The sequence below is a fragment of the Myotis nattereri genome, assembly GCF_964212035.1.
Source record: "Myotis nattereri genome assembly, chromosome: 20".
Lineage (NCBI taxonomy): Eukaryota > Metazoa > Chordata > Mammalia > Chiroptera > Vespertilionidae > Myotis > Myotis nattereri.
Genome location: NC_138096.1, coordinates 6,073,078 through 6,216,283, shown reverse-complemented (window position 1 = coordinate 6,216,283; position 143,206 = coordinate 6,073,078). Strand labels below are relative to the sequence as shown.

Here is a 143,206-nt window from a genome sequence, read left to right as displayed (position 1 = left end):
TGCATGGCATTAGACAATTTACTTAAAATCTCTGGGAGCCTCAGTTTCCCCATCTGTAAAATGAGGAAACCAATATCTAGCTCTCGGGTTACTGTGAGAATTAAGGGAGACAGTATATGTAAAACATTTAGTTCAGAACCTGGCCCATAGTAAGCATTTAACAAGAGTATCTACCATTATTTTTTGAAATACCTATATTTTTACTGACTTCAGAAGGAGAGAGAGATAGAAATACTAATGATGAGAGAGAATCATTGGTCAGCTGCCTCCTACACACCCCTCACTGGGGATGGAGCCTGCACCCCAGGCATGTGCCCTGACCAGGAACCGAACCTTGACCTCCTGGTTCATAGATTGATGCTCAACCACTGAGCCACGCCGGTCGGGCTCTGACATTTTCACACAGCATCCAAGTCACCCCACCCCTCACTCAGGACCACCGGCTGTTGGTGTTGATTACACAGAGCAAACCCCCTGGGAAAGTCTGAACGTCTCCGGGGGCCAAGTCTCCCCTGACACGAAGGCCCAGGACCCGGATGGTGTGTGTTAGGCCTTCATTCCCCAGGCAACGTGGATCTCTTGTCTTACCTCGGTCTTTTTTTTTTTTTTTTTTTATATATTTTATTGATTTTTTACAGAGAGAAAGGGAGAGAGATAGAGAGCTAGAAACATCGATGAGAGAGAAACATCGATCAGCTGCCTCCTGCACATCTCCCACTGGGGATGTGCCCGCAACCCAGGTACATGCCCTTGGCTGGAATCGAACCCGGGACCTTTCAGTCCGCAGGCCGACGCTCTATCCACTGAGCCAAACCGGTTTCGGCTACCTCGGTCTTTGATTGCCATTCCTTCACAGTGTCATGCTTTCTCCCAGCCCACGTAGATGCCTCCTTAGCAGTTTTTGTCTTTAAACAGGGGTACAAACGCCTGCCTTCCTTACTTCCCAGGGCTGCCGTGGGGGTCAGGCACTTTAACCTTTGTGAAGTAAGCACTCACAGAGAAACATGAGAGAGAGACTTTGGTCCAAATGACTGACTCAACTCTCGAACCAGCAGCCGGAAAGAGGTGGAAATGGATGAAAGGATGCTTTTCAGGAAAGAGCAAGAGAGTGAACAGGACTCGGTGAGGGAGTGGCCACCGGGCACAGCGCTGGGCAAGGGAAAGAAGTCAGAGCCTGGTTCCTATTGATCAAGATGGCCCAAGGCTAAGAGAGGATGTCCTGTACCAGGACCCACGCCGTTGTCAAGGTTGTGGAACAAGATCACCCAGCCGCTCCCTCCCTGGACCTCGGAGCACAGGTACCCTGCCCAACAGAGGGACTGAGGGGCCGTGGCGAAGGCTGGCAGGCCTCCAGGTGCAGGTGTTGTCACTGCAAACGACTGCAACCCGGATGCTTCCAGCGGCAGTAGCAGAACTGCACGCTGAGGTCCTCTGGGGGCAACCACAGGTGGGCCCAGGCTCATCGCATGAGTCTCCGACTGGATGGACACTGAAGGAGGAAGGGAGTCTGACACAAGGCAGGTTGCCTGTTGCTGAGATCTGGGGACCACGTGAAAGGACCTGAGTGCAACCCCAGCCAACAGCCGGCAAGAAGACAGCCTTCATTTCTCGAACTGCAGGAAACTGAATTCAGCCAACAACAAGACTCCCATAGCCAGAAGCAAAGATGAAACCTTAAGGCTTATCAAATGTCTTTCCTCCTAAAAAAAAAAAAAAGAAGAAGAACCAAAATGACCTCATTGGGTGCTCAAATAATAAGGGGACTTACTGGGCACTTTCATATTGTTTTATTAAATTCTTACAATTCCATCAAGTGGTAATTAGATCTCCATTTTACAGAGAAAAAACCCAACCACTCAAAAAAGGGACAGTGATCTGGTGCCAGGGATGAAGGACTGGCCTTCGAGCCCGGGGCTGCTTGATTCCAAACCCCACTCTTTCTACTCTGTAACCCTGACCCGCCTGGAGGCTTGGTGGCTGAAATGTGACAGCCACACGGAGAAGACCAGTCAGCACTCTCCCCTTTGGGTCAGCGCCCCTCAATCTCTCACCTCATCCTTGGATACATGGGGTTTCCATGTGGATTTCCCAGATCAGAGGCAAGTGGCTTTGCTCCATCATTTCGGATCAATACTAGTAAGTGAACTCTAGAACTAGTGTGCACAGTGGACACGACCTCCCAGCTCCACCCAGGTATTCTGTTTCCCGAGGTGACTCATTGTATCTGGTCCTCATCCATGGGCCAACCTGCCAAGGACGCTGAAGGCATCCCTTCACTCTGGGCTGTATCTCTCCATCCCCTGGGGATTTCCACCTCAAAGACCTTCTGCTTCGATGTCCAGGGCGGGCTCGCGCTCTGGTGCCTGGGCAGGGTTTGTGGGGGGACTGACTGGGGATCCCCACCATGTGGTTTTTCTGACGTTTTTCTCAGGGGAAACATTCACCCATACACACAGCCCTGCAACATGGTGCCGTGCTGGGGGACATTCATCAGGAGCCCCTGAGCAAGGTCAGAGCGATCGGAGCTAATGAGTCACACGGGCCCGGTTGGCATGGCTCAATGGTTGAGCATAGACCTATGAACCAGGAGGTCACGGTTTGATTCCCTGCCCGGGTTGCAGGCTCAATCCTCAGTGGGGGGCGTGCAGGAGGCAGCCGATCAATGATTGATTCTCTCTCATCATTGATGTTTCTATCTCTCCCTTTCTTTCCTCTCTGAAATCAATAAAAATATACTGTATATACTGGTATATTTTTATTTTTTTTAAATATTTTTATTGATTTCAGAGAGGGAGAGATAGAAACATCAATGATGAGGGCGAATCATTGATTGGCTGCCTCCTGCATGCCCCACACTGGGGATGGAGCCCACAACCCCGGCATGTGCCCTTGACCAGAACCGAACCCAGGACCATTCAGTCCATAGGCCGACGCTCTATCCACAGAGCCAAACCAGCTACGGCAATGCTGGTATATTTTTAAAGACTCCGCCTTAGCCAGTTTGGTTCAGTGGATAGAGCGTCAACCTGTGGACTGAAGGGTCCCAGGTTCGATGCCAGTCAAGGGCACATGCCCAGGTTGTGGGCTCGATCCCCAGTAGGGGACGTGCAGGAGGCAGCTGATCAATGATTCTCTCTCATCATTGATGTTTCTATCTCTCTCCCTCTCCCTTCCTCTCTGAAATAAATATATATTTATATTTATTTTTTTTTAATTTTTTTTTAAGACTCCCAAAGGAAGCAGTGGTCAAGAGAAATGTCCCTGGCGAAGCTGCCTGCTCCCTCTGGGTGAAAAGTCGGAGGGGAATACCAGGTGTGGTGGGGGTTGGTGAGGACTCTAGAATTAGTTTCATAAGCCCGGCTTACCCCCTCTCCTAGCTGCGAAGAGGAGAGCAGTCAAGGCTGCTGGGAAAAGGGTTCGTGTTGATTTCCCAACACAAAGAGCAGATTAGTCAACTTGGAAAAAATTCAGAGAAGCTGAAACCCTTCCCGAACTCCCGGTTTCATAAATCAGCTGAGACAGTAATCCGCCCTTCACATTCGGGAACGCTGGCCTTGCATCACCGACCAGGCCCAGGGAAACAGCCCTTGATTGTGACTTCAGTCAGTGATAACGGGAGCCAGCTACAAAGGACCCTGTCCGAGAGGAGATGCGTGGGAAGGGAAAACGGGTTCAGGGAGAGGAGGGAAGCCAGTGGCACTTACATGCTGCCTAAGATCCTGCTTCTGGGGTCCCTGGACAAACAGCCCTGTCTCTGGAGAAATACCCCCCAATGAGGCGAATGGGTGGTTCACTAGGCTTTAGGGCAGTGGTTCTCAACCTTCTGGCCCTTTAAATACAGCTCCTCATGTGGTGACCCAACCATAACATTATTTTCGTTGCTACTTCCTAACTGTCATGTTGCTACTGTGATGAATCGTCATGGAAATATCTGATCTGCAGGATGGTCTTAGGCGACCCCTGTGAAAGGGTCGTTCGACCGCCAAAGGGGTCGCGACCCACAGGTTGAGAACCGCTGCTTTAGGGGGCCATAGAGACGGCCTCCCAGAGCCGTGATGCTTCTGTTGTCCAAATTCCACGCCTAGGAAACAGCCTTCTGCTAATAACGACACAGCCGCCCGAGAGCCTCTCTATGAGAAAGGATGGCAGCTCTCCCCCCGAGGGCACGGACGGGAGGCCCCGGCATTCTGGTCACTGGGAAGGGAGACCTGACTGCGGATTCTGCTGGAGTTCGGATGGACCTGTCCGTGTGGGAATATAGACCAAGAGCCGTAAAATCCTTCTTTGATCCTTTCCTTCCACTGTGGGGCCTAACGCTCTCACGTTCATATCAATGCTATTTCTAATGATGGAAACATGAGAAACACATTGAAATATTGTTTTCCTTTCTAAAATACATGTGTAGATGACATTACGTACGTCACACATGTGACATAACAAATTAAAAGTGGAACACCACATGGTAGTCAAATACTTGTTACAATTCTATAAAGTCTCTGTAGAGACATTATTTTTTTTAAATATATTTTATTGATTTTTTACAGAGAGGAAGGGAGAGGGATAGAGAGTTAGAAACATCAATGAGAGAAAGAAACATCCATCAGCTGCCTCCTACACACCCCCTACTGGGGATGTGCCCACAACCAAGGTACATGTCCTTGACCGGAATCGAACCTGGGACCTTTCAGTCCGCAGGCCGACGCTCTAGCCACTGAGCCAAACCGGTTAAGGCAAGACATTATTAAGGGGCGGGAATACATTTCGAGGCGCGGGAATGGTTTCTAATGAAGTGTTCACCCCTCTGGCAGACATTGCAGCCGAAGGAGGAGGACCCATGGGCACAGTACTAGGTCAGGACTGGCAGAGGAAAGAATACCTAGGGTAGGATTACTGATGTCCCCCCACCTTTGGCACCCAGGGCAGTCCAACTGGCCCGCTAGACGTGGGCCGCACGCACCCAAGGGAATACATGCCACCTGGTGGCTGGATCTGAACATTACAGCTCCGTTGATTCCTGGAGGTCAGACTTACTAATAAGAAAAACTAGGCAGCTGGCCGGTTTTTGGCAAGCTTTTCATGCCCCCAAAAGCATCTTACCTGGCTCCTGGCTTATGATTGCCATTTCCTGAAAACCCTCTTACTACCTCTCCATGTTTGCCAGGGTCCTCAGTCACGCCTTTTCTCACCCTCAATCAATATAATGTCTTTAGTATCATCTTTCCTCTGAAAACGTAACGTATCTTGAATGATCAAGACTCGGTCCTCGAGGACGGGAAAGCCATCCCTTTACCCTGGGAACGCTCTCTAATTCTTCTCCGGAAACACAGCGATATATTTTATTATTAAGCATCAAAAGATAAATTCGCAAAGGTAACTCACATTCTGTGACACTGTCCTTTTTTTTTTTTTTTTTTTTGAATGGCTCATTCATTATAGAACACTATCCCCATCATTCAACCAACCCTTGATAATCCTTTGGGATATGTCTGGGCAATTAAAATAGCAGCATTTCCTTTCTTTCTCGTCTATTTGTGTTACTGTTATTATTCGTGTCCTTTAAGAGAGACCTGTCTGCTTGAAAGGACAGACCCCCTCCACGTGACAAGTCCTGATTTGACATGGGAAAGGTGAGGAAGGTTCTCTGGAAAGAAACTTCCGGATGCCGACACTGACTCCCTTAGTTTTTGCTGATTGCCCTTCCTGCTGACTTCTACTTCCTCGTTACTCAGCTGACGGTTCCTCATCTATTTGTCATGAGATTAAATGGGTCATAGCAGCCCAGCCGGTGTGACTCAGCGGTTGAGCACTGACCTATGAACTAGGTGGTCACGGTTCAATTCCCGGTTATGGCACATGCCCAGGTTGCGGGCTCCATCCCCAGTAGGGGGTGTGCAGGAGGCAGCCAATCCATGATTCTCATCATTGATGTTTCTATCTCTCTCTCCCTCTCCCTTCCTCTCTGAAATCAATAAAAATTTATTTTTTTAAAAAAATGGGTCAATTAAACACCAGTCCCTCCTCTTCTTGCCCACTTGAACCATCATGCTCGTGTAAAGGCCAGAAGTATGAAACAGACTCGCAAGTACCAGTCACATAGGATGTGAAGTGGGGAAAGTGTTGGGGAGGGGGAGGGCCAGGGTCCAACTCCTCCTCCCAGTTTTTAGGTTCATCATGGCTTTGACAAGTCCTCACTCTGCCACCCCATCCATCCTCACACCTGTCCACTCAAAGGTGGGGCCCCCCTCAGCGCTTCAGTCCATCTTCCCCCAACTGGACTCCGGTCTGGGCCTGATCAGGAAATGTTTCCAACCCTCTTTCCCTAAACTCACCTCGCCACAGCACCCCGACTGCTTGCTCTTTTTCAAACTCACGGATCTTTAGGAGATATACACAAAGAGAAATGTGAGAACAGAGACACAAAAGACTTCAGAAAATGGGTGGCGTTCCTCTGAGAAGCCCTCCCACTAACTGGGCGTCAACACGTTGGTTATTCTTTGTTCCCTTGGCTCTTGCTGTGCTTGTCCATGATCAAAACAGCAGAAAAGCGCTGGCCGGTTTGGCTCAGTGGATAGAGCGTCGGCCTGCGGACTGGAGGGTCCCGGGTTCGATTCCGGTCAAGGGCACGTGCCCAGGCTCAATCCCACCCCCAAGTGGGGGGCGTGCGGGAGGCAGCTGATCAAGGATTCTCTCTCATCATTGATGTTTCTCTCTCTCTCCTTTCCTCTCTAACATCAATAAAAAAATATACATTTTAAAAAAACAGCAGAAAAGAGTTAACATCACCAGTAATGAGACAAGCTGACAACACGAGCTTCTCAGTAGTGTAACACACCAGGAAGGACGCTATCTTTGCCAAAAATGCACAACACGAATCTAATCATGAGAAAACACAAGACAAATCCAAACTGAGTGACATTGTACAAATGGCAAGGTCCTGAAAGAGAAGAAAGACTGAGGAGTTGTTCCAGATGAAAGGAGACTGGAGGGTCATTTCAAGGGCATTCTTGAGACAAGCAGAAAAATTTGAATATGGACCGTATATTAGATAATAGTATTCATTATATCAAGGCTGAATTTCCTGGATTTTATAACTGAACTGTTGTTATACAAGAGACTGTCCTTGTTCTTAGGAGATATCTGCTCATGTATTTTTAAAGTAAAAAAGGCGCAAATAGTTTAGGAGAAAAATACTGTGAATATATATAAAGTCATAAAACAAATGTGACAAAATGTTAAAATTGAGGTCAAGGGAATGTGGGAGTTCTTCGTCCTATTCTCGTCACTCTGCTGTAAGTTTGAAATTACTTCTAAAAAAGAAGACACAAAAATAGAATAACATTGAAGAATCAGGTCCTCCGCTGCTATTTCTGGATGGATTTTTCATGCAAGGAAGGGGGAGAGTTTACACGGAGCCCTTCTGGCACTTGCATTTTTAAGCTGAGCGGTCATGGGGGATTAGATTGTTTGTCGATGTGGGCCTGGCAAGGTTATTCTCTTATCAGAAAGAAGGCAGGGATTTGCCTCACGGGTTCTCCTAACTAATCCTGCAGCACTCCACCCACTCAGTCCGTGGGATGGCTTGCTGTTCTCTGTTCACAAATAATAATAGTTGATGAGTAGTAAGTGCTTATGTCTGAAGCATTGAACCAACCTCTTATTTATTGATTTCAGAGAGGAAGGAATAGGGAGGGAGAGATAGAAACACCAATGATGAGAATCGTGGATCGGCTGCCTCCTGCACGCCCCCCACTGGGGATCGAGCCCACAACATGGGCATGTGTGCTCTGACCGGGACTTGAACCGCGACCTCCTGGTTCAGAGGTCGACGCTCAACCAACTGAACCATACTGGCGGGGCGAGCTAACCCTTTAATAGCATTGGGACATTTAATTCCCATAACAATCTTATGAGGTATGTACTATTACTATGCCACTTTTACAAATGAAGAAACGGAGGCACAGAGAGGGTAACGACATTTCACAAGGTCACAGAACTGCTCCACGGACAAGCCAGGAATTCAAATCAGGTCTGTCTGACCCCAGCATCAATGCTCTTCACTACTGCGCTACTTAACCACGGAACCCTGGCTCTTGGGTGGACTCTGGTCTTTGGGGATAGGATAGTCCTGGTGGGAAGAAGGCACATACCCAGGTTTGGATAGAGAGGGTACCAGGCAGACATACTAGTAAGCACATCAGATACCACATCCATCTGTCATCACAACCAGCCCACCGGCTCCTGCAGGCCAGAAGCCAGGGTGCATTGGAAGCAGTTCTTGAATGTTGATCCACAAGGTCAAAAAATGCCCTTCACAAGGTCATGTTTGGCCGCAGAGACCGAAGCACCAGGTCACACATGGCAAGGGTCCCGAACCCAGAGAGACGGCCTCACGGGGGGCTCCCCAGGGTCAGGGAGAGATCTTTCACTCACGAGGTGAACATGCCCCACGCACTCAGTGTGTGACGGGCACTGGGCCACAATGGGGAAGAGTCCCTGCCGGGAAGAGCTCTGAGAAACAAGACTCATACATCCGATGGCCAGCACCTCTGGTACAATCAGCACAGACTGGAGACAGGCCTCCGCGCGGGACCTGCAGACACGGTTCAACATGCCCTGCACAGCAAAACACGTACCTAGTAACGGGCACAAGCCTTCAGCTCGATAAGGTTATACTCACCAGCACAGGGCTAACCCTGAATGTGGACCGTATGGGGTCGACACTCTAACCAACTGAGCTGCCTGGCCCGGGCTAGCATATTGTTGATAAATGGAGAAAAATATCCAGAAGGAATGTTTAAATGAAGTAAAAGTGGATGCTTTGGGGGAATGAGACTAAAAGGTGGGACAGGAGTCTGCTGCCTTTAGTGCTATTTTAAAAAATCTCAGTGCAATAAGATGTTGACTTAAAAAATGCTAATGCATGCCCTGACCGGTGTGGCTCAGTGGATAGAGCGTCGGCCTGAGGACTCAAGGGTCCCAGGTTTGATTCTGGTCAAGGGCATGTACCTTGGTTGCGGGCACATCCCCAGTAGGGAGTGTGCAGGAGGCAGCTGATCGATGTTTCTCTCTCATCGATGTTTCTAACTCTCTATCCCTCTCCTCTCCTCCCTGTAAAAAAAATCAATAAAATATATTTTAAAATAAAAATAAAAAACGCTAATGCAATGTAACTAGGCAGGTGTCATCCTTGGTAGAGCGGCTTACTACCTATTGTCTAGGGCTGTGCTGGGTTATATGGTAGCTGCTAGCTATATGTGACTTTTACGTTTTAAAATAAGGTGAATGGAGAACATACAACTAAAGGATCAAAGAGGAGATCTCTGCTAAATCCAGGGATATGAGAAAGAGAATAGAAAAATTATATAAGGACACTGGAGTCAAAAAGTTGATATAGCCCAGCCAGTGTGGCTCGGTGGTTAAGCATCAACCTATGAACCAGGAGGTCACAGTTCTATTCTGGTCAGGGCGCATGCTCTGGTTGCCAGCTCAGTCCTCATTAGGGGGCGTGCAGGAAGCAGCCAATCAGTGATTCTTTCTCCTCATTGATGTTTCTATTTCTCTCCCTTCATCTCTGAAATCAATATATATATATTTAAAGTTTATATAGGGTGTCCCAAAATTCACGCAAGATTTGCAATTCAATTCAATTGAACATCTTGGGTGAATTTTGGGACACCCTATATAAACACGGTGCACAAAATTCATGCATGGGTAGGGTCCCTAGGCCTGGTCGGTGATCAGGGCTGATCAGATTCCCCGCCTCTCTGCCTCCCCACCTCCTCCTTCCCTCGCTCCCTCAGCTGCCCCGCTGCTGGTCGCCTGCCATGTTCCGCGCCACCCCCTGGTGGTCAGCGCACATCATAGCGAACAATCGAACTCCCGTTCTCCCAGTCGAACTCCTGAGGGGACACTTTGCATATTAGCCTTTTATATAGAGAGATAAACAGACAACCCTGGGACAGAACAGAATAAAGAAACCACGTGAACACAATGGATTCTGAGCCAAATCTCTTGAAAAGAGTAGCTCTGAGGAGAGCCTATTGTATACGCGCTAGGGAAGCAGAAGGGATGAAATCTGAGACAGAGAAGCAGGCGGATCCAAGGTGAACCTGACTAGAAAGGCCGCAGTTACACGGGGGGGCGGGGGAGATGCTGTTTCTCTAGGCTCCTGTTCTGGGTTCTTTGAGGCCTTCCTCTTTCATACAATCTAAAGCAGTGATGGCGAACCTTTTGAGCTCGGCGTGTCAGCATTTTGAAAAACCCTAACTGAACTCTGGTGCCGTGTCACACATAGAAATTTTTTGATATCTGCAACCATAGTAAAGCAAAGACTTAGATTTTTTATATTTGTTTTACATATTTAAATGCCATTGAACAAAGAAAAATCAACCAAAAAAATGAGTTCGCACGTCACCTCCGACACGCGTGTCATAGGTTCGCCATCACTGATCTGAAGTGTTAGGTATCTGATCCAAGAGACAAATTCACAGCTAGTTCCTCTCCACAAATACCCGTTGTCTGTCACATGACTTTTTCCACAGCGCCTGAGCGTGTCTTCACTGTGAGCAGTTTATCAACCGAAGAAACATCCAAACCTGGGAGGATTTTTTGAGTGTATTTGAGCCAAACTGACGACAATTGCTGGGAAACAAAATCTCAATGGATGGAGACAATGCTCTGCAGGATGGGGGTTTTACACCTTGCTTTACACATTACAGCCAAAGGCGGAGGCGCAAGGGGTTACAAGAAATACCTTGGTGATAGATTAGGGAGGTGGGAGAAAGCAAGGCGGGGGGGGAACCTCTGGGATTGGATAAAAAGTAAAACAAACAGACAGAATTATTTTACATTTGTGGGTATAGGACAGTGAGCAGCGAACCAACTGAGCTATGTGGCCAGGGCTGGACAAATCTTGACCCAGAGAAAAAGCATCATTTTTGCTGCAAAAGCAAGTTTGTGTGATAGGACCCCAGAGCTCTCTGTACCTCGGTTCCCTCATCTGTTCCTGCCATGCGTGGTTGTCCAAATGCCCGAGTGCTGGCTTTAAAGGTGTTTACTCCAAATATTCGGATGAGCGCCAAGGAAAATCTGAGTCGGGTTGAGCAGTACAGCCTGTCGCTGCCCCTTGAAGAATTCACTGAATCATTTCAAACCAACGGGCTCTGCAGATCATCACGGGGCTTAGTCCTTTGTAGACGCAAGAAACAAGGGGATGAACTGAGCAGAAGCCCAGTCCTGGAGGCCTTGCCTGAGTGTCTAAAATGGGTATGAGATGTTCTTTGGGGAGCGCCTTTAAAGAAAAGCAATTCCGTTTCCTGAAATAGTTCGGGCTTCAAGTGAAGCAGGAGAGTTGAGTTAAATAACCTCTAAAAGTTTTTTCCAACCCGCCCCCCGCCCCGCTCATTTCAAAGAGGAGAAGGTAATTGTGTCCACGTCTTGCCAAAAATGTAAGAAAAGAAACTCCAGCTCGGCTCCAGAGGGACAATTCTACTTCCTAAAAATACAATGAGCCTCAGCGCGGAAAATGAAAAGGTTGCTAAAGCAGAAGGTTAGTCATTGTTTTCTGGTCTCCTTTCATCACTGTGTGATTTACTTTAATGGTAGCCTGTCATTTCGAACTGGGTGACTCAGTGGCCTGGTCGTGGGTTACAGGGCATTTTGTCCACGGTCACCCATCCATCCGCCCAGGAAGAAGCTGGTGTTTAGTCACTGCAGAGACCTGTTCCCCACTGGATATTATTCTCCATCGTCACCTCCTGGCCCGCATCCAATCAGGAAGATGGGTGCTTCCACCTTGACCTGCAGCAGGAGAGCAAGGAGAAGACGGAGCCGGACCCCCGATGAGGGCTGTGGCTCATTTCTGACGGTCAGACGTGAAAAGCTGTTTCGCATCCTCATTTGGCCCATCGGTTCCCAAAGCGGCAGCACGGAATTTATACTCATAACTGCCCTTGATCGCTCTTCCAAGAATGAAATTGTCTTCCCCAGTGGAAGTTGAAGGGAACGAATGAATTGGTGCTTGGGGCAGGAGTGCTCTCTCATTGCAAAGCACAATGAGTCTCACCAAGCACTCTTGTCCTTATGTGATCAGTCAGGAAGATGACATCCTCAAAGCTGTGCTTTCATTGGGTCAGCAGAATCCGCCAAGACTCGGATCCCCTCTCTGACCAGGTCTGGTCACAGCGGCAAGTGACTTTCAAGCTCATGTCCACGCGATCCTAACTTCCTGATTTGCCCCCAGAAAGAGGTTCCCAGTGTTTGCCCCTGGGCCTGACCTTGTCTGCTTAGATTTGGGTCCTTTTGCCTGCCCTTTAACTTGTGACTCGTCCCCCTGGGTTCCTGACCCATTTTTTTTTTGTCTTTTTTTTTAAATATATTTTATTGATTTTTTACAGAGAGGAAGGGAGAGAGAGAGTTGGAAACATCGATGAGAGAGAAACATCGATGAGCTGCCTCCTGCACATCTCCTACTGGGGATGTGCCCGCAACCCAGGTACATGCCCTTGACCGGAATCGAACCCGGGACCTTTCAGTCCGCAGGCTGACGCTCTATCCACTGAGCCAAACCGGTTTCGGCCAATTCTTAATTCTGATTGTTGGGCTCCTGGACCAGGCCAATCTATGCTGTCGGAAGGGGAGTGTCGGGGGACGGAGATGTTCTTAACCGGAAACCATCAAGACCAGATCTGGTGATTAATGCAGACAGATGACCCAAGGACTCAGGGACCATACGAATGTCCAAAGGCAGGGAGAGGTATGTGCAACCTGCTGTAAGGTTTAGATTTCATATATTATCTATACATGAGGTTTGTATAAGGAGAGGCAGACTTTTCAAACCTCGGTCACAAAACACGGAGTGTAGCCCTCAAAATGCACCCTGGATCACATGGCAAAAGATATGTAGTCACAGAACTGCTGGTGGGCCCACAGTGTCACTCAAGCCCTGAGGACAGCAAGCGAGGCGTCCACTGAAGACCAGAAAGTGCAGGAGATGTGGAAATTCTGGGGACGTCTTTATCACTTACAGACACAAAGGCATGGTGTGTAAAATTGCTTCCACTCCATGGGGAGACTATTATTCTACATGCTCAGATGTGTCAGGATGTTTTAAGAGCAGTTTGGACATGTAATACTTTAAACAATAAAGAATTTAAATTTTTTTTTAAGCAGTTTGGACAATGAAAGGCTCCTGTAGAAGACCAGAGGAATGCTAGGTGGGGAGTCAGAAGGTTTGGCTAGAGAACTTGCTCAGGCCCTCATCAGCTGACTCTCAATTCCTTCCTCTGAAAAAAAGTGAGGAAGGTGATTCTAAATTGCATGTTTAGCCCTTCCCGCTCTGAATGAGTCATTGACCTTGAGATGGAATCACAAGCCTGGAAAGGCTCTTAGAAGTTACTTAATTCAATGTCTAACCCTTCAGGGACATGGAGGACAGCCGCTTCTGGCCGAGCTCATGCCCTTTCCACACAATTCTTTCCAGGATAAAGGGCTTCTAGATCTTCAACGGCCACCCTCCTCTCTCTACTCTCTACCATGAGTCCCAATGCCAGCCTCCTAGACAGCATCATCCAAATTGAATCCTGTGCCCACATGACAGCTCTGTATATCCCCCCTCCTGCGTTCTCTTTCTCCAGCAAAGCATTGTTGGTTGCCTCGCACATTCCTCCCAGGCTGAGGTTTCAAGTCCCCTCTCCACCCATTCACTCTTGTCGGGCTCTGCCCTGTACTGTCGTCATCCTTCTGAAACCCTGCATTTACTTTTGCTTCCTCCCAAGACTCCAATAAATCAACATAATAGATTTTTTTTTAAAGCACAAACTCACAAATATAAAGAGAGTGGAGAGGTCATTGTAGTAATAAAATTTCAGAATCCGAAAAGCTGATGGACAAGAGGTAACTAACTTAGCACATCTGAGAAAGTCAGTCCCCAAACCAGCAATGGGCAAAAGCCAAGAAACTATGTGATGGGCTCCCCCAAAGTCCTTCGAGGCTCAGGAATTGATGGCTTTAGGTTCTACTGGAAGCGAAGAGGAAGGTAGGCTGGATGAAGAAATTGCCCGGAAAGTGGGGCAAACTAACAGAAAGGAGGGAAACTGGAGTGTGGAGACAAGAAAAAGGATCATTCCAGAATGTCAAATATTCAAATGACAAGAGTTCTATAGAGGAAGAATAAGAAAACACTGAGGGGAGAAAGTCATCAAAGAAATAATTCAAGAAAATTTTCTGAGCCCTAACCGGTTTGGCTCAGTGGATAGAGTGTCGGCCTGCGGACTGAAAGGTCCCAGGTTCAATTCCGGTCAAGGACATGTACCTGGGTTGTGGGCACATCCCCAGTAGGAGATGTGCAGGAGGCAGCTGATCCATGTTTCTCTCTCATCGATGTTTCTAACTCTCTATCCCGCTCCCTTCCTCTCTGTAAAAAATCACTAAAATATTTTTAAAAAAATTTTCTGAGAACTGAAAGGCATAAGTTTTCAGATGGACAGGAACAACCCAATACCCAGCACAATATCTGAAAATAGAACTGGGTCACACCAAAGAACTAGATTGTCCTCGTCCAGAAGATACCACAGGCCTGTTTAGTGACTAGACTCTCCTGAAGAAATTCTAAGAAAGCAGCAACTGCTAAGACCGTGGCCATGTCACACCAGGGGTGTGCCTCAGAGGAACCGTGTCCCTGTCTCCCAGACAGGGCCTCTCTGAAGAATTCTATTCTCATTGCACCCTCCTTCTTCCCTGTCTTGACAAACATTTTGCTCTGGGTAACAGAGGAGCTGCAAATGAGAGTCCCTGAGTCCTAGCCAGTGTGGCTCAGTTGGTGGAACATTTCATCCTGTGCACCGAAAGGTCGCTGGTTCGATTCCTGGTCAGGGCACATACCCAGCTTGCCGACTAGATCCCCAGTAGAGGGCATGCAGAAGACAGCCAATCAATGTTTCTCTCTCATCGATGTTTTTCTCTCTCTCCCTCTCCTTCTCTCTCTCTAAAATCAATAAAAACATATTTTTTAAAAATCAGAGTTCCCCAGACTGAGTCCCTTTCCATCCTTCTAATCAAGGTCACAGGAAAGGGAGAGACAGACAGACAACCAGGGAGGGAGAGGGCGATTGAAACAGATAGTCAATGGGAATGAAACACTTCCATTCCATTTACTATTATGACCAATAAATACCACTTACAATAATTTTATTCAACAAATATTTATTCAGCTGCTACCATGTGTAGGCACCATACTGGGCACCGGTGAAACAGTGATGCCAACATTGCCCTAATCCTCAATAGGCCCATCTGTTGGGCATCTGCCTACTTCACTGTGTACTTGTTCCGAATATGGCCCTAAGAAATGGAGGACAAGGAGAGGGTGCAGGATAGGATGTCCAAGTGGCCAGGGTACTCTGCTGGGTGACACAGCTCCCTTGAACTGTATTCTGGGCAGCTCATTGCCATGTATCCTGTAGTCTCTTGTCACATCAGCCCTTTTCCATGGGGCACTTGAGCCCTACACAGGTGACCAGTGATAAAATTTAGCAGAGACTCACCAAGCGAGGGCCAAGGGCAGCCAAAAACCCCAAACTTTTCTTTTTTAAAAAAATTGGTTTGAGAAAGAGAGGAAGGGAGAAAGAGAGAAACATTGATTTTTTGTTCTACTTAGTTATGCATTCATTGGTTGATTCTTGTATGTGCCTTTGAATCTGAGATAAATCAAAATTACAGTCCCCCTGACTGTCTGTGGTCCCAAAATAATAACATCTTGAATATTTTCCATAAACTCCCTTAAAAAAAAAAAAGCACAATTTTATCTCTTATTTTTGCTATGCTGGTGTCTGAAGCTACATCTTGACCTGGGAGAATAGGATAATCATGCGAGCATGTGGTCGCCGCCGTTCCTCCCAGAACAGATATGCAAACAGGGTAACCTTGGTAACTCCCCAGGTTGTATCCCTTTAAATCCTTGTGTTTGTATTTGCTGAGCCAGAGCTTCTGAGGGCTGACGCTCCTGCGTTCTTTGCCAAGTAAACGCTTTCTTTCCTTTTTTAGATGCTTCTGTCTCAGTCTTCCTTTAATAGTAACAATAGAACCCGCTTCCTGGAGCTTTTGTGTGGATTAAGTGAGTTAATATTTATAAAGCACATAGCACAGGGCTGGGCTTTTCTGGGATGATAAAGTGGACTAGTATGAGGCAGCTTCCCAGAGCAGAGCAGACGTCACCCGGTCCAGAAAAATGAGTAGGATTTAGAGGGAATGAGGGAAGGGCGTGAGGATAAGAGCGGTGCAGCTGAAGGACACGGAGTAGCCTCATTGGAATGAACAAAGGATTCGCTTTGAGTGTGGCAGAGAGGTAGCACGACTGGAGGACTCATGTGAATTGCACACTGAAGGGCCTGGTCTTCTTGGTGAAGATAATAGTTACGGAGAGGTTCGTGGTGATGACATGACTTGGCCACGACTCTGCTGTAAGAAGCCTTTTCTTCCAAAAATGCCTTTGGGAGCCACGGCCCCTGAGAGTCCTGAATCGCTGTGTGAAGTTTCACTTCATTGTGCAAGCTGCCTGCTGCCTTTGCTGAAAATTACCATGGCTTTCTGTCCGCTCCCTCCAACCCGTGTGATGTCAGTGGCCGCTCTCTCCTGGCGATGGGCTCAGAGGTGGCAATGGAACACGTCTTATAACTCCATTACAGAAGCCACAATGAGTTTCTCCAACGTGTCCTAAGAGCACTGTTCTCCTGCCCATCCTATATAATAAAAGGGCAATATGCAAATTGACCCTAACAGCAGAACGACTGGGAATGACTGGTCACTATTACACACACTGACCACCAGGGGGCAGACGCTCAATGCAGGAGCTTCCCCTGGTGGGCAGTGCAATCCCACAGGGGGAGCTCTGCTCAGCCACAAGTCAGGCTGCCAGCTGCCAGCACAGCGGGGGTGGCGGGAGCCTCTCCTGCCTCCTCAGCAGTGCTAAGGATGTCCGACTGCAGCTTAGGCCTGCTCCCCGCTGGCAAGTGGACATCCCCCAAGGGCTCCTGGGCTACCAGAGGGATGTTTGACTGCCAGCTTAGGCCCGATCCCCCAGGGAGCAGGCCTAAGCCAGCAGGTGGACATCCCCCGAGGGGTCCCAGACTGCGTGAGGGCACAGGCCGGGCTGAGGGGTCCCGCTCCCCGAGTGCACAAATTTTTGTGCACCGGGCTTCTAGTCTTACTATATGTGAGGTCAAACCACTGCAGCTCATCATGCAGTTTCTACAAGCATGCTGTAAGCTAGACAGCGTCCATTTCCGGGCTGGTTCCAGAACCCCTCTGCCACTCATCATAACAAACCAAGAAGCTGAATTCATTTATGGGCCAGCCTAGAAAACATGACTAACGCTCCTGTAAACGCTGAGGCTGAAGCTTAACTCCCTTTTGCTTCTGCATCTTGTTTTCTCGTCTCTGAAATTCTATGCTTCCTTCTTAATTTGATTTTCTAATTTAAAAAAGTCAATACATTATGTGCAGGAAACAAAGAGCTTTTACAATCTCCTGCCGGTTAAAAGCTTTGCCTTTCGAAATCTTTGACTCTACCTAAATGTTCTCCTCCTTGATGTTTTTCTGCCCCTGCAAAGTACACAAGTGCTCTGGCCAGGTAGCTCCGTTGGTTAGAGTGTCATCCCAATACACCCAGGTTGCATTCCTGCCCAGGAAGACTGAGAAGAAAGCATACAAGAGGCAACCAATGAACGCGTAAATAAGTGGAACAACAACCCCCCCTCCCCCCCTCTCTCTCATGAATAAATTTTTAAAAAGAGAGAAGTACATAAGCTCTGTCGATGTGCTTTAAGGGATGTAACTATCTACAGCAATTCCGATTTACTTGGTGACGAGATGAAATCATTTCATCAGCATGGCACAGGGAAAAGAACATTGAGTTCTTGTCCTGACCTTGACACGAGCTCATTACATGCTCCCGAGCAACACATCTACACTCATTAAGCTTGACTTTTCTCATTTGTAAAGTAAGTTTGTGAACTAAGCTAAAAATACCCAAAGTCCTTTATAGCATTAAAATTCCATAATCTACGATCTCATGAGCACATCATTAATCAAGATGTGGTAAGACAAGTCGCTGCATTCTGTGGGCTATGCTGGGATAGAAAGTTCTCCAACACTCCCTGCCTCCTGGCGTCATGCCCTTATGGAATTCTCTTTCCCTAAAGCGTGGGCTGAACCTCACGACTTGCTTCTAACCAACAGCATGCAGGAAAGGTAATGGGGTGGCACTTTGTGATCAGGTGTCATACTGCAGTACAATCTGACACTAACCACCCGGTGTGAGTGCCGTCTCCGTGGATGTGTGGGTACAACCCCCACCAAGATTGCCTGCACGTCAGATGCCAGCCACAAGTCTGGAAGTCCCCAAACCACCAGCACCTCTAAGCAACTGGCTAGGGGTTCAGAGAATTCTCACCATCCTCTCAGGTTCAGTCTCCACTAGAGAACAGCTCACGGAACTCAGGAAAGTATACATCTACAACGGGCGTTTTACTGTAAAGCAGTGGTTCTCAACCTTCCTAATGCCGCGACCCTTTAATACAGTTCCTCATGTTGTGGTGACCCCCAATTTCATTGTTACAAATTGGACATAATTAAAGCACAGTGATTAATCACAAAAACAATATGTAAATGTGTATGTGTTTTCCGATGGTCTTAGGCGACCCCTGTGAAAGGGTCGTTCGACCCCCACAGGGGTCGCAACCCACAGGTTGAGAACCGCTGCTGCAAAGGATACAAATTAGGACCAGCCAAACGAAGAGACACAAGGAGCAAAGATGGGGAGGCTCGCAAATGCAGAGTTTCCATGTCTTCTCCCCGTGGAATCAAGACACCAACCTCCTGGCACATCAGTGTGTGCATCAGCCTGGAAGCTCACCTGAGCTTCGGTGTCCAGGATTTTTATTGGGGTTCTATTACCTATGCACGGTTGATGTAATGACTGGTCCCGAGATGTGACTGAAGTCAGTCTCCAGCCCCTTCCTCTCACCATAGGACGAGCTGATTCCAACCCTCTAATCCCAAGGCTGGTCTTTCTGACTTCCCATCCTGAGTCATCTCATCAACAAAAACCCAGGTGTGGTTGAGCAGTCAACCATGAATCACAAAGACACTCCAATAACCCAAGAAATGTGAAGGATTTAGAGGCTGTCTCCCAGGAACTAGGAGCAAAGACCAGACAAATTTCTTACATTAGGTTACAAAAGATTGTGGCTTTCATCTTGCTGGTAGAATGACTCTCTTGCTGGCTTTGCTGAAGCAAGTGGCAAAGCACAGCCCTTGAAGATCTGAATCCCATCAACAACAATGTGGGTGAGGATGGAAGCTGACTCTTCCCCAGTCGAGCCTTCAGATAATACCCTAGATTGCAGCCTCCTCAGAAATCCTGAAGCAGAGGACCCCGCTAAGCCCTTCCCAGATTCCGGACTCACAGTAACTATGAAATACTAAACGTGTGCTGTTTTCATTTGCTAAATTTGGGGATAATTTGTCGCACAGTAATCCACACTGACTATATTATGACTAAAAGATAGTGATGTCCTAAATACACAAAGGAAATACTGTGTGATATAGTCATCAATAGTCACAAAAACATCTACAGGGGACGAAAACAATGTCACCCAGCTTCCTGGTGATGGTTCAACACATGTATAGAGTTTACAATAACTAGAGAAACGAATGCAATGTCTAGCTTCTCTCTCTCTTTTTTTCCACTCTCAACATTTTTTTACTCCTACTTTTTGATATCTTCTCTTTGGTGGTTTGCGCATTATTGAAAAAGCTGTAAAATCTTGCGTTGAAAACGAAGACCAAGTACAAAATCACTATGAAAATGAGCATTATCACAAAGAGGAGGAGGAGGAGGAAGAAAACGAGGATGTAGCTCCCTAAATAAATCAACTGCTTCCATCATTTTGACAAATGAATCTTCCTTCATAGATGTACACTGGACCTTCTGCTATTCCACTAGTCAAAAATTTTTTAAAAATATATTTTAATGATTTATTTTTTACAGAGAGGGAGAGGGATAGAGAGTTAGAAACATCGATCAGCTGTCTCCTGCACACTCCCTACTGGGGATGTGCCCACAACCAAGGTACATGCCCTTGACTGGAATCAAACCTGGGACCCTTCGGTTCGCAGGCTGACGCTCTATCCACTGAGTCAAACCGGTTAAGGCCCACTAGTCAAATTTTAAATGTGCTTTGAGGACACAGTAGATTCCAACACTTAGACCTTCTCCTTTTGCAGTTGCAATATGACACTTTACATTTCTTTGCTGTAAAGTCTAAATCCTACAACACTACACTCAACAGCCCAGTTGGGAACATCCTTCCTTGTGTAATTATTTAAATTCTTTGGCTAAATGATTTGAACACTCATTATTTCCTGGATCTCAATGACCTTATAAATGAAGTTATTATACGATTATGGAAGAACTATTAAAAATAATAGCAGGAAGCCAAGGGATATAAAACAAAGACGTGAGTAATTGCTTGGTCTGTGATCCTTAAATGCTTGGTTTCCATAAAAGGCCAAACACTTGAAGTGAGGCAGGATGAGGCAAAACACTGTACAACTTCTTCCCAAAATGTCCTTTGGCAGGTCAATGCCAACGGTTAGCCATCTAACTTCCACTTGATTGTTAGAATAGACAAGTGATTCTCAAGCATAAGGACCCCCTGCCCAATGAGGGGGACTTCTCAGGACCTGGAAAAGTGAACTATGTAAACTGAAATCATATTATAATGTTATATTATTTTATATTAGGGAAAAAAAGAAAACTATCCTATATAATAAAAGGCTTCATATGCAAATTGTCTCCTCGGGAGTTCGACCGCCCGCTATGACATGCGCTGACCACCAGAGGGCGGCATGAAATGAAGGAAGGCCCTGGCAGGCAGCCAGGGGAAGGAAGACCCTGATCAGCCCTGATCTCCAGCCAGGCCTAGGGACCCTACCCGGGCACGAATTTCATGCACCAGGCCTCTAGTTTTTATTACAAAAACTTCTGAAAGTTTTGCTCAGTAAGATTTTCTGGGATGCAGAGAATATAAAGCAGCTGCGATTGTCAAAGTCATGAGAACGCAGGGACATGAGAACGCACGGCTCTCTCTGGACATAGCCCGTATCTCAGAACAGGACTCAGGTTCCTATCATCATCAAAGAGGGCCTGCACTGAAAAGTTGAGAAACATGGTACCAGACAGTGGACCGTATCTGACTGACCTTTCTCTCCCCAGGGCTTATGATTCCATTTACGCAAAACACTGGGACAAAAAAAAAAAAAAATCGGATGGTGAGAGAGTGCATGGATCAGTGGCTGCCTGGAGCAAGGAGTATGAGGAGTGGGGACTGACTGGGAAAGGGCACCAGGGAACCTTTTGGGGAGATGAAAATGATCTGTGTCTTGATTGTGTCGTGGTTGCATAAGGACATCCATTCCACATAACTCCTCAGATTGTATCATTAGAATGTGCACACTTTCCTGCAGGTACATTGTACGTCTATAAAGCTGATTTTAGAAGGAAACTTAACATGTTCAAGTTCTTTTTCCTTTCTCATCTGCCTCTCATTTCTTTTTTAAATCTTTTTTTTTTGTTGTATTACAGATGCCCCTCTTTGCTGGCATAGGCCTGACACCTGTAACACAGCTTGGTCTCTCGGGCACCCAAGGGCACCCAAGTACTATTAGCTTCACAGACAAGTTTGCGGCTGCCTTCAAGGTCATAACCCTGGTTGCGTGCAAATTCAACCTCTGCTGTGTAGTAATTTTTCTTTTCTCCAAATCCTGACACAAGCGTTTCCATGAGCGAGTGACGGAGAGTCGCATTTGACCACTTTACACTCAGGAGGGTCACTACTCCGTACGTTTGGCCCGGAACAAATCAGCCTGCTCTCTCCAACAAGTGACCATTCCTCTGGTCCATTGGAAGGTTTGCCACTGTACGTTACTATCTCATTATATTCAAATGTATCCTTGTGGCTATTGCTGAATGCTCCATTTGGTATTTGTTGAGGTGGTTGATGCAAAATCTTCCCACAGCGTGGGGGCTCATCACGCCAAGCCACATCATTTCCAGAAAGTTCACAATATAGAACTGGCGATCCAAGTAAGTAATAACCCTCATTACAAGAACAGTGAGCCTCTGAACCAAACTGGAAACTTCCATCTAGCCTCGATTTAGGCATAAAGCATTTACCGAATGTTTTATAAACAACCCTGGGGTGGAAGAACTGAAGAAATAACTTCAAAGGATTTTGCCATGTGCAACAGTGATAGGTCACATGACCAATCGTTTACTTGCCCAGGAAGAGGGAAAGGATGGCTCTGCTAGTTGTGGACATGAACTTCTCATACAAACCTTATACATGGGAGGAGGTGCCCATGTATTATCAGGCTGACAAATGGTAGAGGCGGGAGGAACAGGAGGAACAATAAGCCTGTATCCTAGGCGACACTCATGTTCTACTGTGAACCCAGCATTAAAAGGGGGTGCAGGCCCTAAATGGTTTGGCTCAGCGGATAGAGCATCGGCCTGCGGACTCAAGGGTCCCAGGTTTAATTCCAGTCAAGGGCATGTACCTTGGTTGCGGGCACATCCCCAGTAGAGGGCGTGCAAGAGGCAGCTGATGGATGTTTCTCTCTCATCGATGTTTCTAACTCTCTATCCCTCTCCCCTCCTCTCTGTAAAAAATCAATAAAATATATTTTTTTTTAAAAAATGGGGGTGCGGGATTACCCTAGGGTTTCCTAGATTCATATCTTGGTGTGTCATCATCACAGGCATCGGTGGATGTGGGTCATCGGAGCACTAGAGTCACCGAAAGGATCAAGAAAAGGGATGGAGAGAAGGTGCCGTTGGAGGCCCGCGAGGAGCCGTCATTTTGCGGGAGGTGAGCGGGAGTCCGCCGGCCAGCCAAGCACTGATGTTCATAACTAAAATAAAGCAACCATTTGTTTTGAAATTTTCTCTATTAAAAAAAAATGTGTAGGGAATATAAGGGCACAGAGCCAATGTACATAAACAGAGGACAATGTGAATGAGCTTACTGGCAGGAAGTGGTTTAGATTCTTTCCAGAGTTGTATTGTGTTGTTTAGATCAGGGATAGATGTTAACCAGATATTGTGTTAACATGAAGGTAGACAATGAGTTCATTTCAGGCCAAATTGTAATAGGTTCTATGAAGAGATAGCAATACCCTAAACAGAAAAGGGAAATTACAATCGATTAGTGGAGATAAAACTAATATATTATAAATATGCAAATGTGTCAGAAATGTTAAGCATAAAGCATTTATTGAATGCGAAACAACCATGGGGTAGAAGAACTGAATTAACTTCAAAGGATTTTGCAATTTGCAACAATGATAGGTAAAATGACCAATCATTACTTGCCCAGGAATAGGAAAAGGACGGTAATTCTAACAAGTCAACCAACACTACTTCCAATTAATCTTCTTGCTTTAGTTGTCCCTTCCCCCCATTTCCTGTTGCCCTTGGTTATGGTTAGCTTTTTTTGCAGTTTCCTTACCTACCATCCAACAATTAGATTCCAAACCAAAGCTGCAAAAGAAAGAACATCTTGGAAAGCTTAAGACCCAGAACTAAATAACAGAAACCTTCAAAAGTTAGTGATTTGTGTACCTTGATCTTTGTCATATTATGAAGATACAAAAATATGGAAATATTAAGCAAACTTTAAAAACTTATTTTTGATAGTCATGGGTTTGTAAAGAACAGCATAAGACATACAGTCACTGCCCTAGCTGGTTTGCCTCAGTGGATAGAGTGTTGGCCTGCAGACCGAAGGTCCCAGGTTTGAATCCAGTCAAGGGCACATGCCAGGGTTGTGGGCTCGATCCCCAGTAGGGGGCGTGCAGGAGGCAGCCGAACAATGATTCTCTCTCATCATTGATGTTTCTCTCTCCTTCTCCCTTCCTCTCTGAAATCAATAAAAAATATATTTTTTTAAAAAAAGAAATATAGTCAATAATCTATATATATAAAAGCCAAGTGACCAGAACGATGGAATGACCAGAACGACTAGAACGACCAGTCACTATGATGCGCACTGCGGGGGCCAACCTGCCTGATCAGGGCCCTGATCAGCGCCCCCCCCAACCTCCTGTGGCCCCTCCCCCCAGCCGGCCCCACCCCCGATGGCCCCCATTAGGGCAGGCCAGTCAGACCCCAGCCGTGCACGAATTTATGCACCAGGCCTCTGGTATAGTAATAACTCTGTATGGTGCCAGATGGCTTATCAAGGGAATCACTTCATAAGTTATATAAATGCCTAACCACAATTTTATTTTGAAATAATTACACAATATGACAAGTGACTCTCATATACTCTTCATCCAGATTCACTAATTGTTAACGTCATATTTGCTTTATTAATCACATTCTGTATCTATTGAATGACTTGAGAGCAAATTGAGACATCATGCCCCTTTACCCCCCAAATACTTCAATGTGTATTCACTAAGAACAAGGACATTCACTTACAAGATGCTAATAAAATTATCCAAAGCAGGAAATTTAATGTATTACAATGTAATTGTCTAATATAGTTCATATTCAGCAATTGTCACAATAATGTTCTTGATAGCTATTTTTCCTAATCCAATTCAGGATCACTCACGGATTTAGTTGTCTTGCCTCTTTAGTCTCTTTTAATCTGGGATAAATCCTTTGTCTTTTACGGCATCTACCTCAAATTCAGGATGTGCATTTTTTTTTGCAGGAATACACATTACGTTATGGCTTTTTGGAGGTATCATATCAGGAGGTAAATGATGTCATTCCTCCCATAACTCGTGATACTAAATTTGATCCTTTGGTTATGGCGATGTCTACCAAGTTTCTCTATTAAACTTCTCTTTGTAATTAATGTGTAATTTGTGGAGAGTCGAGACTGCAAATATTATGTTCCACATCACACACATTTGCTGTTTCGTTTCAGCATCTTTTGATGATTCTTGCCCAAGTCAAAGTTTTCATTGAGCTATAACTCACATATAAAATGTGCTACTTTACAGTGTACAATGCAGTGGTTTCAAGTGCACTCACAAAGCTGTGCAACCATCCCTGAGATCCGATTCCAGAACATGTTCCTCCCATTAAAAAAAAAAAAAAAAAAGAAGAAGAAGAAGCGCTGCCCCCCTTAGCAAACCCTCCCACCCCCTCCCTCAGCCTCTGGACACCTCGACTCATCTCCTTTCTGTCCCTAAGGGTTTGGCCATTTCAGGTAAATGGAATCACACAATATATGGCCCTTTGTGTCTGGCTTCTTTCATTTAATCTATTTTCAAGCTTCATCCGTATGACAGTTTTAATCAATACTCTATTTACCTAAGTCGATTATTACTATGATTTTTGAAAAATCACCCTTTAAACACATAGTTCTGTCTACACGTACTGGTCCACATAGTTTTACCATGCTGTCAGGAAGCTCTTTAAGGAAGCTGCGCCGGGGGGTGAACTGTCATGGAGGGGGTCCCCCTCCCCTGGAGCCCTCCCGACCTCCCATCACAGGTCCCCGCTCTCGGCTCTGGCCTGCGTGGCTCTTTAACAAACAGCTTTGCGGCCGGCTCCGCCCCGTCACCCGTAGGCCCCGCCCCCTCCCCAGGTGTCCCTCCCCGGCGGCGCCGGGGGCGGAAGTGACGCACCGGAAGTGCCCCCGATCCCCCTCGCAGTGGGGGAAGGAATTAAACCCCCAAGATGGCGGCGGCGGCGGAGGAGCGGATGGCCGAGGAAGGAGGCGGCGGCTACGGCGACAGCGGCCCCTCTTCGGCCATCGGCTCTGCCCAGCGGCTGCCCCCGCCGCCCGCGCCGCAGGCCCCGCCGCCGGGCTCCCAGGCGGCCCCGGCCCCGGCGCTGGCCCCGGACCAGCTGCCTCACAACAACACGCTGGTGGCGCTGCCCATCGTAGCCATCGAGAACATCCTCAGCTTCATGTCCTACGACGAGATCAGCCAGCTCCGCCTGGTGAGCCCCCCCACCCCGGGACCCCGCCGCCCCTCCGCCGGGCCGAGGTCTGGGGAGGGACGGAGGGGGAGCGCGTTCCCCGGGGAGGGAGCCCCCCGCGAGCCCAGCCGGGGCCGGAGCGCGGCCCTCCCGCCCCCAAGCCTCTCTCCCTCCCTCCCTCCCTCTCCCTCGGCGCCTGTCAGCGGGGTTCGTCCCGAGGCCGCCCTGGCTCCGGGCTGGGGGCGACTCTCCGGGGCCCCTTCGCTCCCCACCCCGAAGCGGGGCGGGAGGTGGAGGGAGCGGGGACGCCCGAGGGGCTGGTCGGGTGCCCTGGGGACGCCGCCCCCCCCAGCCCGGCCGGGGTTGGGGGACCCCGCGACCCAGCCAGGTCGTCTGCCTGCCAGAGGGACGCGCCGGCCCCCCTCGTTGGAGAAGGTGGAGGGGGGCCGGGGGGGGGTCTCCCCGCGCCCCGCGGAGGCTCGGGGGCCGGGAGACCCTGCCGGCCGCGCAGACACCCCGCCCCCCCCCCAGCGGAGCCCCTCGACCCCGGTCCCCCTGGCAGTTCGTTTCCTAACTAGGGGTTCGCGCCGACCCCCAGCCTTAGGAGAGGGGTCCCCCGACAACCCGTCGGTCCAGCCGGGGTCTCCGGGAGGGATGGCTGTGCCTGGGGGTCTGGCCGGGGGTGGAGGGAGGTCCCGGTGCCGCCGCGCGCGCCCCCTTCCCGTGGATTCACCGTCGGGGGGGACATGGTGGGGCGACCGGACCCCATCCCGGTTCCTGCGAGGACAAAGACGCGTGTCTGCGCTTCCTTCCTCATCGATCTGTGTGTTTCGGATTGTCATGGCTTTTTTTTTTTTTAAAGGCAATCACGCTTATTTTTAAAAACAACAACAAAGCTTATTAATATTAATTCAACCTGATGACTGGTTTCATTTTTCTCAACACAGCAGTCCATTCCAGTCTGCAGGACGGAACATTCTTCCGTTGGAGAGTGTGTTTCAGAATGGACTGTCCCTGACTTTTCGACATCTCCCGTCCTCAGAATCAATCCCATGTAGAATCTTAAACATTTCTTCAATTTGTGTCAAGGATGGTGTCCGCGCGGACATGACATGTGAATTGAGCCTTTCAGCCCGACAGTAGCTTTGCAGAGCTTGGGACGGTCACGGTTCTGTTTCCTACGAGTGTTGGGGAAAACTGGTTTTTTTTTGTTCTTTTGTTAGTTGTTTTACTTTTTTTAAAAATTAAAAATATTTTTAAAGGGGGGAGGAACCGGCCCATTCTAGGGGACAGTTAAAACACACCCCACAATTTATCCAGTGGCATTTCTTCCGAGTGAAATACTCAGTCGCATTCTTCTTCTTTAAGCAGCTATCTATCTGTTCTTCTAGCCTTTTAAGGACACAGATTTGTAGTTTCAAAGATTGTTTTCACACGGAGCCCTTCCTTACCAACCCTCCCAGCCCCTCACCCCAAGATGCTGCAGCCAGTTTTACCTCTCAGAGATGTGTTTTCTCTGCTTTAGCAAAAGGGAACTTACTCCTTTCTTTACTTGAGATCAATGGATAAGTCTTAGATTAAATCAGTGGTTCTCAACCTTCTGGCCCTTTAAATTCAGTTCCTCATGTTGTGACCCAACCATAACATTATTTTCGTTGCTACTTCATCACTGTCATGTTGCTACTGTGATGAATCGTCATGTAAATACCTGATATGCAGGATGGTCCTAGGCGACCCCTGGGAAAGGGTCGTTCGACCGCCAAAGGGGTCGCGACCCACAGGTTGAGAACCACTGGATTAACTGCATCATCGTTTGGGGGTTGGAGATGCCTTTAGTTTTAGATTCTTTGGTTTGGTGTCATAGGGTACAATTTGGTTAACGTTAGAAAAGCAAGATGTTCTTTCTAGCCACTAGATGTCAGCATTAAATTTAATTACGCCCTTCACATGAAATTGGCAGTCTGCAGCCCGTTCCTGGGAGGTGCCACACTCGCCTCTTCTATGTAAGCGGGCATTCGGACCTGAAGAATGGTTTGCCAACAAATCCAGGAACTTCAGTACGTATGGTGTTATGAAGCACCGAGATTACATAGTTCCTTTGGTTATTTTTTTAGGGGAATTGGGCTGGATGTGGTTGGAAGGAATCCGTTTCCTAAGCTAAATGTCAGCTACTCGGGCGTATTGGCTTGCTGACGTATGGTTCAGGGGTTTGTTTTTCCTCTTTCCCAGTTGACTTGCTGATTAGGACCTCAGTCCTAATTCTGTTAGCATCTAGATTAGAGCACAGGCACACAACAGGCACTTATGACTCTATATTTTCTTTAAAAGATTTGCTCTACGTTGAAATTGCTATCGTAACATTTTTCAGTGATTTGGGCACTTAGGTTGATCACAAGCTTTGCCTCCTGCTGCCGTGAATTAAGAAATTTGACTCCCCAGTCCAGTCACTTCCAAAGGACTGTCCAAGTGCCTTCTTCAGTCCTTTGTTTGTTTTTCTGCCATCGAGTTGCTCCAGAAATGTACCCAGAGCTTGGAAATCCTGGTTACACAGGATTTTAAGTACTTAAAGTATTTAATTCCTCTAGTGTATTTAAAATTATTTGGCTGGACTCAACTTTTGTAATGACAAAACCTGTACTTTGAGTTGTTTTTCTAGTAAATCAGACAGATTTGTGCTGATGCAGCAGTAGACTGTCACCCAGGCCCCTGTGACAGGCATGAGAGTTTTTGAAACTAGAGGCAAAGGTCCAGGAGTTGGGGAGCAGAGTAAAGCCATTGGAGAGGACAGCACTGATGGGAGCAGGGGAGGCTTTCTGAGAGGTTTTAGGGGATCCTATCAGATATTCGGGGGGGGGGGGGGCCGGCAAGTGGAGTGCCTGTAAATGGAATGGAATCCTATTAGTGGCCAAGGATGGACGTTTTCCTGAAGGTTGGATTCAGAAGTCTTGCACATTATCAATTGGAATGAAACTTTTCCGTTGATAACAAAATACATAAGTACATGCTTTTGTCCCAAGATATTTCTCAAGAGCACTCTAACTAGTTAAATCTGTTACCCATTTGTAATTCCTTTCACATCTTTTCTTCCAATGTTAGAAAATTTCAGTTATAGAGAGGGTTGATGGGTAGGAAATTTAAAGGGAAATGAGAAACCATTACTTTTTTTTTTTAACCAGGCAAGCTGTCTTCTTCATATCGCTTGCTCTGCATCAGTGTTTCTCAACATTTTTGTTTCAAGACACCTTTACAATCTTAAAAGTTGCTGAGGACCCTCAGAGCTTACCTTAGAAATTTCTAGAAAGCACAAGAATATACAGTATATCAGCTGTCAGAACAGTGTCCTCAGATGTGTTGCCTCTGGAAAACTCCACTGTATGTTGTGAGAGAATTGAGAGTGAATGTGGCAGATCACATCTTAATATTATGCAAATAGTTGGCCTCCCAAACCCATGAAAGTATCTTGGGAAGCCCAGGGGTCCCTAGACCACACTTTGGGAACCACTGCTCCTCTTGCTGTGTCATAGAGAATACGCTCTCTTTATTGCTGCTTTTCCTTTTTTCTTTACAATCTCATCACCAGGTAATTGATTTTATTAGGAGGTGCTTAAGTTCAAGTAAGAGATTGTAATATTGGGGGGCTAATTCCTTCTTCCTATAGATTCTAGTCTGAGAGTGAAGGGGTCCAGTCAGGAACGCCGTCCAGTCTCTTCACGGAAGCAGTGTTCCTGGAGCACTTAGTGCAGGACAGCAGATACGTACAAGGGTGTCGGGGGCATCGGGAGGGTTTATCAGGACAGGCTTCTTCAAGTTAATGGGGTTTTATCCAGTGAGTAAAGTAGAGGAATGTTCCTCTCAGAAAAACAAACAACAGCCATAGAGTGGAACAAAGTAACTGCAGAAGGGTGACTTAGATTAAAATGAGATTGGTTTTGGATGTGTGACGTTTTAGATGTCCTAGACTAGTGATCAGACTCCCTCCTACTTTCTACCATTTTATTTCACAGACTTGTCAGATTTAAGAAACTGTTTTTGAGAACCTCTGGGGTTGACAACTTGTGGGGGAAGCAAGTAGGGATGTTAAACAGCAATAACTTCTCTCTAATCATCATTATTTCATTAAAAAAAGACCAGATATAACTGTATGTCCTGGTAAACTGAGAGCTGTGGATTCTTACAATGTTGAAGAAGGTACCTTAAAAGGATGGCTCCTGGCCCTCGCTGGTTTGGCTTAGTGGATAGAGCATCGGCCTGTGGACTGAAGGGTCCCGGGTTCGGTCTGGTCAGGGGTGCGTGCCCAGGTGCAGGCTCGATCCACAGTGCCGGAGGCAGCCAATCAATGATTCCTCTCATCACTGATGTTTCTCTCTCTCCCTCTCCCTTCCTCTCTGAAATCAATAAAAATATATTTTTTTGAAAAAAGAGGCTTGTGCAGCCTGGCCAGCGTAGCTGAGTGGTTGAGCATTGTCCTGTGAACCAGGAGGTCACGGTTTGATTACCAGTCAGGGCACATGCCTGGGTTGTGGGCTGGATCCCCAGTAGGGACGTGCAGGAGGCAGCCAATCAGTGATTCTCTCTCACCATTGATGGTTCTATCTTCTTCTCCCTCCCTCTCTGAAGTCAATACATATATAGTCAAAAAATATATATGAAAAGAACTGTTTTCCTTAATACCTTTCATTTGACATGTGATTTAGGAAGTATCTATTATTTAATATTAAGAGTACTAATGCTTTTATTAGCATAAACCAGTTTGAATTTATTTGTCCCTGTATTCCCAGGAGGAAGCAAACTTGTATCAGTAGTTTCAGCAAGTATTTATCAAACATTTGTCCTTGGGTGTTATGAGAGAGAGAAAAGTATAAGACAGCCCATGCCTGATTGACTTGAACTTGATCTAGATTTATCTGTCACCATCAACATCTGTACAATGAGAGTTAATGTTCAGGTTGATAACTCTGAGTCACTGCAAAACTGTCCGGGATCAAAGAACAAACAAACAGATACTAAGTACTAGGTCTCATTAAGAAAGATGCTGAGATAGCTCAGAAACATAACTAAGTATATAGAGCATAGTTTTTAAATTAGTACTAAGTTAAAATTTATTGAACATAGTTTTTATGTAACACTTTAGAGTTAACCAAATGATTTAGCATGTATTGTTCCATTTAACCCTCATGATGTCCTGAGTTAGATACTATCCACATTGTACAGGTGGCTGGCTCAGGTTTCAAATGGTAGCTAACTTGCTCAAGAGAGCATCAAGACTGGACTCAAATCCAGGTGTTTTGATCCCGTGCTCTTACTGTAAATAAACATCATATTCCTTAAAGATTCAAAATGGTTGAGAGTCTGCTACACATGTTAAGATACTTTGGAGGACATCATAGTATCTGGAATAGAGAAACTGTCTCTAGTTAACCCAAATCACTAGAAATGAGTAGGAATTCTCATTCAGTTACAGGTCATATAAACTTTGTGAGCGGTTGGACTCTAGCTCGAATATACATATTTTTTAAATATATTTTTGTTGATTTCAGAGAGGGAGAGGGAGAGAGAAACATCAGTGATGAGAGAGAATCGTTGATCGGCTGCCTCCTGCATACCCCCTACTGGGGATCGAGCCCACCACCCAGGCATGTGCCCTTGATTGGAATCTAACCCAGGACCCTTCAGTCCACAGGCTCTATCCACTGAGCCAAACCAGCTAGGGCTGAATATACATTTTTATCTAAGAATTTCCCTTGTTTCAAACCATTAAAAACCTTTGAATATATTGTTTGATTGATCTTCAGGGCTACATTTTCTGACCATATTAGTGGGGATACATTTAGAACTATTAACAAATACCTAAATTAAAAGATCAGTTTTCTCCCCACAGGTGAGAAAGGTCAAGTGGCTGAGCGCTTGACCTATGGACCTGGAGATGGTGATTCCATTTCTGGTCAGGGCGCATGCTCGGTTGCAGGCTGTATCCCCAGTGGGGGCTAGGGAGGTTGCGGGAGGCGGCCAATCAATGATTCTCTCTCTTCATTGATGTTTCTCTCCCTCTCCCTTCCTCTCTGAAATCAATAAAAATATATATTTTTTAAAAGGTAAGTGTACCTTGCCTACACATATTAATTTTTAATACATTATTGTCAGAATTGCAAAGTATGAGGGATTCACCCACATATGATCAAAGGATTCAGACTGTAAATGGGAACAGTACTAGCACAGAGAACTTACAGTGTTCAGTTATGAGTCTTAAGTTAAATGACTGTCATTAATTTGATTATTACTTTCTAAAATTCTTCTTTCTCCTCCTCTCTCCCTGTAGGTTTGTAAAAGAATGGATTTGGTCTGCCAGAGAATGTTGAATCAGGGATTTCTAAAAGTGGAGAGGTACCATAATCTGTGTCAGAAACAAGTCAAAGCACAGCTCCCAAGGTGTGTCATGGCTAGCAATGGCAATGCTTCACAACTGGGGATTTTGTTGGTGTGTTTCTTGATTGTGCTTGGGTGTGATGAGAGAGAGAGAAAAGAATTACTCTTAGTATCAGTATTTAAAATATATTATGTGTTATTTGTTAAATAGTCATTTGTAGTAAAGGGGAACCCGGATCTCAATAAGAGATACTTTACTATAGTTTCCTCCCTCTCGTCATTTCTGTTCAACATTTTACTGGAGGTTCTAGCCAGGGCAGTTAGGCAAGAAAATGAAATAAAAGACATTCTCGTTGAAAAGAAGGAGTTCCTCTCTCTGTTCACAGATGACATGATCTTGTATGTATAGAACCTTATACATAAGGAATACACTAATTATTAGAGCTAATAAATGAGTTGGGTAGGGATATAGGATACAAGATTGATATACAAAAATCAATTCTGTAATTGGATACACTAGCAATAAACAATCCAAAAATGAAGTTAAGAAGGCAATCCCATTTACAAGAGCATTAGTAATAAATATTACAAAACAAATGCAGGACTTGTACACTGAAAACTGCCAGACATTGTTAAAAGAATTTAAAGAGAATTAGACGGAAAGACATTCCATGCTGAGGGATTGGAAGGTTTTCTATTGTTGAGATGGCAATACCCCCTAAACTGATTTGTACATGTAATGCAATCCCCAACAAAATCCTAGCGATCCTTTTTGAAAACATTGGTAAGCTGATTTTACTATTTCTCTGGAAATACAAAAGACTTAGAATAATAAAAAACAATCGAGAAAGAACAGAGTTGTTGGAGGGCTACCACTTTCCAATTTCAAAACTTACTACAAAGCTGTAATAAAACAATGTGGTACTGACGCTGGGACACACATAGAGATCAGTGAACTAGAACTGAGAGTCCGTAAAATAAACCTCTGATTTTGACAGTTGATTTTTAACAAGAATGCCAACACAGTTCAGTGGGGAAAGAAGAATGTTTTCAACAAATGATGCTGGGACGACTGGGTAGCTACACACAAAAGAATGAAGTTGGACTCCGTCACACCACATACCTGTAAATGTCAGTGCTCTGCTGTAAAGCCTCAGATGAACCTGGGTTAGGCACTGGCTTCTTAGGTATGACACCGAAAGCACAAGCAGCAGCAGAAAAAGGCAAACTGGACTTTATCACCATTTAAAACTGCTTCGCCTCAAAGGACAACATGAAGAAAGTGAAAAGACAACCCACAGTTCGGGAGAAAATATGTGCAGCTTATGCAGCTAATAAAGGACTTGTGTCCAGATTTATGAGACGCTCTTAGATCTCAACACTAAAAGGACGAGCCAGTTTAAAAATGGGCAAAGGATCTGAATAGACGTGTCTCCAGAGAAGACATGCTAAAGTCTGCAGCCGGGAACGATGCTCGGCACCCTTAGTCACCAGGGCATTGCGAATCAAACGCTGAGACAGCACTTCACACTGAGTAGGATGGCTAAATACTAAAAAAGACAGACAGTGCGGGAAGGGTGTGGGCAAACTGGGACATTCATGAATTACCGAGGGAATTATAAAATGGTGCAGCCATTTTAGAAAGCAGCTTGTTCCTCAAAAAGCTAAGCATAGTGTTACCACTTGACCCAGCAATTTCACTCCTAGGTATAGAACCAAGAGAAATTAAACTATATCAACACAAAAGCTTAGATATGAATGTTCGCAGCAGCATTATTCATAACAGCCAAAAGGTAGAAACAACCCAAAAGTCCAACAACTGATAGATAACAAAAATAATGATATAACATGTAATAGAATGTTATTTGGCCATAACTGTGCTAAATGAGAGCAGATGTACCCCGAATGCCACATACTGCACAAATCCAGTTATCTGAAATGTCCAGATTAGGCAAATGCATAGAAACAGAAAGCAGACTAGTGGTTGCCGGAGGCTGGGGAATGGGAGTGACTGATAATGTGCGTGGGCTTGCTTTCTGTAGTAATGAGATTGGTCTAAAATTAGAGGTGGCGATGGGTCCACAACTCTGAATACACCCAAACCACTCAATTGTACATTTTAAACGTGTTTTTTATTATATGTGAATTATTTCTTAATAAAACTTTAAAAAGTTTAAATGAGTTCATTGTATGGGCCAAAAGATACAGTCTCTATATGTCCAAGTGTAATTCTTTTATTTTTCTAATTTCTCTGATTCTAACAGCCAATAGGCTTGATATAGGCCAAAGAAGCCCATAATTTTTTTTTCTAAGTATTTTGTCAGTAAGTGCTAGTCGTTAGCAAAGATTTCTGGACATGATTTATTTATCCTTACAGTTGAATTATGATCCCATTGTAGATTTCTAATTGGACATGTAAATGTTAGGTTGTTTCATTAAGATGTTTTGATTGTTTAACGCTTTAGTCCACAGCGCATCTTTAAAAGTTGCTTTTCTAATTATAGGAGAGAGTCAGAAAGGAGAAACCATTCATTAGCTCGTCATGCAGACATCCTTGCTGCCGTCGAAACAAGGCTTTCACTATTAAATATGACCTTCATGAAGTATGTGGATTCCAATCTCTGTTGCTTCATCCCAGGAAAGGTAAAATAGAATTGCTTACTTACAACAGCTGGATTGTACTATGTAAACTTTATTATAAAGTTACAGTGATTTTTAAATGTCAGAATTGCTCCTAATTCCCTGGAATGAGTTTTTGTGGATGGATTTGTATAGCTTCTTTCTGTACAGTATCTAATAGAAATATTGAGTCATTTGTGTGTTCTTTATATTTAAAATGTTAAGTATGAAATATACAGTAGGAACCCTGCTGTTCTTTAGAGAAGCCTGTTAAGAGTTCATAGTCAAGAAAAAAACGTTTGAACTTTTACTTTTTGTTAAGATGCCAGAGATACCGCAGCAGTGAACAAGATAAGTATTGTCCTGCCTTCAAGATTGTTATAATTTAGCGGGGGGTGGAGGGGTCGGGGGGGGGGGTGTGGAGTAGGAGGGACAAGCTGGGTTTTGTTTTATTTGAGAAATGTTTCATGAGACAACTTTATAAAACTTCCAGATTTGAAAAGAATGAATAATTATATAGCAATATACTCAGAGCTAAGTAATAGCTCTGTTTAACCCAGAAATAAGTATATTTAGCATATTGGCTGTTATTAAGTTAAAAGGCCCCAGTATTCAGTATGGTACTCACACCTTCAGTAGTATCATCCTTCTTGAATTGAGTGTAAATTCAGATGAAGTATGTCTATATCCTTTTTTTATATGGAAGGGTGGAGGTGGAATTAAAGGTCATTTTGCTACTTAGTTGACACTAGCAAAAGTATCAACATGGTTAGAACTAATTACTACCTAGTAAAATCGGAATGTTTTTTGTTATTTCCATAGATAATTAACATTGGCAATATTTTGTATGCACTTTCTCTATTTTCAGTTTTATGTGGTATTTATTTGGGGGCGTATTCTGTTTCTTTTCATTTTATTTTAAATATTCTTTGGTATATCTCACTTTCCTCATATTAGCTACATTGCTTTTTTTTTAGGAATTCATTTTTTTTTTAACTTTTTTTTTTTTAATTGATTTTTTACAGAGAGGAAGGGAGAGAGATAGAGAGTTAGAAACACTGATGAGAGAGAAACATCGATCAGCTGCCTCCCGCACATCTCCCACTGGGGATGTGCCCGCAACCCAGGTACATGCCCTTGACCGGAATCGAACCTGGGACCCCTCAGTCCACAGGCCGACGCTCTATCCACTGAGCCAAACCGGTTTCGGCTACATTGCTTTTTTGTAGGATACTCTAAAAGGGTGACCAGTTAGAAATTTTAGATTCTGATTATACACACACACACACACACACACACACACACAAAACACACTAGTATATATATTTTTAAAATATATTTTTATTGATTTCAGAGAGGAAGGGAGAGAGAGAGATTGAAATATCAATGATGACAGAGAATTGGCTGCCTCCTACACACCCCTCACTGGGGATTCAGCCTGCAACCAGGGCATGTGCCCTGACCAGGAATCGAACTGTGACCTCCTGGTTCATAGGTCAATGCTCAACCACTGACCCACGCCAGCCCGCCTAGATTCTGATTCTTAATGCCAGATTGTATCCTGATTTGATTGATAGGCCTTATCTCAAGTATTCCTGGGAAGTTCATTGAACTAGTTACCCCTATAGCCTCATTTTTATTGTATATCTCATTGTTAAGAATATGACTATTTAAGAAACATCTTGCCGTTTTCATGACCTCAGAGGCAGTTCAGTCAGCTGTTACTAACAAGAGTTGAGTTGTTTAGGCAGAGTCCATGTGGCCTGCACAGCCCAAGGTATTTAGTATCTAGCCTTTATAGAGGTTGCTAATCTTTGTTCTAATTCATTGGGATCATGTGATTGGAATGATGATCTTTACTGTCTAAACAAATAAGAGCAAATCCATTTTTTTTAGAAACCACTAGTTGACCTCTCGCTTCTAGTACCAAAATAAAAGGATAAACCGGCAGCAATGGAGAATGTCTTAAGTTTTCAAGATGCAGTCGGTCCCCTTGGGCACTTGCTCTGGACAGCTCCTTAACTGCAGCCTTGACCTCGCCCTCAGGAGAGGAGAGGTTGAAAAGGAATTTTGTGCCTAATTTTATCATATAGGCAGCTACCTATCTTTTTCTCTTGCCATTGCCCTCATCTTATATTTATGAAATACTTTGTAATTCTCAGAGCATTTATATATAGTGTCTCATTACTTTCCATCGCAGCCATGCAAGGCAGATAACAGTATTATTCCTCTTCCATTGGTCAGAAAACTGACGCCTGGAGACCGTAAGTGATGTGACAAAAGCTGCTCAGGTTTTCTGATTTCTCCATTGTGGGCTTTACTGTTTTATTCCATTTTTCCTTAATACCCATTTCTTCACAAGACCTTATTTTAATTTTTCTCCTGCAAACCTAAACTTGACTGGACAATTAAAAAATAGTAATTTTTGTCTTAATTACCACACTTAATTCAGCTTGGATTATTTTGTTTCTTAAAAGTGCCATCTTAGCCCTAGCTGGTTTTGCTCAGCGGGTAGAGCAGTGGCCTGCAGACTGAAGGGTTCCAGGTTCAGATCCAGTCAAGGGCACATGCCTGGATTATGGGCCTGAACCCAGGGTGGGGCATGCAGGAGGCAGCCGATCAATGATTCTTTCTCATCATTGATGTTTCTCTCTCTCTCCCTCTCCCTTCCTCTCTGAAATCAATCAGTTTTTTAAAGTACCATCTTATTTACAAAAACAGGCACAAGTCAGATAGGGACCTAGTTGCTGACCCCGCCACTACATTGATATCCATTCATCTTCTCTCCAAACTAAGGGGGTGCAGATTGTTGGCTTATTCCCATACACATTTCTCCAATCTTCTGACATTTAGAAGTTAAACTTTTTACAGTAAGCTTATGGTCAGTGTCAGCGTTCACATACACATGAGCTGGGTCCAACCCCAGCGGGTCCAGGGGTCCCCAAAGGTGTGGACGGAGTCGGCGAAGAAGGAATGACACGGAGACAGCATTCAGTTGATCAGCAGCCTAGCCAGGTTCCTCTAGCCAGGATCTCCAGCCAAGTTCTGGTCTGGATCTCCAGCGAAGTTCTGGTTAGGATCTCCAGCCAGGTTCTGTAGCCATGTTCCCTTGCTAGGTTCTCCAGCCAGGTTCTAGTCAGGTTCTCTTGCCAATTTCTGTAGTCAGGTTCAGTCCAGGATCTTTTGCCATGTTCTCTCGCTAGGTTCTCTCTCTAGGTTCTGAGGCCAGTTTCTGTCCAGGATTTTTTGCCATGTTCTCTCCAGCGAAGTTCTTCTGTCTCTAGAGAACGTTCTGTGTAGGTTCTGTGCCTAGGTTCTGTCTCTCTTGGTTCTGTCTTCTAAGTTCTGTCTTCTTACATCTGTATTTATACCAGTTGATTCCAATCCTATCAATCTCTATTCCAAAGGTTAGGGCGTTTCTTATCTCCATTCCAGGGAGTAAAGATTATGTAGCTTAAGCATGATTGTTCGTAGTTAAAGTGATTAATTACCCGCCTGGCACTTAGTTAACAGGTTTTATTCCCTCCCTAACTTCAGGGGAAAATCCCTACCTGGGGAAACCACCTTTCTCAGAGACCTTGGTTAAAACACATAGTGCCAACAAGGTGAGCAAACATATTAAGAACAGTATGCCATATATGCCAGGTCCCTTGAAACAGCAAGCATGGACCGGCTCCCGGCACACATGTGAGCAGAGGCCAACCATTTTGAGAGAATGGTTAGTTGGCCTCTGTACTATAGTACAGATCTCAAATCAGGAGATTTTAACATTGATACAATTACAATTAAATATCTCATTGATAATCCATATTCAGATTTCATCACTTATCCCAATAATACCTTCCTAACTATTATTTTCTCAGACCAGAATCCAATCCAGGGTCATACATGGACTTCTTAATCTTCTTTAATGTGGAATAGTTCTCTCTACTTTGTTTCTTGATCTAGATTTTTGAAGAGAATGGGTCATTTTGAAGAGTATTCTCTAATATGAACTTATGTTTCCAGAAAGTTGTATTTTTGTATCCTTTAAATTTGATTTTAATGTGATGACATTCTTAAAAATCAAATCAATTTATTCTCATATTGAATTTTTAGGTCCCTCCTTTTTCCTCCCCTCGCTGCCCCTGACAGCCATCTTGGCTCACTCTAGGGAGTTCTGATAACCTTTTTTGGACTCCATCCTATATAATAAAAGGCTAATATGCAAATTGTCCCCTCAACCAGGAGTTTGACAGGGAGTTCGATTGGGGGCGGGGCTGGCCAACCTCCCGTGTCCCCTCCCCCCAGCCGGCTCTGCCCAATTGGGGCAGGGCCGGCCGGACCCCACACGTGCACGAATTCGTGCACTGGGCCTCTAGCTCTTTAATATAAGCAGAGAGTAGAGAAGCACGGGCGAGGGCAATTACTGTGCCAGTTTGAACATTTGCATGATAGAGTGAACTGCAATGTCAGAAATGGGATGGCTGGTCACCATATTTGGTTTCTTCCATACGATTTTAAAACTTAGAAATATTTTTCATAACTAATATTTTATTATCATCTCAAACCCGGGCAGGATTCAGCATGTGGCGCATTATGTGAAAAGTGTAGAAAGAGCTTCTCGTGCTGCTTATCCTGTGGGATTTTATGGTTCCTATCAGGACTCAGCAGCCTGCGGAAGGAGAAGGTAGATAATGAGATTGTTCCAGAGTCGGGTGCTGGCCAGGTAATGCAGCAAGAGGAATGAGTGGGATTTGAAGTGGTTTGAGATATTTTGGTGGCAATCATTTCGTGATTCACCCACAATTGGGGAGGTAAAGGCCCATTGGAATAGATGTCATCCATCTGGAGGTTTTCAGCGATGTGAGTTACTTTCTTCAGGTCCATGCTGGGGCCATGGGAAGGATGAAGGATAAACTCCCAGGGATTACAGCTGAGGGTAAAATTGCCCCAAGAGGGTTCAGTTACTATTCCAGCAAGAGAATTAGGATTTTCAGAAGTTGGTTTCTTCTCCCTGTATACTATGCCTGTATGCTAATGTCTCCCCATCGCAGTTACCATGAAATGAAGAAGGCTCTCTTGCTACCCTTTGGTGACAGCAAGCAAGTGGGATCTGAGGAGACCTCATTCTAATCCATAGCAAGTTTGAGAGAACAAAACCTCCAGGGACAGAGCACGGTGGCAGTGTAGATGAGAGGAGGCGGTCAGGCGGGGTTCCTGGGGCCCCAGGAGACACATTCGGGCTAGGGTGAAGTGCGTTTGGAGGATTAGCAGAACCCCTGCTTGCACACAGGATTTAATGTCTTAGTTCAGTCTTCTAGTTTTTAGTATGTGTACATCCCTCTTTGTGGCACTTACTTATACATGTCTTCCCAGTTATACTGTGATTTTCTTCAGGGCAGGAGCTATATTCATCCTGATTCTTTAGCCCCAGCACAGTGCCTGGTACTTATTAAATGTAAGTATGAAACATATAAAGTATTCTAAGAAGGCCAAAGCCGTGTGTTCCAGATGGTAATATTATCAATGGCCAGCACATCAGTTAAATCATCCTACAGATTTTTACAGGAATTGCAGTCACGCAGTCACTGTTTAACTGTTTTCATATATATGTCTCGAAAGTGCTAATGAGAGCTCATTGTTTCAGGTTATTGATGAGATTTACCGTGTGTTGAGATATGTCAATTCTACCAGAGCCCCTCAGCGAGCTCATGAGGTGCTTCAGGAGCTGAGGGACATTTCCTCCATGGCAATGGAGTACTTCGATGAAAAGATTGTTCCCATTCTAAAGAGGAAACTACCAGGGTCAGATGTGTCTGGGAGACTCATGGGCTCGCCTCCAGGTACCTCTTGACTTGACTATGTTCAGTGTGTCATGTTCTATGTAGATGAGATAAGCTGCTCTTTTACTTGTTTGATCATATATCTGAACTTTCCTGTGTCTGTAAATGATCTGCAACATCATTTTTAATGACAAATTGGTTATAGACCATACCTTCCATGACTGATCCACTGCCGGACGCACACTTGTCTCTAGTTTTTCAGTCCTGAAACCACACTCTAAAGAACAGTCTTGTGGCTAAATTTTCATGCATATCCATTCCTATGGACCGAAAGTAGATTTATTACAGTGAGACTTCTCAGTGAAAAACTATATGTAGGTGTATATATATGTAGATCTTGTAGGCATATTTTTTGATGTTTCTGACTAGTTAATATTCATTATCCTAAAACAATTAAAAATACCAGATAAAATTCTTCCTGGAAATATCCAGTTAATTATTTTAGCCCCCAGAGTGTCTGGTTGCTACTTCAAAAGACAGGGTGCGTAGGCTGTTGTGAACACCGCCACTTCTGTGGTAGCTGTTTCACAGAAGGACACTGGAGCCCAGAGATCTGTGCCCTTACCTACTGAAGGACTAAATTGCTCGGTAGTCTCAGTCCTTGCAAATATGTGTTTTTTAAAACTTTGGTAAAACGTTTTGTTCGGGTAGTTAGCTCCCTGGAGTACTTACTCAGCGGGGGTAACTGAGTGCCTCGCTGTAATTTAATTATAAAGCCTATGGCATCTCAGCATTCATAATATGCCTGTTATTTATTGAGTACTTATTATGCGCACAGCACTGTACTGTGTCCTGTGGAGACTAAAGAGAAGTGTAGTACGTGGTGTCTGCCCTCAAGGATCTTACTATTTCAAAAGGTAAGACATATCCAGGCCTGAAGTTCAATTATCGTAGGCAACAGAAATATTTTAAAGGAGTGTCCATTTAAATGCCAAATGAGTAGCAGAGACAGAATCTTACGGAAGATCAGATAATTGTTGGCTGGACTGATAGGACTTCACAAGAGGTAAAATTGACCTGAGTGCTGATGGATTAGTGGAAATTGGATAAACAGAGAGAGAAGGAAAAGATTCTGGTATTTAAATATATTTTTTATTGATTTTTTACAGAGAGGAAGGGAGAGAGAGAGTTAGAAACATCGATGAGAGAGAAACACCGATCAGCTGCCTCCTGCACATCTCCTACTGGGGATGTGCCCGCAACCCAGGTACATGCCCTTGACCGGAATCGAACCTGGGACCTTTCAGTCCGCAGGCCGACGCTCTATCTACTGAGCCAAACCGGTTTTGGCAAGATTCTGGTATTTAAATGGACAAGGAGAAAATTAGCATGGGGTTAGGGCATGAACGGATCCCTCTGGTCCTTTTAGAAAACCTTCAGGAGAAAAGGTGGTTGTTGTTGTTTTTTAAAATAGGTTATTAGTTTAAAATAGTGATTTTTATGTCCATGTGACATTGTATTATTCCTAACAACAGTTCCAGAGCCTTCCTGCACGTGTCAGAAAGTCTCCATGATCATCAGGAGCGGTGTCCATTTGTCCTTAAAGTTGGGGCTTTTGTATGTAACTAAGTGCAGCGAGAATTTAAGAACATGATAGGTCTACGTCTGACTCCAATGTTTATGTTGGTCTCGGTAAAATAAGATAGAAATGTTATTTTCTTAGTAGGTCCAAAAGTGATTTACAGTATTTTAAATCCAAGTTTATGCCATTAAATGTCCTCCTCCATGCTGGCAGTCCACACTTTGCCACGTGAACACGAGAATCAGAATTCAGACTCATTTGTAGTTAAAACCAGGTGTCTGAGTGGAGTAATCCAGTAGACAAAGTAGACTGCAGAGAAGAAATGATCAGAAGTGGCAGAAGGACATTCCATTTCAAAATAAGCTTAATTAATGAAGTATTACTGGTAGAGTGACATTTTAAGTGACTAATGGCTGTTTTAAACTATTTTCCCACAGTTCCAGGACCTTCTGCGGCCCTAACAACAATGCAGCTCCTCTCCAAGCAAAACCCTTCCAGGCAAGAGGTGACCAAACTCCAGCAGCAGGTTAAGACAAATGGTGCTGGTGTGACTGTTCTCAGGCGTGAGATTTCTGAGCTCCGCACCAAAGTGCAAGAGCAGCAGAAACAGCTGCAGGACCAGGACCAGAAACTGCTAGAGCAGACCCAGATCATAGGCGAACAGAACGCACGGCTGGCGGAGCTGGAGCGCAAACTGCGGGAAGTCATGGAAAGCGCAGTAGGAAACCCCTCAGGGTCTGGGCAGAGTGAAGAGGCTCCCCGGAAACGGAAAAAGGCAGCAGAAGCCATAGACTCCCTTAGGAAGTCCAAACGTCTCCGGAGCAGAAAGTGAATGCAAACAGCTCTGGGCTCCAGAGGGAGGCCTGGCTTAGTCGCTTGAGCAGTCATGCATATCAGGACTCCGTGAGCAACGTGGCGTCCCCGAGGCTTCTAGGCGCTCAGAACACAACTGCAACTTGAACTCTCGTGATTGGGACATTCTTTCCCCGCTTCTCCTGGTCGAACTGACGCACAGAACCTTTTTACTTTGCAATAGATTTGTACTAACCAGACCTATTCTATCATGTTTTGAGGAGTTAACTTTTTTTCTGTGCAGCTCATGTTTAAAGTAAGTTTGTTTCTGCATATATGCACATTACTTAAGGATCTTAAACCAGTCTTGACAGACTAGAAGTTTAATACAGAAAATGTCCTGTTCACTTGAAAGAAAAGACCTACTTTTTAAATGGACAGTATCTTGTTTAAAAAAAAAAAAGTTGACTTTTTGTTATAAGTGACCTTTGTCTGGAATGTCTGAAAAGTAGTAAATGCTTTTTGGTATTGAAGTAATGGGTAACTAAAACGGACTTCCATAGTATTGACTGTAGAAGGGGCCTCTACAGTATTGACTATATATTTTTATAAACTACTGGCAAGGGATTTATGCAGTTATATCATGTTTTCAGTTCTCTTTGGGGCCACGTCGTACGTTTGCATGGATGGATGCATGCATTGCCTAGGCAACTCACTTAAAAAGCTCTTGCACTGGTATTGATCTTGAACCTCTATACTTCTCCACTTGTTAGAGCAGCGGCTGAGTTAATTTAAGCACTTAACATCGTCCACCACAACAGCTGGCCTTTGGGGGAGGGGGTCGTGAGTCCATTTGTCCTCCAGTTTTACAGGAACAATGGAGCATTAAAGCCCATTGCTTTATCTGTTCTCTGTAGGGTCCAGGTACACTGGCTAAGGCAGGACCCCAAATCCAAGGCTCTCTCTATCGATATCAGACCTCTGGTTACTAGTACTTTCCTTACTCACCACTGTGTGTGCTCCTGGATCAAGTGTGATGACCAGTGGGGTGAGAAGGGGACCCAACCTGTGGGATGCAGTTTTGCCATTGAAAGAAAGTTCACTGAAGAACACTGTACTACGAAAAAGCATTTTGATCATTTCATTTCTGGGGGGATAACCGGAGGGAAGCTTTTAAATATTAATTTCAAGCTTTCCTTGTCCTCAACTTTAAACAGAAGCTTTAATTTTTGCACTCCTGTGTTGAGCTTGTAACTGGAAAAGCATGTCTTGCACTGTCAGCCTTCTAAGCGGCCACTTTAACAGCCTCCAAATCGTGCACAGTGGTTATTTCCCCAGCTGTATATTTTTGAGACATTCAGATGTTACTGTTCTAGTTTTATTTTAATGTACTAAGTTATGTCATTATTTGACTGTTGTTTTAAACAACTGTTGCCCTGGGCTTCAGTTATTTAAAATAAATTTAGGTGTAATGTAGAAAACTGTCCCTTTCCAGGTGGGAATTAGTACCTGTATAAAACCTAAGGTTTTGGTAAGTACCTTAGTTGAATAAAAGCACAAAGTTGTCACCTTTTTTTATCCGTCCAACATGACATGGTTCTGCATTCTTCAGATTAACCTCACCAAATGGAATTTTTTCTGACCCATTTTTTATATTGTCCTTACATAACATTGTCCTTAGATTTTGATCAATTCTATGTCTAACTCTGAAACTCCATTTACAATGTAGTATGTTTTCAATGAAAAAACCATAAAATAACTTCCAAGTGTTTCATGGTTTGTTGGGAAGGTAATTTTAAAATAAACAATTTCCAGAAAAGGTTTGTCAGCCAAGGTCATCCGTAAAAGTCCCTGTCTGGAACTCATTTCCTCAGCAAGTCTCATTTTTTGTAATCATAGGATTTAGCCATATTGTCATAACTTTGGAAGAGGCCTACTGGAATATTCATGGCCTTTAGCAGTCTGCTTTCCTGGTAATAGGAAGACTTTTTTAAGTAACAAAGTACATGTTTACAGGTTTACAAAGTATGATTCTTATGCATCAAAGGGATATAACCTCAGATGGTTTCTTTAATAGTTGTTAATGAATTCTCTCAAGTTGCCTGGGATTCTTTAGAAACTATCTAGATACCCTAAATGTATCTGTAGTCTTCCATTAGGGAACACGAGTATTTGGCTTTCATTACAAGCTTTTACACATTAGAAGGTAGATTTTGTTTTGAAATCCAAATTTCTACAGTGTACACTTGTAATCACCTGTCCGTAAGATTAATGAGTTGCAGTTGTTAATGCATGAATGTTCCATAACAGTCGGAGAATAAAACACTACAGTTCTGTTGTTTGTTTAAGTCTTAAATCTTACTTAGGACATCTAGTTAAAACATGTTATGGTATTGTCTTGACCGATTTGGTAGTTTTTATACTTGCTTTTGGATAGCATAATGGTATTTAAGGTTCAACAAATCACAAATCCTTTTGATCAGCTTAAACTGACGTACGTTGTAGGTAAATTGTAAACTAGCCTCTCAGAGAGAGAACCATCCTGCCTGGATCCTACGTCTATGATGTAAATGCCACAATGTTAATGTCCTAGAACAACATTTCATGAACTATTCTTGTCATCTCCCTTGGCTGGTTTTCAGAGGAGATGTCTCTATTTTAATGGGTCATTCCCACTTACAAGGTGATTATGGTACAAGAGTCCAGACAGATCCAAGGTGAAAAGGCATCTAGAAGAGAAAAAGCAGACTGCCCCCCACAGGGTCCTTGGCTTATCTCCTACATGGACATGGGCTGAAACACGAGTTCTTTCGGAACCTGAGGTTAGAGAACCTGCTGTTTTTTTAAGCTGCTCTTTTGGGCAAACACGAGTGTATTCAGAGTAATCGTGCTTTAAAAACGACTGGGGTGCCATGCAGTCTGAAGCCACTGGTTTTGGAAGCAACTTCTTTTTGTAAACCATGTTTTCTGGAGTGTTGAACTTTATAGGGGCTTGCCTTAATCTCTGTTTAGTAGTTCCGAGATGTACGCTCTATTCTACTTGTTAAAATGTTAAGATATTCTATGTAGCCCCAAAGGTGGGTAAAGGTATAAATGATGCCTAAATAAATAAGCTAAAAGGTGTCACGGCAGCTGGAGTTTTGAGAGAAAATGGACATGTAGACATAGGCTATGTATAATAAAAACAATGGCACCTTAAGATTGCACTATTTTATGCATTATTTTCTATGCCATTTCATAGCCGGCACTTTAAGCTCCAAAGAAATGATGTATGATGTCCCAGTTGTCCCTTATTATTAATAAACTTTTTCTTAAGACAGGGCACTCAGTTCTATTTTACTATACTGAATCAGTTTCTTGGACGTGATTCCTTTTTTTGAGTTCTCTATTTCCTTAGCCATAATATTTTCTAGGATCTAGGAACTCCCTATCTTGTCAGTGTCCACCAGTGTATAATTTTAATTTAATGTAATGTAAAATCTCATACTTGGTGATCAGCACGTTTTTATATCCTGCTCTAGGCCATGAGTACCAGTTTGTTAACACTTAATCAAACCGTCTACAAGTGTCATATGCTGATAGTAAGATTTGAAGCCAGGAATAAAAGACATTCTGAAAGGAAAGGTCCTATGTAATGCAGCCTCTTGCAAACAGCTGTTTCTAGTATAAAATCCAATTCGATATGCCATCCAATTCTTTGGCTTGGGATCTCTCTGAATTAACTAGTCCACAAAAGATTAGTAAGTTAAAACCACTTAAATGTAACAAAATCCTATAGCCTGTCATTCTAAAGCGAATTATTTTTCAAAGATGCTAAAGTGATCTACAAAATGAAACTAGCAATTAGTTGGTTGCTGTGTACCCTGATTTTATTTTTAATAGCAATATACGTATAATCATGATAAATATGATAGGCTCAAGTCTTGTTGGCCTTCGTCAGCTCCCTAAAAACCTGTTCAATTTCTGAAATCAAAAAAATAAAAATAAATCCTAGCTTTTCCTGTTGTGTCTGAAGAGAATTGATGGGGTTTAGAAGCATCCTGGTAATCTGTTAGGTCCACGGCCAAAGTTTAGCGGTCCATATTCAAAACTCAGACCGAGAGTCTAGACGTGTTCGAAACTCCTTCATGTGGTACCATGTCTGTTTACTTATGCTCGTGAGCAGCAATAAATGACCCGTTTACCTTCTGGAATTTTCATTGTTATAACCGAATTCAATCATTGGAAAGTGAAAAACACCTCCCAGTCACACAACCGGGTACGGAAATAAAGGTGTTGTTACCAGCGCTGCCTGTTTGCCTTTGTATTTCGTGCGCAAAGGGTTGTGGAGCTCCGCTTCCCAAAGTGCCATGGGAACAGCTAGCTGCCTCCTCTTGCAGCAGTTGCGTGGGGCTTTACATGTGACCTGAGTCCTCACAGCTGCTCTATGAAGTTGGTTTTTCTCTGCAGGGAAGTTTTTAAAATATATATTTTATTGATTTTTTTTTTACAGAGAGGAAGGGAGAAGGATGGAGAGTCAGAAACATCGATGAGAGAATCATCGATCAGCTGCCTCCTGTACAACCCCAACTGGGATGTGCCTGCAACCAAGGTACACGCCCTTGACCAGAATCAAACCTGGGACCCTTCAGTCCATAGGCCGACGCTCTATCCACTGAGCCAAACCAGTCAGGGCTGCAGGGAAGTTTAAATTTGGGTTAAGCAACACGTCCACGATACCATACAAGTAAATGCCAGACCTACCTGCACCCAAAGCTGCTATACTTCCTGCTACATCCACTACACTAAATTCTACAATAGCTGGGAGCCATGAAACTAGATTACATCAATTCTAAATTTAGGAATAATATATAGATGAGCACCCTATATATCCACTAGAAGTAGTGTCCAAATCCCTCATGTTAAGAGTAACGTACAAAAAAAAAGTAACGTACAGAACTTAACATCTAGAAAAGGCTGGGCGTGGAGGAGGCCATGGTTTCACCCGAGGCATACAGTTAGTAAGTATTGTGAGGGCTTCTGGAACCTGTGACCTTAAGGAGGAGGCAGTCCTAGCGGATGTGGCCTGAAGCCCTCACTGGTCCACAGTCGCTTTACTCTATGCTGCCAATCAGTACAAAATTCATGACCACTAATTTTTCTTTTTGTTGCTCTGCCAGGAAGAATACTGATTCTCTTTTCAAAATTCCTTCAAAACGATTCCAAATTTCAATGCAATGCAATCACACACATTAATCTCACCCCCATCTGTAAAGAAGGGACTGGTAAAGAAATGGCTCAGAACAAAATGCGCAGGAAGAGCTTGGATACGTGCTTGACCCACTTTGTCTAGACAGCGGTTCTCAACCTGTGGTCGCGACCCCTTTGGGGGTCCAACGACCCTTTCACAGGGGTCGCCTAAGACCATCGGAAAACACATATATAATTACATACTGTTTTTGTGATTAATCACTATGCTTAAATTATGTTCAAATTGTAACAATGAAATTGGGGGTCACCACAACATGAGGAACTGTATTAGGAAAGTTGAGAACCACTGGTCTAGAACTTAGATGTTTAGAAAAGAGGTCACAGAGGACTTTTTGCTGCAGGATGAGGGTGACACAAGTGGGACCGGTTGTCCCAGCACCACCTCTTCATTCCAGTCACCCGGACATCACAGAAGCAGGAAGAGAGAGGCTGCGGCAGCCTCCCCAGTCTGCGGAAGGTAGATGAGGGTGGAACCTTTAGTTCCATATCCTACACAATATGTTCACGTTGTTAAGAAACCAAGGACCTTTACCAATATTATCATTTTCAAACAATCAAACAATTGGAAAACAAAAAATGTGCACGGAAGGACACCTTGATTGTAGAAGTATGATCTGCTTACCTCACTTGCAATTTCCTATGGCATCAGGAACTGTTGGGACTCACCTTAGCTTTTCACAGCAGATTGGGTAGCAGTGTCTTTCTAGAATAACTGGTATGATGGCCCAACAACAAATCACCTGGCAAGAATAAGGAAGAGGTGTGAAACCTACATAACACATTAAGAACTTATTTAAAAGTATTTTGATTGATTTCAGAGAGGAAGGGAGAGGGAGAGAGAATCATGGATCGGCTGCCTCCTGCAACACCCCACACTGGGGATCGAGCCTGCAACCCAAGCATTTGCCCTGACCGGGAATCAAATGGTGACCTCCTGCTTCATGGGTGGAGGCTCAGTCACCGAGCCGTGCGGGCCAGGCAGAACTTGTAAAATTCCTAACTAAATATGCCTGTGTCATCAAAATATTTGTCAATCCACACAGGAATGCTAGAGCCAAATCCTTTTCCTTCTCTTTAGAATGTCAAAATCCACATTCCATTCAAATGTAAAAGGTAAGGAAAAGGGAGGTGTAAATAAAAACTCCCTTCTGCCCTGGCTGGTGTTGCTCAGTGGATAGAGCGTCGGCCTGCAGACTGAAGGGTCCCAGGTTCGATTCTGGTCAAGGGCACATGCCTGGGTTGTGGGCTCGATTCCCATGGGGTGGGTATGCAGGAGGCAGCTGATCCATGATTCTCGCTCATCTTTGATGTTTCTATCTTCCTCTCCCTTCCTCCCTGAAATCAATAAAAACATATATTTTCTAAAAAGTGATTTAAAAATAAAAACAAAAAACAACATCCCTCCCAACCTTTGTCCTTAGACTCCCACTTATTTTCCTACAATGTAATCATTTTGGGGTGTCTTTCTAAACATTTCATGCATATGCAAGGAAACATATGTGTATTATACATACACAACACCCCCAAACCTGGTGCTTTGCATTTAATAGTACATCTTGGAGGTTAATTCATATTGACACATAAAGAACTTCCTCATTCTTCTGACTGGTGGTATAGTACAACACTGTACGGTTAATTGCATGTATAGTCAGCCCTCCGTACCCACAGGTTCCACTCCTTCGGATTCAACCAATCAAGGATTAAAAATACTTGAAAAATAAGTATTTTAATACTTTTTACTGACTGAACATGTACATCTTTTCCTGGTGATTATTCCTTAAACAATACAGTGTAACAACTAGTTATATAGCATTGGATTAGGCATGTTAAGTAATCTGGAGATGAGTTACGTATACAGGAGGATTATGTAAGTTAAGTGCAAATACTATGCCATTTTATATTTGGGGCTTGAGTGTACAGTATCCCAAGGGGTCCTGGAACCGATCTCTCAGGATACTGAGGGAGGACTGTGCCACTATTTATTGGTTTGTTTTTAGTTTAGTGAGGTGTATTCCCTTGGTATGAACCACTTAAAGATATAGACTTAAAAACAACTAGAACCATAATACTATTATCACACGAAAGAAATGAACAGCAATTTCTTAATACTGCCACATATCCAAGCAACATTTGAATTAAATTATCTCCTGTCGGTTTTAAAAAAAAACCACCACTTTGACCATTTGATCAAAATAAGGTCAGTGCATTGCAACTGGTTGATAGGTTATTTAAGTCCCTTTTTTTTCCTATTTTTTTTTTTTTATAGAAACATCAATGATGAGAATCATTGATTGGCTGCCTCCTGCACGCCCCCTACTGGGAATCGAGCCCGAAACCTGGGCATATGCCCTGACCAGGACTCAAACCCGCGACCTCTTGGTTCCTGGGTCCACGCTCAACCGCTGAGCTACACCTGGCTGGGCTAAGTCCCTTTTAATATATAGGTTCCCCCTCTTCTATCCCCACCCCCCACCCCCAGCCTTGCATTTTATTAAAGAACCTATAGAGGTCCTCACAGTCAGGATCTTGTGGTTAGTTTCACATGCGCCCCTGTCCCATTTCCTGCACGCTAGCAGCTGGAAATAAGTCAGCGCTTCTCAACCTGTGGGTCGCGACCCCTTTGGGGGGGTCGAATGACCCTTCACAGGGGTCGCCTAAGACCATCGGAAAACACATCTATAATGACATATTGTTTTTGTGATGAATCACTATGTTTTAATGATGTTCAACTTGAAACAATAAAATTGGGGGTCACCACAACATGAGGAACTGTATTAAAGGGTCGCAGCCTTAGGAAGGTTGAGAACCACTGATTCTAAGTGCTTGACCAGATGTGCGTGCGTGCACGTGTGTACATGTGTGTGCGTGCATGTGTGTGCGTGCATGTTCTTTTATTCTGAGTCACACCATGCCTGGCTGTCTTCCTTTCTGTAACTTTGGTCACAGTCTCTCTACTGATGGAGAAGGGGTAACTAATTCTGAAACCAAAACTTTCTGTCCCAGGAAGCGGCGGTGGCTGCTGTGACAGCGGGAGGCGGGGCAGCCTCTGGCGGGAGACCCGTCACCACAGACCCACTCCGGCTGCACGACACGTCCGTCCGGCTCCCTCACAGGTCGCCCCACGCGCGCTCCTGCGGCGGCCTGGCGGCCCGGAGGCAACCCCCGGGCTCCGTGCAGCACCTGCTGGTCCGCACCAACACCTGGCGCGCCGCCCTTACCGACGCCCGGGGTCCTGTGACCGGCCTTCTCGGAAGCGCCGGAGCGGCGCGGGAGGGGGTGGCGACGTTTCCTTCCCTTCCCGCCTGTCTCCCGGGCGGGGCGGGGCGGGGCGGGGCGCGGGGGGGGCCCGGCCGGGGGCAGCGGGGCCGCAGGAGCGGCTTCCCGCCGCTCGGACGAGCCCCCGAGCTCAGAACCACGCGTCCCCGAGCGGCGGCGCCATGGGGGCTCAGGCGTGCCGCGCACGCGGGTCACGCTCCGCGCCGGCCGGCAGGGGCGGGGCCTTAGCGCGGGGGCGGGGCCTATAGTGGGGGCCGGGGCCTGAGCCTATGGCGCGGGGGGCGGGGCCTTTGGGGCGGAGCCTGGGCGGGACTCCGCTTCATCCTCCCTCAGCGCCGACGCCCGCCCACTCTAGCCGGGCCGCCGCCGCCGCCGTCTCGAAGGATCCGGGAGCGGGAGCGACAGTCGGGAGCCGGTCCGAGCCGCCGCCGCCGCCATGGGGAACCGCGTTGCGCGGGAAGACTTCGAGTGGGTCTACACCGACCAGCCCCACGCCGACCGGCGCCGGGAGATCCTGGGTGAGGTCCGGGCCCGCGCCCCGTTATGTGCGTGCGCGCGGCCTCCCGCCGCCGGGGCGCGCTCTCCCAGCGCGGGCCCCGCACGCCCGAGGGCGCCCCAGGCCCGTTACGAGCCGGCTCCCCCGGCGTCCCACCGCCGCCCGGACGCCCCGGAAAGGCCCTCGAGGCCTCTGGCCGGCGCTCCGGGCTCAGCCCGGCGGAGAGCGTGGGGGGAGGGGGCAGTTCCCGCGCGCCCGCCGCGCCCGCCCTTCCTCGGGGAGGCGCAGGCATCCGGCCGGCGCGAGGGTGTGTGGGGAGCCGGTCTCCCGGCTGCTGGGTCGCCCTTGGGGGCGTCCTCTCCTTGGGAGACCTCCGCGCCCCGGCGGGCACCGTTGCCTCCTCCCCACCTCCCCCCGCGGGGCCGGGCGTGGTCCGGGCGCTTCGGGGGTCCATGCACCAGCGATCGGGAGAGGGCGCCGCCGCCCTGTCCCCTGGGCGGGGCCGAGACCCGGTCGGAGTGAGCCCTGGCGCTGCCCGGATGGGACCCGCGTCCCGTGCGCTCACGCGCGTTGTCGCCTTGATCTTCATCACTGGCTGCGACGCAAGGGCCGATTCTGCTACATTTGCATCCGCCCGGGGTCTGCAGTCCTGGAGACTCGAGCATGGAGACGAGCCGGGTCCGCCGCCGGTCCCCTGGGCGCTGATTCCGGCCTCCGCGCCCGCTCTTGGGGCCTAGTTACCGCCCTATGGGTGAGGGCTCTAGGGGTGCGGGCGCTCAGCCCCTGGGAGCTTCTGAATCACATAGACAACCCGCTTCTCTCCCGGTTCCTCGTAATGATGTGCCGGGCATTGGGTTGACTTCTTTGCAAACATTACCCATTCAGTCCTCCCAGTAACTAGGTCAGTGATCGCTGTTTGAAGGCGAGCAAAGGGTGGATAAATAACATGTTAGAGGGGGTTCTGTTCTGGGTTAGATTGCCTCCAAAGCAGGTGCCTTTAACTTCTTGGCTGTTACTCCAAAAATCAGGAAACTCACGGGTGGTCGGTTGAATAGGAGGAATTCTCGCTCATGCATTGTATTTTCCTAGGGTGTCTTCGCAGCATCCATTTGAAATCAAAGAGCAAACCCCTGGTTTTTGCTGGGGGAATCTAACGTTAGATATGTCATCGGTTGCTGCCCGTATGCGGCGGGGGTGAGGGTGGAGGGGGGGGCGCCACTGGGGATAGAGCCTGAAACCTTTCGGTGTATGGGGTGATGCTCCGAGCAGGTGAGCCACTGGGCCAGGGCTTGGATGCGTCCTTTTTAATTACAGGGCGTATTTTGCAAATCACACATAAGAGATAGGCCTTATCAACACATTGCCTAAGAATAACCAGGCGTCCACTCGGTGAAAATCAACTCCTGAAGACTGGATCTTAGCTGCTTAATATTCAGGAAATCAACGAAGTAAAAAAGTGCTTATTGATGCTTATCTCAACACTGAGCCTTTTCCCCCACACATTATCACCGAACCATTTCACTTGGAAAGATAAAAGACTCCGTATTGCTCAATGAAAATATGATTATCTCCCCAGCAGGTGTAAATACTGCCCCGTGTTCCATTTCAGGGGTGGAGTATCAGGAAAGATAAGAATCTGGAGGTTTGTTTACGTTAAATGTAAATGATAAGAGATGTCTCTGAAATTTGTCAGGTTTTGGGGGGAGGGAAGCACGAGGAAGCAGAAATATGTTGTTTAACAACCAACAACACTAAGTTTACATTTAGAGTTATATTAAGAGTAATATTAAAAGGCATCTGTGATCTCACTAAAGAACAAAATAAACTGATGAACAAAATAGGGCCAGAGGTATGGATGCAGGGAACGGAATAACAGATTCAGAGGGGGCAGGGGTGCTGAGGGGGAGGGGACAGGAAGAGATTAACCAAAGAACATATATGCATTATGAATAAAGACCTGGGTGGGGTGGAGGGGGGCAAGAAGGGAGAAGATATAAAATTCTCCCATTAAAGTGTACAATTCAGTGTTTTTTAGTGTATTCAGAGTTAGTAATTATTTCAGTTCAATTTTTAGGATTTTGTCGTCACCCCCAAAAGAAACCCTCTACTCCTTCAGTTCTTGGCCCCACTTTCCACTCTCAGTACTCAGCAACCACTCGTCTACTTTCTGTCTCTAGATTTGCCTGTTCGGGACATTTTTTATAAGTGAAATCCTACAATACTGGTCTTTTGTGACGGACTTCTTTCCTTGGCCTAATGTTCTAAAGGTTCATTCATGTAGTGTGTATGTGAGCACTCCATTCTTTCTTGTGGTCGCGTAATACTCACTTGTATGGCTATGCCACAGCTCACCTACCCATTCATCGTTTGGTAGGCTTTGGGTTGCCTTCACCCTTTGACTATTATGACCAGTGCTGCTGTGCACATTCACATAACACGTTATTGTAGAGATGTATGTTTCCACTTCTCTTAAGAGTGGCAGGGCTGGGTCCTTGGTAACTATGTCTCACATTTTGAGGAACTGCCCAACTTTTCGAAACCAGCACCATTGTGTATGGTTTTCAGCTACGTGTGTGGGTTCCATTTCCCCACATCCTTGTTCTGCTTGTCTTTTGTGTTACAGCCATTCCAGTGGGTGTGAAGTGCTCTCGCATTTAGTTTCAATTTGCATTTTCCTAATGACTGATAATGCTGAGTATCTTCCTGTGCCTACTGGCCATCTGTATATCTGTTTTGGAGAACTATTCAGATTCTTTGTCCATTTTGAATTGGGTCAGTAACTGTAAGAGTTTTAAGAGGTCTTTATATGGTCTAAATACAAGTCACAAGATATATGATTTGCAAACATTTCCTCCTATTCTGTGGGTTGTCTTCTACTTTACTGATAGTATTGTTTGCAAAATAAAAGTTTTTGATGCAGTCCAGTGTATCCTTTTTTTTCCCATTTGTCCTTATGTTTTTGGTATAGTATCCAAGAAACCATAAAGAATATTAAGATTTACTTCTTTTCCTTTTAAACCGTTGACATTCAATATTATATTAGTTTCAAGTGTACAGCACAGTGGTTTGGCATTTATATAACTTAGTACTTCTGTTTTCTTATGAGTCTTACAGTTTTCTTGTATTTAGACCTATGTTCCGCTTTGGGTTAATTGGTATAAGGGAGAGTGCAACTGTATTATTTTGCATGTGCACAGGCCAGCACCATTTGTTGAAAAAACTCTTCTTTCCCCGTTTACTTACATTGGCACCCTGTAGTACTGATTTTTATGTACTATTACGCTTTGCAAAAATTTGGTACAGAATTATTTGGAGCAAGTTGATCTGTCTGTCTGAGAAAACTGTGCATATGAGTTTCAGGATTTTAGAGTGCCATGAAATATGTGTTATTTTCTATCCTTTGTGAGATGTGTCATTTTGATTGTTTTATGAAAGGTAAAAATGCTGGAGCTCTGTCTAACCAGAAATAACACATCTTAATACAAAAGAATTATTACCCATCCGTTAACTGAAGTTGCTATTCTGCTGTGGGAGAATTGCTCCCAAAGTGCTTATACTTTAATGAATGGCTTATCTGAACCCTTCATTTACACCAGGAAAATTCATTTTAGACTAATTCACTTCTAGGCTTGTAGGATTACTTTCTTGGGGGCCTATTGCCTACAAATTATTAACACTGGCGAAAATGAACTAATACCGCCCTAACCGGTTTGGCTCAGTGGATAGAGTGTCGGCCTGCAGACTCAAGGTTCCCAGGTTCGATTCCGGTCAAGGGCATGTACCTTGGTTGCGGGCACATACCCAGTAGGGAGTGTGCAGGAGGCAGCTGATCGATGTTTCTCTCTCATCGATGTTTCTAACTCTATCCTTCTCCCTTCCTCTCTGTGAAAAATCAATAAAATGTATTTAAAAAAATAATAAAATAAAATGAACTAATACCAACAAAGATCAGAGGACAGAGGTTGGAGACAGAAAAGGGGAGAGGAGAGAAAGGACAAGAGTTATTCATCTGGAACTAACAGTATCCTTACTCTTTATATAAAACTAGATTTAAATGAAAACATACATCTTGCATTTTAAGCTTTTATTGTATTCTTCATTTCACATTTAGAGAAAAGAGGATAAAGCTACTCTTTCCCCTTCTTTGTCTTTTCAAGCACATTCTGCCCGGCCAGTGTGGCTCAGTAGTTGAGTGCCGACCTATGAACCAGGAGGTCACGGTTCGATTCCCAGTCAGGGCACATGCCCGGGTTTCAGGCCGGATCCCCAGTGGGGGGCGTGCAGGAGGCAGCCGATGAAGAACATGCTGAATGACTTCTCCCAAGAAAAAGCTCCTTCGGAACTTCTGCCTTCCTGGGCCCAACACACAAAACCAGACACATTCATTCTCCCCGGGTGGTTGGATCCAGGGGAGAATCTGCCTTTGCCATTAGGGACACTTTCCTACGTATGTAATATATTGCCAGACACATACACTAGATTTACCAGACCATGGCTTTAACTTAGTAAACCTTATACGTTTACTGTACAAAGAACTGTTAGGGGTGAAGAGGTAATTGGACAACATGAACTCTTTACTCCTTTGTGACTATCTTTTTGTTAACGTGGAGAGTCTACATTTTGAGGCTAATTTTTCCTACATAAATTCTCAATTTGTTGTGACATGGTATTTAGTAACTGTACTCTTAGAATCTACTCCTTCCTGAGGAGATCAAGTCTCTAATTGGGCATGTAATGATTTGGGGTGGGGGTGGGGGGGAATTAAGTGTGTTACTTTAATTGTTGATTTAATTATCATTGTAGAACTCTGCTTTTCTCAGTTCCTGATTTTTGTTTTGTTTGTTTTTTCTTTACAGCAAAGTATCCAGAGATAAAATCCTTGATGAAGCCTGATCCCAACTTGATATGGATTGTCATTATGATGGTTCTCACCCAGTTGGCTGCATTTTACTTAGTGAAGGACTTGGACTGGAAATGGGTCATATTTTGGGCATATGCCTTTGGCAGCTGTATTAACCATTCAATGACTCTGGCCATTCACGAAGTTTCCCACAACAGTGCCTTTGGCCACTACAAATCCATGTGGAACCGCTGGTTTGGAATGTTCGCGAATCTTCCTATTGGTGTTCCGTACTCCATTTCCTTTAAGAGGTATCACATGGATCATCACCGCTACCTCGGAGCGGATGGCATCGATGTGGATATTCCAACCAATTTTGAAGGCTGGTTCTTCTGTACCACTTTCAGGAAGTTCATATGGGTTATTCTTCAGCCTCTCTTCTATGCTTTTCGACCTCTGTTCATCAACCCCAAGCCAATCACTCACCTGGAAATAATCAATACTGCGGTCCAGCTCACATTTGACGTGATCATTTACTACGTTTTGGGAATTAAGTCTTTAGTCTACATGTTGGCAGCATCCTTACTTGGTCTAGGTTTGCATCCGATTTCTGGACATTTTATAGCTGAACATTACATGTTCTTAAAGGGACATGAAACTTACTCGTATTATGGGCCTCTGAATCTACTTACCTTCAACGTGGGTTACCATAATGAGCACCACGACTTCCCCAACATTCCCGGAAAAAACCTTCCACTGGTAAGTAAGGGAGAGCATACATACACTAATTTCTGACGGCTCTGTGATCAAAATTAGTCTCAACTTGCTTGTTTTAAAAGGGATCTAGGCCCTGACCGGTTTGGCTCAGCGGATAGAGCATCGGCCTGCGGACTGAAGGGTCCCAGGTTCGATTCCGGTCAAGGGCATGTACCTGGGTTGCGGGCACATCCCCAGTGGGGGGCGTGCAGGAGGCAGCTGAATTGATGTTTCTCTCTCATCGATGTTTCTAACTCTGTATCCCTCTCCCTCTCCCTTCCTCTCTGTAGAGGATCAATAAAATATATATATATATATATATATATATATATATATATATATATATATATATAAAAAATAAAAGGGACCTAGTATATTTTACAGTGAGCTTCCCATCAAAGACCTAATTTCAGTTCCCACTCCGGGACCCGGGAGCCCAGTAGGAATACTTAGGGTTGAGAAGTGTTGGAGGGTCTGCAGTCTGCTAGCTTCCAAGTCACTCAGGAATGGGGAGGGAACACATGGCCTTCCTCACTACTCACCTACATGGGCTGGACTGAGACTTAGTGCTGGTTTATTGTGGAAGACAGGTCCACAGAACTGATGTGCAGGGTAAATGGACTCAGTTTCCTGAACTGCTGACTCCCCAGGCAGGGGCCATCTGTTCTCACCACAGTAGATGTTTAGCGTATTGTTTATGGAATAAATGAAAGAAACTTTGACCCTCACCTTTTCATCCCCTCCAAAGGACCACCTTCCTAACTTCAGGTGTCTTTCTGGTAAATTCTCTTAGACTTTCCATCCTCAAAATGGGTAGTTTTTACAGTTGTGATAAAAACTGTTTCCATAAATCTAGAGAGAAAAAAAGTACATATGTATGAAATGTAATAATAGTTTGTCTTGATTTTTTAAACCAATCAATATAAGCCAGATATTTTATGCTATTACTGCCTCCCAATCAAATTTTATCGATTTCCTCAAAGTTTTTCTTGTTGGCTGTTTAAATATGTAACATTCGATTGGATTTTCAATTGAGGAAAGAAAAACCTAGAAAGGACATTGGGTCAGTGGGGAAATTCTGAATCTGGACTGTGTAATAGATCACGTATTGATGTTAAACTTCTGGGGAATGAAATGGTACCATGATTTTGTGGGGAAATGTCCCTGTCCTCAGGAAATACATGTTGATTATTAAGGGTGAGATATTAGGGGTAAGTTGTCACAGAATGTCTGCAACTTACTTTCAAAGGTTCAGCAAAGAAAGCCAAGTATGTGGTGTATGTTATAGAGACACAGTGACTGACACAGTGTGAATGGGTGGGCCGAGGTGAAGAGCATGTGGCTGTTCGTTTACTATTCCATCAGCTTTTCTGTTCATCCTCACCCAGCGATACTTTTCCCATTGATTTGTAGACAGAGTGGGAGGGAGGGGGAGAGACACATTGATTGGTTGCCTCCCCCACACGCCCCGACCTGGGCCCGGGATCAAGCCTGCAACTGAGGTGCATGCCCTTGACCGGAATCGAACCCGGGACCCTTCAGTCTGTGGGCCGACACTATCCACTGAGCCAAACTGGCTAGGGCCCGTCAGCTTTTCTGTAGTATAAATCAAAATAAAACGGGAAACACACCACACGACTGTGTAAAAGCCACGCTGGACCCGGTGTAACATGACGCCGGTTTGTCACTGTGCCCGCGTGCTGGCCTGCATTGAGGGTGGCCTTTGCCTCTTCCCCAAGGAGGCAAGTACACTTTTCCTTACTTTGTAAAAGGTTGTGGAGAAAGCTGGCTGCCCTTTGAACGAGAGAACCTTCTCCAACATAAGCCACATACTTGTCCTTGTTATTTCCTTTCCCAGACGGAAAACTGAGTTCAGTTCAGGTATTACTGGACTTGAGGCCCCGGCTCATGGGTGTCTCACTTCCCCTGTATCTCATGCTGTTAGAATACATTGCTTCCCGCTGGCTCTGACCTGAGTCCAGTTGGATTAGGATCCAGGTGTAGTTATGTGTGTGGTCTGTGGATATCCTTATTCGTGGAAGAGCTTGAGGAATGCTGAAGGGCTGTGTCCAGAGGGATTCGATCTCTCTGTTTCTTCTGACTGGCTGAGAATACGCTGTGGGAAGCTCTCTCTGGCTTCATTGTTCCTTGGGAGTGGTACACCGTCTGGTTCTCCACAACCAGAAAATACTATGGCATTTCCCGAACCGAAGGAGTAATTTCAGCGTGAACAGTCTTTTTCTCGCTGTCTTCCACCGCCTTGGCTCCTGCTGTTTTCTTTCCCTTTGGGAGTTACCGGGAGAGTTCTGTACATTTCGATGAAGCCATGGGACCGGTGTGCTTGCTGGTCACACTGGCTGTCGTCACTTTCAAAAGACATTCTCCACTGGGGGTGGCAGACCTTGCTGAGGCTGGGTAGGCGCCCATCCACTGGGCCTGCCAGTCATTCATTCCTATTTGCAGGCTCCTTGGCCGGGTCACGTGATACCTTTATATCCTATAATCCCTGCAGGTGTGCTTGAGAAATACCAAGTATCTGCTGGTAAAGATTCCAAGGGCCAAGCTTGACAAATAAGCCAGATATGTAGTCCCTCGGGGCTTGATAGCAAAGCGTCAGGCAGCCCAGGGTCAGGCCTGTTTTACTGTGGAAACTGCTTAGAGTTCCTGAAGCTGCTTGGGTGATTGGAGAGGCTAGGAGAGAGGAAGGTCTCGTGGTCTCGGTGCTGTCACATGCCCGTCCGTCCTCTGCAGTCGCCTCGGGGAGCCATCACTCACCCTGCTGTGTTCTCTCCCCCCAGGTGAGGAAGATAGCTGCTGAGTACTACGACAGCCTGCCCCACTACAACTCCTGGATCAGAGTCCTGTACGACTTCGTGACGGATGACACAGTCAGTCCCTACTCGAGAATGAAGCGGCAACAGAAAGGCAAGGTGGAGCTGGACTGAACGTGGCCGCAGCCAGAGGCATTCCTCTCTGGAGCCCCCAGTGGCCACAGGTGGGATTCAGCGGTCAGCTGCCGGCGTACAGTTTCACAGGATGGCCTCCCCTGGTACCAAGAAGCTAACCTGGCTCAGCGGACAGACAGCCTGTCCATGCAGTGTTCGGCTTTCCATTCAGGAAACGTGTTTGTGTCTTTTTGAGGATGGCGTTTGACATTTATGAGCAGATCATAAAGAGCTTTGACGAAGCTACTTCTCCTATATTATTTTCACTATGAATTGTTACTTTCTTATAACAGCTAGTAGCCTGAGCAATTAGTCACAATAAATAGTATTTATCACATTTTTGTACTTGACTGTCTTTGTATGACTCTGCTCGTCAAGGTGCTGGTGAGCTGACTATAAAATTCCGCCAGGAAAAACAAAAGGCCTGGGAGTATCTTCCACTGCGAGCTGAATTTCTCGTTTTTAATTTTCACAGTTGTACCTGGGACCTAAATTAGACACTGCTGAGCCCTACACAGCCTTATCAATAAAGTCCTTAATGGATCTAATCGTGTCCAATATGCAACTTGCTTTTTCAGGCGCACTGACTCTCAAGCGAGAAGCAGCTCACTGTTGGTTTCACGTCACTGCAGTGGAAACTGGCTGCAGGCTGATGGGAGATAGTTGGTCTCGAGTGGCCAGTGTCACGGCTGGGAGGCTGCAGCCCTGCTTACCTGAGGTGTGTCACTCAATTTAGTGTAATGCGTGAACTATTTGCAAAGTAAGACGTGGTATCAAAAAATCAGTAGTCTACAATGTGTGCGCAACACCAACCCTCGGGCAGCCTTCATATGAGCCGTTACAAAATCCCTGTTATTTTTTTCTCGATATAAAATCCCAGTGTTTATCACTAGCCCGATGTGTTGGGTTCCCCCAGCTGAGGGGGCAGAGCCTCGTGCTCAGGACTGCAGACTTTCATCTCCCCACCAAAGGACTCCGCTTTCCCTCTGATCCTCCTGCTCCGGAAACGTCCCCGTGTCTTTGAACTATTTGCTTAAAAAGCCATTGCTTTAACGTTTAAAGTGATAGTAGAGCCAACTTGCCAATTCAGATACACTGCGCCAGTTGGTGGAAAGTACCGGAGACATCCCTGTGGCTTATTCGATGCGAGATGGGAAAGGGATTGTGTTCTCACCAAGCCCTCCAGGCCCCCTGCCTGTAGGACTAGCCAGTGGCTCCAGCTGCCCGGCTTGCAGCTCGATCCCCAGTGGGGGTGTGCAGGAGGCAGCCGATCCATTATTCTCTCATCGTTGATGTTTCTCTCTCCCTCTCTCTTCCTCTCTGAGATCAATAAAAACATATTTTAAAAAGGAAGACCAAAGCCCACGACATCATCAGCCTCTTCAGATTCTTCTTTCTTTGCTCCACTCTCTCCTCAGCTGGGGCAGGGGCAGGGACAGGACCTCCTGCTGGGGTGGGGCCACCATCCCCGGATGCAGATGCCGACAAGGCTCTGTTGAAGTTGGCCAGGACCTCGGCACTGCTGCTTTAATGAGGGAACTGATCCTATCTTCCGTGGCGTGCCTGTCACATCATCATACAAGATGAGACAGGCTGTGGAGTGGGTGAGGACGAGTGACAGGCGGGCAGCTGCAGCGCGTGGTGCACACACACCAGATGAAGGGAGGGCCTCGCCCCACCTTGGCCTTAGTACCTCAGCAGAAGCGGAGGAAAGGGCCAACCTGAAATTCTCATGTGAAACAATGTTTAAATCCAGAGCCAAAGGCATTCATTCATTCATTCATTCATACATTCACTCTACAGGCACTTGGCCAGGCATCGCTTTAGGCAGTGAGGATACAAAGACAAAACATGGTCCCAAATTCAGGAGCTGATGTTCTGGTGCTGGGATATGCGTGGAATCGGAGTTCAGTAATAAAGAATCAACGCCTGAGACAGGAGAGTCTCGACGTGGCTGGAGCCATGGAGGGCGCACAGCTGCCATCGTAGACAGGACGTACGTGCACTATCACTGTAATCCACGTTGGCCCGGTGAGGGAGACACATCCACGATAAAAGGAGGCATTTTGCAGAAATTAGCCTGAGGGCACACACCACACACTGCCAGGGACTGAACGCTGTGGGAGCCTGGGAAGGTCTTTGTCCGAACAAGGTGATGCCTTGTTCCTTGTCTCGTTGGGAAAGTCTCCCAGCAGCCTGTCATTGGAATGCAGTGAGGAGCGTCTGATGACTTAAGGCTGGGAAGGCCCTGAAAAAAATCCCCTTTGAAACACAAGAGCACTAACCCCCTCTTGGAATGTTCGATTCTGAGACAGGGCAGGGAGGAGCGAGGAGGCACCTGGCCAGGGAGCTGAAAGGGGTGTGGTGACACAGGGACAGTCCCGACGGGGAAAAGAAGCAGGATCTGACAACACGGGTATGTAGGTCAGATCACACTGCAGGGGCTTTTTGGGTGGAAAATTAATGACAAGGTGGAGTCACCTGAAGAAAGGCGAGAGTCAGCTGCAAAAAGACAGCTTTGACTTTGCCAGGTTGAGTCTGAATTGGTAGGTGGCTCATGAAGCTCCCAACTGGGCCCAATCGAGGGGGGGCTTTCAGATGCTGACAAGTCAACACAGCTCTGCCGTTCAGAGGGGAGCGGCTGTCCTGGGCCTGTGTGCGTTGGCACGGAGCCTGAAGCAAGGGGTTGAGGACAGTATCCGGGGGGTTCTCGTTAACCAGGCTGCAGAGGGGACTCTGAAGACACAGCACCCCTTCTTGGATCTGGGGCACACTCCTAGAATTTTCTTCTAAGGGCAGAAGCCAAAGAAACACAGGAGTTTCCCTATCGAGCCGAGTGGAGGCCGTGTTACTAGGTACACATCCTGTACCTGTAATCCTTGGGGAAGAAAACGAAGGGCAGCTTTGTGGGGAAGGCCTGGGGCAGGGGTCCTCAAACTACGGCCCGCGGGCCACATGCAAATACAAATGTTGTATTTGTTCCCGTTTTGTTTTTTTACTTCAAAATAAGATATGTGCAGTGTGCATAGGAATTTGTTCATAGTTTTTTTTTAAACTATAGTTCGGCCCTCCAACGGTCTGAGGGACAGTGAACTGGCCCCCTGTTTAAAAAGTTTGAGGACCCCTGGCCTGGGGCATTGAATCGCCAGCAATGTTGGATTCTACTCCTTGTAGATCAGCGATGGCTGATCTGAGGCCACCACCATCGCCCTCCCTGTCAGGTCACTAGCAAAGGCCCTCAGGGAGGGTCCAGTAAGACCCAGAGTAACCTCTCATTTGTTCAAAAGGGAAAGGGGCCCTGGCCAGCGTGTTCAGTGGTTAGAGCATCGCCTGGCCCCGCGGGGCGGAGAGTGCGGACACCAAAGGGTTGCAGGTTCAATTCCTGGCCCTGGCTAGGGCATGTTCAGGAGGCAACCAATCCATGTGTCTCTCTTACATCAGTGTTTCTCCCCCGACTCCATCCTTCCCTTCCACTCTCTCTAACCAATGGGGGGGGGGGGGAGATAAAAGAGAAAGGGCCTATCATTGTCCAGTTATTTTGGTTTAAGTCTCAAATTTCCCTCCCATTTAGTAGCTGAGGTTTTTGTTTTGTTTGTGTTTTTGGCACAAGGGAGTGTCTGGTTCCCTTCCCAACCTCAACAGCTATCTCCCATCTTAACCATAACCAAACACCCAGACACCTGCTGTCCCCTGCAGGCTGGGCCAGAAGCACGCCAGAAGGTGAGTTCTTTCCTGGCAGTGTCTCCAATAACAGTGCCCTGTCACCTTCCCTCTGTCCAAGCAGACGCCTGCTTCCCCGCTGACAGTAGGCGCTAGCCCGCCGAGCTGTGTTCAGCGCCTGCACCGTCCACTCTGCCAGGGGTCCTCAAACTTTTTAAACAGGGGGCCAGTTCACTGTCCCTCAGACCGTTGGAGGGCTGGACTATAGTTAAAAAAACAACTATGAACAAATTCCTATGCACACTGCACATATCTTATTTTGAAGTAAAAAAACAAAACGGGAACAAATACAATATTTGTATTTGCATGTGGTCCGCGGGCCGTAGTTTGAGGACCCCTGCGTCTTAGCCCTGGGAGCACGTCTAAATCCCGCTCTCTCTCTCTCCCTCCCAGGGTGGGGTCAGCTACAGAGCCCCGGGCGGGCTTCCTGCCGCCTCTGCTTTCCAAGGGACTGCCCGCCAGGCCAAACTGGGGCCCACCACCATCATAAATAACTGGGGAGGCTCACCCCACTGCACCCCACTTTGAGGCCTCAGAGTTGAAAAGAACGACTCCAGATTCTAGTTCAAACCCTCCCGCCCTCAATTGTATAAAAGCAGTTTCTTCATCCCTGCTCCCTTCTCAAAGATAAGTAGACGAGTAAAAGCAAGAGAAATCGCCAACAGTTAAACCTGGATGACAAAGTCAATTAACGCCTAAAGATTTTTTTTTTTCCCCTGTAAGAGCACTCGATTCCCTGGGCCTCAGCCCAGCCCTTCCCGGGCCAGAGCCATTTAACTGAAGCAGCTGTTTCCCCAGAGGCACAGGCGGGAGCTCAAGTCAAATCTCAAATCTTCCTTAGTCCTTGGAACTAAGTCCTTGGGAACTGAGCTGGCGCCTAATTCCCTCCTGTTAGGAGATGCCACCCCTGCGCTCTCGGCCTCTAGATCAGCGATGGGCCCGGTGGCCTCCCGCCCTCTCGTCTCTCTGCTGACCCCTCTCGTAGGATCACAGACCAGTGTGAACAGGTACCAGGGAGATGACTGTCACGTTCCAATCCACCATCATTAGCTCCTTTGAAAGCCCACAATGTAAAGGAGGTAATGGTCGCCTCATTCAGAGGAGGAGGAAACTGACAAAGTTAGGCAACCAGCCTGGGGTTGGCCAGCTTAAAGTCTGAGGAGTGGCAGAACCAGACGAGGCTTTAACGAGCTTCGTTCTGAGCCTGAGCCCTCCAGACGGTGACAGCTCCTTCAGTCACCTCCCCGAGGAACCTGCTGGTGGTGTGGGAAATGGGGGTGTTGGGCCACCGTGCCTTCCGGGCCGGAGCCCGGGCGTCTGCATGCTCCACCATAGAGGACAGCGACTGGGAGGATGTCCTTCCGTGGGGAGGCCTGGGCCCATCCCAGGGAACATCCCAGAGACAAAGAGCCGATGAGGCACAGCGCTGTCTCAGCGCCCAGCTCAGGCTCATGGCTGCGTTGCTGGAGAAAACCGTGCCATTGCGCCACCCCTGTTTGGACCTGGCTGCCCCGAGGGTGGCCCCGGCTCTGTACAAGCTTGCTGAGTGACCTAATAACATAGGCCAGGGTAGAGGAAGAACCTGAATAATCACAGGTATATTAAGAAGCCAAAAGACCCAGCCAGTGTGGCTCAGTGATTGAGCGCTGACCTATGAACCAGGAGGTCATGGTTTGATTCCTGGTCAGGGCACATGCCCGGGTTTTGGGCTCGATCCCCAGTGGGGGGCGTGCAAGAGGCAGCCGATCAACGATTCTCTCTCATCATTGATGTTCCTATCTCTCTCTCCGTCTCCCTTCCTCTCTGAAGTCAATAAAAATATATTTAAAAAGAAAGAAGAAAGAGCTGGCTCAGAAGCCTATGGCTTCCCAACAGCCGCTCTGCAAAGCCCAGTTTGGAGCGTCCGACAGCCATTGTGGGAAGAGCAGACACGACCCGGGCCCCGTTTGCCAACAAGAGAGGACGGTGGCCATGCAGAGGTCCAAGCTCCTCACACCGCTCACTCCTCCTCTGGGCGACCGCACGGCCTGGGAGGGGGGTGCCGGGAAGGGATCCCACATTGCGGGAAGTCGCACCACCTCCAGACATCTCAGAGCAGCAACGGGGCAGGAACACAGGATTTCAGTGCCTGTGGGCCTGGAGCCAGGAACTCACTTCTCACGGTCCCAGGAAAGACACCGTCGCAGGCTGCCTGGGTTTGGGTGCCACGGTTACCACTGCCGCTGGGAACATCACGGTGTTGGGACTGATCACTGGACAAAGGACATGTCACAAAGCGGCAGGCTATGTCCCAACTGCTCGCTGCCCAAACGTTTTGAGTGTTTTTAGACATTTTTTTTAAATGGTGGGAAGATACACAGCATACGATTTGCCATCGTACAGTTCGGTGGCCTTAACCACACTCACGCTGTCGTACAGCCGATCTCCAGAACCTCTCGTCTCCCAAACTGAAAGTCCAGGCCCACTTCCCCTTCCTCCCCAGCCCTGGCCACCACTTTCTGTGTCTGGGACTTGGCCTCGATTGTTTTCTGAAGTCAGCAAAACGCTTAACTTTGCACGGCAATGCGCACAGCACACATTCCACAGGAGGCTGCCCACACTGGGGACGCAGAGGCAGGTGAGTCAGAGAGAGCCACACCCTCCCAGCCCCAGGCCAGGGCCACTCCCAGCACCCCGAGTCCTGCCTCTCGCAGCTGCAGGCTTAGGGGCGGGGGGGGGGGGGCGGGGGGGGGGGCTGTTCACCCTGTCTCCCAGGCCTCAATCACCCCACCTGCCCGCTCCATAGCCCCTGCGCCAGGCCTGAGGCCTGGCAATCCTTTGTGCTTCCGTTACTGGCCACCACCAAGCGATATTAGTGGTTGACTGTCAGCCTATGAACCAGGAGGTCACAGTTTGATGCCCGGGTTGCGGGCTCGATCCCCAGTGTGGGGCGTGCAAAAGGCAGCTGATCCATGATTCTCTCTCACCATGGATGTTTCTCTCTCTCTCTCTCCTTCTCCCTTCCTCTCTGAAATCAATAACAATATATTTTTAAAAAAGCTTATCCTGGTCCTTACGCATCTGCACTCAGGGTGGCTGTGCTGGGCTGGTGTGGTGCTCTAAGCACCCAATTTGAATAGACACGGTTGCAGGACTGGAATGGCCACGTGAAATGGGGTTTTCAAAACTCCGCTTCCTGTGAACGTGTGTGTGGACGCATCAGATGGGAGAGGGGCAGAGGGAGGAGGAGGCGCTCATCTCCTTTCCCCAGGGCCTGGCCTCCCACACGACTCGCATACGTGCGTGTCAGCACACACACACACACACACACACACACACACACACACACACGATCTCCAGGCCTGTGTTCTGCTTTCTGATCGTCCCTCCCAGGCCATTGCTCACGGCTCTCCTCCCTCTCCCTCCCCTCCCCTGCGCCCCCCATGGCCCAGTCACCATGAGCAGGGCCCCCCAGTCCCCGCGACCTGGGACTGATGGATCTGGGAGCAGCCAGTCCCTCCTGACACGCAGCTCTCACCTAAGAGCCACCTCTTTAAAGAAGCCGTCCCTCGGGACCTGCCTGATTTCCAGTTTCACCCCAAACCCACCCTGAGACAAGCGTGCGGTGCCAGCAGCTTATGGGAAAGGTGTCCCCCTGGTTACGGAGCCCCACGTGCGTTCTGTGTGTGTTTTTCCTCTATCTGCACTGATGAGATAAGAGTTGTTTAAAAGCCCCTCTGAGCGGGGAGGAAGCGGAGCTGCACATTCACCACTTCCTGTCCCTCCTTGTCTGATGGTTTCTCTTGGGGACGCTCTGGTCTGTCAGGGGCGGGGAGACAGAGAAAGCCTGAGGCACTTCTGTGCAAGGCACCGGGCCCTCCAGGGTGGGAGCAGAGGACGGGGAAGGGGGGGGGGGTGGCCCTGATGGGTGCCCCACACCCACCCTGAGACACGAGCACTCACCTCGCCATTCTCTATCCTGGTCGCTGCTGTGATGCTAGACCAGGGGTGGGCAAACTTTTTGACTCGAGGGCCACAATGGGTTCTTAAACTGGACCGGAGGGCCGGAACAAAAGCATGGATGGAGTGTTTGTGTGAACTAATATAAATTCAAAGTAAACATCATGACATAAAAGGGTACGGTCTTTTTTTTTTTTTTTTTTTAGTTTTATTCATTTCAAACGGGCCGGATCCGTAGTTTGCCCATGGCTGTGCTAGTCGCTCGCTTTATTATTATTTATTTATGTATTTATTTATGTATTTATTTATGTTTAATCCTACCCGAAGATATTTTCCCATTGATTTTTAGGGAGTGTGAAAGAGAGAGGGAAAGACAGAGAGAAATATCGATGTGAGAGAAACACATCGGTTGGTTGCCTCCTGCACGAGCCCTGACCAGGGCCTGCAACCAAGGTACGTGGCCTTGACCGGAATCGAACCTGGGACCCTTCAGTCTGTGAGCCGATGCTCTAACCACTGAGAACACCAGCCAGGGCACGGGGTGGTCTCTGAGAAGTGGGATTGTGGATGACCGCTCCTCCCTCCGAATTTCTAAAATTCCTTTAGCAACAGAACAGCACACTGAGCAGAAGTACCCACGAGGGTATTAAAACCCAGCTCCGCCTTGACTGCTACCCACAGCCAGCACCGAAGTCCTCTCTCCTTCCATGAGTCACCTGGCTTCTGCCCGGTGACGACGCTTGGAGTGTTGAACCCCAGACCTTTAAACTTCTCATCGCTGTTCTTTGTTTCCTTAAAGAAGGCTTTTCAGTGGCTAAGGCTTGCCCGGCTCTGCCCCTCTCTTGCCGCGGGATAATTTCCACCCACTCTCTGTGGCCACTTTCTTCATCTGAAAATAGACAATAGTCTCACCTCCCTTCCCAGGGCTGTTGTGCAACTGAATGAATTAAAACGTGCGAAGGCAGGTGGCTCCGCACGGACACTGGTAATGGCCTGTGGTAATGACCTCAGCCTGTGGGCGGTGATGTGAGACCCCCCGGGGCCTGCAGACACAGGGATTGCTCTGCACACTCGACCCCACCCCCGCAGAGGTCATGGGAATCCCTACCACAGATGGAGCCTGCGACAGGTGCAGTGTAGGGCCGCCCTGCCCTGGGGGGCTTCCCGTACAGGGAGGACAGATGCGTCCTTGTAAGACCACCCACCTGGCCTGGGACGAGACTGGAACATGTGTGAGGGAGCTGCCCATCAACCAGGAAGAGGCCGACAAGGTGCATTTTTTGTTTTATCCTCACCTGAGGATATATATATTTTTTAAATAGATTTTTACTGATTTCAGAGAGGAAGGGAGAGGGAGAGAGAGAAACATCAATGATGAGAATCATGGATTGGCTGCCTCTTGCATGCCCCACACTGGGGATCAAGCCTGCAACCTGGGCATGTGCCCTGACTGGGAATCAAACCGTGACCTCCTGGTTCATAGTTCGATGCTCAACCACTGAGCCACACCAGCCAGGCGGGGGATATGTTTTTGTTTTTAGAGAGAGAGGAAGGGGTACAGAGGAACTTGGATGTGGGAGAGAAGCATCGATCGGTTGCCTCCGGTGTGCACTCTGACTGGGATCAAACCCGCAGCCTTTTTGGAGTCTGGGATGTCGCTCCCACGGAGCCACCTAGCCAGGGCAGGTGCCATCACTGCCCATTTGGTTCTGATGGAGACGCTGGTAGAGCGTTCGGGGACAGTGGCAAACCTGGGAGTGAATGTCCCTGTTTTCCTCCTGGGACTGATGGGCGTTTAAGTTATGTAGCCCACGTGGGTCAGAGTGAGGAGCCAGGGGAGGGCGGCAGCCCCGTGCACGTTACCCTACACCCTGACCTTGTAGAACGTGCAGAAGTCGCCCCGCAGGGGTCGCTCTCACGTCCCTTCCTGACCAGTCCATGTAAATAACCCCCGACCCACAGACCCACACAAGCAGCCCTCTCCTTCAGCTGCATCGCTCTTATTCTCAGGCCATTCCCTCATTCCCTCTAAATCAGCGGTTCCCAACCTGTGGGCCAAGACCCCTTTGGGGGTCGAACGACCCTTTCCCAGGGGTCGCCTAAGACCATCGGAAAACACATATGTAATTACATATTGTTTTTGTGATTAATCACTATGCTTTCATTATGTTCAATTTGTAACCATGAAAATACATCCTGCATATCAGATATTTACATGACGATTCATAACAGTAGCAACATTACAGTGATGAAGTAGCGACGAAAATAATGTTATGGTTGGGGGTCCCCACGACATGAGGAACTGTATGAAAGGGTCGCGGCATCAGGAAGGTTGAGAACCACTGGTCTAAAGGATCCTGGGTTCAACTCCGGTCCAGGGCACGTACCTTGGTTGCAGGCTCCACCCCAGCCCGGGCCCTGGTCTGGACAAGTGCAGGAGGCAACCCATCGATGTGTCTCCCTCACACCCATGTTTCTCTCTCTTCCCATCCCTCCCAGTCTCTCTAAAAATCAATGGAAGAATATCCTTGGCTGAGGATTAACAACACAAAAAGGAGGGAGGAAGGTGGTGGAGACAAACGGCATTGATTTGTTTGTGTTTTTTTTTTATCTGAAACAGCTCTCAGCAGATTTCATCTTGGGCACCGACGTGACTACAAACCTCCCCCGGGGACGGGCTCACTTCCCAGTGAGTCAGGATGGCAGGAGGCCAAAGCTCACCTTCACGGCTCTGGCTTTTGCTCTGTGCTTGACAGGCTTTACGCCGTCACAGAAATTTATCTCGATGATTTACAGCCTAATTGCTCCTACCTCAGCCCATTATTTCAGTCGAAAGTCGTTTTCCCCAGAAGGAACCCTCAATTCTAAAAATGTTTTTATCGTGTCAGAAGTACAGGCAGGAGCATAGAATGTCTATGTATAGTGGGAGAATCATAATAGAAACAGAATAAGGGAGGGGGGCGCAGGAGGAACTGCTCAAAGGTACAAAGCCTGCCGTCACCCAGACTGTGACCTTGAGCAACAGGGGGCTGGGGGCACGGACTCCCCGCGTGGCTGAAAATCCACATAGAACTTCTTTCTCTCTGAAAACATAACTACTGATCGCCTACTGCTGACCGGAAGCCTTACCGATAACATAAATGGTCTATTTCCACGTTTGTCATGGGCATTACATACTGTATCCTTACAGTCAAGTAAGCTAAAGAGAAAATGTTATTAAGAAAATCATAAGGAAGAGTATTGGCAGTGTTTATTGAACAAACCCACGTATAAGTGGAGCCGTGCAGTTCAAACCCATGTTGTTCAAGCATCAGCGGTAGTTAGAAATGAGCTAAGAGGATCGATCTTATGACAAGTTTCTGATCATAAATGAAAACATTAATTAAGAGGGCAGCAGGAAACTTATCTTCAAGCTCACCGAGTTGTATACATGAAGTATGTACAGCTTTCTGTATGTCAACCAGACCTCAACCAAGGGGCAGCCCCATTGCCTCCTGCTCCTCAGAGGTGACCATTATCCTGATGTTTATCTTAATCATGCCCTCTCATTTCTTTTCTAAGAATTAAAAAAAAAAAATTTTTGCCAAACCGGTTTGGCTCAGTGGATAGAGCGTCAGCCTGCGGACTGGGGGGTCCCAGGTTCGATTCCGGTCAAGGGCATGTACTTTGGTTGCGGGCACATCCCCAGTGGGGGGCATGCAGGAGGCAGCTGATTGATCTCTCTCATCGATGTTTCTAACTCTCTATCCCTCTCCCTTCTTCTCTGTAAAAAATCAATACAATATATTTAAAAATAAAAAATAAAAATTTTGACTTATATAGAGAGGGGAAGGGAAAGGGAGAGAGAAAGCGAGACATCAATGTGAGAACAGCTGCCTCCTGTACGCCCCCTACTGGGGACTGAGCCCGAAACCCTGCATGGGACGACGCTCCAACCAATGAGTCACACTGGCCAGGCAGTAAGTTCATGTCCAATCAACGCATCTATGCTGCCCTACAAACTACAATCCAAAACAGGGAGAGTCTGAACATTCCTTCCACATCCAATTTCTTAGAGCGCGGAGAACAAAAAGGACAATTGAAAAAAAGCCCACATGAAGTAGGTGCGCAAAAGTGTTTGCAGAATCAATTAGCTTTTGACCCCCTTGTCAGGCAGGGCGTTTTCCTTACAAAACAGATTTCCTTATACGCCGCAAAGCAGCACTGCCCCCACCCAGTATCTCTCTGCTTCTAAAGCTTTCAGTAATTGCGAAACTCGCCTTTCCGTCATAGTAATTTCCAGAAAGTTCAAGCCAGTGGAACTTCCCGGAGCGTGAAAAGGAGGACCATGGTCCACTCACCAGGCGCACGGCTAGCTGGTCAGCAGCGTGGGCGAGCAGGTTTGCCTGTCTGTGCAAAAAGAAGAAGGTAATTAGAATTCCGGTTGTAATAAATACATATAATCTCCCCTTTAGAGCGTTTGTTCTAGAGAATGCTCGTGCAGGCCAAGTTCTTAGAAACACTTTCCTCCGGGCGTTCTCAGTATTGCTGAAAGGGCTCCAGAAGTCATTCTGTACCAGGGGAAGTCCCATATCCTAAGCTTTGCTGGCTCCTCTTCAGGGAGCCATGAAGACCCAGTTTGGTAGATGGCTGGGGAGGAAACAACATGAAATCTCCATCAAATCTTCCCAATGCTTGGTTCTTAGGGGACACCATACTGGCCTCGGGCTATCTGAATAGTTTAACCCAAAAGTTGGGTATCAGACCCAACCGTACGATTTATATTGACAATAGGAATGGCAAAATTTAAAGAGAATCGAAGCGACCCCTGGATGCCCCATTTTCTCAGTTTGGCCATGTGGTAGATATAGCGGCTTTAAAGGCCACGAAGACGGGGGGGGGGGGGGGGGGTAGCCTTGGCCATGTTCAGTGTCTAAATACTAAGCGGGGCTCATCCACGCAGGCCTTGAGACAGTTACAAGGATTTCCATTGTAGGGGAAACTAATGCGAATCCAGTATTGAAGAACAGATTCTGATAGAGCAGCTAAGATGTGTAAGACCTTTGCTGACAAAGTAAAGAAAAAAAAGCCAAAACTGTGGAACAGGCAGCAAAGACTGCTAATACGAAATGTGACCAGCGAGCACCGCATTCAGCAAACACCCTGGAAATGCAACACCCGATCCTCAGGCCCCAGATTACCCTCCAAACTCTACTTTATTCCTTAATAACGTACCAGGAGGGACTAGTGAGGTGATGCTTTCCATGCTGTTCAGTCAGTTCCCTGGTTTCAAGGAAGTGCCTTTGGTACCCGGGAGGCATGACATTGCACTTGTTGAATTTGAAAATGATGGGCAGGCCGGAGCTGCCAGGGATGTTGTACAAGGATTTAAGGTCACACTATCCTGTGCCGCGAAGATCTCCCATGTCAAGAAATAACATCTGGGCCCTGGCCGGCGTGGCTCAGCGTCAGCCTGCGGACTGAAGGGTCCCAGGTTCGATTCCAGTCAAAGGCACATGCCCAGGTTGCGGGCTCTCATCATTGATGTTTCTCTCTCTCCCTTTCCCTTTCTCTCTGAAATCAATAATAATTATATATATATATATGTGTGTGTGTATGTGTGTATATATATATATAGTGGCATTTCAAGCCCAGAAGCCGGCCCTGTGTTGGGGGAGGACACACTCCTGGTAGTGGGAACACTGTGAGAAAAGGCTGAAGAACATGGGGTTTCATGGGAACGGCAATAAATCCATTTGGGGGGAGGGGACGGGACAGGTGCCAAAGGAGGGCCGATGTCAGATTCAAAAGTCCATGTGTAACTGGGCTAATGAGTTTAGGCTGCGTGAGGATGCGAAGCCGGGTGTTCTCGTGGGTCAGAGATGGGAACACGAGATGAGCTAGGAGGCCGAGTACACCTTCTGAAAGGTGATGACAGCTCCAACTAGGTCAGTGTCTGCTGAACAATGGAAGGGACGAATGTCAGACACATTTCTAAATAATAAATGACTGGTTACCGGCAGGCGAGCTGAGGGGTGATGAGCTCTGTGGGAGGAAGGGCAGGTGTCAGGAGGGAGGAGGAATGGAAGCTAATGAATTGGAGTTTTTTTGTCTCGAGACTCACTGTTCTCAGGAGATGGCATGTCCTCAGCTAGAGATAACGTGGACCTTTTACGCCACACCTAAGAAACAGTTCTTTGGAACAAACGTTGCCGAGTGTCTCCCTCCTCCTCTCAAGGGCAAGAACGACCTGCCAGTGCAGCCAGACCGCCCCACCAACACGCTGAGGACACATCCCAGGACGTTTTAATTCTCCCTTCGTTCGTGATCATCTATCTCTAGGACACGACCCACATCTGCTTTTTCTTTTGGTGGGTGCTGCCTCCTCTGCACCCCTCTCTTCACACCCCTTCCTTGGGCCTGTGATACTCTGTTTCCGTGTCAGCATCCTTCTGTGAACTCCTTGAAAAAAAAGGGGGGGGGGCTCCCTTATTTACCTGGTCTGCTTTTAGGTATTAGTACTTTCCCCATTTTTATCAATTACATTCTTAAAAGTAGCATACCCGGGGGTGATGAACACACAAGACAGTGTACAGATGATACGTTACAGGGTTGTTATCAACCAGTGTCACCCCAATACATTCACTAAAAAAGGGAAAACAATATTCTGATGGAAAGAAAAAGTAGCCTAACCATGTGTGCCCAGTGAGGTGGCGTAGAAATCTTGGGAGAACAGACCCAGGTAATGAAACCCACCGACCCAGCCTCAGAACACACGCGCGGCACCATGAATGAGGAATGAGATTAGACACGACAAATTCAACCCTTCAGAAAGGATCTGCAAGGGACTCATCAGAGGTACCCGGGCAGAGGCCAGCGGGAAAGGGCTCCCACACGCCAAACCTGGGGCCATCTGCACATCATGTAATGACAGCCACGGGAAACAACACATTGAAAACATGGTGATACCTGAGTGTGATGGGAAATGGACTTACAGTTTCCAGTACCTCCCTAAGGAACAAGGTAACCTTACAGCACAGGAAGCTTGGCAGAACCACCTTCACCAGGTGATGGAACTGGACCATCTCAGGAAGGGGCAACTCGAAATCACGGGCCTTTGACGGGACGCGATGAGGACTCGGCGTCGCTTCATGAAACGCCTCCCAAAGGTGCCAACTTGGGTCTCATCGAGAGGGAACCGCAGACTAACCCGCACGGAGCGCATTCTGCAAGGAGCTGCCTTTCAACCTGCACAAGTCTCAGGAGCCAGGACAGAGGAGCTGCTCCGGCCTCTAAGGAAGCAACAGCCAATTCTAACCTGGACCCTCTGATTATGAAGGGCGTTCCTGGGGCACGGGGGACACGGATGGAGCCGGGATGGAGATGGGAGCAGTGAACCACTAACTCCCTGGCTGTGATGGTGGCTGACGCAGGGGAGTATCTGGGTGGTAGGAAGTAAACATGGAAGTATTTGGGGGTGACGGGCCATCAGGTTGGCAACTTCCTTTCAGATGGTTCAGAGGAAGAAAGTTTTTTTTGTGTGTTTTTTTTTTTACTGTAAATGCAACCTTTCCAGAGTACAGTTGAGATAATTTCAATATAAAATTTTTATTAAAAAAAGTATCAGTTCTTTTATTTTGGCAGTTCAATTTTTTTGAAAGAGGAGGTAGGCTGTTTCCAAACAAGGCTGGCCAGATGGGAAGAAATCTTCAACTCTGACTTGGCCTCAGGAATTTGAGAATCAAAGCTTACGTGAGGCCACCTCTGTCGAGCTGTAGGCGCCCGCTCGGAGCGCTGGGCTTCTCGCCAGGCCGGCGCACGGGACTCCTCCATGGCCGCTGCTGGGAAGTCACTGGCCAAGGGACTGCTTCAGAGCCTCATACATCAGCCGGTCCTGGGAGGGGGGGGGAGACAGAATACAGAGCTGATCACTGTTTTGGGATGAACTGTGTCCCCCCCAGAATTTATATGCTGAGGTCCCAGGACCTCAGAGTGACCTTATTTATTTATTTATTTATTTATTAAATATATTTTATTGATTTTTTACAGAGAGGAAGGGAGAGAGATAGAGAGCCAGAAACATCGATGAGAGAGAAACATCGATCAGCTGCCTCCCGCACATCCCCCACTGGGGAAGTGCCCGCAACCCAGGTACATGCCCTTGACCGGAATCGAACCCGGGACCCCTCAGTCCGCAGGCCGATGCTCTATCCACTGAGCCAAACTGGTTTTGGCAGAGTGACCTTATTTAGAGACGGGGTCGTTAAAGAGGCAATTAAGTGAAAATAAAGTCGTGAGGGTGGGCGCTCCTCCCAACAGGACTGGCAGCGTCTTTACAAGGAGATTAAGACACAGACAGGCACGGAGGGAGGGAGGTCCATGTCATCTGTAAGGGGCGGGGCCTCAGAAGAAACCAGCCCCGCCAACACCTTGATCTTGGCCGTCTCATCTCCAGAACTCTGAGAAATAAACTGCTGTGTCTAAGCCCCCAGTCTGTGGCACTTTGTTACATCAGCCCGAGCCAACTCACACACAGAGCTGAGCTCCCCTCCCCGCATCTACGTCCATACACACTCCTTTCTCCAGGGAGTACCCATGACTCTCATAACTGTTGACATAAAAAGTTTGCCCCCAAATCAGGGTAAAAGATGCTTACGTCTCTATCTAATTAGTAAAGCAAAATTCGAAATCATACTGAGTCCGGACTGGAATGAGAGGCAAAAGCAGAGGCTGCGTATGCAATACTATTTGTCAGAAACTGTCGGAGTATTTTTCAATGGGGTTGGATCATTCTACATTTAACAACGAAGTATGAGAGTTCTAGCTGCTTCACATTCTTGCTACCCTTTGCTGTTGTGTTTCACATTTAAGCCATTCCACTCCTATACGTTTATCCCAAAGAAATACAGCAAGTTTCCGTTTTTCCAGCCCTTTAAAATAATTTTTAAAAAATCAAATTTTGGCCGAAACCGGTTTGGCTCAGTGGATAGAGCGTTGGCCTGCGGACTGAAAGGTCCCAGGTTCGATTCCGGTCAAGGGCATGTACCTGGGTTGCGGGCACATCCCCAGTGGGAGATGTGCGGGAGGCAGCTGATCGATGTTTCTCTCTCATCGATGTTTCTAACTCTCTATCTCTCTCCCTTCCTCTCTGTAAAAAATCAATAAAATATATTTAAAAAAAAAAAAAAAAATCAAATTTTGGCCGGGACCGGTTTGGCTCAGTGGATAGAGCGTCGGCCTACGGACTGAAGGGTCCCAGGTTCGATTCCGGTCAGGGGCATGTGCCTGGGTTGCGGGCACATCCCCGGTGGGAGATGTGCAGGAGGCAGCTGATTGATGTTTCTCTCTCATCGATGTTTCTGGCTCTCTATCTCTCTCCCTTCCTCTCTGTGAAAAATCAATAAAATATATTAAAAAAAAAAAAAAATCAAATTTTGTTAAAGTATTCCTCTGGATAGTTAAAATGCTCACAGGCTCAAAAATATCTATAGCCCTGGCCGGTGGGCTCAGTGGGTGGAGTGTTGTCTGCACTGAGAAGTCGCTGGTTTGACACCCAGTCAGGGCACATGCCTGGGTTTTGGGCTCAATCCCTAGTAGGAGGTGTGCAGGAGGCAGCCGACTGGTGCTTATCTATCGCATCGGTGTTTCTCTTTCTCTCCCCTCGCCCTTAAAAATCAAAATATATTTAAAAACATGTATATAAATAGTTATAGAGTGAAAAAAGGCTCTGTTCTATGCAGCCCTCCATTAATATATCCTTTTAGATTGTCCTCTGCATATATGTGCAAATACACCAGGATCAAGCAGCATCACTAAGACATACATGTATCCTTCCTAACAGGATAAAAAGACATCTACAATGTCTGGAATTATAGGTTCAGATGTGCTTTTAATAGAATCCACTGGATTGAATCTCTCATGTAGTCGATACACTCTAATTAGCAAAAGCTACTGTCAGTGTAACGTTAACGGAGCTGAGTGACCAGGTTAGCAGGTATCTGTGTATACATTTATGGAAGTGCTTACCATACAACTCCTAATTGCTCATAAAGATTAGGAACTGTGTCTACATGATTTTATATCTTATAAGTCCAGCAGCGTGTCTGGCCTAAGTATATAGTAGGTACATGATAAATGTTTATGTACAGATGGAAGAATGAGATCTTAGGCAATCCATTAATACACTAGGCGTAAGGGGTGGTTTTTCCTCTCATAAATGTCAATGTGAGAAATAATCAGGCAAATAGATGACCCATGTTATCCTGAGTGTGAAGAAAAGAATCAAAGTTCTCTGGCCAGTGGGTGTGAAAACCACTAACTCACTGAGTTAACAAAAGAGTAAGGTTTCTAGATGTGGGTTTTACAGAGGACAGGAAAAAGGTGTAATTTATGTTTGAGTGAGACTGGCTTCCTGATAGTGGAACAAGGCCATAGTGGGCGGAGTGAAAAGACTATAATTTGAGGTAATAAAGAGATGGGAAAATAATCTCAAGGTCTCAACATTTATTAACAGTTAACCCTGCCCCAGGTCACGGGTGAGCCGTTAAGGCTGAACAACAACAACAAGCCGAGTAAGTTATGCCCTGCTGGTCTGTGAAGTGACACATGCTGGACGCGAGGGCTTGGCTTCGCTGAGCAGAGAAAATAAAGGATGACACAGCTGAAACGAACATTCTGGATTCACAAAAGCAACTGGCAAAAAAGAGTCCAAGCTTAGTTGCTGGGCTATCTGTCATATCAAATTGCCAGCCTATTGAGTCTTCTTGGGGCCACGACAGATATAGCCCCTCACCAGAAAGTAGGCGGGGCAGGATCTTCAGATAGAGCCTGGCGGGCTGGCACCAGCAGGATGGGCGTGGATGAGGCAAACAGGCAGAGCTCAGAAGAAATGTTGCTCACCGTCCTCACTTCCCACCCTCAACCCGTTAGTGAGGATTTACTGGGCCAGGTGACAATGTCTGCATTTGGCCTCTAAACCAGACCCTACTGTTACCCAGGCAATTGCTGGACACCAAATCCACTTTACCTGCTGTTACTATCCGACCCCAAGTCCAGCATCGTGAGGCACCAGGGAAGCAGCTGCTTCCGGGAAAGAGAGGTAGCAGCTCGATTCGACGGCTGGAGAACATGCCTAACATTCCAGAACTATAAAGACCAGCTCTGCAGACCCTGGGAGAGCACTCACATGCCTACCTCCGTTCCTTTTCTATTTCAGACATCTCCTGGTCATCTAGTTCATGTTAACTCACTTCAAAGCCAACTGCTATTTCCTAAGTATGTCTGAAAGGCTAAAAAGCTATAGCAAGTGTTCCTTTCACATTTAACAAAATCTAGTGATTCTCTCAGTGAAAAAAAAGCACAAAGTCCAGACCCTCCGCAAATAAGGCAGATGACTAAGCTGATCATTACAGGTCAGTTACCTTGAGCACTACTGTTTTACTTTCATCTTTTCATTCTAGGGCTTGAAGTCAAGTTGCCCCTTAGACCCAGCCAGAGTGAATTCCGAGCTGGCCAGGAAGTGGTTTTGGTATGAGCTCCTCACCTGAGCTGGACCAATCACAGGCTTCCCTGAGACGCTCCTGCTAGAGCCATCAGGGATTCCCTTGCTACGGGGGCTAATAACCGAGTAACCTCTATGTCTGGGCCCGCAGGCAGCCATCTTCCCCCGCAAGATGAGGTTTCCCCCAGCCTGCCCAATGCCAGCTACACCCTCAGCATTCTTATCTTCTTGGAGCTACACTACTCAAACTAAGCGCTGGGGACTTACCCATAAGTTTCAGGAAAGTAAAAACATCTTCACCATAATGTCAGGAAAGGTTAAAAAACCACTCTGGCTTTTTCTGACAGAAAATGCCAGGTTTTACATGGTATTTCTTACTTTGTTGAGGGGTTGTTTGTGTAAGTTAAAATGGTTGTTATGCAGTGAAGTCTGGCAGCTATGACACTTACAAAGAGAGCTGGCAGGGAGATACCCAGCCCTGGGAAATGTCTGGGTTCGATGCTGCCGGGGTCCGTTTTGTTCACGTGGATGCCTTTTGTTTCCGGATCCTGGAGCTGTGATGTGCCTTAGCCACGAGGACCTGCTCGTGGACGCTACCTCAACTGCCTTTAAACTGTTAGCCCTTTATCACCCAGCTCAGTGGTTCTCCTTATGATTATTGATTGAAAACTGTAAGTCAAAGTCCAAACGGTTATATGAAGAGATTGCTGTGTTTCTCATTATGATTATTGGTGGAAAACTCTAAGTCAGCCCTGGCCGGGTAGCTCGGCTCGAGCGTCATCGTTGAGAAGCCAAGGTTGAAGGTTCAATCTCCGGTCAGGGCACGTACAAGAAGAATCAACCAGTGCAAGCATAAGTAAGTGGAACAACAAATTTCTCTCTCTCAAGGACACTCACACAGGCAGTCATTTTGTTTTCATGAGGTCATACCTACCGGTCTAAATTCTCGTCTCTTTTCTCTCTACATTTAAGAACATTTCTTACCTTTTTTGATATAGATGACTTCACTTTCTTGAAAGCTTCTTCAAAGTGCTTCTGACTAATCTTGAGTTCGCCTGCGGGGCAAAATCACAAACATACACATCTGGGCACGGTATGCTGGTTGTGATTTAGAACTTAGTTTCTCTCGAGACTTCCAACCATTCCAGGGGAACAGTGAGGAAAGCGGTGATGACATTGGGGCTAGTCTACTCAGAACAATATTCAAACAAGATGTAGGACCCTTGTTCCTTTTAGCTTCATTTACATATTCCGGACCATATTTAATTTTACTATAAATGGTTAAGTTTTATATAATGTATTTTAGTGCAATCTCCTCCTGATCCAAGCAATCAAAGCAATTTATTTTGGAACAAATTATATAAAAAGGTACTTTGTCGCCCTAACTGGTTTGGCTCAGCGGATAGAGCGTTGGCCTGCGGTCTTAGGTGTCCCAGGTTCAATTCCGGCCAAGGGCATGTGCCTTGATTGTGGGCACCTACCCAGTGGGGAGTGTGCAGGAGGCAGCTAATCGATGTTTCTCTCTCATCGATGTTTCTAACTCTCTATCCCTCTCCCTTCCTCTCTGTGAAAAATCAATAAAATATATTAAAATAAATAAATAAATAAATAAGTACTATGTCTTTAATTAGAGATTTTTACCCCTTTAAAAACAAAAAAAGGTCCCTGTGTATTATTTATTAGTTTATGCTCCCCCCCCCCCCCCGCTTTTCGGAGATATTATAGACATATGAAAGTTAAGGTGTGCAACATGATCACAAGATATATACATAAACTGCAAAATGATGCCCATAATAAAGTGTGTTAACACCTGCAGCAAAGCAGGGCTGTCAGAATGAGTTCTGTGTTTACAAGACAACGTCCAGACAGAGTCATTAGTAGCTGCCAATGCGTGTACGGCGGCGTTAATTTTTACTTACAAAACAAACCCCAAGCTAGTCATCAGATGCAGCGCTCAGACAGCCTACTACCACAGATGAGGTCTTCTACAAGAGATTCTAATTTTGCTCATTCTATCCCACCTACTCCAAAAGGAATTTAAAATCGATGACAATAAAAGAAGTTCAGATAACTGAATCTTAAAATTAACCGAAAACCTCGGGGACTTCGTGACTGAGATATGTGTGCGGACGAATCTAAGCTGAGCACATGCTGCTGTAACCGTAAACAAATTTAACTCTAAGATTCCTGGAGGCCTAAGGAAAAAAGAGGTGTGTGTGTGGGGGGGGGGGGGGGGGGAATTAGCGCAAATAAAAGACATCTTTTGGAAATCTACTGAGACTTGAATTTAGATAAAGTACAGGTTTAGAGGAAAACGTAGGTCTTCTGAAGAAGGTATGTATAAGGACTGTCAAGGACAGCCACACGCTGATGCAACAATTACCTGTCACAGGAACCAGGCAAAGGAAAGGCTATATTCTGTACTTGGCCTGGCTGGACTGCAGGCAGAAAATGAGCCATTTTTGGCCACACTTACCCAAATCATATGAAGACACTCTCACATGTGAGGAACAGAGCCAAGCTGTTGAGATGGCCCCAGACCATCACATAGTAACATGTACGGATTTTGTATTTTGAAAGGAGAGTCTAAGTGTATGGAAAGTTATTTCAATTTTCATTTCTCAAGCGTGTGTGTTTTCTACTTAATACTAATATTTGCTACTTAAAATTTACATCATATTCTGAAAGGTTTCTAAAGGTTTTATCAGACAGTTTTACTGTCACAGATGAGAGACGCCAGACAATGGTCACGTTCCCGCTCGACAGCGGTTCTAGGAGTCCAGGGTGACAACTGAGAGAACTGAGAGCCTCTGGGGAGAACCGTACCTTTTTCATGTCCACTGTTCTGTCTTGCCATTTCCTGTCTCAGGGCACAGACAGAAGCTTCCCGCACCAACGCAGAGAGATCCGCGCCCCTGTAATGCAAGAAGTCGTCTTACTTATTTATTCTTAGATACTGTTTAGGCCAGAGCAATTTTCTTTTAAATCGCATATTAAACAGTCAGAAAAGAAACTGACCGATAAATGTGGGATAAACTAATTACAGTCACTAGGAAAGAGTTTTAGCTTTCACTTAAATTATTTCTAACTTTCAGAAGGAAGGAAAAGATGGAGGAAACAATGCAATGAATCATAAATGGTCCCATGGTGACAGCTATAGATACCCACGTTAATATAAAAAGCTTAGAACATCGCCCGACTAGCGTGGTTATGGTTGAGCATCCACCTATGAACCAGGAGGTCATGGTCTGATTCCCAGGCAGGGCACATGCCTGGGTTTTGGGTTCGATGCTCAGTAGGGGGCGTGCAGGAGGTAGCAAATCAATGATTCTCTCTCACCATTAATGTTTTTCTCTTCCCCTCTCTGAAATCAATAAAAATATACTAAAAAGAAAAAAAAAAAGCTTAGAACATCATCAGTAGAAAGAAAGTGACACACCATTTATTGTAGATTTTTGTTCACATGGCCTGTGCTAAGTGTTGATGGCCCATTCCTAAATTATCTCATGTATAAGACAAGCTTCTATATAAAAAGTCATTTATGGCTCCATGTTCAAAAGGGGAAAATACAAAGGCTATAAAGTCTTTGATGTATTTGATTCAAGCTCAAGCTAAGTGGACTCTTAAGTTACTTAAAATAGGACAAGAACTAACAAGCCTTCACTTCATTATTCCATGTAATAATATGCTGACTCCACTTGAGTTCAATAGAAGACAATGGTGCTGACTGGTGTTTCACTGCACTAACATCTTGACCAGGTCTTGGTGATTCTTTGAGAAAGAGCTTGAATTTGGGACAAAAACCTTATTTCCAGGCATTAACCTACTTTATTATACAATGTTGATGACCCACGTAATATATAAAATGAAAGACCCACAGAGTTTAAATTATTAACTGAATCCAATGTTTCTGTTGTAAAATGTTAGGGTTAGAATATTAGCTAATAATCACATACATGCTGGACTCGTTGAGACCATCTTAAATGAGCCAAGGTTACTGACCAGAGCACATCTCTCTCAGGGGTGTGGGGGTGGCAGAACAAAGATTGACATTCAGAGTCCAGAAGCCCATATATTAAAAAATTGGAGATAAAATGTCTCTGACCACACTCCCTGAAAACGATCAGCATGGTTTCGAGTGAAGTCATATTGATAAGAGATGGTGATGGGACTTCTTCAACAGGGACTGGAGATAACGGAGGGCCTGGGTTACACCAGTGCAGCGGTTCTCAACCTGTGGGTCGCGACCCCTTTGGCGATCGAATAACCCTTTCACAGGGGTCACCTAAGACCATCCTGCATATCAGATATTTACATAATGATTCATAACAGTAGCAACATTACAGGTATGAAGTAGCAATGAAAATAATTTTATGTTTGGGTCACAACATGAGGAACTGTATTTAAAGGGCCAGAAGGTTGAGAACCACTGCTCCAGTGGCTGTGTTCTTTGGCTGTAAGTTCACGTTGCTGAATGACAGACTCCTGAAGTTCTCAACAATGAAAACCCCGCCTCCGTCCACATTAGTTGGCCTTGACCTACAGGGACATCATGAACCCCAAGTATATTGTGGACAGTCAACAGAGCCTTTCAAATAAGCCAAAGACATCTTCCCCTAATAAGCTTGCTTCATTTCCTCCTGTATACTCAAACGGGAAAGTTAACCAACTTCCTTAAAAACATATGAAAAAAACCCAACACCACCAAAAACTACATCCACCACACAAATATGAGTGCTGAGGGCAGAAATGTTTCCCTTCCTGCGTTTACTACGGGCTGTGTGGATGCTCATGGTGGCTGTGCTGCGAAGTAAGTTCTGAGCCATGGAAATGAGCACAATCGCTTATTCTCTTCGAAATGCTGAAGCACCTGGGTAATTTGGCAACCGGTCACAATACTCCGAAGGACAGACAGACAGACAGACAGACAGTATGTGAAGGGCAGCCGTGGTGGTCAGGGCAGCTGAGTAACAAGAGTCAACACATGAGAGGCCCCCCCCACTTCCGAAATTCCCCCTCGTGGGAGCTGCTTCTCTAAAAGGAAAGAGCAGGAAAGGGCCAGACCCTACACCAGGTGCCCCAAGGGATACCCGACTTAATCCTCCCAGCATCGCCCTTCTCCCTCATGTGACACACGAGGACACTGAGCCTCAGAGAGAGAACGAACTTGAGACTGAGATCCTTACGAATAGCAATCGCAGCGCTGGTCACCAGCAATCGCTTCCAGGTTGACATCTGTGTCCAGTGGGGGTTTGGTGCCATTCTGAGTGAGAGAGAAAAAGCTATTTGTCATTGAGGGTTCAATGACCGACACTTTCCCACACGCAAGGTTCTTAATAAACAGCACTGGCTACGTGACTAAATGAATATAACTGACTCCCGCAGCAGTGTTACAAGGTTTTTACAAATTTCCATTTTGAGAAATGAGGTTAAGAAGCAGGCTCCAGCCCTAACCGGTTTGGCTCAGTGGATAGAGCGTCGGCTTGCAGACTCAAGGGTCCCAGGTTCGATTCCGGTCAAGGGCATGTACCTTGGTTGCGGGCACATCCCCAGTAGGGGGTATGCAGGAGGCAGCTGATTGATGTTTCTCTCTCATCGATGTTTCTAACTCTCTCTCCCTCTCCCTTCCTCTCTGTAAAAAGTCAATAAAATATATATACATATATTTTAAAAAGAAGCAGGCTCCAAACCTGGGCAAGCTAAAGGCAACTTATGCTTAGGAAGTTTGAAGAAACTGCCTGCAGTTGCAAAAACAAAACATCACCAAGAACAAAATCACCAGCTCCATCTTCCCCAAGGTGAGGAAACCCATTTCCTGTGCTGATTAAACGTGGCCACGACGTAAGCAGTGCTTGGTCTTGACGTGCGTATGTGCGTGGTTTCTGGCTGGCCGGGAAGGGAGAAATAATACTGCAGCCGGCCAGGAGCGAACAGCAGGAAACGGCTCTACAAGAACAGCCACAAGTCCTCCGCTGAATGTGTTCTTTCTCAGCCCTGTACCTAAACGCAACCCTGACTGTGGTGCCAATTCCCCTTTAGCTCCTACCAAGAGATGCTAGAAAGGACAAGTATCAGATCCGTCTCAGCATTCCAGCACTAACACAGCGCCGTGCATGCACACAGGATGTGTTTAGTGACGTTTCTAGTTCCTCTCAGAGGCAAACAAAACAGCTTTTAGTGATTTAAAAGGTATGACATAAATGATAGGTTCGTGAGTATTTGCTTTATTATTCTGATTCATAACCTGCATATACAAAGCCTATAGTCTTTGTAGTAATCATTACATTAGAAAAGAAATAGCTTAAGAAGAAATATACACACAAAAAGAGAATATTTGCCATTAAGCTTCAAGGTAAGTGTAAATATTAGCACGGCGTTGCTCCAAGCAGGATGTGGTTCAGTTCCAGCACCTCGTGCAGTCCATCACCTGCCTCTTGGCCCGCACTCAGACGGGTCCCTCCTTCCTCCCAGCTGGGCGCATTTAAGAATTTCATGAGCTGTACATCTGCTGGCTGCTATTATTTAATAAAATGCGAATGTTCATCTAACACAGGCTCAAGAAACAGTTTTTCCTCATTCAATCCACTTTGACCCGGGAAATAATCACGGCAAAAATACTCTCCGGGAGACCTTAGGCAAACAGTCTTTGTGGTTTTTTTGGGGGGTGGGGGGTGTGTTTCATCCTCACCCGAGGATATTTCTCCAATGATTTTTAGAGAGAGTGGAAGAGAGGAGGAGAGACAGAGAGAGGGAAACATTGATATGAAAGAGACACATCGATTGGTTGCCTTCCACACATTCCCCAACCTGAGCTGGGGATCAAGCCTGCAACCAAGGTACATGCTCTTCACTGGAATTGAACCCGAGACCCGTCAGTCTGCTCTAACCGCTGAGCAAAACAGGCTAGGGCTGTCCTTTCCTCTCACCACCACACGCCCCCCCCCCCATGTGTATAAAACTAGATGGCCAGACTGCATGACCCCTAAGGTTCCCTTGAATGTAAATGTTTTCAATTTAGTCAATCAGCTCCAGGGTGGGAGGGTGGCATGGAGTTTTTTTATGAAAGCTCATGGAGTTGGACATTGAATGATATGCCCACGTTTTTTGTGCCTGGATTACACTTTAATAAAAAGGTCAAAAAAAGTGGAAACAACATTGGACCAGGAATTAGAAAATCTGCGTTCTGGAGATGAAGAGCAGTGAGGGCTGCACAACAATGTGAATCCAGCGAGGCCAAGGAACTACACACTCAAAGATGGTTAAAACGGTACGTTTAACTGGGAGTTTCATCACTGTATTAAAGACTATACTACCTCAAAGCATCTGGGAGACATCAAATAACCTTTCTGGCTTCTGGGGTAAGGGTAAGTTTTAATAACATTTATAGGGAAAAATGAAAGACAGACTTGGGAGACAGAGGCTGGGCAAATACTTAAAGCTGCAGAACAGAAGGCGATTAGGCATCCTAAGTTGCTACTTGTCTGTATTTAAAATGAGAGAAACAGACACAAAAACATACCATCTCCTTCACTCACTTTTGTGATGGTTTTTAAGATGGCGAGACGATCTGCGGGGGGCGGCAAGCCCACGAAGAGGGTTTTGTCCAGGCGGCCTGGGCGCAGGATCGCAGGGTCAATGATATCTAGAGAAGAAGGGAGAAGGGAGACAGGAGTCTTAAAGAAATAGAACAGAGTCTTTAAAAAATATGTAATTAACACGAGAGATGGGAAGAGTATATTTTTTAAAAGGAAAAACTGATTAGACTTCATGAAAATGAAAGTTTCTCCTTAACAAAATAGGCTCTTAAGAAAGGGAAAAGCCCACTCCCCCCTTCCTGCCCAAACCTGCCTTCCTCCAGGATTCTCATCTCGGATAATGACCCCTGGCCGCCCCCCCAAATATTAGGCAGGTTTCTCCTTCCTTCTAATGGGAGACACATGCTATCAAGTCTGCCTCCCATCACCTCGACCCTCCGTCAAGGCCCATGCAATGTCCTCTGTGAGTCTACCTGCCCCTCTCTGGGACCCCTTACAGTGCTGCCAGGATTACTTCCTAAAACACACATCCAATTCTCTCGACTCCTGCTCCCCACTGCAGACCGAAGCCTAACCTGTTAGTGTCATGCTAGAGCATCGCTGGACAAGCATGTCTAGGGGTCACCTGAGTCTACAGGGCAAAGGTCTCACACATTTTGGTCTCAGGAAACCTGTGCACTTTAAAAAATGACGGAGGACTCCTTTGTAACCTTTCTACCTCACCCTTCCCTGACCCACTTGTCCTTAGACGGCCACTATAGATTAGTTTGCATTTTCTAGAATTTTATATAAGTGTATCATACAGTATGTATTCCGTCTGCTTTCTTTTACCCAACATAATTATTTTGAGATTTAACTAAATTGCTATGTGCATTTGTACTTGATTCTTTTTTATTGCTGAGCACTATTCCACTGTATGGATACACCCCAATTTGCTTTTCATTCTTCTGTTGAAGAATTAACATTTGGCTCAAGTCCAGTTTGGGACTATGTGCTATGAATACTCGTGAACAGGTCTCTGTAATAGACGTTTGTGGGATGCAAAGCAGTATGGCTATATCACACTATAGGTGTATATTTAACTTTTCAAAACCGGGGATCGGGCCTAAGCTGGCAGGTGGACAACCCCCGAGGGGTCCTGGACTGCGAGAGGGCACAGGCTGTGCTGAGGGACCTCTCCCAGTGCACGAACGTCATGCACCGGGCCTCTAGTCAATGGTAAGAGAGAATCGTGGATCAGCTGCCTCCTGCACACTCCACACTGGGATCAAGCCTGGAACCCCAGCATGTGCCCTTGACCGGAAACGAATGAGGAGGGACCATTCAGTCCACAGGCCGATGCTCTATCCAGTGAGCCAAACCGGGTAGGGCCCTGGAGTCAATCTTGATTCTACTCTCCAACATCCATATCTAATCCACTAGCAAATCCTGTCAAATCTATGACACAACATGTCTAGATTCTTTCTACATCCCCAGGCATCGCCTGGTACAACAAACAACATCTTGCACTTGGACTATTGTTGTATTTCCTAACTGAATCCCTACATGATTGTGTCAGAGTCAAGATATCAATTCTTACATCTGCAATGAAAAAGTCACCAACAACCCCAAAGCTTTAAAGACAAAATGCATCACTCACAAATGAGACGGATGCCCGAAGAGGGACACCTCCTATCTCTTGATCAAGAAACAACCTCAATGTCCACCAACTGGTGAAGAAATAAAAGGCGGTGCAGCCACACTAGGAAGAATTTTCCAGCAGCAAAAAGGAATGACGTGTCCACACGTTCTACAACATGGATGAGCCTGGGAGACATCACTACAGTGAAAGAAGCCAGACACCACAGCCCACATATTGTATGATTCCTCGTGCATGAAATACCCAGAACAGGAAAATCTATGGAGACAGAGTGTAGATTAGTGGTTGCCTAGGGCTGAAGGTGGGGAGTGGCTACTGACACAGATTTTTTTTTTAGGGTGATGGAAATGTTCTAAAATTAGACTGTTGGGATGGCTGTAAGTATACTCAAAACCACTGAATCGTATATTTAAAATGGGTAAAAATTATGGAATACTGCATATGCCACTAAAGCTGATTTTTACAAAAATTAGATCTTCAGACTAATGAGACTCTCACTGTGCCAGTGAAAATTATTACAAGATCAGACAGCCTTCATGAAACAGAAGTATAGCTCTCTATGATTCATTAAACAAATAGTTACTGAGTGCTACTATGTACCAGAGTACTCATAAATCAGCAGAGGTGATGCCAGGGCCTAAGTTAATTTTCAAAGGGCAGTACTGTGCCAAAGGGTAAGATATACAGGCTTGACTAGGGCATCTAGTCGTTGGTCAACTGCCTTCAAGGAACATTCAACCATGATCCAAAGCCATTCAGATTAGATAGGTCAGGAGACAGTACATTTCACTTGGAATTCAACTGGCTAAACAATGAAATAAACCTTTTCTTTGTAAGTCATCCATACTTTCTGACAAATAATTTTAGAGACTTTTTAATTGATTTTAGAAAGAGAGAGGAAGGGAGAGGATAAGAGAGCTAGAAACATCAGTGATGAGAGAGAATCACTGATTGGTTGCTCCCCGCATGCCTCACACTGGGGATCGAGCCTGCAACCCCAGCATGTGCCCCAGTGGGAATAGAACCCTGACCTCCTGGTTCATGGTCGACCCTCAAGCACTAAGCTACACCAGCTGGGCTGGACAGAGACCTTGAACTAGGGCTCTCTCTCCAATATAAAAGTGCAAACCTAATCCTGGCCTGGAAGAAGCTTAGACATAATTTACTTATTACTTTTTTCAACTGAGCCATACATAGAAGGCGGAAACTCTTTCTAGATGCTGAAATGCTGCCGAAACAGACTCCTACCAAGTAGAAGAAAAGGTAATAAGCTGGTGTAGCTGTCTGGGAGTGTTTTTAACCAGTTAGACAGGGAGTTAAATGGGAATAGGTAGTTTCTCAACCGAAAACATCCTTTAAGGGAGTTGGTATTCAAAGAAGGGAATGCAAAGGAGTGTGTAGGAGAGATCAAAACTAGGCCACCTGTGTCTAGATGTGACTGTACAAGGAGCCTCATGCCCTTGGGCTGAGCGCAGGGAACTGGTTTATTCCCAGAAGAGGGCGGTCACAGTTCTTCCGAACAACCAGAGGCAGAAGGGGGAGGAGAGAGTCTTTTCATTTACTTTATAAAAATCAGTACCTCAAAAATTAGGAAGAAAAATAAAGACAGAGCTAGAAATAGGAGAAAAGAAATTTAGAAGATCAATTCGGGAGGGTTTAAGATCCACCAAGTACTAAGCATATACATAAAACAAATGAACAAAAAGTCACATAAAAAGGACCAGAATGGCATGGACCTTTAAAGAGAAAAAAAAAAAAAAAGCAACACCTACAAATTATGGGAAAAAAATGTTTTCAATTCAAATTCTATACCCTGCCAGGCTGCCAATCGATAATGAGAACAGAATAAAGATAATTTCAAATATACAAGAAGTCAAAAAAGTTACCTCCTGCATGACCTATCTTAGAAAAGCCGCTGAAAAATAAGCTCTAGCAAAATGAGAGAGTAAACCCAGAGAGAGATAAGATCAGAAACAGCGGGCAAAGCAAAGCAGCGCAGGAAAGGTGACCCTGAGATGACCCGGCCTCAGAGGGTGGCCAGCCCAGATGGAGCTGGAGGGGGAAGGCTCCAGAGGGAAGGCTCTAGATTAGAAACAAACAATCAAAGGAACACATCAGATGAAGAACAGGAACAGAGAAAAGAAAGCAAAAGAAAAATATTAGAGTTATTAAATTTAAGAATAACAAGGTCAAATGGAAAAGGAAACCCAATCACAGAATTATTCTTGGGGAGCAGGGAGAAACATTTAGTCATCAGTAATGTAAACACTGACTAGTGACTTAACTGAAGTTGTGATCAAACTACCTTCTATCTATATCATAAAAGGCCGTTACGGCGTCACGACCAAAGGAGCAGTGGCTCTTGCGGCAGAAGACAGGGCGCGAGCCACTAGTGGCGGATAGCTACGAGTGGCAGAGGGCGGGGCACGAGCTACGAGCTGCGATGGGCAGAGCGGCCAGCTGAGGCAAGCGGAAGTGAGCTACTTCTGCATGGTTTTGTGTGTGCCAGGTCTCTACTGTGTGTGTGTGTGTGTGCATATACACACACACACACATATAAATAAGGCTAATAAGCAAAATGTACCCTTGGGAGTTGGACCAGGAGATCGAATGCTCGCTATGATGTGTGCTGACCACCAGGGGGTGGCATGGAATGAAGGAAGGCCCTGGCCGGCAGCCGGAAGGCCCCAATCAGCCCTGATTGCCGGTCAGGCATAGGGACCCTACCTGTGCACAAATTTTGTGCACCAGGCCTCCAGCATTAAAATATTAGGAGGACAGAGCGAAGAGAACAGAGGTATGGGGGTAAGGATGAGGGGGTAGAGAAAGGGTGAACACAAGATAATGATCTTTATCTACCTTAAAAAGAAGTTAATGGGTAGTGTGTAACATTGGTGAGAAAGAGCCATTTGAACATATTATTTGAAAATATGGAGGAAATACAGAAGAAATAGCTCAAGGAGTTTACAAGTGGTTGCCTCTGGGCAGGGGATGGGGAGGAGTGGGACAGAGAACAGTTTTTGTTACAGGTTTTGCAGGGTCATTTGATTTCCCTGAGTGGGTTTATCTTTTTCATGCCATTCACTAATTGGCTCTAAAACCACGAAGACTTGTTATGCCCATTCTCTTAGGGAGTTAGTCAATTCACAGGAACTGGGTCACACAGAATACACAGTGTTGAAACCTGCTCAAAACCCTACTGTGTCTTCCCATCACGGCAGGCTAAAATCCACACCCCTTATTGCGACATAAAAGGCCCCAAGCACCTCTCCATCACTGTCCCCACCACTCATTCCACTCGGGACTCACTGGCCCTCTTGCTGTTCTCCAACAAAGGTCAAATCTGTTCTCACCTCGGGCCTTCACAAGTCTTGTTTGCTCTCTCCCTGGAATGCTCTTCTCCCAGTTTTCTGTATGGCTTAATCCTTCACATTATTTGGATTCATGAAATAATCATCGTCACTTCTGACGAAGCCTCCCAGGCCCATGGAGTCTAAATTAGCATTCCTCTCCCCAACCGCCAATCATTCGGTATCCTCCTACCCTGTTTTACTTTATTTCTCTGTCTATTATTTCTCCTGTCCCCCAGCCCCATATGAGAATATGTGCAGGCAAAGAATTTTTCTGAATTAACCTCTGAAGTGTTAACCTTTGAATTCCCAAAGCTCACCAGAACCAGGCATATACTCAAAATCAAGCACTTGATGAACGAGAGAGTCAGTTTTCTCAGAGGTAATTCCTACTTCCTCTGTTTTTGAATCTGGGCTTTCCTGTCACTGTCCTGACCAACAGAGTTTGCCCATCCTGGGCCTTGCCGTTAGGAAGGGCAGCCCCCACTCTGGTCTCCTGGGACCCAGCAGTCATGTGAGCAGTCGGAGTACTCAGAGCCATGCTCATGGAAGGCCGAGCCACACGGGAGGTCTTGGAAGATGACAGTTAGTGTGGGGGAGAGACATGCCAAGGGACACCAAGGCACCAGACATGAGTAAGAAGCCCCCTTGGCAGGGGTTCTCTGGCCCAGCTGCTCCAGCTGATGGTACAGGGGTCAGAGCTGAGCCACCTGGACAAGCCCTTCCTGGATTCCCGACCCACAAAACTGTGAGCAAAGTAAAAATGGCGATTTTAAGGCACTAAGTACCGCAGGAGTTTGTCAGTCAGAAGTAGCTGACCAGAACATCAGACAAGAAGGGATTTCTTTCTTTCTTTTTCTTTTTTTTTTAAAAATATATTTTATTGATTTTTTACAAAGAAGGGAGAGGGATAGAGAGTTAGAAACATCGATGAGAGAGATCAACCAGCTGCCTCCTGCACACCCCCCAGTGGGGATGTGCCCGCAACCAAGGTACATGCCCTTGACCGGAATCGAACCTGGGACCCTTCAGTCCGCAGGCCGAGGCTGTATCCACTGAGCCAAACCAGTTCGGCAAGAAGGGATTTCTTAAAGCCGAGTAGAAAACAAGGTATAAACCATCCAACCAAAATGTCACAGCAAAGTGTACAACAGAACAGAATGGCCAATAAGCGTAAATGCCAGTGAAAAAGATCTAGAACATCTATTTGTAAATGTGAGCAGGCCTTCAACGCAATGGGGTTTGTTCAATTTGGGGGAAAAGGGATGAGTAAGGTGCAATGGACAGGAAGACAATACTCAAGGTCACTGGAAAGGACAAAACACACAATGATTCATCTGTCATTCGTATTGCTGGTTAAACTCAACACAGACTATTATATTCAGTTCTGGGTTTTACAACTAAGTAGAATCTGGAGCACTGTAAAGAATTCCAAGATGAATAGAGAGACCATGGGGAAAAACCCATGAGGAAAGGTAATGTACCTGGACTGTTTTGAAGGAGAGGATTTAAATAAAACTTAGTGACGCTGAATATTTTCTAACTAGAGGCCTGGTGCACGAAAATTCGTGCACTGGAGGGGGGAGGGGGTCCCCTCTGCCGGACTGCACCCTCTCGCAGTCCAGGAGCCCTTGGGGGATGTCCAACTGACAGCTCCCCATGGGGAGTGGGCCTAAGCCATCAGTCGGACATCCTTAGTGCTCACCAGCCTTCAGCCCGGCTTGTGGCTGAGCGGCACTCCTCCTGTGGGAGCGCACTGACCACCGTGGGGGCAGCTCTGGGCCTGCCCCCTATTGCCCCTCCACTGCCGCTGGTCGCCGCAGTCCCCGGATTGCCGTCCCCTCCCTCTGCCCGCTGGCACCTGCCTTCGCTGGCCTGGCACCACCTGTTTGCTGGCCCTGCCCACCACTGACTGGTTGTTCCGCTGTTTGGTCAATTTGCATATTAGGCTTTTATTATATAGGATAATCTACAGAGATTACACTAAGTTTTTACATTAAGCAAACATGACCAATAATGAGCGCCGGTACACAGAATATGTTATTCTAGACATCAGACCAAAGACTCTCTACTTGAAATCTGCTACAAAGCTGTGTATCTACTTTGGAAATGTAGAGGTGATTCTGTCCAAATCTGAGGGACATTCAAGCTTTCTTCTAGGAAAGCTGTGATTTTATGACCTAATGACTGTTCCTACTGCTATTACCACAAGTGCTGGCGACAATGATGATAATACTAAATAGCTACTTGCCACACACTGTGGTAGATTGCTAATATCACTTCACCTGACAATTAGGTATTATTATCTTCATTCCAGAGATGAGACATGATGGTTAGCAAGATGAAGTAATATATGCACAAGATAAATGTGGTACAATAAAAGATAATTTGATCTTTGCCCCTGGTCCTTGGCATACTCCTTCAAAAATCCTTGGAATTTCCTGAGTTAGGAGTCTTTGTTATGCTAATGAGATGACTTGGCCGGTGCCAACATAACCTCAGGATGGGGACAGTTACCAGAAAGACCAAGTGATGAGAGGGTTGGAACTTGGACCAAGACCATTGGGGAAGGCAGGGGGAGCTGAAGACTGACCTCCACCACAGGCCAGTGACTCAGTCAACCATGGCTACATTATACAGCCCTCATAAAATCACTGCATCCAAGCTCAAGGGTGCGGCCCAGTTCAAAACACAGTGATGCACCCAGAGGATGATGGGTCCTGACTCCATGGAGAGAGGGCACTGAAACTCTATATGCCCTCCAAGACCTACCTGTATAGGTGGGTGTCCCTTATGATAAACTGTCATTGTAAATACAGTGCATTTCTGAATTCTATTAGTTGTTCTGGTGAATTGCTGAACTTGAGGAGGGTCATGGGAATTCTCAAATTTGTAGCAGGCTGATCAGAAGTGTTGAGTGCCCTGGAGATTCCACTGAGGCTGCCTCTGAGCGGCGGCAGTTTTGTAGAGGACTGACTCCTTAACTTGCGGGACTGACACTAACTCCAGGTGGTGAGTCAGAACTGACTTAAAATCTACTTCTCTGGTGTTAGACCAGTTTGGGGTGAAACACAGCAGTTACTAAGATATGAAGTGCTGTGGCCAGGACTCAAACCTCATTCTGTCTGATTCCAAAGAGAGCATTCATTTTTATAAGAGTCAAAGTATAACCCATAACAACTTCCGATTTTTCATTTTACAATAAAATGGCATATAATTCATGAAGGTTTTGAGTTTCCATGGTAACTTACATGAAAAATTGTATCAGCTTGACAACTGATAAAGTCCACTTAAGGAATTAAATTACCCTATCTCTGCTATCAGAGTTAACACAAACATCAATGTAGGGGCAGCTATGACACAGTGGCTCATAGGGATAGCAAGGAATTAAAGAATGTGAAGACAATTTAGGATCCAGAGTAAAAGCCACCTCCAGCACCTCTGAGGTTCTGAGTCTTTTTCTAAATCCTTCATTGAGTGCTTAAGCTTGTAAACTATTTTAAATACTAGTTAAACACAGGTACAGGGACATGGTTCCAGTATAAAATCTTAAAACCTATCTTCAACCTTCAGATACAAAGAAAAGAGTCTCATTGCTGCTTCCTATCAGCTTGAGAGAAACCATAGGACACAAATTCAGATTCCTGTTTCTGTGGTCAAAAGTGCAAGTTACACCAAAAAAAGAGAAGTGTATGTTACACGTGTTCTCTGCCAACAAGAGAACTTTCTGAGCAGCAACACAGAAAACAAAACAAAACAAAAACTCATGAAATCCAGGCAATACTATGTCTTCTCTATAGCTTACATAAAAGCTTTCTAAGGCTTTATTTCAACTTATGAACCCTCTTAGTTATTCCTTGACCAGGATGTATGTAAACTGTATGTTTTTGAATGCTTTGTCTTACCTGGCCTGTTAGTGGCTGCCATGATGAAAACCTGCTGACGCGTTTCCAGACCATCCATCTCTGTGAGGAGCTGATTCACCACTCGGACGCTTGCCCCTGTCTAAAAAGAAACAAACATAGCTCCATCAGCCCCCAGTAAAAAGAAAAATCCATCACCAATTTTATTTCGCCTTATAAAATAATACACTTGCTCATTTGAATGTTTGTCAAGAGATAACAATGATCATTTCCTGACTAGTTACTGTACAAGCACTGGACAAAACATGTTCTCATTCCCATGGTTCCCCAGCAAACCTTTTTAAAAAAGATATATTTGTATTGATTTCAGAGAGGAAGGGAGAGAGAGAAAAATATTAATGATGAGAATCATCACTGATCGGCTGCCTTCTGCAGGACCCTACCAAGATTCGAGCCTGCAACCTAGCATGTGCCCTGACGAGGAATCGAACCGTGACATCCTGTTTCGTATGTTGACGCTCAACCACTGAACCACACCAGCTGGGCAATCCTCTTATTTTATCCACAGTTTCGATAGGAAGTTGTGAATGAGAGAGGATGTTATTTGTCCATGGTCTCACAGCAAGATAAGGGCAGAAATGAAACTCAAACTCAGATTTATCTGACTCCAAAGTCTATGCCTCTTAGTTATTCAAGGATCTAAGAGCCACAACAAATTTCCTTTTGGACAAATCTAGACTGAACTTTTGAATGCCAGACCAGACTTCCTGGGATATCAGATGCCTCATCTAGGACACTGGGTCTTTTTCTCTTTTCCTTGAAGTATCCAGCACAAGTGCAGCTACCTCAGGGCAACACCCGAGAGAAAAGTTCTGGGGGTTGGTCAATGGGGACAAATCAGCGGGACAGAAGTGTAGTGTTTGCCTCTGGACTCCACAGAGACTTTAGGACATGACAGCTGGCAGGCAACAGGAAGGACCTCTGCCCGGGGCACTGACATCACTATCGGACGAGGCTGCAATAAGCATATGCTGCGATGCCACTGATGACTACTGGATGAGGAAACAACATTGCTTTGCTATGAATCACATTTATAGTCGTCAGGTTTTGTTTTTTCAACTATTTAATGTTTCTGGGGATTCTTGAGTAAAAGGAGCCACTGAACAAATGTTTCACTACCTACGAGAACATATACAGAATAATTATGCGAAAAGAAACCACAAAAACATGTGCTCTCTATGCTTCCAATTCTTACATAGCAATCTTCCTGATAACAGCTGTTACCACGCACTCTCGGTACTGAAATTTCCAAGAACTATGACTCAGCATAGCAATGCAAGTGGCAGTCAATGCCGACCAAGTTTTATCTTCCCCAGAGTGTAATGGTGCTGAGTCAGTGCACATTACCTGGCCCTATTGTGAGTGCGTGTCTTAAATTACATTTTCTCCTGCCTCAAGAACTCATTTAAACTGGAGAATCTTAAGATTACAAGGCAGACTTTTCAAAATCAGTCTCATTTCCAGTCCCAGCTACTCATTTGTGTGAATCTGATATGTGTAACGAAACTAACATACTAAAAACAGAACAAAACAGGATACAAGGTTAATAAAAATGCAACTGCTATCCCTCAGTCCTGATTTCAAATTACTAGGTTACTTCGCAAAAAGAGTCCCAATGTTCTCGAGGAATGACTTTACAAGAACTCCTTGAACTTCACAGAAACTTTATAAAAACTTGTTTAAAAAGGTTTGTGGTGCTCAAAAAGAGATCTGTAAAGGATGACTCGATGACAGCTACCTCTCGGTCTGATCGTCGAGGGCATAAGGCGTCCACTTCATCAAAGAAGATCACACAGGGCGCCGAGTTCTTGGCTCGTTGAAAAACCTGCCGTACAGCACGCTCGCTCTCACCGACGTACTGAGCACACAGACAGGAGATAAATGGAGAGACAGTTCAACCTAGGGGTTCAAGCCAAATTATAGTAAAACCAGTTTTAAATGACATTTGTACGTCAGAGTCCAAAAAAGTATTAGGTTGAGTCATAGGCAACTACTGGTATTTGCCCATTTCTGGCCAATAAGAATAGTCAGTTGTATGTGGTTCAATTTAATAAAATTAGCTATTATTTAAGCTTATAAATGTCCTCATTTATAAAATGAAGTCTAAATGCAATGTAATGTCTTCTCTAGATCAAAAAAAAAATCTCACAATTCTATTTTAGAAGTGACCTCCTAAGTTTTATGCATATAAAATACCCAGCAATAATTCTCATTAATTCAAAGAGTATTTTAAATGCTAACAAGACAATTTACTGTTCTACTGTCATTTGTACATCATCTTGCTCAAGGAAGAGCTATTTTGTCATAAAGCATCAGGAGAGGCAAACTGAGCCAGCTGGGAACTTAACAGCTGTTATATGGCATAATGTATGTAAAAATCAAAATCAAACTACAAAATATTAAGATCAGTCAAGAAATAACAGCAACTCACTAGCAGCTATATATAACATTAGGACAATTAAAATAAAAAGTTACACATAAGAATATGGTTTCCCTTTTAGCTAGGTATAAGAAATTGTTCTTATAAAATTTCAAACTAGTTTAAGAAATAATAAAACTGCTTTTTTGTTGTAATAAAACTGCTAGGTAAAACAGAATCTGATGCCAACAATCTCCTATCATAAAGTATCTCTGATGTTATTTTATGACTATATGGTCATAATAAAGTAATTAAGGAATAGACTGCATCACAGATGACAGTGATTAAAGTATCTGTTTTCTCATTTGAATAGAGCTGTCTTTCCCTCACATGTATCCTGGACTTTTCTTTGTACTTTAGCTCATTTTGCTTCCCTTACTTGAGCTGCTTTCCCAACCTACCACCAAATAGTTCTTGCATTTGAAAAGACACCCATTACTCCCTTCTTTGCTCTTAGAGCATTTTTATACTATTGCAACTGTGAGCTCTTCCATGTTCATTGTATCATATCGTAAAGTACTGGAAAGTAGAAGTCAGGACCGTTTCAAATTTTTCTCTGATCATAATATCCTGTGCAGTATACAAATGCAGTAGAACAATTTAGTTCCCTGAAAAATCTAATTTAGCAAAAATTTTATTTGGGTAACTAAACCAAAATATTTAGTAGATATTTTTAAAGAAAAGGTATCAGGCCCTATCTGGTTTTGTTCAGTGGATAGAGCGCCGGCCTGCGGAGTAAAGGGTCCTGGGTTCAATTCTGGTCAAGGGTACATGCCTGGGCTGCAGCCTCGATCCCCAGTAGAGGGTGTACAGGAGGCAACCAATCAATGATTCTCTCTCATCATTAATGTTTCACTCTCTCTCTCCCTCTCCCTTCCTCTCTGAAATCAGTAAAAAAAAAAGAAAAAGAAAAGGTATCAGTGGGTTGGGAGAGACAAAGTTCAATAAAGTTTCAAATGGGGATGGAAAAGAATAATCAATATAGCTGGCAAAGGACTTCAGATATAGCAAACCAAAATGACTATGTAAAAGGAAATTTAATTTAGGGGAAGGTAAACCTAGGCCAAAGGACAGATTAAAATCAATCTTAACAAAGACAACACTGATTAGAAATAAGCAAACAAAAGAAAAACCCCTATCTTGGCCTTTAAGAAATACTTCAAATAAGGATCGTATACTTATCTCTAAGTCCTCCTTTGCCATTCAGTTCTCAATCATAACCTGGCTTTCTAAAACACTGAAAATATTACCCCTGAAGTTAATAATGACCTTCTGAGTACCAAGTCCAAAGTCGTTCTGTCAGTTCTTTTACACTGTTTGGTTGCACTGACAAGGTTGAAGAAACATCAATATGAGAAACATCAAACTGCTGCCTCCTGCATGCCCCCTACTGGGGATCGAGCCAGCAACCCAGGCATGTGACCCGACCAGGAATTAAACTGGTGACTTCTTTGTACATGGGACAACGCTCAACCAACTGAGCCACACCTGCCAGGACTAAAAAGCCTTTTCAAACAAATGATAACATTCTCATTGTGTCTGTTTAAATGTTACAGAATGGACAGGAAATAAATTCAGTCTCTTAAATTTGAGATATAAATTGCTTAAGTGCTGAAAGAAATTATTATATATCACTTTAGTGATTTCTTTTCCCCAGAGTATTTTTATTTGTTAATACTTAACTCATTTGAGGCACACAACACTAGGACAAGGAAAGCAGACCCAGGAGTCAGACAACCCAGATTCAAACCTTAGCTTTACTGCTTCCTGGCTGGCAGACTCTGACCACGTTATATAAAACCCCCAAATTTAGGTTTCTTTTTTTTACCTGAATATATTGGGGGTGACGCTGGTTAATAAAATTACATAGGCTTCAGGTACACAGTTCTACAGTGCATCACCTGTATACTGCATTGTGTTTACCACCCCAAGTCAAGTCTCCTTCCCTCACGATTTATCCCTCCCTTCTCCTCCTCCACCCCCTAAACTTAAGTTTCCTCATCTGTGAATCAGAGGAAACAAGAATTTGTGTCTCACAGGGTTGTTGAAGAATAATGTATGCCAAGTGCTTTAAAAATGTATGGTACAGAGCAAACTCTTTAAAATGTTAATTGTTACAATTATTTCCATTTTGCAGGTGAGAAAACCGAGACTCAGAAGTTACCAGACTTAATTAAGAAAGTACATATACCACGTACAGCAGAGTAAGGTTCCAATTCTTCTTTCCCACAGAGGTGATTTCACCAAAATTTGACAATTGTTTCAAAAATATGAAGACATTCTACCCTGTAATTTGAAAGATCATTACCTTCCTTATCTAAACAATGGCAAATGCCACAACTTACCATATTTAGTAATTCTGGGCCTTTGACAGATATAAAATTTAGTCCAGACTCATTTGCAACAGCCTAGGAAAAGGAAGCAAAGAGATACAAATAAGACAAATATACAATAGAATAATAACAATCATTTATGATAACATGGGGATTTCTTGTGGTGTATACTCTATTTTCCCACTTTTATAGTTGCTTCTTTCTAATTAGAAGGAGAGGAGACTTATGGGAAAAAGAGAAATGAAGAAAAAGAAATGTCAACCTAAAACTTTCTAAGAATCATGAAGACTAGAAATCAGAGGAAAGGGACACTAAATATTTATGTAAATGTTATACATGTGTAGCCCTAGCTTGGAATTCTAATGAAAGATCATCATCTCTGTATCAAGAAATACCCTGCCCAACGAAAGCAATCATTCATTCATTAACCAAAATGTAAAAAAATCAATTTAAGCCTCTACTAAGGGTCAGTATTAATGGGCTATTTTTTAAATACTTTTTAAAAAAAATTGATTTCAGAGAGAAAAGGAGAGGGAGAGAGAGGCTGAAACATCAATGATGAGAATCATTGATTGGCTGCCTCCTGCTCTCCCCCTACTGGGGATCGAGCCCGCAACCCAGCACAGGCCCTTAACAGGAATTGAACCTGGGACTCTTCAGTCCATAGGCTGATGCTCTATCCACTGAGCCAAACCAGTTAGGGCTTCTTCAGGACTCTTAAATATCACCATCCCTTGCCCTAGCTGGTTTGGCTCAGTAGATAGAGCGCCAGCCTGCGGACTGAAGGGTCCTGGGTTCAATTCAGGTCAAGGGCACATGCCTGGGTTGCAGGCTTGATCACCAGTGGGGGGCGTGCAGGAGGCAGCAGATCAATGATTCTCTCTCATCATTGATGTTTCTATCTCTCTTTCCCTTCCTCGCTGAAATCAATGAAAAAAAAAAAATATTACCATCTCTTGAATACCATACCTACAATAGCCATCTCCCAATCAATCCATCATAACAATCTGTTTATTTCCTTTATAACTTAGCTGAATCTGTAGTTTTGTTTTTGTTTACTGCCTGCCCCTTCCAAACAGACAATAAATTCTATTAGCACAGGTTCACTAGTTTATCCCTAGCACCGGGAACAATTTCTGGCAAAGTCAGTAGCTCAATAAATACCTGCTGAACCATGAATGCATGCATGCTCCGCCACCAAAAATTGCTCAACATGAAGATTATCCTCTCTCTCAATCTTTGTCTTTCCTGCTGCCAATTTCGTAAGTCTCCTATCTCTCAACTCATTAAGCAAGGGAGAGTCAGGATACACATCTAATGAAGTCTGACTCATTCACATTAGGTTTTCAACATCTAAATGCCAGGTACCTAAGATTTAACCCATCAAAACCCCCAATAGTTCCTGAAATGATCAGAAATCTTCTTTGGCCTCCAAATGAAATATAGTGGACATAACTGAATTTTTCATGGGCAGCATCACGAATCTCGCACTCGCTGTCAGGCAAGATTAAAAACAAACATTGTAAGGCACCCAGGCAGGGGATGGCTTCCACCTGGTGGATTCACAGTTTAGCAGGCAGGGCCTTCTTTCTGGCCATGTTTTCTTAAAAGTGTTGTACAAGGTGCAGACCAAGACTGTGATGTTCTCACCCCCTCCTCTGTTCTCGAACTTCTTGACAGCAATGCCTTGTAGAGGTACTAGAAGCATTAAGAAAGGGCATTTAGTGATATACCATACCTTCGCCAGCAGCGTTTTCCCACAGCCGGGAGGACCGGCGAGGAGGACTCCGGCCGGAGTCACCAACCCGAGAGCTTGGAACTGATCTGGGTTACGTACTGGTGCCTGGAAGCAGAACCGCAGTGATCCGTTACAAGCATCCTTTTATACTGCGTGTCACGTGCTCTCCAGAGGCCCCCTTTCAGCACTGATCACGAGGCCCGAAGGGACGAACAGTGCCGGGACCAAGTGCTCACCTGCTCCAGGCATGAGGTATACGGTGGGAAACACAAAAGTCCCTGCTCTGAGGAATCCATACTTAAAATGTAAGCTCTGAAAACATTTTGAACATAAAGGTTTCTAAAAAAATTATCTCAATTTCCAGGCTATAAGAATTATAGGCAATGTCCTCCTTTAAGAAACCAGAAGCAGCAGTGCTCTACGTAGTCAAAAGCCAGAACCACCTGTTCGCTGTAACCTCCATGCATTTTCTCTCTCAATAGTTACACATCTCTGCAGAGATCACACTTCATTCATGAACCCTCAAATGATCAGCAGTGTGAAAAAGAGTAAAGAAAAATCCTAAGTTTCATGGGCATTAAACTGCTGTGACCCTCGTGAGCTTGACTAAGTTCAGAAAGTCTTTCTCCAACCATTTGGTCTTGGTTGAAACCTAAACTTTCATTTTTACTTACTCTCACAGAATTCACGCACAACCAACAGAGTAAGTCTAAAAAAGATCTCAGAAAAATGAAAAACCATCATTGGGGGATTAATGTTACTACCACAGAACATGTACAACCTACTACAAACGTGTGGTCATGTACCCATCACACGTGCCAGCGGCATTTAGCCACAGACATACCTACCAATATTGCCATGGTGAGCTCCTCTCGAATGTCTTCCAGGGCACCAACATCTGCCCATGTCACGTTGGGGACTGTGACAAAGCCTTCCCTTTTGGCAGAGGGCTGGACTGAGGACAGAGCGACAATGAAGTCATTCAACTCAATGCACAGTCCTTGCAGCTGCTCCTCCGAGAGGGGATCCTGGTTTCGTAGCAACCTCAGCAGACTCTGCAGTTCATCCTTAGCGGGAGCCATTGGGAGAAGAAAAGAAAAATCACTAAGTTTGTTGAAACATTACTTTTTGTACTTTTAAAAATTATTTCTGTAATATTTCTGCAAGCTACAGTAAACTTCTAAGCATTTTAATAATCATCTCCACTGACACAAGAAGTTAACTTTATTCTAAATAGATAATTTAATTTGGGCAAGGAAAGGAACACCAATTATACTCAAATACGGAAGAATGACTTGCATCCTATACTACAGCTAGCTACAGCAAATATATGCAGCTGGCACAGATTCATTTCAATAACCACGTTATTTCCATTTTTCATTTATAAATATTTAAGAGCAGCTGAATTCTGGTGAAATTTAAACAAAGTTACTCTGATGGCAGTAAAATTTCAGTCTTGAACTTCAAAGGCAGATTTCTTGTCTTGTGAAGAAAATGAAAGGACAAGTATAAAGAGTAACTCTGAATAATTCAATTTATAAAATCCTAACCTATATGCAACATTATAAAAGGGATATATTTATATTTTTAACAGATAAAATTGTGGTTCCAAATGAGTAAGAAAAAAATAATTTGAAAAACCAAAGACCTACTAGTAGATCTAAGTTCCTGTTCTGGAAAGTAGAGGGAGTAGGGCCTTAGGCAAGTCACAATCTCTTAACCTTAGTTTCTCTGATTATAAAATGAGGAAAGTAATGATATTTACTTGGCAAAGTTACATGGATCAAATTATATCATACGTAGACACCCCCTGTGCAAACCTTCAAACGCTGTAAAAACGTTATTTTGAGGTTTCGTGATTTACAAAACTCAAAATTTTAACAGTGACCTAGACTGATCAATGCCCCTCTCACATTCATAGGACTGTCACCCAGAACCGCCTGCAGCTAGAGATGAAGTGTGGTTGTGCCAGCACTTCCTAGTCCGCCTAACCAGGAAGGTAACCAGGAAGTAGAACTGAGTGCCCAATGCTCTAAGAGGAGTCAGCACACTTCCATGAAGGGCTAGAGCAGGGGTCCTCAAACTTTTTAAACAGGGGGCCAGTTCACTGTCCCTTAGACTGTTGGAGGGCCGGACTATAGTTTAAAAAAAAACTATGAACAAACTCCTATGCACACTGCACATATCTTATTTTGAAGTAAAAAAACAAAATGGGAACAAATACAGTATTTGTATTTGCATGTGGCCCGCGGGCCGTAGTTTGAGGACCCCTGGGCAAAAGAGCACACGTCTCTGCTGCAGGACTCCTGTGTACAGTCTGCTGTGAAAGGTGAGAGCGGAAATAGACAACATGTAAATAAATGACCACAGCTGTGTTCCAATACAACGTTCATTTACAAAAACAGCTGGTAGGATGAAGGCCCATAGTCTGCCAACCCCTGCTCCAGAATGTCATAATCATTATTGTAAAATGAATTTATTCAGGATAAACAAAAAGAAAAACACCAACCAACCAACTGTAATTTTGAAATTACAGACATTCTGGGCATAACTTCTAATTATTCTAAAGATAAAATGCCAAGACAACAGAAAATCATAAACCTCGACGATGACGACGCTTGCGGGGAAGGTCACGCCAATGCAGAGCATCTGAAGGGCAGTGTAGGTACCTGTCTGGAAAGCACCCGCGCTGTGTAAGTGGGCTCGGTTCCCGTCCTTTCTCCCCGGCCTCCTTCGAGTGGAAAACCTTCCGTCTCAGGCTCTTCCTTCGGTGCATCCTGCGGCCGCATCAGGACCCGGCTGACGGCGCACATGGCTGCCTCCCGGCAGAGCGCCATCAGGTCCGCACCCACGAAGCCGGGCGTGAGGTGAGCCAAGTGGCGAAACTGGAACGTTTCCGGAAGTCTGAGTTTTCTGCACAGCGTTTGAAGTATCCTGTAGAAAAGACGGAGGGAAAATTCAGATTCCTAACCTACCAGTGAAAACCAGTCACTGAATATATTTATTTGAAATACAGTATTTCAAAATATTTCTTTACTAGATTTCTACTCCTAAAGAGAGCCCCCTGAGGTATTTTTAGTCATTCGGTGGACATGTCTTTGCTCTGCTGACATTCAACACCAATGACTAGGAAGGGCTGGTCTATAACAAAACCCAGGTTTCAACTCTCTGGCAGCCATTTCATTCTTTTTCCTAGAAACTCTGGTCTTAGGCAGGTTAGTGCAACAGGTTAAGGTATGGTACTCAGATTGCACCCCCATGTGGACCAGTGAACACTGCTCTATTCCATACTCCAGACCAGCCGTGGGCAAACTACGGCCCGCGGGCCGGATCCGGCCCGTTTGAAATTAACAAAACTAAAAGAAAAGAAAAGACCGTACCCTTTTATGTAATGATGCTTACTTTGAATTTATATTAGTTCACACAAACACTCCATCCATGCTTTTGTTCCGGCCCTCCGGTCCAGTTTAAGAACCCATTGTGGCCCTCGAGTCAAAAAGTTTGCCCACCCCTGCTCTAGACACTGCCCTAAGCTGACCAGCCAAAGTAAAAATGCAAGCCACTGTTAATAATGGACAAATAAGTATAGAGGTATGTAAGTCCATTATTACTGCTGAAAAAAGTCTGAAACAATTACCCTATTGATGAGCAAATTATTTTCTTAAAGCATTCATTTAATGTGGGCTTCTTCCCTTTCCAAATCAATTTAACTGGAGAGCGAGAGAGAGAGAGAGAGAGAGAGAGAGAGGGAGAGAGAAAACAAGGCGACATGCTTTTCACCCCTCAATTTCAAAGCATTCATTCAGATGACACAGTGGCACACTTGTTCATTCTCTAAGAGCATACCTTTCCCTGGATGCTTCATCGGGGATACCGAGGCATATTTCCTGGTCGAACCTTCCTGCGCGTCTCAAAGCAGGGTCCAATGAGTCTGGCCGGTTAGTAGCTCCAATGACTAGGACCTGAGCTGTAGCAGCCACATTATTCAGATCTAATAAGAAGCAGACACAGGGTGAGTGGTGAACAAGACACTTGACAATGAGGACAATAATGCTTACGTGAGTCATTTAAATGGTTAGAGAGAAAGTATTACACATTTTAACAGCAAAATATACATATATATATACATAAAACTAACATTTACTAAATGCCTGATACGTGAGGAAGATAAATACAAATGGTCCTCAAGCAGCTCACAATCTAACAACAGGTATAAACAAAGCACCACAGCCCTAGCTGGTTTGGCTCAGTGGGGAGAGCATCAGACAGCAGACTGAAGGGTCCCAGGTTCAATTCTGGTCAAGGGCACGTGCCCGGGTTGTGGGCTTGATCCCCAGTTGGGGGCGTGCAGGAGGCAGCTGATCAATGATTCTCATCATTGATGTTTCTATTTCTCTCCCTCTCCCTTCCTCTCCGAAATCAATAAAAATATATTTTTAAAAAAGGCACCACAGTGACATGATGGCTGAGGAATAATGGAGAGTGGATGGACAAGGGGACATTCCATTCTCGCAGGGCAGGATACTTGATAAGCAGCGTTACGCTAATGAAATCCTACATGGGAGGAAAGGTGTGAGCGGAAGCACAAGGTGAGCAGTCCAACAACATGGAGTCTGGGCAAGACAGAAGAGTATATGTCTTCAAATAGACTCACGGCATTAATCTGAGATGGGGGGACACAATACAGTCTTCAGTTGCTCTGGCTTAATCCACAGCTAAATTTTTAGGCACAGACAGAATACAGGGCCTAGTGAGTCTTTCATAAGTATTATTTCTCTCAACTGTTTTTTACCAATAAAAGCATATCCTTGGGTGAGGATTAAAAAAAAAAAAGAATATAATTGCACTGAAATGGTAACATTCCCAAGACATGTTTAAGATACAAATTACAAAACAATGTGTATGGTGCAATCACAATATTGTGAAAAGCAAAAATAATATGTTAGTGTGTTTATACATTTGTGTAAACTCATTAAAAGTAACTAAGTTACACTCCAAAAACTAAAATATTAATGATGTAATTTTTTTATGGGGAAAAAAAAAAGATTTCTATTTTTAACTCTGAGTTTTATTCTATTTGAATGTTTTATATCCTCACATATTACTTACACTATTAAAAACAAAGACAATTTATTCTCTCAAAGCGAATTCATCATTTTAAACTGACCATCCATGCAGGTTAGGAGCTGGGCTACAATTCTTCGTTCCATATCTTTTGAAGCAACTTCTCTTTTGGGGGTAATGGCATCAATTTCATCAATAAAAAGAATACAGGGAGCATTTGACTAGAAACAAGAATATCACAAAAGACAATCATAAATATATTTCCTATACTGCAGCATCATTAACTATACAGTTTTAAAAATCTTCATGTTCAAGTCTCATTCACCAAAACAGTAACCCTGAAGGCAGTCACAGTGTATGACTTATCTGACTTAAGAGAAGCAAGATGCTTAAAAGAGACTCCATGTAAGAGAACACATTTAAAGTCTTCTCATCAATCCATGTTTTGTGATGCTAAATCGACCACAATTCTTTTGTAAATTAGGCATGTTTGCTATGCTACAATATATAAATTACAAGTTTATAAGCTTTAAATAAAAAAACCTAAACTTACAAATGTTATATGTGTTCCTGCCAATGTAAAAATATCTAAGCCTTTCCCTAGAATCTGCTATATAAGTGGCATTTAAGAAGACTAAAAGCTTTATTTTTTATTTGTTTTTATGTAGTAAAATATCCATAAAATTACTATCGTAACCATTTTTAGGGCACAGTTTAATGGCATTGAATATGCTCATGCCCTGTGCAGCCATCCAACCATCTCCAGAACTTAAGCGTCATCCCACGCTGAAACTGCAAGTGGCTGACTTTGAAGATGACACTGACTCAGGAAGGGTGGCCAAGCTCCCAGGCATCAGTGTGGAGAATGAGCATTTTAAAGAATATAAACTAGATAAGAGTTAAGGTAGAATAAGTTAGGGTGTAATATAAGCAACCGACTACCTGGAGTAGTCAAACTGGGAGAGACAGAAGTAGAATGGCAGTTGTCAGGTGCTGGAAGCAGGGGGAAATGGGGAGTTAGAGGGTTTAATGGGTAGAGCTTCAGTTTGGAAAGATGAAAACTTCTGAAGATGGAGGAGGGTGATGGTTACAGAGCAATGTGAGTGTACTTCATGCCACAGAAGTGTACACTCCAAAATGTTTAAAATGGTAAGGTAAACATATCTACCCCAATAAAAACAGAGACAAATAGATAGGGATCAGTTAAAATAAAAACTTAGATAAAAATATCTATATATATAAGCTAAAGCACAGCTCATTCTGAGTTACTCAGTGGGTGGGAGTGACACTGATTATGCTGAGTCAGACTCTGAGCCTGGCTAAGACTCAAAACCACACAATTTAAAAGAAGAGAGATTTGGCCCCTCACTGGCTGGTTCTCCTCCCAGCCCCCGATGACCGTGTTCGCAGAGAAGCACTTAGACTATGGACACGTGAGCCAGCTGCATGAGAAGTTCCAGAGAACACAGGTCAGACACCACATGAAAGGTTTCAGAAGAATCCTCTCATCCGCTGCTTTCAACAACCCATGAGATGTGAGTAGTACTATTAACCTAGTTTACTAGTAAGGAAGCTCAAGGTCAGAGAAGTTAAATATCTTGTCTGAGATTCCACAATTACTAAGGGTGGCACAAAGATTGAACCTATGCTTCAGACCTGAAAGTACAGACAATTAACGAGGACACTGTATGAAAGAGAAAACTTTAACTGGACTCAAGTATCATCTTTCTCAGAAGTTCTTAAGCATACAAATTTAATGACATGAATTCCAACCAGGACACAGTCCAAGCTGTAATTTCTCCTGTGACAAAACTTTATTTTCACAGCTTCAATTATGCAACCACAGAAGAGTTTATGCTGGTATTTCTACGGTTGCTTTTATAATGCGATCATTCTGTTAAAATTTTTCACATTGCTTAAAAGGTGTTTGGCAATCCTGTATTGTGAAAAGTGAAAGTAAAATTATCACAAGGATAATCTCTTTTCAACATACACCAATTTATCTTTGGTTTCAGAATCAACAGATTATTTTATCCCATGGTCCGTATCAGTAAATCTACTTTAAATATTTACATCATCATTTCTCAGCCTTTGGCTAAGATCAAGTGTAAAGATTCTGCCATCATGAGTAGCAAAAATTATGTTTACAAAAAAATGGCCAGTGGGCCCTAGGTGGATTGGCTCAGTGGATAAAGCATCAGCCTTCGGACTGAAGGGTCCCAGGTTTGATTCTGGTGGGCACATGCCCGGGTTTTGGACTTGATTACCAGTGGGGGGCGTGCAGGATGCAGCCATCAATGATTCTCTCTCATCATTGAAGTTTCTCTCTCTCTCTCTCTCTCTCCTCTCTCCTCTCTCCCTCTCCCTCTCCCTCTCCCTCCTCTCCCTCTCCCTCTCCCTCTCCCTCCCCCTCCCCCTCCCCCTCCCCCTCCCCCTCCCCCTCCCTCTCCCTCTCCCTTTCCCTTCCTCTCTGAAATCAATAAAAATATATTTAAAAAAGTGAATGGGTAACAAATACTGGCACTGGAGAAAACAGGGTTTTCAGTGTAACCTTATACAATGTGACCACGTGACATTACTCATTAGCTGACTCACCACAGCTTGTTCAAACAGTTCTCTCAGCTTCTGTTCAGATTCTCCAGATACTCCAGACACAATCTCTGTAGCAGCTACTTTGAGAATTGGAAGGTCAAGTTCCTGTGCACAGATGTATAAAAGAACGATCAATTTTTGAATTTTTCACTTCCCTACTTTGTCCGCAGTCAGTCCCTCTCTCATAATGACATTTTAAAATGACGAATTTCCTGAGAAATATCTTTTTGTGTTGGTCCGATAGAACACTTTAAAATCTATGATTTTATTCCAACACAATGACAAGATAACTTGTTTTTACTTTACAGACGTCACTATAAAACTCTGTTATCATCTCTGAATAAAGGATCTGGAATATCAACAGAGAGATTTCCCCCCACTTAGAACTGAACCAAAACAAATTTATCTTTTCAAGAGGAAATAGCAGGGGTGGTGACACAGTTGTCCCTCACACTCTACTAGCATTGCTCTATCCTGAGTCCAGACGAGTAGCCAGTTACTAGTCAGAGGGCAGGCTCTTTAAGCAGAGGAAGGAAACTACCACTTCCCACCCGACAAATGGTGACAAGCCTGCCTAAATCCTACTCATTCACCTTGAAATTCCATTTCCGCAATCACATTTTCTTTGCTCCAAACTCTTAACTTGGGTTTCAACAATCATACGGCATTCTGCACTTTTTGTGTCTCTCATTTATTACCGTTGCAACTATGTAGACATTTATTTGCATGAATGACTGCGTAATGTCTGTCTCCCATATTAGACTGAAAAATTCCTTCAAGATAAAAATTGGGTTTGTTGTAATTATCACTATATTTCAAATATCTGGCACATAGCAGTCACATAATTGATTTCTCCAAAAAATGAATAAGTGAAGCAAATCCATCAAATTCTCCTATATAAAGTCTCATAGAGCACTAATCTATTAGTGATCAGTATAGCACCCTGTGCTTAAAATTGAAGGACTCATTTTGTATTTTACCATCTACTACAGTTTCTGAAAAATTTGATGGGACTAAAATAAGACTGCTAACTTTTCATTTTGCCAAGTATCTATTTTAGAAAAACAGTATAAGACCATTACCCTGAATAAACTTAGTTCCATAAAAAAAATACATCCTTAGTTCTCTTATTTCACTGCTCTTTAGAACCACTGGCTTAAAGAGAAAGAGCAGTAACTAAAATGTAAAATGTAAATGTGTTGAAAAAAAAAAAAAAGAGGGGGTGTTGTTCACAGCTATATAATTTTGCTTCCCACCTAATCCTTGCCATATAAATAGCCAGATATAAAAAAACAGTATGGGGGGAGGGCGGGGCAGGTATGAGGGGGAGGACCTCAAAGGGGTTAATGGGGGAGGGGGGAAGGAGACATAATACTTTCAACAATAAAGACTTTTTAAAAAATAGCATCTCACAAACATCAGCATGAAAGAGGTGAAAAAATGAGGAATCAGTCCTCTTGAGAACATGCCAAGTCTGGTTCAAGTTAACCAAAGAGTAAAAACAAACAACAACAAAAATAACAAAAGCCACCAAGTGTCAGCAAACCTCACCCCAGCAATTGCATGTGCCAGTAATGTCTTCCCGCAGCCTGGCGGTCCGTGAAGCAGAACTCCACGGGGGGGCGAGACGCCCAGGTGCTGGTACACCTCCGGGTGACGCATGTGTATGAGCATCTTGCAGACTTCCTAGCAGGGAGGAGACAGCAGAGATGTCTTTCCCAGGCCAAGGAAGAAAGAATCAACGCGGAATGAAATGTCCTATTCTTTGGAGCAGCAAAATATAGGAGGGAGAGTATATGCTTTGGATTTAGACCTGAGCTTGACTTCCAGCTCTGGTACCGACTGCATGACTTCAGCAATAACCTCGCTGAGCTTCCATTTCCTGATGTCTACCTTGCAGATGTATTGAACTAGCAGGGTAACTGGAATAGAGCAGACACTAAAACATAAGCAGGAACCATTATTATTACTACTTTTAAATAACAGCACTTACAAAGCATGTGGCTTAGGCACACTACAATTAAAGTCGTGCAAGTTGAAGCTATTCTGGTGCTTTTATCCCTCAATACCCTGCAGGGTACAAGTTGGGTTTGCTCTTCTACCCTTCCCGGTCTCCTTCCTACACCCACTTCCTATCAGGGACAAAGAAGTGGACTTGATCTGCATAACTGATTTGCAATACCCACTGGAAGTAAAATTCTGAATCTGAGTAACCTTTAGTGTCACGTCATTGCCTCCCACATCTTCAAACTTCACGCTGGAGGTCTGGAAGTCTAGCCCCCTGGCTTGAGCTGGTAAACGAAAAGGGAGGAAGTGGAAAGATTAGTGATTCAGTAGTAACTCTGAATTATATTTAATACTTGTTAAGTAAACAAAGATCCATTAGCTATTGACACATTTCCTAGTAAATGTCTCTGCACCTGGAAGGTCCCCCAAGCAAATCAGCCTGGAGGAGTGATGCCTCCCTCAAAGCAAACACGGCCACCACCACCCACAAGACCTGCATCGCACCTTTCTTTTGCAGGACGGCTTCTATTTCTCCATCTACTTCCTGAAGATCTTCTTTCTTCCTTTTGCTTCCTCTGCTCTTTAACCTGCCTTTCCTTTTCTTGTTACTCTCCAGAAGAGACGACTCTTTGGAATCCTGGATGATTAAAGCAAAGAGATTTGGAAAAGATCCATTACTAATTCAAAAGGAGCAAGATTTTGGCAAACCAAAAGGCTTGGTTCTTGGAAACCACTTAGAGATGCCCTGTCCAAGAGAAATACAATGCAGGCCACATAGGTAAATTTATATATTCTAGAGCCATTTAAAAAAGCAAAGAAGTTGAAATTAATTTAATAATCTATCTTATTTAATCAAATATATTCAAGGCATTACCATTTCCATATAGCGTCCGTGTGAAAAATTAACAAGGTGTTTTGTATATATTGTTTTTGTAGTAAATTTGCAAAGACCAATGTGGACTTTATGCTTATAGCAAGCACATCTCAAGTCAGGCACTAAATTTTCATCACTGATTGGCTGCCTCCTGCATGCCCCCTACTGGGGATCATGCCTGCAAGCTGGGCCTGTGGCCTTGATCAGAATCGAGCATGGGACCTTTCAGTCCACAGGCCGATGCTCTATCCACTGAGCCAAACCAGCCAGGCGTTTACGTCCACTCTTGTTCCCCTAGTTTATTCTTCACACAGAGATGTCTTCCTTATGGGCTAAGTTAGGTCACTGTCAATCTTGTATTCAAAATCCTCCAGTGGCTTCGTCAGTCTGAAGTCAAAGCTCTTGCAGCTGCCAGCAAAGCCCTGTGTGATTTGGCTGCCCTGCTGCCCTCGTCTCATCCACTGCCCTCCACCCACACCTGCCGGCTTTGCTTTGGCACAGTGGCTGCTCCCTGTTTCTAGCACACACCAAGCACCCTCTCTCTTGAGGCATTTGGGGAGTGTCCAGACAGAGAGAGCAAGAGTGGATGCAAACGCCCTGGCTGGTTTGGCTCAGTGGATAGAGCATCGGCCTGTGGACTGAAAGGTCCCAGGGTTCGATTCTGGTCAAGGGCACATGCCCGGGTTGCAGGCACGATCCCCAGTAGGGGGCATGCAGGAGGCAGCCAATCCATGATTCTCTCTCATCCTTGATGTTTCTAGCTCTCTCCCTTCCTTTCTGATATATATATTTAAAAAAAAAAGGAGTCGACGCAAACTCCAGTTGGAAGGTCATTTCAATAGTTACGACAAGAAAGAGTAGATAGAGGTGTGGTCTAGGATGGAAATGATGGCAGCAGTAGGAAGTGATGAAATGCCACACTTATTTCAAAGTTCCTATGTCTTTTATTTAACACAAGAATCTGCTTAATATCATCCTCAATGAAAAGACGGCAATGTGCTCTAGCTACGGGGGCTGAAATTTCAGTATAAAAATACCTCTATCTCAGATAATGGCTTCTTATTACTTGTCTCCTCTGACAGGTCTGAGAAAAAACTGTCTTTCTTTCCACCCGGAGTTTTGTCAATGAACCATCCTCCTTCAGAGCCTCTGGCCGGGGTCCTCAGTGGAGCGGAGCCCGCTGTGGAAGCTGTCGGTGGTGCTGAACCGCTGGTCTCTCTCTGCTCCCTCTCGGGAGCACTGGCAACAGAATCAGGGTTTCCTTTCCGATATAAGGAGAGCAGGGAAGAGTTCATGTGATTTGCCAACTGGGAGAAACATGATGTTAGCGTAAGTTAATAGGTACTCATGAAGGTTTGATGGCCTATATTAACATGTTTTCTACTTTGTGCTTCCAACAACTTCTCTCATAACAGTTATAGTCAGAAAAACAGGCGTTTGCAATGAGATGATTCCAACACAAATATTTACTATCCAAAAAGGTGTGTCCCTTTGCCACTCCAAGTTAATGTACCTATTCATAATGGGCAGTTAAATAAAACTAAATAAGAATTCTAAAAAATATAAAAAGTAAGTATGAAAATGAGCTGGTAGGCAGTCAATGAGAGTCACCACTATCCCATCAATTAAAAACTAGATCACATATATCTGAGTATCATCATGGTTATTAATAAATTTAAATACTGAATTAACAATGGGAAAAAATAAGTTACAAATAATTTTACATATTATTCCCATGCTCTTTAACCCAAGTCTGTTTATTGGTAATGCAAACTCTGGCAAAGTATCCCTTTCTTCATTTTTACTATGAATTCCCCTTTCTGTGCATGTCTGCCCTTTATATGGCCTTTCTCTTCCCTTCTTTTCCTGTTTTTATAATAGGCTATAAAAACAAACATGGGCACGATGGTTAACCCCAGAGTTCACTAACCCTGTACACAGGAAGCATCCAATTGTTCACAGGTGAAGATGTTCAAAGTCTCTCATTGTATTCCTCACTGATTTTTCTCTAAGGAGGCTGATCATGATTTTTAAAAGACTCAAAGTCCATTAAATGTTTGGCTTACCTGTGGATCTGGGTAATCTTCCGTATTTGAATCGTCATCCGAATAGCTTTCAGTATACCTGAGTGAAAAGAGGCAAATAAATTGTAAAGGCTTTTCTCTTCCATCCTAAAAAAAATACTAACTAAAACAAGAAAATACACTGAAGGAGAATATTACTATGGTGGTTCAGAGCACATGCTTTGGGATCAGAGAAATCTGGACTCAAAATCCAGGTTTACCAGTTACTTTCTAACTTCTATTTAAAATCTCTGAGCCTCAGCTTCCTTATCTACAAAATGGACATCTCACTGAATTATTAGAAGATTAAAAGAAACCTGCAAATCAAAAGAAGAAAAAAAAGAGAAGGGGAGAAAAAAAAGAAAGCTTGCAAAGTCCTTAATACCTAGTAAATGCTTAATAAATTGTGGATTCCATTAGCTGAGCAATAAATAAAAGTGAAATGTGAATTCCCACTAGATCCCAGGGTCTCATTTAGGAATGTCTGATGCCAGGAGAGGGAATACTCCGTAAGCCATGTAACCAGATGGAACGTTTACACGTCTGCTTGGAGGAATGAAGACACACAGTCTTATCATATGATAAGAAAAACAAGCATAAATCCTAATAATTACAAACTGAGAATTTAGTCTCGGTTCTTTATAACCAAGAGTTGGTATCTAATAACTACAAGACTCTACTACTTATTGTTTCTATAGAAATAATTAAATAAGAAAAGGGCTTTCCAAGTAAAAAGGTTTACATGAATTTTATGACCCATCTTTATAATTAAGACATGAATTTCTTTGCTATTCATTAAATTCAACTAAGGTAATTTGGTGCGTTTCTTTTCAATATAAAGAAGGTAGATTACCCAACTATTTGGGAAAATATCATTTTGCCCTAGAACTCATGCCATACAAGTATGATTAATTACAAGGGGATGAAGTAGTTAAATGTAGTACCATAAAGGAACAAGAAAAAAGTACAGGTAATTACGCTATATGCTCCTGTGACAGAGGTCTATGTAAGCATTCAGAGCATAAACCACACAGGAAAAGGTTGGTAGCTTTGACTCGGTAAAGATGCAGAACTTCTCTAATCAAGACATTATAAACAAAAAGAAAAGGCAAGTGGCAAAATGGGACAAGCATTTGCAATACATGTGAAAAGAGGTGCTATTTGATACAAAGAACTCTGACAACTCATAAGGAAAATTCAAATACTTCTCAAATGAAAGACAAAATCCATAAGTAAGAAATTCACAAAGAAATGTGAAACAGTAAAAAAAAAATCACGTTATTAAAAGATTACAAATAAAAACAATATGATCAATTTTTGCCTATACTAGCAAAGATTAAATAATCATGTAACTAGGATTAAAGGGGGCAGAGAAATGCATTCTTCACACAAAACTGCTGGAGTATAAACTAAGGCAACCTTTCTTGGAGGGCAGCTTCAAATGCACTAAAAAATACATGCTTGAAAATATAAATCTCTGTCTCCAGAAATACCACTTCAGGATTTTAACATATAAAAACAAACAAATGGTCCTAGCCAGTTTTGCTCAGTGGATAGAGCACTGGCCTGCAGACCGAAGGGTCCCAGGTTCGATTCCGGTCAAGGGCACATGACCAGGTTGCGGGCTCGATCCCTAGTAGGGGGCGTGCAGGAGGCAGCCAATCAATGATTCTCTCTCATCATTAATGTTTCTAACTCTCTTTCCTCCCTGAAATCAATAAAAATAAATAAAAAATAGAAAACAGTCTAGGAAGGCCTGACAAAGACAAAGCATTCTGAAAGCTGACTCTTGAATGCTGAGTGGGAGCTTGTGAAAGAGAAAGGAACATGCCAGCTACAGAAAACTGCAGTTAAGGACTGGAGAGGTCAGGCAAGTGTTACACAGCGCCTTCTGGGCAACGAGGAGCCCCTGAAAGTTTTACGCGTAGAAATATAATGTGATCAGACTCATGTGCTGGACAGAAAAAACCCTGCACTCCGAGATCCTTACTCATTATCCTCTTCACCTTGTCTTGCTCTTTTTGCCAGGTGTTCATCTTCTAATTCTGTTAGATTCTTAAGTTCCTTCTCACTATTAATTATGCTAAATACTGAAACAAAAAGAAAAATGCCATGAGCCAAAGCCATTCTGTAATGTTATTAATGATTCATTTCTAACACTAATAGACTCACCTTTTTCTACCTGAATCCTAAAAGCATTTCTTTTTCTTCGACCGTAGTCTATGCTGAAAAAGAAGACAGAAATTTAGTACAGTGGTCTCCCTCACATAAGTCTGCATGGATATATAATTATGCCACTGAATTTACAGACCATAAATCTATTTTCAAATATCTTTGGAGTTTACACGTTTACAACTATAATTTCTCTTGATATTCTACAGAACAGGCCAAAAGAGCTAAGCAATTGGGAACATGCATTCTCCTTAAAAAAAAAAAAAAAAAAAAAAAAAAAAAAGCAAAGAGTGACTCCCCAGGAGGCTCAGAGGTCGGCAGAGCTGCCACGGCCACCAGGGACCCAGTGAGCACAGACGGGGCCACAGGACAGGGCCCTGAGCCACAAGATTGAAGTCTAGTGGAATTCACCCAGCTACGTTTCAGACTTGCTTGACACCATAACCCCTTTCTTCTTTCCAATTTCTCCGTTTTGGAATGAAAATGCCTATCCTATACCTGTCCACTACTGTATTTTGTCTTTTTAAAAATATGTTTTGTTGATTTTTGAAAGAGGAAGGGAGGAGAGAGAATTATCAATTTGAGAGAACCATCAATTGGCTGCCTCCTGCACGCCCCATATAGGGGATTGAGCCTGCAACTAGGAATGTGCCCTGCCGGGGAATTGAACCAGTGACCTCTAGGTGCATGGGAAGATGCTCAACCAACTGAGCCATGCCAGCGAAGGCCACCACTGTATTTTGGTAGCAGATAACCTGTCTGGTTTTCCAGGTTCACAGCTGGAGAGGAACTCGGTCTCAGAATGAATCATAGCTCCAGTCACGCCATACCTGAGTTACTGAGATTTAGATGTAATTTTGGAGTTAAAATTGAGACTGAAATGGGTAACGACTTCTGGGGTTACTGATCTTTTACTTGTAAGCAGAAGGATTAGGTTTGGGAAGGCAAGGGGCAGAGTGTTATGAACTGAACTGTGTCCCTCCAAAATTCGTATGATGCAGTTCCAACCCTGAGTACCTCAGAATGTGACTGTATTTGGAAACAGGACCTTTAAAGATGTAACTCAGGTAAAATGAGGTCTTATGGGTGGGACTTAATCCCATAGGACTGGTGTCTATAAGAGATTAGGACACAGACACTTATACACAGAGGAAAGACCATGTGACGACACAGAACACAGCCACCTGCAAACCAAAACTCCCCTGTGCAGCCGTCTGGGCTGAGTGACACATTTCTGAGAGTCAGGAAGCTGCGGGAGATCGTGCCTGATGGTTTAATTTTTTTTAAAAAAATATATTTTATTGATTTTTTACAGAGAGGAAGGGAGAGGAATAGAGAGTTAGAAACATCGATGAGAGAGAAACATCGATCAGCTGCCTCCTGCACACTCCCTACTGGGGATGTGCCTGCAACCCAGGTACATGCCCTTGACCGGAATCGAACCTGGGACCCTTCAGTCCTCAGGCCGACGCTCTATCCACTGAGCCAAACCGGCTACGGCTTAATTTTTTTAATGAAGCAGGAAAAGAAGTAATATTCCTGACCAGACTATAAGGTACTGAAAGATAAGATGCAGCCATTACCCCTAGTAACAAAGAAAGCTCTTTGCCTATAACAGGTGATGGATAAATGTTTGTATACTAGTAACTTACTTGAATTCTGAACTTAGGGACTGGAGAACTAATGTCGGCAGTTATTAATATCAATTGGAAATTTAGGAAGGATGGAAAGTTTAAAAACGATAGGAAAGAAACAACAAGCAACAACAATGGAAAAAAATGGAAGGAAAGAAAAGCAAGAACCTGCAGGCTCTATTTCTTTACCTGTACATTCTTTGTAGATCAGATGCCATGATTCCAGTGTCCACATACTTGCCACATCTGCTACTGGTGAGGTACTAAAACAGAAAATACGATAAATATGAACACTCAATATTTCAAACTCAAAGATTTTCTGTATTTTTTAAATATATTTTATTGATTTTTTACAGAGAGGAAGGGAGTAGGATAGAGAGTTAGAAATACTAATGAGAGAGAAACATCGATCAGCTGCCTCCTGCACACCTCCTACTGGGGATGTGCCCGCAACCAAGGTACATGCCCTTGACCAGAATCGAACCTGGGACTGTTCAGTCCGTAGGTCGACACTCTATCCACTGAGCCAAACCAGTTAGGCTCAAACTCGGAGATTTTAATTGACAAATAAAAGACTGGGCTACTCAACATGTCATATTTCAATGTAAACTCTTCATTAATAAAGCATACCAGAAACATAAATTAAAATCACTAAATGATTGTCACATCTGGAATCAGACAATTTAATTAAAATTATCAATCACTATGACACACAAAAATATTAACTAGAATATTTATAAGGTAGTGAGGACTTATTATATCCTAGGTTCCCAAATACCCCAGAACAAAACACTAAACTCCCAAGGGGTATTTTAAATTTGAAGGAACATAATAATATCTGACATCTGCCCAACACTGTAGGAATTACAGCCTGAGGCAGTTCATGGCTTCAATATTACATCACCTTTTGCTGATGTCATGTCTGCAAAACTGGGTTTTCAGCAGTTGCTATAATAAAAAGCAAATCCCATGTAAAAACCAATGTGCAAGAGGATGAGAATGGCAGAAACGACCTGAGTGTGAGGTATGAGAAGTTGTCCCTTAGGCACATAAATCCCACTCGCAAGTAAGTGCGGTCATTGAAGAACGAAATATAAATGTATTAATTTTCTTTCCATTTTTACATATTATCATCTCAAAAGGCTACTAAGTTATATGAACTAAATAGTTATTAAGTTGCTAGAACCTAACTAATTAATAAACAGATCCATTAGGTATTACTTTTGGTCTAGGACAGGGGTGGCCAAACTTTTTGACTCGAGGGCCACAATGGGTTCTTAAACTGGACCGGAGGGCCGGAACAAAAGCATGGATGGAGTGTTTGTGTGAACTAATATAAATTCAAAGTAAACATCATTACATAAAAGGGTACGGTCTTTTTTTTTTTTTTTTTTTTAGTTTTATTCATTTCAAACGGGCCGTAGTTTGCCCACGGCTGGTCTAGAAGCACCATGAAAATATTAATGAGAAACGAAGGGCCTTGTGAGCCTGTTCCCGGGGGCCCTTTACACGTTATCTCTTTTAGTACTCACAATCCTATGTGGTAAGATGTTGAAGAAGTGTAAATTAAATTAACCTTTAAAAGGTTAATTACTGCCCGGCCTGCATGGTTCAATGGTTGAGCAGCGACCTATGAACCAGGAGGTCATGGTTCGATTCCCGGTCAGGGCACATGCCCGGGTTGCAGGCTCCATCCCCAGAATGGGGCGTGCAGGAGGTAGCTTGATCAATGATTCTCTCTCTTCATTGATGTTTCTCTCTCCTTCTCCCTTCCTCTTTGAAATCAATAAAAATACATAAAATAAAGTATACCGCTAAGTGAAAAAAGCAGCAGAATTGATGCAAATAAGCCAGTGTGATTAAAAAAAAAAAAATGAACACATACATATGCAAGCGTGTAAATGCATACAAAGTTTTAAGATGCAAGAGAGAGACCTCTGGAGAAGTGGAGTGGAGGTGAAAGGAACTCTTTCTTTTCATCCTATGCCCTCTGCTCCTTTAATGTTAAACCCTAAGAACCTATTGCTTTTATAATGAACCAAAGTAAAAGCAATAGCGGAAACGTCTAATGTCAAATGCTGAAGGACAGTCAAGGGTGGTGAGGACTGAGAAGGGGCCAGTTTTTAGGGGTCCCCGATCAGAGCCCTGAAGAAGGGGAAGACGCAAGCGGTAGGAACAGCCCGCGGAGTAATTCAGGGTGAGTGAACTGCAAAGAATGGAAGTCGGGGCTTGGCACGTGTGAGAAGGTCCATGTGCTGAGGGCAGCGCAAGCCAAGGTGAGAGGAGAAGCAAAAAGCAAAAAGACAAAACAGGGGTCAAGGGGCCAAAACACGGGTTTTTTTTGTTTTTGTTTTTGTTTTTAGGTGGGTTTTACTCCAGATGTCTGACAAGTCAACTGGAGGGTTTGGGGCAGGGCATTCTCACATAAGATGTTTCTACTCTGCCTCTCCCTCTCCCGAGGATATGGGAAAAACATCCTTGGCCGAGGATTAACCAAAATAAATAAATAAATCCATAGTAAAGTGAAAAAAATATATACATTTAAAACAAAAACAAACGGCCGAAACCGGTTTGGCTCAGCGGATAGAGCATTGGCCTGCGGACTGAAAGGTCCCAGGTTCGATTCCGGTCAGGGGCATGTACCTGGGTTGCGGGCATATCCCCAGTAGGAGATGTGCAGGAGGCAGCTGATCGATGTTTCTCTCTCATCGATGTTTCTAACTCTCTATCTCTCTTCCTTCCTCTCTGTAAAAAATCAATAAAATATTTAATTAAAAAAAAAAAACAAAAAAAAAACAAACGAACAAAAAACAAAAAGATTATATAGCGGCCGGTAAGGTAAACAGAGAAACAAGAAAAGTAGCTGCCAAAGCATAATGTAAAGAAAAATTTCTCCCTTCTTCTAAATAAGATAGCTTCCTGCCCTGACCGGTGTGGCTCAGTGGATAGACCGTCGGCCTGCGGACTGAAGGGTCCCGGGTTCGATTCCGGTCAAGGGCATGTATTTTGGTTGCGGGCTCATCCCCAATGGGGGGTGTGCAGGCGGCAGCTGATCGATGTTTCTCTCTCATCCATGTTTCTAACTCTCCATCGCTCTCCCTTCCTCTCTGTAAAAAAATCAAGAAAAAAATATTTTTTTAAAAAAGATTGCTTCCTGACTGTACCATTCATTCCAAGACATTCAGCACACACTGCTTTTACTAATGATTATGGAAAACAAAACCCCTAGGTAAAGTGCGTATTATAAAGTCCCATCCATACTACCTATTTCTACTGTATCCCAACCTGACCCCAAGTTTCCTGAGATGGAAATGCTTTACGGCCCCCCAAGCGCCTCGTACAGTAGGGAGGGTCCTAGCTTCACGACAGGAAGATTATAACTCCAAGGCCTTCTCCGCTCTCCTTCCTGATCCGCGCTGAGGGGCTCCAGATCCGGGCAGGCCCCCGGGCTGCATCCTCCCACCCGGGCGGGTCCTAGACACGCCGCGCCCCCGGCGGGAGCGCAGGCCCGGCTCCGCGGGCGGCGGAGTGGAGCTGCCAAGAGCCCCACGGCGGCGGGCGGCTAGTCCCGTCCGACGTGGGAGCCGCCCTGCAAGGTGCCGTGAGCAGCGGGCGCGGAGCACTGTGAGGCCCACCTGGATGACTCGCTGCTTCAGCTTATTATCCACGAAACCTGCAGGTCTGGGCTTCATCCCGTCTGTCTCCGCCGCCACTGCCCCGGCGCAGGAGTCACGTGATCCGGAGGGGGGGGGGTCCTTCCCCGGGGCTGCCCGCGGCAATCGCCGGACCAGCTGCGCCTGAAATGCGCCTCCACCCGGCCTGGCGCGCGCCGCTCCCCGCAGCACGCGTGTCCCGCGGGCGAGGGAAAAACTACCGAGAACAACGAACAGGATTGGAAAACCATTCAGGGAGTTTCTCGGAGCCTTATTTTGCAGGCTCCTCCAACAGGCCCTGGATGACAAGGACCCCTTTGAACAAGCTCAACTTTATTGTTTCCAGCTGTGCGGACAAGCGCACGCGGCGGCTGCGGGGAGGGTCCAGGTGGGCTCTGTCACAGGCTGGTAAACTTGTTTTTGTTGATTTTACCCCGGGCGTTCCAGCCACACCTCTACTAGGATGCAAAGCTAATCTTGGCCTAGAATCTTAACAAAACCGGAAGCTTTTTAGACACTTGGGACGATAAAAAAAATTTAAAAAAAGGTAAAAACCCACCGCCGCCCTGCTGCTTGCTTTTCTAACTTAATTACCCACGTCTGGAGGCCTATGAAAAGGCTGGGTGTCAAAAGACTGGTTCACCCAGATAGCTAAACCATCTTGTACATTTGGAAATCATTTGACCTTATGCCATTTTTGACAGATGATTTGTTGAGCACATCCAGTGCAAGAATTTTACTAAACACTAGAGGCCCCATGCACGAAATTGGTGCAAGAGTAGGCCTTCCTCCCCCTGGCCGCGGGCAGGCACCCAACAGGCACCTGGACCCAGGCTTCCCTTGCAGTCTCAGCTTCATCTGGAAGGTCGTCCAGAAGGACGTGCAGTCTAATTAGCATATTATACTTTTATTATTATAGAGATGTATTTGCCCTTGCAAATTATGTAGCCCATACAGACCTGAAATACTCTGGAATGGCACCTATTTTTAGATATAGATAAAGATATATAGACATATAGATAGATAGATAGATAGATAAAATATATGACATATTTATATATGATATATTTATATGTGTGTGAATTTTTATTTATTTCAGAGATGAAGGGAGAGAGAGAGAGAGAGAGAGAGAGAGGGAAACAACGATGAGAGAGAATCATCCATGGGCACCCTCCTTCACGCCCCACACTGGGAATCATGCCAGCAATCCTGGCATGTGCCCTTGACCTGGAATCCAACCATGACCTGGTTCATGGGTCCACGCTCAACCACTGAGCCACACCGGTTGGGCTAGAATAGCACCTTAAGGGCAAGGAGTGTGTTTTCACCTCTTGACTGCCTCAAGTGCAGTAGGCAACAATTGAAAGTAAATTAATACTAGATACCAATACTGATATACTTGAATATATTTTTCCATTGGAATTATTTCGACTATTTATTACCCTGAAGACAATATTACATTAATTCCAGTGGTCAGAATTTACAATACCATATAGCTAAACCAAAAACCTACTGAGTAGTAACCTGAATGTATGTACTTCTTAAGAACTTCCTGCAGGCCCTGGCCGGTTTGGCTCAGTGGATAGAGCGTCAGCCTGCGGACTGAAGGGTCCCAGGTTCGATTCCGGTTAAGGGCATGTACCTTGGTTGCGGGCACATCCCCAGTGGGGAGTGTGCAGGAGACAGCTGATCGATCGATGTTTCTAACTCTCCATCCCTCTCCCTTCCTCTCTGTAAAAAATCAATAAAATATATTTTTTAAAAAAAGAACTTACTGCAGTATTTAAATGGTCTCCATTCTTTTTTTTTTTTTTTTTTTTAATGATTCGAGAGAGAAACATGGATGTGAGAGAGAAACATCAGTCAGTTGCCTCCCGCACACCCCAGGGAATTGAATGGAACCTACCACCTTTCTGGGAGGAGGCTCCAACCAACTGAGCCACACCAGCCAGGGCAAATGTCCTCCATTCTTTAATGGTGCAGCCCCACCTAGTGGTAGTGGCGGCACATTTCACCTCCTGTTCCTCATACCTTGGCTCCTCCAGTCCCAACCCCCGCAAATGTTGTACCTCACTAGCAAACAGCCTCTTGTCTAATTGTGCTTTATACTTAGGTTGACCTATGTGCTCATTTACTTAGGACAGCCCTGGTGCTGGCCTCTTGATCCAGCATGATAATTCATAGTCTCCCCTTTATGGAAATCAATGAAAATCACCTAAATGAGAGTAGGCAAAGACTCTTCAGAGCTTGCCATAACAGCAAGGGAGTCAGCCACCATTACTTGCATTTGGGCAGAGACTCGAAGGCAGGCAGAGGAATGGGCACACTTTATAACTGTAAAAGGGAAGGCTTCGGATATGCCCTGATTGGAGACTATTGTCATAGGGAAGCTGTACGTGGATAAGTAGAGGCAGGGCATCCTATATGACTACTTAGGGGAAGCATTTTTGGCTTTTCCCGGTTAGTCCTAAGTTGGAAGAACTGGGACAAAAGTTAGGGAAGCGGTCAGTTATCAATGGAGTCCTGGCCACTTAGGCCCAATTGTTACAGGATTTATTGTTTGTTGGGGATAGTGGGGGAGGGGGCAGGGTGGGAAGAAATTAACCAAAGATCTTATATGCAAACTAGAGGCCTGGTGCGTGGATTCGTGCACCGGGGGTTCCCTTGGACTGGCCTGTGCCCCATCGCAATCTGGGACCCCCTGGGAGATGTCGGAGAGCTGGTTTTGGCCTGGTCCTCGCAGGCCAAAGGAGGGACTCCACTGTTGCACGAGTCTGTGCACCAGGCATCTAGTATTAGAATAAAAGTCATGCTCCTTGCCAGAGATTCACGAGGCTCTGTGACCTTGCCCTGCCCACCTCTGACTTCCTCTCCCAATTCTCTCACCCTTATTCATTGTAATTCAGCTCTATTGGCCATTTTCTCTATTCCTGAGAAGAGCATGTGTCTATGAGCGGTTGAGTATTGCAGTCACCGTCCTCAATGTCTGAAACACTTTGCCTGCAAATCTTCACGTAGCTATTCAGATTTCAATTTACGTATCATTTCCAGCCTGGCCTTCTCTGATCACTCAATCTTCAAGTGTTTTCCCACCTTTCCCCCATCCTTTGCGAGGGTTTTTTGTTTGTTTGTTTGTCTCCCTCACTGTAATGTAAGCTACAGGATTGTAGGGACTTTTTCTCTCATATTCATCATGCATTCCTAAGTCCAGTATCTGGTATATACTAGACCCTCAGAAAATACTGGTTGAATGAATGTGTGACTGATATAACTTGCTCCATTGATCTTATGACTCTTCAAAATAATCTCTTTTTTCTGTAATTAGTTGCTACTTTATTGCCTGTCCCACCCACCCAGTGAGAGCACCATGTTGTCTGCCTCGTTCATTTCTGTATTTCTGGAGTGCAGAGAAGCTCTTGGCATATAGTAGGAGGTGGAGTCAGTAGATATTTGTTATGAATGCATAAGACGACATATTCAATTTTCAAAGATATTAAAACCAAGAGTGGAGAGAAACATCACTGCGACAGAGAATAACAAGGGACTGTGAAATTTCTGGAGACACTGAGATCGGGAAAGGCGAGTCTCAGCTGTCAAGCCAAGAGTGTTGAGGTTAGATTTGTGCTTTGAGATGAAAACCTCTCACCATTCCCAAGTCACGGGATCCAGTGGGTCCAGTGTGCAATCGAAAGAAAATTTCTCACCTGGCCAGGAAATGCTACTGTGTATCCAGAAGATTACAAGCATTCAGTAAATGCTCATTGATTAATTCCTTGTCACAATTTCTTGCAGTGGTTCTCAACCTTCCTAATGCCGCGACCCTTTAACCCTTTGAGTGCCAACCAATATCCTAGGAACTATGCTAAAATTGCCAAGGCATTTTTGCTGATTTTACAGCAGTTTAGGAAAAAAAATTATGAATCGCAAGTAAATGAAGTGACATATTCAAAAAATTAAGGAAACCTTTACTACATTGACATATTTAGCCATAGCATCATCACTAATAAAAGCAGACTTAGAACTGGACACCATTTCCAAGCTTTGATAGCGCTCCTGGCACTCTAGGCGGTTAATACAGTTCCTCATGTTGTGGTGACCCCCCAACCATAAAATTATTATTTTTTTTTAAATATATTTTATTGATTTTTTTACAGCGAGGAAGGGAGAGAGATAGAGAGTTAGAAACATCGATGAGAGAGAAACATCGATCAGCTGCCTCCTGCACATCTCCCACTGGGGATATGCCCGCAACCCAGGTACATGCCCTTGACCGGAATCGAACCTGGGACCTTTCAGTCCGCAGGCCGACGCTCTATCCACTGAGCCAAACCGGTTTCGGCCATAAAATTATTTTCGTTGCTACTTCATAACTGTCATGTTGCTACTGTTACGAATCACCATGGAAATATCTGGTATGCAGGATGTATTTTCAGGGGTCGCGACCCACAGGTTGAGAACCGCTGGTAGGGAGACCTTGCCCACCTCCTTGACAGGTCCTCGTCCTGACGAACTACATTTCCCAGCATGCCGCAGAACCAAGGCGGTTTACAACGGACTACAATTCCCGGCATGCCGCGCGCCCGGCAGAATGGATTAGACGCCCCAGCAAGGCGGGTGAGAGCCTATTAGGGCGGGGCGGGGTGGGGCGGGTCGGGGCACCCGAACCGGTTTCACGGAAGGACCGGCGGCGGCCGTGGAGGAGGATGGAGGCGGTGGTGTTCGTCTTCTCTCTCCTCGATTGCTGCGCGCTCATCTTCCTCTCCGTGTACTTCGTATCCTTGCCTGAGGCGGGCGGAGGCCTCCTCCCCGGGCCGGCCGCCGGAGGGACGGGCTGAGGTTGGGCCCGGGTGGGGGACCCGGGCAGGTGCGTGGGAAGGAGGAGGCGGGCGCGGGCCCCGGGGTGCGGGCCGCCGGGACCGGAGTGGGTGTGGCGAGCCCGGGCCGGAGAGCGCCCGGCAGCCCTCCTCCGCCCCGCTGGGCCTGCCCGGGCTGCGGGCCGCGGGTCCGAGCGCGCCTCTCCCGCAGCGCCCCGGCCCGGCCTGCCCGCCGCCGCTCGCCCCCGCGGTGCCGGGACCAGCCCTGCCCGGAGCGGGGCGTCGTGGCCTTGTCAGGTCTTCGGAGGAGAGGGGGCGCGGCTCGCCTCCCCTGTGGCCCCCCGGGAGACCGGCTGGCGGTTTTTTTTTTTTTTTGGAGATTCCCCCAGGGCCGGGCCCTTTGTCGGATGCGGGGTGTCCCGAGGGCGAGTGCCCACGTCCTGGGGTGCTCGCTCCTGGGCCCGCGGGCGTTGGGGCGAGTGGGAGGCGCTTTGCCGCCTCTGGTCATTCACTGGGCACCCCCACCCCCACCCCCTCGCCGCCCTCCCCTTTGTTCTCGCGGGTTTAGGAACTTGGACCTTTCACATCCAGGGGTGTGATTTTTTTTCAAAAACGGGTGGAGGACACCCCCCTTTTGTAGGTGCCGGTTTGTAGGGAGTGTTGGGAAGGATGCATTTATAAACCATCGGCGGTGGATTCTTTGCTTGCCCTGGCGGCTGCTGCTGTGTGAATGGAGCCGCTGGGCACGTGCTCTGTGTGCAGTTCCCAGGTCGCTCCTCGAGGTGCCCACTTCTCTGGGTCCGTCCAGGTTCAGAACTCAGTGTGTCGCGGGTAGCTCTTCATGGGACAGCATTTCCGCTGCATTTCCAGGCCCGCAGAGGTGGGTACACCCAGCCCCAGCCCCCCAGGAGCTGTGTGCGCTGCAGCTCATCCCTGCCCTGCAGGGAGCAGCTAGTCTTCGCTGTCGCCCAGTTCATTGAAGTCATTAAATATAAGCCCGGAAAAACGCCCGAAGAAACTACATTGTTTTGTTTTGTGTTTCCCCTTGGAAATCACACGTGCCCCTGTCCCCGTCCGATAGATTTAATAGATTTAAACGTTTTGTTGGCCCGAGTATCCTGGCTTTTTAGGGTGGTTTTACCGAGTGCGGTTTCCATGCGTTATTGTGGGAGAGGAGTTTGATGTCGGGCCTCCTTGCTTAGCTGGATATTCGCCGTGGGCATTACTTCACCTCTCTTAGGCCTTCGTTTTCTCTTTATTTTTAAAATATATTTTTGCTAGAGGCCCAGTGCACAAATTTGTGCACAGGTGGGGTCCAGCCGGCCCAGTCGGATTGGGGGGTGATTGGGCCGGTGGGAGGGGCCGAGGAGGTTGGCCAGCTGCCCTGCCCCCAGTCTGGCTGGTTGACTGTCTGCAGTAGGTCATAGTGACGTTATGGTCCTTAGGCTTTTATATATATAGATTGATTTCAGAGAGGAAGGAAGAGGGAGGGAGAGATACAAACATCCCTGATGAGAGAGAATCATGGATCGGCTGCCTCCTGCAAGTCCCCCACTGGGGATCAGCCCACAACCTGGGCCTGTGCCCTTGACCAGAATCCAACCTGGGACCTGTCAGTTCGAAGGCAGATGCTCTATCCACTGAGCCAAAGCGGCTAGGGCTCGTTTTCTCTTTAAAATGTGCGGAGGTTTTTACTTCCTGTGTGTGTGTGTGTGTGTGTGTAGTGAGAACAGGTGCTAAGCACCTAGCATTGCCCGTCCCATGGCCAATATTCAGTAACTATTGCTCCGCCTTCTTCTGGTGCAGTCGCATGAGGTTTGAAAGGGCAGCAGCATCTGCCTGCGTTTGGATGACCTATGTCCCTGTCGTGACAAAGGAGCTGGAGCTTACACTCAGGGAAATGAAACTTGGGTTTCTCGTTTTTGCAGTTTGGAAAGTCAGGCTCGATATTTTAAAATAGCCTTGGCGTATACCAGTTTAATATTCATAGAGAAATGTTAGGTGGAATATTTGACTTTGACTGTGAGGTACAGTCCGGGTGTGTTTTGATGAAACTCAGCCTATTGTATGACTGTGTTTTTGGGTAGTTGAACTAGCTTTCTTTTTAAAAAAAATATGTTTTTATTGATTTCAGAGAGAAAGGGAGAGGGAGAAGGAAACATCAATGATGAGAATCATCAATCGGCTGCCTCCTGCATGCCCCCCACTGGGGACCGAGCCCGCAACCTGGGCGTGTGGCCCCAACTGGAATCGAACCCAGGACCCCTCGCTCCACAGGCCGACACTCTATCCACTGAGCCAAACCAGCCAGGACTGAACTAGCTTTCTTAATATTACAGGCAAGAGGTGGGAAGTGGGCAGGGTAGACATTCTGTAGGGATAGGAGTTCCCTGGACTTAGAACCCTTCAGAGCGCCTGCAGAGGCGGAAAAGGGGTGGCTATTTATAATCACACCCGGGCAAGAGCAAAGGTGTGCCCCTGGCATTTGTGGGTGCTGGGGTTAAGGAGCACATGGCTGATTTGGGTGGTAGTAGAAGCTCCGGGTGGAAAGGCTGAATTAGGAATTAGTTAAGATTTTGGAAGGCTGGAATGTTAAGGAGAAGGGCTTTCCCCTTTTATTCTCTAGGCAGTAGGGAGCCATGGAAAAATGTCGACATAAAGGGGTGTGCTAGGAAGATGAATCTGCAGAATGGGTTGGAAACAGGAAAGATTGGAAGGTAAGAAACCATTAGGGTTCGTTCACCTGGATTTGAAAAAGAGGGCTCCTTGTGGGCAGCCGGAAGGAGGGAGTGATGAGAGTGGAATTAGGGAGGAATGATCGCTAGGACCTGATAACAGCTGATTATGAGATGGAAGCAGAAGGCAGACACCACTTTCCATGTTTTGAGCCTGGGCAAGTGATGCTTGTGTCATGGACAGAAATAAAACAAATTGGAATAATTTGTGGAGAAAGTGATAAGTTTGACTATAGCGTATCGAGGTCATAGGGGGATAGTTATATGAAAATGTTGTAGAATTTAATGGAAAACATTTGTTTGTACTTGCATTGTTGGGCATTTTCAAACTTAGAAGTAGAGGCAGTAATGCAATAAGCCCCATGTTTCTATCACTCGCCTTCAGTGATTTTCAGCGTTTTGCCATTATATTTTCGTCTCTCTCCCAGCTAGTGGGGGGAGGTGGGGGGGCATTTTAAAGTAAAGCCCAGACATTGTCTTTCAATCGAAGGCTTTTCCTTTCGTCTGTCTGTCCCTCAAATGTTTATTTGTGACTTTATATTTTGTACTAAAAACCATTTTTTGCTTAATTCCAGTGTAATAGATGTTTATTGTAGCAAGTTTGGGAAATAGAGAAAAATATTAGGAAAACACATCATTTGTAATCCAACTTTTGCAGCATACGTACTGCTAACATGTCCATGCTATATTCATAGTTTTGTATTCTGTTTTCTTTTTATATATCTTAAGTCTTTAAAGACATTTTATGGTTATATCCTAAGTAAACACTATTTTTCTACTAATGAGGAGAATTCAGGTTTTTAACATGTACACTGTTTTTACAGGACTTCTTTTTCCATTTCTTTTTTTTTTATTGCTTAAAGTATTACAAAGGGTATTACATATGTGTCCTTTTTCCCCCCGCCCTTGACAGTCCCCTAGCCTCCCCTACCCCCCAGTGTCTTATGTCCATTGGTTATGCTTATATGCATGCATACAAGTCCTTTGGTTGATCTCTTACCCCCCTACCTCCTGCCCCCCAACCCTCCCCGGCCTTCCCGCTGCAGTTTGACAGTCTTATAGCCACTGTTTGGCATTTGAGGAATTCAGATAGAATGCCCTGCATGGGTCACATTAGAATTGAGCACAATGAAAGGATTATTTTGTGAAAATCATTTATTTGTTGGAGGAACACAAATGAGAAAATTCTGTTGTCAAATGAGTGAGCTTTAAGGAAATAACTAACTTTTTTCAAGTCAAGTCTAATTCTGCCTTGCAACTGGGATTGCTTTATGAAACTTAAATACTTCATTGTTATAAAAGAAGTCTAAAAATTCCTTATCTTGATCATCAGATAATTACATTGTCTGATTTAGAATGTGATTACATTAATGCTAGATCATGTTGCTCGAAATTAAACAAGGTAAGACATTTCTTTGCTCATTTTCTGGCATTGAAGGCAGTTCTCCATTTTCTGTGTGAGATTATCGATAATCAACATGTATATTTGATTTCAGAGTGCATATTGTCTCTTGTCGGAATGCTGGTAGAACTATGTGTTTGGCAATGCTTTAACTCATGAAACTACTAGAAGACCTATCTTGGAATTTTGTTCCTTTATTCTTTTTTTTTTTTTTTTTAATATATTTTATTGATTTTTTACAGAGAGGAAGGGAGAGAGATAGAGAGTTAGAAACATCGATGAGAGAGAAACATCGATCAGCTGCCTCCTGCACACTCCCCACTGGGGATGTGCCCGCAACCCAGGTACATGCCCTTGACCGGAATCGAACCTGGGACCCTTGAGTCCGCAGGCCGACGCTCTATCCACTGAGCCAAACCGGTTTTGGCTTGTTCCTTTATTCTGCTTCTTCCTTTCCCTTTGTCCACAGAGCACATTATTACTCAGAGTAGGTAAAGGTTTCTCATGATGTTAATTGTTTTTGTTTTCTGTGTCCAAGCCCCCCCACCCCCCTCCCGTTCATGGAAAGAAAGCTTAATCTGTCTTCAGTTGAATGAAAGACCTTTTTGTGGCTTGCTGAGAAATAGAATTAATTAGCAGATTTGTTTTACAGCCATTTTGCCTTTGGTATCTAGTCAGAACTTTAAATTGGCAAGAATATTCTGAATTGCAGAGCTTGTCTAGATGCAGAGAAACCCGTTGATCCTGATTCAGTTGAGATGAGCAGACAGAAGAGCTTTCTAGATAAAAGTTCATATAAAAATAATACTGAGAGGTGCTTTTGGCCTGACCTAAAAGTGATTTCACATCTTCAGTCTACGTAAGCTTCTCGGGCCCAGAGGGAAATAAAGATACGCTCGGAAAGTTAAAATTTCTAGTAAACTATATTCCTTCTCTCTACTTTTCTTTCCCTTTCTTTCCCTTTCTCTCTCTCTCTCTCTCTCTCTCCCTCTTTCCCTCCTTCCCCTTTCCTTCCCTCCCTCCCTCCCCCTTCCTTCCCTCTCTCTCTCTCTTTCTGTCGAATTTCCCAGGACATGGTTTAATACAGCAATAGATTTAAATAAAATATTTTATGTTTACCTGCTATGCTTTGAGAGTTCTCTTTAAATTTTTTATTGAGATAGTATTATATGTAACATTAAATTAGTTTCAGGCCTTCTCATCTTTAGAGAAATGACTACATATAATCAGATGGATTGTGTGTCTTTATATTTCTTGCTTTCTCAATATTTTAGGTGGGTATTTGTTGGTTTTTTAAAAAAATAAAAATAAAAGTCTAAATACCAAGAAAAGCTTATCTGGATTCTTCTACTGAGAAAATTACTCCCTCACTTTGAAGTTAAGTACTTTTTTTAACGCTAATTTTTATAGGTAACCTTTCCTAGTTTCCACAGCTAATAAAAGGATAGCGCATGATTCCGCTTCAGGTTTGTTTGACTTTGCTGCTCACACTTATGTTAAATTGGTCACATTTAAAAAATGCATATACATATTAAAAAGTTTCAGTTTGTTGCACATTAGGTTTAAGGCTCAGAAAACCCCTCTTTGTTTGCAAAAAGAAAACTCTAAATGCAAGAGTCCTGGGGCAGCATGCCTGGACTTACTGTACTCTGTGCCACTCCGCCCTGGGGCAAGTTACTTAATCTCTCTGAGTTTTACTTCCCTCATTTCTACAAATAGGGAATCTCAGGTTTTGGCTCCATAAATATTAGCTTCTCTTAACTTCTATTAAAAGAAAAAGGTCTAAGAAGAAGAAGACCATTGATGAATTGAGAACCTGCCACAATAGTGCTGAGGCATGAGAAGTAGAACATTGTCCAGTAAACAAAGAGCGTAGCTAAGGGCATTTGGGTGCTATAAAGCCAATAGGCTGGGATTCTGGTAGCTTAGTTCATTACCATATTTGTTCAGCTTTGAGCTGTTATTGTTAAAGTACTTTGTCTTTGTGTGTGTGTGTGTGTGTGTGTGTGTGTGTGTGTGTGTATGTGTGATTGTAAAATGTTAAGGCTGATATTCTGACATGAAAGGCAGCATGCATGTGGATATATGTCCCAAATTAGAGTAGGGGCTTCAGCATAGATAGTGGTATACAAAGTAAACACTACTCGATTTTCCCCCTAATTGTCATTCATACCTGCTTAGTGGATGACTTGGAACATTTGCTAAGGACACATAAGACATAGTTGAAGTTTAAGTGCATTAGTTGCAAGCTGTGCCCTGATGTGTCTGCATGGGCTAAGCAGTTACAGCAGTTTGCAAATCTGGGACATGGAGTCTAAAAATATCTTGAAACACTAGCTTGGAAGTTCCCCGTCTCTTCACTGATTTAGCTTTAAGTGACATGTCATTCAGGCAGAACCCAGCAGTGAGATGTGTACTCTGTTCTCCCCTTGCAGTGGATCATTCCAGAATTGATTGGCCATACCATTGTCACGTTATTAATGCTCGTTTCATTGCACTGGTTCATCTTCCTTCTCAACTTGCCTGTTGCCACTTGGAATATATATCGGTGAGTCTTGTTTGTTTGCTGTTTCATGTCGGGGAAGTTTAAAGACATTTTTTTTTTATCTTAACAGCTTTCTCTCTTCTGCAATAGAAGAGTCGTGTGACTCAGGGGGGACATTTGCATTCCTAGAATCTGGGTTGAGAACTGAGTGTGGGTGAGAGGGAGGGAGAGCTACAGAAGCTTGGACGTGAAAGCAGGGAGAGGCCACGGGCAGTATCACAGAGCTCCCAGTCATGATGTTGAAGCCCAGGTTCTTCTTAACCTCATGGTTTCCCTCCAAGTACCCCAATTTCCTTATTCGTAAAGGAGTCAATCAAGGAGGAAGACTATCATGTGCAGCTACTACAGACACAGTGATATTAAATAAATAGGAAATGTTACATGTTATCTGAAGCACCCTAAAGGATCCATAGTATTAACTATAATATATGAAATACAGTATTATCAAGGTTTCTTTAAACAGTCGGAGTCTATTCTGAGTCTGTGTGAACTGGTCTGGATGTGGAACGAGGAGCACGCTTACGGTGCCTTTACCTTCGTGTTGACTTTCAGCTCCGTTCCTAGTTCCCCACTGTGGTCACACTGCCACCACTATAACAAGCACCGTTCTTACTTGTGTATTTGGCACTTCATCTGTTTTTTTGTTTGTTTGTTTTTTAGTTATGTAAAATCAGACATTGCATTTTTAGTCTGAATTATCCATTTACTGTCTTAATTGAAGAGTTTTATTTCATCACAATAGCATTTATTCTAAATCATTTCTGTTCTGTTTCCTTTAAGTTGCTCTTTTAAGGGAGGTGCTGTTCATAAACCATGCGGATTGAGACATTCTCTATTGATCAGCAGAAGCACAGAGATGAGGTTTCCGGTCTGGACATAGACCCTCTCTTTTTATTATCATCTGAGAAATGGGAATAATTATGTCTGACACTCCTCTTCCTTATGAAGATGAGAAAGTGAAGGGATTTGCACTAATTGATTTAGAACCTTTTAGATAAAGAAGTTTCTAAGAACTTGATAAGATTGGTTTGGTTTGGAGCGCTCTCCAGTGGTTTTCTACAGAAGGTGTGTAAGAGGGTCTCAGTGCATAAAATACGCTTCTCTCGCGTGTGACTGTGTTTGTTCCAGAGGGCAGAACACTACACCGAAAATTAACAGCATTGTATCTTTCAAAGGAAAAGTAAGCGGTGGCCTGTGACTTAACCATAATACCCCGCTCATACTTGGTCTGAATTTAAAACTGCTGTGATTAGTTCACTTTTATTTTTTTTAATTTTTATTTATTTTTTAAAAATATATTTTATTGATTTTTTTACAGAGAGGAAGGGAGAGGGATAGAGAGTCAGAAACACTGATGAGAGAGAAGCATCGATCAGCCGCCTCCTGCACACCCCCCACCGGGGATGTGCCCGCAACCAAGGTACATGCCCTTGACCGGGAATCGAACCCGGGACCCTTCAGTCCGCAGGCCGATGCTCTATCCACTGAGCTAAACTGGTTTGGGCGATTAGTTCACTTTTTTTTTTTTTTTTTAATATATTTTATTGATTTTTTACAGAGAGGAAGGGAGAGAGAGATAGAGAGTTAGAAACATCGATGAGAGAGAAACATGGATCAGCTGCCTCCTGCACATCTCCCACTGGGGATATGCCCGCAACCCAGGTACATGCCCTTGACCGGAATCGAACCCGGGACCTTTCAGTCCGCAGGCCGACGCTCTATCCACTGAGCCAAACCGGTTTCGGCGATTAGTTCACTTTTAAAGGTTGACGATTATTGGTTACTTAGTTTTGAATATTTTTTTGCTGATGAGTTGATTTTCCTTCTAATATGTGTGCATCCTTTAATTTACCAGGTTCATTATGGTGCCAAGTGGTAACATGGGAGTGTTTGACCCAACAGAAATCCACAATCGAGGGCAGCTGAAGTCACACATGAAAGAAGCCATGATCAAGCTTGGTTTCCACCTGCTCTGTTTCTTCATGTATCTTTACAGGTGAGTTTGCCTGTAAAGTGGCCTTTCCTGGGTCCCAGGCCTGCTTTTGGTGGCTGAGACACTATTCTGTAGGATTTAGCATTGACATTGCAGAGCTTTGGGGAGTTATGTGAATTCCTTGAAGTATGTAGGTTTTTATGTATGTCATTGCATCAGCATTCTGTCTGACCTACAATAGAGTTGCTCTGTAATATTAGTGATTCCTTAGCTGTCAAGTTGTCAACATGCTTAAACTGTCTTTGCTACTCCTTTCCTAGTGTCCAGTTGTGAGTTCTCACTGCCTGTTATAAGTAGAAATATTTGTAGCCTAAAGATTGTCTCACTTTATGGGATACCAGACCACTGAGCAGCTCTCAGCAACTTACAGCCAGTTGGGCCTATTTTTCTCGGCAATAAGGGACTGAGGTGTGATGCCTATTCTCCAGCCTGCTAAGTGGTCCATTCTGGTAAAACTGCATCAGGCTTTGGTTATAACAGGTTGGAAGTGTAAGAATTAATGTTGGCTGGCGTGGCGCAGTGGTTGGACATTGACCTGTGAACCAGGGGGTCACAGTTCGATTCCCAGTCAGGGCACATGCCTGGGTTGTGGACCTAATTCCCAGGGTGGGGCGTGCAGGAGGCAGCCAGTCAATGATTCTCTCTCATATCTCCCTCTCTCTTCCTCTCTGAGATCAATAAAAATATATTAAAAAGAAAATTAATATGAAGGATTGGCTGTCAGACACTGGACAGCCTATTTGAAACTTAGATTTATTACGGTATGTTTTAGAAATAATCATGCCACTTTCTTTTTAAACCTATCATAGACCCATAGATAAAGCAGAGGATAAAAGTTGTCATGTGTATGGCTTGATTAAGCCTTTATGATGCTAGACGTCAGGCTTAACCTTTGTATCTGAGCTTAATTAGATCATTCCTATTTTTTTGCAGGTAAATTTTAATTTTTCACAAGGGCATAGGGCTGTTAGGAAAAACATGCACTGAATGAAACTTCTATCACTCAAAGGAGTCTTAATAATTAGAAACTGAATAGAGATAGCAGGTTTAAAAAATGTCAGAAGTTGCCCTAGCTGATTTGGCTCAGTGGATAGAGCGTCAGCCTGTGTACTGAAGGGTCCCGGGTTTGATTCCGGTCAAGGGCAAATGCCTGGTTGTGGGCTTGATCCCCAATAGGGGATGTGCAGGAGGCAGCCAGTCAGTGATTCTCTCTCATCATTGATGTTTCTATCTCTCTCCTCCCTTCCTCTCTAAAATCAATAAAGATATATTAAAAAAAATAAAAATTGTCAGAAGTCAGAGCCATTTTAGTTCTTTCTGAATAACTAGGCCTCCTAAAGTCCTTTGGCTGTGCTAATGTCACCCGCTAGCATAGAGGAGATTAAAGTTGAGTTTAGATAGTTTCCTTTTCGCTATTTATCTTACTTGCTTTTCTGTTTTTTAAAAACTAGGACAGAAAAGCACATTAGAATTAATTTCTGACTCTTATCCCTACCTCACTGCTAATGTGCTTTTTTTTTTGTTTTGTTAATCCTCACCCAAGGATATTTTTCCATTGATTTTTAGAGAGAGTGGAAGAGAGAGGGAAAGACAGAGAGAAGCGCATCGATTGGTTGCCTCCTGCACAAGCCCTGACCAGGGCTTGGGCCAGGGAGGAGCCTGCAGCCAAGGTACGTGCTTTTGACTGAAATCGAACCCAGGACCCTTTGGTCCACAGGCAGACACTCTATCCACTGAGCCAAACCAGCTAGGGCTAATGTGCTTAATTTTTAATCCTCGTATTAAAGATGAAAAATAAAGAGCAGCCCTAGCCGGTTTGGGTCAGTGGATAGAGCGCCGGCCTGTGGACTGAAGGGTCCCAGGTTCGATTCTGGCCAAGGGCACATGCCTGGGTTGCGGGCTCAATCTCTAGTGGGGGGCGTGCAGGAGGCAGCCGATCAATGATTCGCTCTCATCATTGATGTTTCTATCTACCTCTTCCTCTCTGAAATCGATAAAAATATATTTTAAAAAAGAGCAAAGAAATGTAATGTTAAGAACACGATGGTACACCTATTTTCATTTTTGCCACTTTTTGAAGTTAAACCATATGAAGGTATCTTTATCATCATATATATTCCCTTATTTCTGAAGAGACGAAAAGCAAGCGGGGATCAGCTTAGCTCAAGGTTGCTGCTTCATCCTCCCCAGACCTCCAGGTTTTACATTGTTGGAGCAGAGTAGAGGGGCCATTCCCTGGTCTTGCTAGCAGGAGCTTCTTGGGACAGCTGTGGGCACAGCACTGTGGGCACACTTCCGGGAGTGAATGTAGGATCAGGGAGCAGTGTCTTCCTTAGGAGCCTTAAGAATTAAAAACGCACGACAGCCTCTTAGCTCTCGGTTGTTGAATTTCAAGCAATGGGAAGACATGGGCTGAAGACGGGGATCAGAGGAATCGGGAAGCTGTCTGGGGCAGGTTTAAGGTGTGGTTCGTTATAACTGAGTAGATGACGCGCCACCTGGAAGGGGTTTGGCTGAGTCAGCGGCACCCTTTCTTTCTCATCTCTCCTTTTTCCTTCTTAGCTTGTCATTTTTAGGCTCATTGCTGTTACCTTACCCCTTGGAGCCACCCATGGCTCAAGGGATCATGATGAAAGAATAGTCTCAGATGTCCTTTGCTCTTAGCTTGTGGTTGCTATTGTTTGAGTGGTTTTATTTCCAAAATCATCAGATTTCCAATGCAGGGATTTTATGCTGCTCCTTTCTGTGTCGCTGGCCACAGCTTGCCTGGGTGCCTTGCATATGGCATTCATTCAGGGTTTATTAAATAGAATTAAAGGGGAAAAAATGCCCGTCTTCTTTTAGAGATTGGTAGAATCTATGCCGTTGGTTTTTTGTTTAGTTACTGGTGTAGGGGCATCTGGGCTCTACCTTAGTCCCTGTGTGACCTGCGGCAGGTTTCTTAACCTCTCTGTGCCTCAATTTCTTCCTCTGAAAATGTGATAGTAATAGTACCTACCTTATCAGTGATGTGGACTAAATGAGATAATGTCTGTAAGCACTGAGGTTTGTGCTGACCTATAGTAAACTCTAAAAAAAAAATATTAAAAAAAAATTGGTCACTACCATTAATCTTTTGTGCACTGAGTACACTCAGTATGGTTAATGTTGAACAACTTATACCACTGGTAATGCCAGGTTATTTCTGTGTGTTTCATCATTTGATCCCAGTAGAGCAAAGCTGATTCCAGTAAAAGGAAATGATAGTTTGTTACTGTGGTGGTTTTCATAGAGTATTGATTGAGAGACTGCTACATGTCAGGTGACACAAAGGAGCAGCACACAATCCCTCGGTAAAAGCCAGGAGCCTGGGATTGCTGTAGTTGGATGTGATTCTGGAATCTGAAAGTGACGATGCTCAGGTCAGAAGAGCGCACAATCCAGGGCTAGAACGGAAGCCTCAGGCGGGAAGATGAGTTGTGGAAGGAGCCGGAGCAACTGCCCTGGGCTGAGGGCCGGCTTCCCAGAGGAGAGGCCTGACTGAGGCCGGACTAGGAATGTCCCAGTTGACGGGGCAGGGTCGGGAGGCGGGCTGCAGGCACAGGGTTAGCCTGTACAAAGATCTGGCTAGGGAATTCGGTCTTTTCCTGGACATAGCTTGTTTTTTCCTAAATGACAGCTCAATATTGGTTTTAGGTTATATTCCCACCCCCACCTTGATTACCTTATTTTTAGTGAAAAAACATAGGGCACCTAGAAACCCCAACATAGACTTTCTTTTCTTTCGGTATAAATGTCTTTTACTCAAATGGGTGTTCCTAGTTGAGCCTTAGGGATATGAGTTGGGACACACCAGACTGTGTGGGACATGCCTTAGGGACACGTCGGTAACCTGGATTTCTTCTCTCCACAGTATGATCTTAGCGTTGATAAATGACTGAAGCTGGAGCAGCCGTGGTGGGAGTCAGCTACACTACAGTGCACAGTCGAGGAGCCAGAGATGCTTCCATCATCCTTAGGACCGTAACCATAGCAGTATATTTTTTCCTCTTTGAACAAAAAAATATTTTTGCTGTATTTTTACCATATAAAGTATTTAAAAAACATGAATTGAGTTTTTGTAGATTTCTGGTTCTCCACTTTAGCCTGAACCCCAACATGTGAAGGTGTTTGTCATCGTCTGTGCGTTGAAGATGGTAAGTTGGATGTGGGAGCGGGACTGCCACCCCAACCTTCGCCCGAGAAAGGGAGGGCACACTTAGAGGGAAACGTGCTAGACGAGCAGAGCTGCTCATCACGTTGGCGGAAAAGGCCGAGTACAGAGCAGCCCCGCTAACCTGGGCAGAGGAAGAGAGTCAGTTTCCCTTTCGCCTCTATCGTGGCAGCTTCGTGTATTTAATGTAAAGATTTATGGGACTGTCAGCTAGAGCCTTTTCCTCAGAATCTTAACAGAAAAAGACATTTCAAAGACCATATATTCCTTTATGGAATTTGTGACACCTAGTAAGCCATCTGCCAGGTGCAGTGTCCTTCCTGCTTATGGGGAGGGGACAAATTAACCGAGAGATTTCATGTGAGAGCCGCTGCCTCCACAGTCACCCTCAGACCTGTGCAGTCCCACTGGCTCTGGCCAGCTCTCGTGCTTGTGTGCTCCCTGAGCCATCTTTCTGTGGGCTTGGAGAGGCGATTTGGTAGATGCTCCTCAGGTCAGAGGCAGGAATAGCCAGTCATTCGGTGTCAGCGCTCTGCACGGTGCCAGGTTACCTGGATGCTGTCCTGCTGCACTGGCCTCTCGCAGTGGGAGCTGCCGGACCAGCTATTTCAGACACGGCAGCGTCCAACCGAACGGTTCCTTGGAGCTACCCGGGTAAATCTTGCCGCTGGGGAGAGCAGTTCACCCCTTTGGCTGTGTGCCGGGGCAAGTGAACCTGGAAGTTAATCCTCAGTCCTTGTTTGTGCTGTAATCTTAAGTATTGGCATTTAGGCAAAACGTGGTGTTTTATGGCAGAGGCCAAAGGGATGATTCCCTGTGTTGAGGCAGAATGGGTGGCTAAACAAGGCGTGTGGTTACCAAAGGATCAAACATTGCATGTCCTTTCCACCCTGGACTAGGTTTAGCTTTGGCAGAAGCCAGGGAGCCAGCAAAAACTCCATGCCCGCGTTTCCAGGGTGGGTGTGGTGCCCCGGCCGCCCTGGAAAGCAGCAGGGAGACAGCAGGCACGGGAACCTGGTTCTGCTGCCTTGGGGAGGGGGGTCTCAGAACCTGCTCCCTGTGGTTATCCCGTATTTCTTCTGGTAAAGAGGCAAGAACCTGTAACATAGAAGTTACTTTGCTTGCATCTCTCTTGAACCTTTTCCTTCTGAGGCACCTTTTCAGCCTCCTCGCTCGGCCTTTCTCCCTAACTTCCGGGGTCTCTTCATGTTCTGCTCAGGCTCTTACAGCAACGGGAGCTGTTGGAGAATTGAAATCCTTAGAACTGAGACGCCAGCAGCTTATATGGAGTAGCTAAAAGGTGGTGGGGGGCCGAAACCGGTTTGGCTCAGTGGATAGAGCGTCGGCCTGTGGACTGAGGGGTCCCAGGTTCGATTCCGGTCAAGGGCATGTACCTGGGTTGCGGGCACATCCCCAGTAGGAGATGTGCAGGAGGCAGCTGATCGATGTTTCTCTCTCATCGATGTTTCTGACTCTCTATCTCTCTCCCTTCCTCTCTGTAAAAAATCAATAAAAATATATATATAAAAAAAAAAAAGGTGGTGGGGGACAGTGGACCGAAATGTTTTATCTTCTGTTTCAAGTTTTCTGAGTAACCCACGTCAAACCCACGCAGTGGTGAGTCTGGCTGTCCGTGTACAGGCTGTCAGGCGGCACTGCGGTGGCTGCACGCACCGGAAGGTGCCTTGTTTACGACAAAGGACAGCTCTTTGGGACATGAACTGAGCTTAAAAACAAACAAAACCACCATTCTTGTATTGCTTGTCTGCAACAAAGCCAGGAAAAGGGGGTAACTCTAGTTTTTTTCCCATTTTCCAGGTGCTTCTCTATAAATGATGTAAAGGGGGAAAAGCACCGACTTTTAAAAAATTTTTATTGATTTCAGAGAGGAAGGGAGAGGGAGATGGAAACATCAGTGATGAGAATTGCTGATCAGCTGCCTCCTGCACACCCGCTACTGGGGATGGAGCCCGCAACCCGGGCATGTGTGCTGACCTGGAAGCGAACTGTGACCTGGTTCATAGGTCGATGCTCAACCACTGAACCATGCGGGCCGGGCTGACGGGTTGACATGTTTTAACCGTCAGCTTTATTCCCAGGCAAGTGGCCGTCTGTGGACTAAGGGGGGGTTGTATGGTGTAGTGCTTACAAACGAGCTCAGAGGCACCTACCTGAGGCCCAGCTCCTCTATACCTGTTGGTTTGTTTTAGCCTATTTCCCTCCTTTGTAGAATGGAAATTGCTTGTAAAGTTACTTTGAGAAGTAAGTGAGAATGCATATAAAGTGGCTCATCCCTTGTGACTGGCCCACTGTAAGCATTCAGTACATTAGCCCAAATGAATACCTGTCCCGTGTGAATGTTCCTCAATGACCAAATGGGCGTGCAGCTTGGGGGCTGGTCCGTCTCAGTACACTTCTTGCTCCTGCTTCTAATTCTTGGTCTCATTGCTGAAGTAATACGGTAGTCCTGTGGTTCCCCAAAACTGCCCAGGAGTGGATCAGTGCCAACTGACAACATAAAATTACTTTTGGGGTGTAAGGTGGCTTAAAAATCTCAAAGTTAAATGAAAAACATTTAGCACATTCATTAATTTGAATTGTGGATATGGTCAATCATCATGACTAATTATGTCTTTGTCTTAAGTAAGCTCTTTTTCCTGAGGCTATAAAAGAAAAAAGTTTTGAAATGTATATGAGGGGTCCCCCTT

At 45.0% G+C, this 143,206-nt stretch overlaps 4 protein-coding genes and 1 pseudogene across 7 annotated transcripts; 4 read left to right on the top strand and 1 right to left on the bottom strand.

Moving 5' to 3' along the window:
• Positions 1-25,724: 25,724 nt before the first annotated feature.
• On the top strand, positions 25,725-47,118 carry FBXO28 (F-box protein 28). Its single transcript, XM_081114365.1, has 5 exons — positions 25,725-26,020; positions 32,316-32,425; positions 34,867-35,005; positions 40,611-40,806; positions 42,766-47,118. Exons 1-5 carry the CDS (start codon positions 25,754-25,756, stop codon positions 43,158-43,160), a joined length of 1,107 nt encoding a protein of 368 aa, XP_080970491.1. The 5' UTR covers positions 25,725-25,753; the 3' UTR covers positions 43,161-47,118.
• Positions 47,119-51,823: 4,705 nt separating this feature from the next.
• DEGS1 (delta 4-desaturase, sphingolipid 1) lies at positions 51,824-61,231 on the top strand. The gene is made up of 3 exons (XM_081114366.1): positions 51,824-52,164; positions 56,999-57,741; positions 60,537-61,231. Exons 1-3 carry the CDS (start codon positions 52,083-52,085, stop codon positions 60,681-60,683), a joined length of 972 nt encoding a protein of 323 aa, XP_080970492.1. The 5' UTR covers positions 51,824-52,082; the 3' UTR covers positions 60,684-61,231.
• Positions 61,232-72,987: 11,756 nt separating this feature from the next.
• LOC308535577 (U2 small nuclear ribonucleoprotein B''-like) lies at positions 72,988-73,759 on the top strand (annotated as a pseudogene). Its single transcript has one exon. The product of its transcript is annotated as a U2 small nuclear ribonucleoprotein B''-like (transcript).
• Positions 73,760-75,910: 2,151 nt separating this feature from the next.
• Positions 75,911-122,899, bottom strand: NVL (nuclear VCP like). Of its 2 annotated transcripts, none has more exons than XM_081114354.1 (23): positions 122,800-122,899; positions 119,354-119,427; positions 117,531-117,583; positions 117,365-117,448; positions 115,362-115,419; positions 114,333-114,602; positions 112,926-113,058; positions 112,629-112,705; positions 111,966-112,100; positions 110,418-110,519; positions 107,926-108,043; positions 106,605-106,749; positions 105,428-105,692; positions 103,607-103,825; positions 102,759-102,863; positions 101,033-101,095; positions 98,007-98,126; positions 96,251-96,350; positions 87,357-87,463; positions 85,008-85,084; positions 82,648-82,736; positions 80,806-80,876; positions 75,911-76,215 (listed from the first exon to the last, which is right to left on the bottom strand). In XM_081114354.1, exons 6-23 carry the CDS (start codon positions 114,588-114,590, stop codon positions 76,171-76,173), a joined length of 2,229 nt encoding a protein of 742 aa, XP_080970480.1. In that variant the 5' UTR covers positions 114,591-114,602; positions 115,362-115,419; positions 117,365-117,448; positions 117,531-117,583; positions 119,354-119,427; positions 122,800-122,899; the 3' UTR covers positions 75,911-76,170. The 2 variants fall into 2 exon arrangements, with proteins under 2 accessions (XP_080970480.1, XP_080970479.1); XM_081114353.1 differs by having other exon boundaries at positions 117,349-117,448; positions 122,800-122,893.
• A 4,473-nt stretch (positions 122,900-127,372) lies between these two features.
• On the top strand, positions 127,373-140,391 carry CNIH4 (cornichon family member 4). 2 transcript variants are annotated; one of them, XM_081114368.1, is made up of 5 exons: positions 127,373-127,589; positions 131,700-131,768; positions 134,204-134,316; positions 136,169-136,309; positions 140,199-140,391. In XM_081114368.1, exons 1-5 carry the CDS (start codon positions 127,521-127,523, stop codon positions 140,224-140,226), a joined length of 420 nt encoding a protein of 139 aa, XP_080970494.1. In that variant the 5' UTR covers positions 127,373-127,520; the 3' UTR covers positions 140,227-140,391. The 2 variants fall into 2 exon arrangements, with proteins under 2 accessions (XP_080970494.1, XP_080970495.1); XM_081114369.1 differs by lacking the exons at positions 127,373-127,589; positions 131,700-131,768 and adding an exon at positions 130,311-130,348.
• The last annotated feature ends 2,815 nt before the right edge of the window (positions 140,392-143,206 follow it).

What these genes read in the sequence shown, in the direction of transcription:
- CNIH4 (XM_081114368.1), top strand. Translation starts at nt 127,521, where the DNA reads ATGGAGGCGGTGGTGTTCGTCTTCTCTCTCCTCGATTGCTGCGCGCTC. An exon ending in GTTGCTCGAAATTAAACAAG is followed by an intron (nt 131,769 to 134,203) that starts GTAAGACATTTC and finishes CTCCCCTTGCAG; the next exon opens with TGGATCATTCCAGAATTGAT. An exon ending in TTCTTCATGTATCTTTACAG is followed by an intron (nt 136,310 to 140,198) that starts GTGAGTTTGCCT and finishes TTCTCTCCACAG; the next exon opens with TATGATCTTAGCGTTGATAA.
- DEGS1 (XM_081114366.1), top strand. Translation starts at nt 52,083, where the DNA reads ATGGGGAACCGCGTTGCGCGGGAAGACTTCGAGTGGGTCTACACCGAC. An exon ending in CCGGCGCCGGGAGATCCTGG is followed by an intron (nt 52,165 to 56,998) that starts GTGAGGTCCGGG and finishes TTTTCTTTACAG; the next exon opens with CAAAGTATCCAGAGATAAAA. An exon ending in CCGGAAAAAACCTTCCACTG is followed by an intron (nt 57,742 to 60,536) that starts GTAAGTAAGGGA and finishes CTCTCCCCCCAG; the next exon opens with GTGAGGAAGATAGCTGCTGA.
- FBXO28 (XM_081114365.1), top strand. Translation starts at nt 25,754, where the DNA reads ATGGCGGCGGCGGCGGAGGAGCGGATGGCCGAGGAAGGAGGCGGCGGC. An exon ending in AGATCAGCCAGCTCCGCCTG is followed by an intron (nt 26,021 to 32,315) that starts GTGAGCCCCCCC and finishes CTCTCCCTGTAG; the next exon opens with GTTTGTAAAAGAATGGATTT. An exon ending in GTCAAAGCACAGCTCCCAAG is followed by an intron (nt 32,426 to 34,866) that starts GTGTGTCATGGC and finishes TTCTAATTATAG; the next exon opens with GAGAGAGTCAGAAAGGAGAA.
- NVL (XM_081114353.1), bottom strand. Translation starts at nt 122,856, where the DNA reads ATGAAGCCCAGACCTGCAGGTTTCGTGGATAATAAGCTGAAGCAGCGA. An exon ending in GATGAAGCATCCAGGGAAAG is followed by an intron (nt 105,693 to 106,604) that starts GTATGCTCTTAG and finishes TCTTTTCTACAG; the next exon opens with GATACTTCAAACGCTGTGCA. An exon ending in GGAAAACGCTGCTGGCGAAG is followed by an intron (nt 101,096 to 102,758) that starts GTATGGTATATC and finishes TCCTTTTCCTAG; the next exon opens with GCTGTTGCAAATGAGTCTGG.